Source organism: Strongylocentrotus purpuratus, unplaced genomic scaffold, assembly GCF_000002235.5.
Source record: "Strongylocentrotus purpuratus isolate Spur 01 unplaced genomic scaffold, Spur_5.0 spur5_scaffold_2, whole genome shotgun sequence".
Classification (NCBI taxonomy): Eukaryota; Metazoa; Echinodermata; class Echinoidea; order Camarodonta; family Strongylocentrotidae; genus Strongylocentrotus; species Strongylocentrotus purpuratus.
Window position 1 is genome coordinate 25292058 of NW_022145605.1, and position 144179 is coordinate 25436236.

At 37.4% G+C, this 144179-nt stretch overlaps 6 protein-coding genes across 10 annotated transcripts; 3 read left to right on the forward strand and 3 right to left on the reverse strand.

The window, feature by feature from the left end:
• Positions 1-7393: 7393 nt before the first annotated feature.
• Positions 7394-10301, reverse strand: LOC115926449. The gene is made up of 2 exons (XM_030991166.1): positions 9791-10301; positions 7394-9657 (listed from the first exon to the last, which is right to left on the reverse strand). The coding sequence occupies exons 1-2, from the start codon at positions 10299-10301 to the stop codon at positions 7394-7396; spliced, it is 2775 nt and encodes a 924-aa protein (XP_030847026.1).
• A 20945-nt stretch (positions 10302-31246) lies between these two features.
• LOC100889583 lies at positions 31247-49256 on the forward strand. 4 transcript variants are annotated; one of them, XM_003725181.3, is made up of 8 exons: positions 31247-31342; positions 34835-34929; positions 35595-35792; positions 36769-36966; positions 39216-39323; positions 40189-40299; positions 41197-41385; positions 41787-49256. In XM_003725181.3, the coding sequence occupies exons 2-8, from the start codon at positions 34851-34853 to the stop codon at positions 46856-46858; spliced, it is 5955 nt and encodes a 1984-aa protein (XP_003725229.2). In that variant the 5' UTR covers positions 31247-31342; positions 34835-34850; the 3' UTR covers positions 46859-49256. The 4 variants fall into 4 exon arrangements, with proteins under 4 accessions (XP_003725229.2, XP_011663291.2, XP_011663292.2 ...); XM_011664989.2 differs by having other exon boundaries at positions 36772-36966; XM_011664990.2 differs by having other exon boundaries at positions 35595-35780.
• A 5755-nt stretch (positions 49257-55011) lies between these two features.
• Positions 55012-66142, forward strand: LOC575654 (SWI/SNF-related matrix-associated actin-dependent regulator of chromatin subfamily B member 1-A). Its single transcript, XM_030992068.1, has 8 exons — positions 55012-55136; positions 57830-57941; positions 60148-60412; positions 61261-61388; positions 62252-62421; positions 63024-63214; positions 64565-64696; positions 65552-66142. Exons 1-8 carry the CDS (start codon positions 55050-55052, stop codon positions 65589-65591), a joined length of 1125 nt encoding a protein of 374 aa, XP_030847928.1. The 5' UTR covers positions 55012-55049; the 3' UTR covers positions 65592-66142.
• Positions 66143-70956: 4814 nt separating this feature from the next.
• LOC587360 (P2X purinoceptor 4) lies at positions 70957-91955 on the reverse strand. Of its 2 annotated transcripts, XR_004065261.1 has the most exons (13): positions 91590-91955; positions 90247-90424; positions 88790-88861; positions 86379-86454; positions 85063-85168; positions 83981-84067; positions 82053-82194; positions 76456-76586; positions 75082-75238; positions 74035-74133; positions 72915-72963; positions 71369-71407; positions 70957-71164 (listed from the first exon to the last, which is right to left on the reverse strand). XR_004065261.1 is itself a non-coding variant. In XM_030992069.1 (12 exons), the coding sequence occupies exons 1-11, from the start codon at positions 91775-91777 to the stop codon at positions 72934-72936; spliced, it is 1266 nt and encodes a 421-aa protein (XP_030847929.1). In that variant the 5' UTR covers positions 91778-91954; the 3' UTR covers positions 70957-71407; positions 72915-72933. The 2 variants fall into 2 exon arrangements, 1 of the variants encoding a protein (XP_030847929.1); XM_030992069.1 differs by having other exon boundaries at positions 70957-71407; positions 91590-91954.
• Positions 91956-104511: 12556 nt separating this feature from the next.
• Positions 104512-111258, reverse strand: LOC105437873 (probable uridine nucleosidase 2). Its single transcript, XM_030992070.1, has 5 exons — positions 111043-111258; positions 109607-109907; positions 106999-107135; positions 106353-106445; positions 104512-105417 (listed from the first exon to the last, which is right to left on the reverse strand). The coding sequence occupies exons 1-5, from the start codon at positions 111235-111237 to the stop codon at positions 105148-105150; spliced, it is 996 nt and encodes a 331-aa protein (XP_030847930.1). The 5' UTR covers positions 111238-111258; the 3' UTR covers positions 104512-105147.
• A 25609-nt stretch (positions 111259-136867) lies between these two features.
• LOC100889703 (ras-like protein family member 10A) lies at positions 136868-141649 on the forward strand. The gene has a single exon (XM_030992071.1). The coding sequence runs from the start codon at positions 137251-137253 to the stop codon at positions 138013-138015; it is 765 nt and encodes a 254-aa protein (XP_030847931.1). The 5' UTR covers positions 136868-137250; the 3' UTR covers positions 138016-141649.
• Positions 141650-144179: the final 2530 nt, after the last annotated feature.

Here is a 144179-nt window from a genome sequence, read left to right on the forward strand (position 1 = left end):
TGTAGTAGGTCATTTTGTTCAGCTCAGTGTAGCTCTTATCAATTATATATGGAATAGATTGTATGATTGTGTGAATTTGTATATAAACAAATTATTTATCAGAATGGTTGTAATTGGATAGCATTGTTTGTGATCATACAACTTATCAATATTATTGTTGTTCAAGGTAATACTTCAGAAACCTTATAGACTCCATTGACATTTGTACCTATGTAACGAGGTGTATATAATACATGCAGTCATTCGTCTAGACTGTTGTTTAATAGATTGTGAATATGAACCCTTGTGTGATATGTGCTTTCATGTTTTTTAATGTATGCATTTTTTTAGTCAGTTTTTTTTAATGTCTTTGTATTATGTTTGCAATTTAAATGAAGCTGTGTGATGATACATATTTACTCTACACGTAGGAGAATACCAAACAGTCAGAAACAAGACAGCTCCACACACTGGCTGTCTGAAATATACATTGCACTGATCGCCAAATTGGCATCTTTTTGCAATTGAAAAAAATTGCAGCTAACTTCAAGGTTTTCAAACCACATACCGTAGACATTGAAAGTATCTCATCATGATATGTCATAGAACTAATTTCCTATGATGCATCTTCACGTTTTTTTCAATAAATTAAAACTACTCTAGAAGTTGTTCAATTACTAGAGTACAAAATAACCTTAAGTAGTAGTCTTAAGATCTTATTAATGCATTGTAAAATACAAATGCATGCAAAACTGTGGAGGTGGGGGATTTATAAACTTATCAATCGGGAAGAAAGATCTACAATATACATGTATATTATGATGTCAGTACTTGAGATCTAGCATGCATTGATCGGTGTTGTGTTGTGTAGCTAACATTGTATGGACCCTGTGACTAGATGTCTGATGTTACCTTGATACTACAGCCAAAGTTCATACATGTACATGATAATGATTGGAATTGGACCCCCAAATACCATGGTACTTAAAGTCTATGCTGTGTTCTTTCGGTTTCACTCCAATACAACTTATCTTTGTTTGGATGTTTATACCAATTAAGTGGGGGAAAAGGAATCATGTGGGAATATTTTTATGTTAGAAATTTCACAACTTAGCTTGCTCAAAGAAGAAAGATCTACTTACTTTTTATGCTTAGACTTAGCCCTTCATATTAATCTGGAAAATTCTTAATAAAAACTTGCCAAAAAGTTGGAAACTCAAGGTTGGTCAATGATATTTCTCAGGTTACTTTATGATTATTGTATCTGTTATCATTAAAAACAGATAAAATATGTGTTAAAGCATTTATAATAAAGCCAATTTTCTTTTGCAGTGATATCATTTTTATAGCAAGGATTACAGACATTCAAAAGCTTTATATCTTACACTAATTTCCAATGAGAATTCACTTGATATGAACACTAGCTTAATTCAAGTTCCTCTCTGGTAATCACTTTACATGTATAATGACAACAAATAATTTGATATTTTTTTCCATCATTTATCAATTGTTATGTTGGTAGGCAAAGAAAAAATATAAAATGACCTTTCTTTTTTTTTGTATGCGGGATTTGCCAATGACATAAATAGATTTTTCGGTGCAAAGTCATCAACTTGATATAATTATTCATGATGTAATGATATTCACAAGGATGCAATTCCCATCAATACTTTGTTTTGCCTTTTATGACAAATGGCATATTTGTATGGTAATTTTCGTTTCCTCGCCATGAGAAATTTGTTTCAGCACAATGAAAGTAATACGCTAAGAGGACATGATATTCAGGGTGACCAGATATGCAATATCGTTTTTTATTTTATTGGATCGTTGTGTATTTTACTGGATCGTTTTGTATTTCAAATCAAACATTCTGTTCTGCCAGAAGTCAAAGCCCAGAAATAGTCCCTTTTTTCAAGATTCAAAATCTGGTCACCTTGTTAGTAATATTTGCTGAGTGTTTAGTAGACATTGTTTTTATTTTTACCCGCCGGAGGTGGTGCTAGGGGTATCATGTTTTGGTAGATTTCGTGCAAAGCTTGTCGCATCTTTTTAAAATTTTGTTATTGTGAAATCTTGAGGACTATTTGAAGATGCTTTTCAAACTTGGTTCAAGAATATCGTTTGGGGATAAAGTACAACTCAAAGGTCACACGTGTCAATTCAATTAAGGTATAAAATAATGTGCAATGCAAAATAGTAATTTAGAATTAATTTAAATCTAGGCAACTGTGAAATGTGGTCATTTTCAGTTCATGTTACTATTTGTACCTTGTTTTTATCATTGCTTGTAATTGTTCTCATTCAGTGGCGGATCCAGGGGGCGTAGCCACCCAATAGTGTTAATCAGCCAAGAATGGTTAGTCTCGATCAAACTAAGCACGCGAGCATATTGTGGTATATACCTGTACAAGCATCGAAGCGTGGCACATACACTCGTACATGCCCACATTACCTCATCCTAACAAACGTTTTTACACATTAAGCATCTGACTTTTCTGGTCAAAGACATATTACACAGTCCCTGGGGTTTATGCGGGATCTATTGCAATCGCTCAGCTTCAATAATACCTTTTAAGATTGTGAAATTTTGTGCGAGTCACATCTTTCAAAATTTCACCTATTTCCGGTAAAACCAAGTATGGCCTATACCTTTAATACACATGAAATACAACCCCCCCCCCCCCCCAAAAAAGCAGCAATTTACATCCCAAAGCGGCTAAAGAATCCTGGATCCGTAACTTGACATGGATAATTAATGTTACGTTGATTTGAATGTAGGGTATTCTACTGATACTACTTCAGATGTATCCATGTAGTGTCATCTGCTGCTCGCATTGGCCCAATGTGTCGACGGCCTTGTCCCACAATGCCGCATCAACTGTATGGTGCGCATGTGATGATGCTTGGGGGTACAGGAGCCAGAAATGGCTTTATAATACGCCTTCACCGAAGGATGGCGCAATTGAAAATACATTTACATCAGTGGTAGCAATGTTGGTAAAATACCCTGCTTTTAATAGAGTAAGTTCTTAATGTTGACTGTGTGATAGAAGCTATGATTAAATCCTCAAATCCACCCATCAAAGTTGTTTTCACTGGATATGCATTTTTTGTATTGGTCTTGTCATCGCTATTTGTTTATTCTTTTTGTTGTCGAAAGTTGTTGATAGCCCTGTGTGTCTTCATTGTGTTATTGCCTAATCCGGTCAATAAAACTACCAATCAGAAAGGAAACTGTAATTACTTCCTTTGAATCAAACCATTTTTTCCTGAAAATTTTTCATATAAAATGCAGAGAAATAAATCAAATTATCAGATTTATTTTGCACAAAATGACCTTTATGATTGAGATGCAATTCTTTTAAATCTAAAACTACCACTAGTAGGCAATTCAGAAATTAAAGTGAATGAAAATCTTAAAATGATTCATTTACCATAATGAAAACTTTCAAACAACATGCAGACAAAAAGAGCATTATTTCCGGCGAGTCAGAAAAAAGTACACACGTATTCAAAATGCCTATTGTTATGAGATGGTTCTGTAAAAGTATTTTTGTGTTTACTTGAGTTTACTTATCTAGGGCCCTGGAAACTGTGGGATTTTAGATGCTCTTTGGTGCAATATCGGCCTTATTTTAGTGCATTTTTATGACATTTTTTCAGAGCAATTCGCATGCACTTCATCATGAATAAAACAAAAACTAAATGGAAATCGTGGACATATAAGAGTATAGGCATGAGGGATTATGTTTTGTTCTTCGAGATTTAACAATCACCTCTACCCCTAGACCAGGGGCGGCGGAGCGTCTTTCAAAGTGTGGGGAGTGGGGGGGGGGGTGGGGCACAAAATAAGTACTTTCTGGAAAATAAGGGGCACCTTCAAAGCGAAAATATATCATATTTTGACATTGGTATATGCTCTTATACCCTTGCACTGTGATTAGATTATCAGGGATGATTTCATTGTTTGTTTCTCTCTTTACATGGTCCAAGATACTGCCCAAGCATCATACATTGCAGTTGGGTGTGTTTGTCTGAATTCATTGTTTGTAAGCTAGCGATCAAAGATGTTAAGCTTTGTGAAGTCGCAGTGTGAAAAATTACATCTTATAAAGAGGAAAAAAGAATCCTAATCATTGAAGACAGTAACGATCTTTGATAAGGAACACAATTATATTAAATTAAGATGCGAGCGAGCTTTGGATGAAAGTGAAGAAAAAAAATGCTCTTAGTCGCTTTAAATTAGGAGTAAATGTTATGGCGAAAAGAAAAGGGGGCACACTTCCAAAGGACAAATGACATATATTTTTAAAGTGCACAAAATAAGGAGTTTTCAGCCATTAAAAATGAGGGGGGTGGAAGGATATTCACGCCCCCTCAATTTTTAACCGCCCCTGCCCCTCCCCCGGTTCCTGTACGCCCATGCCTAGATAGATAATAAAACTTATTTATAGACAAAATTACAGCTACCACCACATTAGACTAAACAGAAAATATTTAAACACTCTGCAGAAAGGGAAATCAACGATCTCACTTTCTGAGAATAATGAAAAATATGCACGTACAAACATACAAATCTATACATATCATAATTAAACATATAACTATACTATGGGCAGGGGACGAAGCAAAAGCCGGGTCGCTTAGATGAGACGATCGAGTGACACGGCGAATAATAGAAAAACATCTGTCATGCTTTTTTAAACAAATGCATTGCATATATTAGTCATCCGCTCAATAATCCTAACTCTTTCAGTCGTTATGGTATCAGACTGAAAGTTCCAAGCACCAACCCGCTTCTGCCTGTCATTTGTACTCTCAAAACTGAAATGTTAAATCACTCAGTGGCGTAGATACGGGGGCACAGGGGGCAAGTCCCCCATCAAATAAAGAAAAAGGGAAGGGAAAAGGTGTGTGTGAGAGAGAGAGAGAGAACAGAGATAAGGGGAAGCAAAACGAATTGACTGCTCGAAAACGCTTCTCAAAGATTATGTGAATCAGTATACGTTACCTGATAGACAACTTAAAATAATTCAATATGCAGATGATACTCTTCTAACATTGAACGAGTTAGTAATGGAATTAAGCAGTGCATTAAACATTTAAGATAAATATAATGCAGTGTCTGGTTTAATAATAAATATACAGAAGACACATGCGATATGGATTGGAGGATATAAAGACAAGAAAGATGGTGTTCTTTTGAATAGAAATCTAAATTGGGTGTTTGACGATTATTTCAGATATTTAGGTATAGACTTTTGTACGGATTTGCCCAAATTGGTAATTCACAATTATAATGACAAATTTAAAGAAATCAAAAGTCAATTGACATCGTGGTTAAGGCGATACTTAACTGTTCTTAGAAAAATCACTGTCGTCAAATCATTGTTGGTATCCAAACTAAACTACCTTATTTTGCGCCTCCCTAATCCTGGTAAAAATCTTTTAAAAGATATGAATATTCACTTTTATGGATTTATGTGGGGGAGAAACCTGATGAAATAAGTAGAAATCAAATGTCACAAAGTTATTCAGACGGAGGGGTTAAAACGATAGATAGATACATTAAAAATTTCCAAATATCCAAAAGCAATATCTAAGCGAGTTAAGGTGAGTACATGCATGTAGTAATCTTTATTATTTCAAATCTCTACAATGCCAACACGCCTCACCCCCCCCCCCTTCGGTGATCTGGAAATTCACCCTATTTACTAGCTTTAAAATAGTTTTGTCAGTCAGAAGCATGAACTGTCCAGACCCGCCCCCATTAAAACAAACATCGTTCCCATCCCACCTGCAGCCCCCCCCCCCCCTCGATAAATGAAAACAACACTGTAACCTACAGGACCAAGAGCTTTCTTTACAGGCGTATAAAAGATGTGACATCACAATGCTATCCTGCACCCAAGGGTCGCGCAATCTAAAAAGCGTTAATTAGATGTGACGACATAATGCTTTCCAGCGTCAAACGAAATAACCATCCGCTGATGATGCATGCCGGACGTACAGGCGTATGTAAAATGACGTAATTGTAGCCTATCTAAAAATGACTTAATCAAAAAGAATATTGCCTGCTGTAAATCTGTGAAATAGCAGATACTGTTTGGACGTCGCACTCTTTAAGATTTTTGGCTCTGGTTGTATTTTTTGTGCCTTGATCACGTTTATTATTTCAAAGGGACTACATGATCTGCGGCCCATCTTTGCTACAGTGCACTTTAAAGAAGTGAGAAGGCCAAACTGGGCCTGGCTACCAGATCGAGCCATGATGATCTAATAAGATGGCGCTTTGCTAAAGACCAAATCGGTCACCAAATGAAACTTATTCGGCTCATTCTGCTCTATCCGAATGCAATATCTAAGCGAGTTAAGGAGCGCACATGCATGTTGTAATCCTTATCATTTCAAATCTCCACAATGCCAACACACCTCCCCCCCCCCCCCCCCTACCCCGGTGATCTGGAAATGCAATATCTTTACCAGCATTAAAAACAGTTTTTTCAGTCAGAAGCATGAACTGTCCAAACCCGCCCCCCCCCCCCATTAGTCCCACCTGCAGCCCCCCCCCCCCCCCCTCTAGAAAAAAAAAACGGCGCTATTGCCTACAGAGCGAAGAGCTATCTTTACAGGCGTTTTAAAAGATGTGACATCACAATGATCTCCTGCACCCAAAGGCTGCGCATTCTGACAAGCGTTAATTAGATATGACGACATAATGCTTTCCCTCGTCCAAAGGGCCGCGCCCCCACTAATATGGGTCAACGCGTAAACTGCCCTAGCATTTCGTTCGTTCGTGTCTCCTTAGATCAAGATTACTGTAATCTTGATCTTCAGAGTAGTTGCTACAACCGGCCGTGTCAGACACGTTGCCCCGGGGTGCGAGATAGGACTCTTGTAGCGTGCCCCCATTTAAAACAATTATACAGTTACAGTTAACAATACATTTAATTAATAGTATGAAACTATTAAAATTACTCTCATGTTACGGGAAAAATATTGTGAATCAATTGATTTGGTCGATCCAGTTAGATGGCACAAACACGGCACTACTGGACAGAGATCCTAATAATTACAGAGCTTGGTCTTGTTGCTCTGTTCGCCAGCAGTTTAAGGATATGGAATCCCGCGGCACATTACTCACAAGAGTTCTAACAAGCCAAGCTTATACAGAGCCTATAATAAGTAATGTCGTACATGTACCACCCACCCGATCGATCAAAAACTCATAACTCATAACTGAAAAAAAAGTAAAAAGAAGAAGAAAAAAAAAAAAAAAAAAAAACACGAAATGGTAACCATCTAAAATTTCATAGTTGTGATAAATATCTATAAAGATTTATCAAGCACCAAAAATAAATAATATCATGTTCAAGAAAAGGATATATACACTTTGTATTCTTCTTTCGTGTCCTCAAATGCTCTGCCAGGCCTTGGCACACTGGAGAGCCTTCTCATTTGCTGCCACCAGGTCTTCCAGGCAGCATTGGTCGATTAGGAGTGGACATCTTAATAGGTGTGACATGGATTGCACGGATGTTCCACACTCGCAGTTGGTGTCTGTGTCGTCAGTATATCCCCATTTATTCATGTTGTATTTACATCGCCCCACACCTGTGCGAAGCCTATTGAGGGACTTCCACGTCTTCCAATCACATCTATGGCCAGGGGGCAGCTGTTCCTTGGTCGGGATTGGAAGCTTTTCATGGTGGTGGTTTTCAGAACGTTTCTCTTCCCACAAGATCACTCTGGTTGAATGAGGAGGTTGTGACAGTGGCTGGACTGTATGAAGGAAGCTTTTCCTTGACTTCAGGCGGGTAGGGGCCGGTTGATGCGAGTAAAGGGGATGGCGGGTGTCCTCAACTTGTCTGCTGCGTTCAGTCCTACTTGCAACTGTTCTGCGGACATCGGATGGAGCAATGCCGGCCAGGGAGTGCAAGCTGTCCACATTCGTGGGCTTGAGGCAGCCAGTGATGCATCTGCAGCTGTCGTTGAGTGCTGCATCAACTTTCTTTGTATGGGATGATCTTTCCCATACAGGGCAGGCATATTCTGCTGCAGAGTAACACAACGCAAGAGCAGTTGACCTCAGCGTGGAGGAATTGGCACCCCAAGATGAGTTTGCCAGTTTCCGTAGTAGATTGTTCCTTGTCCCAACTTTACCCTTCACCTTTTGAACATGCTGTTTGTATGAAAGGGTTCGGTCAAGAGTGATTCCAAGGTAGACAGGGTGGTCGCAGTGTTTCAATGAGACATCGTTCCATTTCAGGGACAGCTTCCTCCCAGCATTGTAGTTGCGGAGATGGAACAAGCTAACCTGGGTCTTGGCAGGGTTAGCCTTCAGATGGTTGTTGTTGTAGTAGTCTGTCAGGTTGTCTAGGGCTGATGAAAGAGTGGTTTCTATCTTGTCTATGTGGGAATTCTGGGCTGCTATGCCAAGGTCATCAGCATAGATGAAGCTTCTTGTCCCTGGGTACACTGGCTGGTCGTTGGTGTAAACATTAAATAGGACAGGAGCAAGTACGCTGCCCTGAGGTAGACCATTCTTTTGTTTCCTCCATCTGCTGCGCTTCCCGTTGAGCTCAACATAAAAGCGTCTATTTTCCAGGAGCATTTGGATAAGCTTAGTCAGATGGGAGTCCTTTGTCATGGTATAGAGCTTGTCGAGAAGTATACGGTGGTTAACAGTGTCGTAGGCAGCTGTCAGGTCGACGAACACAACTCCAGTCGGTTCATTCTTCTCGAAACCATCCTCGACGTGCTGGGTTAGATTTAGCACTTGGCCAGTGCACGATCTTCCAGGCCGGAAACCTGCTTGCTCTGGTATCAGGTGTTGTTCTGTGACTGGCCCCAGTCTGTTCAGGATGAGGCGCTCAAAGAGCTTGAAGAGATGGCACAACAGGGAGATTGGTCTGTAGCTCTTTGCTTCGTTAGGGTCTTTCCCTGGCTTGAGGATAGCAATCACACGGGCCTTCCGCCAGATTTTAGGAAGCTGGGAGAGGGTTACGCAGTTGTCGAACAGAGAGAGCAGCCATTCCTGTGTATTGTGCCCAAAATGTTTGATCTGTTCTGTACGTATGTCATCAAGACCAGCTGCCTTGCCATTCTTAAGGGAGTCGATAGCCGTCTGGAGTTCCAAGTTGTTAAAGTACCAGGTATATTCTGTGTCAACCTGTGGCCAAGGATTCCTTTTGTGGCGTTTCTTGTGTGCCGATTTGCCATTCAGGAGAAGTTGGTGGGCAACCTGATCTGCAGTAACATTAGAATGGGGTGTAGACTTCTTGGGATCGTTGCTGATTTTCTTAATGGTAGACCAAGCTCTCTTACTGTTGTGCGTCATATCAACACCCTCAATGAGATCTTGCCAAGACTTCCTCCGTTCTTCTGATATTGCTGCCATGAGGAGCTCACCTGCACTCAAGGTTTCCTCTGAAAAGGGGTCTTCCTCGTAGAGTTTTATGTACTCCTTGTACATCAAGGCACTTTCAGCTGACAATCCAGGTATGTAGTTTTCCCTACATCCACGTGGAATGTGCTTCCTGGATATCTCCTGTACAGTCCGGACGAATTGGTCGTAGTTTGCCGGGACTGGGTCAAGATCAGATAAAGCTTCATCTAGATCGATGGCGAACTTCTCCCAGTCAGCTACGAAAATTGAAACGGCGTCGTAGGGGAACTCTCTGAGGTACCACAGCAGCAGTAATGTCAACGATTATTGGTCTGTGTTGTGAATGTGGTATTGGCTCCAGGACTCTCTTCTTGGTTTGGCATGATATTCGTTCACTTGTAAAGGATAGGTCTGGATTATAACCTTTCTTCCATCGACAGCTATTGAAGGAATGGGGGAGCTTAGCATCATGGATTAGGTCAAGATGATGTGCCTCTGCCCAGGCCTCAGCAAGGTCACCGTCCTCATTTGTTTCTTCGTATCCCCACGAGGTGCTATGGCTGTTAAAATCTCCAATAATAACATTAACAAGGTCATAGTCGAAAGATTGAGGTTCAGTAAAGGCAAATGTAGATCCCGGAGGTTTATAAACAGAAGTGACGGATAGTTTCCCCATGTTGACAGCAAGGACTTCTATGTTATCCTCTTCAGTCAGTGAGGTCTGATCGATGATCACATCTTTCCTAACAAAGATAGCACTTCCATATTCATGTGGCCTCTCTATAGCCAACTTCATTCCAGGAATCCTCGGTCGAATGTGTTGGTGGCCTCTGTGGGTCTCTTGTAGACATAATGCTACACAGTCGTTCTCTTTGCAGAGCTTTCCAATGAGTTGTTGTTTCGCTGTTGAAAACCCCTCAGTGTTGATGGACATCACTGTTACCTTCCGTCCTGAAGAGGATGCATGCTTCCGGCGACAATCAGTGGGAGCCATTATTAGATAATATTTACTTGCTGGTAAGAGTAGATGAGATGGATGGATGATGGTGGTGGTAGAATTAGCTCAGGACGATGTCCAGTTTCCAGCCCCGCGACGTGGACGCTTAGATAAGTAGACACTCAGCAGAGTCTTCTATTGTGACGTCACACTCAGCTCAGCAGTGGTGAAAGATAAGTAGACAGTCCATGCACAGAGTCTCTTATTATGACGTCACACTGATGAAAAGTGCGCGCAATGCGCTATACTGTTGCGATGCGTATGTGTAACAGGTGCTTCTCCGCGTGAATATTCAAAACAAATATCCAAGAATACGCGAAGAAAAACAAATTTGAAAAAAATTAAATCCTATAAAAGTGCAAATTTTACGAATGATTTGCTTTAAAATGAGGTCCATCGATGACGAAAAAATCCAGATTTTCTCCAAAACGCCTTCCAAGTGTTGTTATCCGTAGATCGATGTAAGTTATAATGCTTATCGAGCGCTAAAACCAGAGTTACGTCTGAAAGTTCGGGAGCCCACGAAAAACACGTCCTCCCCACCCCATCCCAGTAGTTCTTGTGAAGTCACATCTTTAATGCCCTAGCATTAAAGATGTGACTTCACAATGATACTGGCGCGCCGCGCAAACTTTGATCCAATCAACACGCAGTAACCAAGCAATCTCTGGACTCGCGTGACATCATAATGCGTTGCGCGCCGGTATGTTTACATTTCAAGAAAATGTGTTGCTAATGCTTCATTCTTTATTGAACTCCCCTCGCATCCAGATGTCTGTACATCTTGCTTGCTTCACAATGCCAAATCAATCTATGAGAAGGCGTCGATTCTTTGGTCGATTCAGAAAGACAGTGACCAAAGGTTTTCGAAAATTATGCTGCTGCGTTCGAGGTAAATAAAAGAATGAGTTAGAGGGGATAGATGGCATTCTAAAATATAAAGATGCATTCTCAATAAATAATGGGGGGGGGGAGGGTGTGGGTGGAATCGGTGTTAAACGAAAGCTTGTAAGTATATACCCACTTATACGAGATGGAGGTCTTGTCACTTTAAAACCAAGAAACGATGATTTTGTACGAAAACAAAAGAATGAGCGAAAAGCGATGTGCGGCTAACAGATTGACATTACTATATTCTCATTATTGTTTACAGCTTCTACTGATGATGAACGTCCAGTCGCAGTGACAGTTGATGATATTGCATTGGTAAGTAAATCGCTTCGAACAATAACAAAAGTCGAATCCCCTTCTAAAATTGTATCAAGAATCAATGCCACGCCTAGAAGTGTATTTAATAGACAGAATATACTGCACATTTTTGGGGTGTTGATTCTAGACTAGAGGTGATTTTTGAGTTCCCTTTGCTATTTTTTACTGGAAATCAAGTGGTTCATTCTCAAGCATAATTCAGCTCTTCACTCTCTTTCCCTTCTTTTATCTTGCAGTTCCACCTTGTTAGTAGAGCCTCCAACTACGAAATTACTAAAGTTGAAGAGAATTGCAACATTGACACCAAACCACAATTGGTCGTTCCTTCAGCCGTGTCTGATGATGACGGTGATGATGACGACAACTTGAGTTCAATCTCTGACTGGTCTTCGGTAATCGATGAGAGCGACGATGATGACGATATGTCGAGTTTTACCACAGTCTCTGAACTATCGAACTTTACGTGGGATCTCTTCGAAGAGACCAACGTTAGCACAATGGACTTGTCGTTCTGCGCAGTGGATGACGACGGTGTTGATAATTATACCATCGCCCAAATGCTCCTCGAGCAGTTGCTTTACGAAATCGTATGATTTCCTGAATAAAGAAATAAAAAGTGACTTGAGAATGACAAAAGGCTCGTGTGTTCGTTCATTTATTCTCTTGAATCATTGTATTGTCAAGTGTAAGAGAAGAAGGTTTTTACTCTCCTCTCCTGATAAGAGAATGAACAAAAAAAACAAAAAAAAGTTCTACACGATGATAATCACGAAACACAATGACAATACGACGGTATTCAAACCAGTTATAGATATTGATGAGAAATAACATCGGCTGATGATGCATGCCGGACAGGCGTATGTAAAATGACGTAATTGTAGCCTATCTAAAAATGACTTAATCAAAAAGAATATTGCCTGCTGTAAATCTATGAAATAGCAGATACTGTTTGGACGTCGCACTCTTTAAGATTTTTGGCTCTGGTTGTATTTTTTGTGCCTTGATCACATTTATTATTTCAAAGGGACTACATGATCTGCGGCCCATCTTTGCTACAGTACACTTTAAAGAAGTGAGAATGCCAAACTGGGCCTGGCTACCAGATCGAGCCATGATGATCTAATAAGATGGCGCTTTGCTAAAGACCAAATCGGTCACCAAATGAAACTTATTCGGCTCATTCTGCTCTATCCGAATGCAATATCTAAGCGAGTTAAGGAGCGCACATGCATGTTGTAATCTTTATCATTTCAAATCTCCACAATGCCAACACACCTCCCCCACCCCCTCCCCCGGTGATCTGGAAATGCAATATCTTTACCAGCATTAAAAACAGTTTTTTTTTTCAGTCAGAAGCATGATCTGTCCAAACCCGCCCCATTAGTCACACCTGCAGCCCCCCCCCCTCTAGAAAAATTAAAAAAACGGCGCTATTGCCTACAGAGCGAAAAGCAATCTTTACAGGCGTTTTAAAAGATGTGACATCACAATGATCTCCTGCACCCAAAGGCTGCGTATTCTGACAAGCGTTAATTAGATATGACGACATAATGCTTTCCCTCGTCCAAAGGGCCGAACCCCCACTAATATGGGTCAATGCGTAAACTGTCCTAGCATTAAAGATGTGACTTCACAATGATACTGGCGCGCCGCGCAAACTTTGATCCAATCAGCACGCAGTAACCAAGCAATCTCTGGACTCGCGTGACATCATAATGCGTTGCGCGCCGGTATGTTTACATTTCAAGAAAATGTGTTGCTAATGCTTCATTCTTTATTGAACTCCCCTCGCATCCAGATGTCTGTACATCTTGCTTGCTTCACAATGCCAAATCAATCTATGAGAAGGCGTCGATTCTTTGGTCGATTCAGAAAGACAGTGACCAAAGGTTTTCGAAAATTATGCTGCTGCGTTCGAGGTAAATAAAAGAATGAGTTAGAGGGGTAGATGGCATTCTAAAATATAAAGATGCATTCTCAACGAATAATGGGAGGGGGGGGGGGTGGAATCGGTGTTTAGCGAAAGCTTGTATGTATATACCCACTTAAACGAGATGGAGGTCTTGTCACTTTAAAACCAAGAAACGATGATTTTGTACGAAAACAAAAGAATGAGCGAAAAGCGATTTGCGGCTAACAGATTGACATTACTATATTCTCATTATTGTTTACAGCATCTACTGATGACGAACGTCCAGTCGCAGTGACAGTTGATGATATTGCATTGGTAAGTAAATCGCTTCGAACAATAACAAAAGTCGAATCCCCTTCTAAAATTGTATCAAGAATCAATGCCACGCCTAGTAGTGTATTTAATAGACAGAATATACTGCACATTTTTGGGGTGTTGATTCTAGACTAGAGGTGATTTTTGAGTTCCCTTTGCTATTTTTTACTGGAAATCAAGTGGTTCATTCTCAAGCATAATTCAGCTCTTCACTCTCTTTCCCTTCTTTTATCTTGCAGTTCCACCTTGTTAGTAGAGCCTCCAACTACGAAATTACTAAAGTTGAAGAGAATTGCAACATTGACACCAAACCACAATTGGTCGTTCCTTCAGCCGTGTCTGATGATGACGGTGATGATGACGACAACTTGAGTTCAATCTCTGACTGGTCTTCGCTAATCGATGAGAGCGACGATGATGACGATATGTCGAGTTTTACCACAGTCTCTGAACTATCGAACTTTACGTGGGATCTCTTCGAAGAGACCAGTTAGCACAATGGACTTGTCGTTCTGCGCAGTGGATGACGACGGTGTTGATAATTATACCATCGCCCAAATGCTCCTCGAGCAGTTGCTTTACGAAATCGTATGATTTCCTGAATAAAGAAATAAAAAGTGACTTGAGAATGACAAAAGGCTCGTGTGTTCGTTCATTTATTCTCTTGAATCATTGTAGTCTCAAGTGTAAGAGAAGAAGGTTTTTACTCTCCTCTCCTGATAAGAGAATGAACAAAAAAAACAAAAAAAAGTTCTACACGATGATAATCACGAAACACAATGACAATACGACGGTATTCAAACCAGTTATAGATATTGATGAGAAATAACATCGGCTGATGATGCATGCCGGACAGGCGTATGTAAAATGACGTAATTGTAGCCTATCTAAAAATGACTTAATCAAAAAGAATATTGCCTGCTGTAAATCTATGAAATAGCAGATACTGTTTGGACGTCGCACTCTTTAAGATTTTTGGCTCTGGTTGTATTTTTTGTGCCTTGATCACATTTATTATTTCAAAGGGACTACATGATCTGCGGCCCATCTTTGCTACAGTACACTTTAAAGAAGTGAGAATGCCAAACTGGGCCTGGCTACCAGATCGAGCCATGATGATCTAATAAGATGGCGCTTTGCTAAAGACCAAATCGGTCACCAAATGAAACTTATTCGGCTCATTCTGCTCTATCCGAATGCAATATCTAAGCGAGTTAAGGAGCGCACATGCATGTTGTAATCTTTATCATTTCAAATCTCCACAATGCCAACACACCTCCCCCACCCCCTCCCCCGGTGATCTGGAAATGCAATATCTTTACCAGCATTAAAAACAGTTTTTTTTTTCAGTCAGAAGCATGATCTGTCCAAACCCGCCCCATTAGTCACACCTGCAGCCCCCCCCCCCCCCCTCTAGAAAAATTAAAAAAACGGCGCTATTGCCTACAGAGCGAAAAGCAATCTTTACAGGCGTTTTAAAAGATGTGACATCACAATGATCTCCTGCACCCAAAGGCTGCGTATTCTGACAAGCGTTAATTAGATATGACGACATAATGCTTTCCCTCGTCCAAAGGGCCGAACCCCCACTAATATGGGTCAATGCGTAAACTGTCCTAGCATTAAAGATGTGACTTCACAATGATACTGGCGCGCCGCGCAAACTTTGATCCAATCAGCACGCAGTAACCAAGCAATCTCTGGACTCGCGTGACATCATAATGCGTTGCGCGCCGGTATGTTTACATTTCAAGAAAATGTGTTGCTAATGCTTCATTCTTTATTGAACTCCCCTCGCATCCAGATGTCTGTACATCTTGCTTGCTTCACAATGCCAAATCAATCTATGAGAAGGCGTCGATTCTTTGGTCGATTCAGAAAGACAGTGACCAAAGGTTTTCGAAAATTATGCTGCTGCGTTCGAGGTAAATAAAAGAATGAGTTAGAGGGGGTAGATGGCATTCTAAAATATAAAGATGCATTCTCAACGAATAATGGGAGGGGGGGGGGTGGAATCGGTGTTTAGCGAAAGCTTGTATGTATATACCCACTTAAACGAGATGGAGGTCTTGTCACTTTAAAACCAAGAAACGATGATTTTGTACGAAAACAAAAGAATGAGCGAAAAGCGATTTGCGGCTAACAGATTGACATTACTATATTCTCATTATTGTTTACAGCATCTACTGATGACGAACGTCCAGTCGCAGTGACAGTTGATGATATTGCATTGGTAAGTAAATCGCTTCGAACAATAACAAAAGTCGAATCCCCTTCTAAACTTGTATCAAGAATCAATGCCACGCCTAGTAGTGTATTTAATAGACAGAATATACTGCACATTTTTGGGGTGTTGATTCTAGACTAGAGTTGATTTTTGAGTTGCCTTTACTATTTTTTACTGGAAATCAAGTGGTTCATTCTCAAGCATAATTCAGCTCTTCACTCTCTTTCCCTTCTTTTATCTTGCAGTTCCACCTTGTTAGTGGAGCCTCCAACTACGAAATACTAAAGTTGAAGAGAATTGCAACATTGACACCAAACCACAATTGTTCGTTCCTTCAGCCGTGTCTGATGATGACGGTGATGATGACGACAACTTGAGTTCAATCTCTGACTGGTCTTCGTTAATCGATGAGAGCGACGATGATGACGATATGTCGAGTTTTACCACAGTCTCTGAACTATCGAACTTTACGTGGGATCTCTTCGAAGAGACCAACGTCAGCACATGGACTTGTCGTTCTGCGCAGTGGATGACGACGGTGTTGATAATTATACCATCGCCCAAATGCTCCTCGAGCAGTTGCTTTACGAAATCGTATGATTTCCTGAATAAAGAAATAAAAAGTGACTTGAGAATGACAAAAGGCTCGTGTGTTCGTTCATTTATTCTCTTGAATCATTGTAGTCTCAAGTGTAAGAGAAGAATGTTTTTACTCTCCTCTCCTGATAAGAGAATGAACAAAAAAAACAAAACAAAAAGTTCTACACGATGATAATCACGAAACACAATGACAATACGACGGTATTCAAACCAGTTATAGATATTGATGAGAAATAACATCCGCTGATGATGCATGCCGGAAAGGCGTATGTAAAATGACGTAATCGTAGCCTATCTAAAAATGACTTAATCAAAAAGAATATTGCCTGCTGTAAATCTATGAAATAGCAGATACTGTTTGGACGTCGCACTCTTTAAATTTTTGGCTCTGCATGGTTGTATTTTTTGTGCCTTGATCATGTTGATTTAATTCAAAGGGACTACATGATCTGCTACAGTGCACTTTAAAGAAGTGAGAAGGCCAAACTGGGCCTGGCTACCAGATCAAGCCATGAATAAGATGGTGCTTTGCTAAAGACCAAATCGGTCACCAAATGAAACTTATTCGGCTCATTCTGCTCTATCCGAATGCAATATCTAAGCGAGTTAAGGAGCGCACATGCATGTTGTAATCTTTATCATTTCAAATCTCCACAATGCCAACACACCTCCCCCACCCCCTCCCCCGGTGATCTGGAAATGCAATATCTTTACCAGCATTAAAAACAGTTTTTTTTTCAGTCAGAAGCATGATCTGTCCAAACCCGCCCCCATTAGTCACACCTGCAGCCCCCCCCCCCCCCTCTAGAAAAATTTAAAAAACGGCGCTATTGCCTACAGAGCGAAAAGCAATCTTTACAGGCGTTTTAAAAGATGTGACATCACAATGATCTCCTGCACCCAAAGGCTGCGCATTCTGACAAGCGTTAATTAGATATGACGACATAATGCTTTCCCTCGTCCAAAGGGCCGCGCCCCCACTAATATGGGTCAATGCGTAAACTGTCCTAGCATTAAAGATGTGACTTCACAATGATACTGGCGCGCCGCGCAAACTTTGATCCAATCAGCACGCAGTAACCAAGCAATCTCTGGACTCGCGTGACATCATAATGCGTTGCGCGCCGGTATGTTTACATTTCAAGAAAATGTGTTGCTAATGCTTCATTCTTTATTGAACTCCCCTCGCATCCAGATGTCTGTACATCTTGCTTGCTTCACAATGCCAAATCAATCTATGAGAAGGCGTCGATTCTTTGGTCGATTCAGAAAGACAGTGACTAAAGGTTTTCGAAAGTTATGCTGCTGCGTTCGAGGTAAATAAAAGAATGAGTTAGAGGGGTTAGATGGCATTCTAAAATATAAAGATGCATTCTCAACGAATAATGGGAGAGGGGGTGGAATCGGTGTTTAGCGAAAGCTTGTATGTATATACCCACTTAAACGAGATGGAGGTCTTGTCACTTTAAAACCAAGAAACGATGATTTTGTACGAAAACAAAAGAATGAGCGAAAAGCGATGTGCGGCTAACAGATTGACATTACTATATTCTCATTATTGTTTACAGCATCTACTGATGACGAACGTCCAGTCGCAGTGACAGTTGATGATATTGCATTGGTAAGTAAATCGCTTCGAACAATAACAAAAGTCGAATCCCCTTCTAAAATTGTATCAAGAATCAATGCCACGCCTAGTAGTGTATTTAATAGACAGAATATACTGCACATTTTTGGGGTGTTGATTCTAGACTAGAGTTGATTTTTGAGTTCCCTTTGCTATTTTTTACTGGAAATCAAGTGGTTCATTCTCAAGCATAATTCAGCTCTTCACTCTTTTCCCTTCTTCTTTTATCTTGCAGTTCCACCTTGTTAGTGGAGCCTCCAACTACGAAATTACTATAGTTGAAGAGAATTGCAACATTGACACCAAACCACAATTGGTCGTTCCTTCAGCCGTGTCTGATGATGACGGTGATGATGACGACAACTTGAGTTCAATCTCTGACTGGTCTTCGCTAATCGATGAGAGCGACGATGATGACGATATGTCGAGTTTTACCACAGTCTCTGAACTATCGAACTTTACGTGGGATCTCTTCGAAGAGACCAACGTCAGCACAATGGACTTGTCGTTCTGCGCAGTGGATGACGACGGTGTTGATAATTATACCATCGCCCAAATGCTCCTCGAGCAGTTGCTTTACGAAATCGTATGATTTCCTGAATAAAGAAATAAAAAGTGACTTGAGAATGACAAAAGGCTCGTGTGTTCGTTCATTTATTCTCTTGAATCATTGTAGTCTCAAGTGTAAGAGAAGAATGTTTTTACTCTCCTCTCCTGATAAGAGAATGAACAAAAAACAAACAAAAAAGTTCTACACGATGATAATCACGAAACACAATGACAATACGACGGTATTCAAACCAGTTATAGATATTGATGAGAAATAACAATCCGCTGATGATGCATGCCGGAAAGGCGTATGTAAAATGACGTAATCGTAGCCTATCTAAAAATGACTTAATCAAAAAGAATATTGCCTGCTGTAAATCTATGAAATAGCAGATACTGTTTGGACGTCGCACTCTTTAAGATTTTTGGCTCTGCATGGTTGTATTTTTTGTGCCTTGATCACGTTGATTTATTTCAAAGGGACTACATGATCTGCTACAGTGCACTTTAAAGAAGTGAGAAGGCCAAACTGGGCCTGGCTACCAGATCAAGCCATGAATAAGATGGTGCTTTGCTAAAGACCAAATCGGTCACCAAATGAAACTTATTCGGCTCATTCTGCTCTATCCGAATGCAATATCTAAGCGAGTTAAGGAGCGCACATGCATGTTGTAATCTTTATCATTTCAAATCTCCACAATGCCAACACACCTCCCCCCCCCCCTCCCCCGGTGATCTGGAAATGCAATATCTTTACCAGCATTAAAAACAGTTTTTTTTTCAGTCAGAAGCATGAACTGTCCAAACCCGCCCCCATTAGTCACACCTGCAGCCCCCCCCCCCCCCCCCTCTAGAAAAATTAAAAAACGGCGCTATTACCTACAGAGCGAAGAGCAATCTTTACAGGCGTTTTAAAAGATGTGACATCACAATGATCTCCTGCACCCAAAGGCTGCGCATTCTGACAAGCGTTAATTAGATATGACGACATAATGCTTTCCCTCGTCCAAAGGGCCGCGCCCCCACTAATATGGGTCAATGCGTAAACTGTCCTAGCATTAAAGATGTGACTTCACAATGATACTGGCGCGCCGCGCAAACTTTGATCCAATCAGCACGCAGTAACCAAGCAATCTCTGGACTTGCGTGACATCATAATGCGTTGCGCGCCGGTATGTTTACATTTCAAGAAAATGTGTTGCTAATGCTTCATTCTTTATTGAACTCCCCTCGCATCCAGATGTCTGTACATCTTGCTTGCTTCACAATGCCAAATCAATCTATGAGAAGGCGTCGATTCTTTGGTCGATTCAGAAAGACAGTGACCAAAGGTTTTCGAAAATTATGCTGCTGCGTTCGAGGTAAATAAAAGAATGAGTTAGAGGGGGTAGATGGCATTCTAAAATATAAAGATGCATTCTCAACGAATAATGGGAGGGGGGGGGTGGAATCGGTGTTTAGCGAAAGCTTGTATGTATATACCCACTTAAACGAGATGGAGGTCTTGTCACTTTAAAACCAAGAAACGATGATTTTGTACGAAAACAAAAGAATGAGCGAAAAGCGATGTGCGGCTAACAGATTGACATTACTATATTCTCATTATTGTTTACAGCATCTACTGATGACGAACGTCCAGTCGCAGTGACAGTTGATGATATTGCATTGGTAAGTAAATCGCTTCGAACAATAACAAAAGTCGAATCCCCTTCTAAAATTGTATCAAGAATCAATGCCACGCCTAGTAGTGTATTTAATAGACAGAATATACTGCACATTTTTGGGGTGTTGATTCTAGATTAGAGTTGATTTTTGAGTTCCCTTTGCTATTTTTTACTGGAAATCAAGTGGTTCATTCTCAAGCATAATTCAGCTCTTCACTCTCTTTCCCTTCTTTTATCTTGCAGTTCCACCTTGTTAGTGGAGCCTCCAACTACGAAATTACTATAGTTGAAGAGAATTGCAACATTGACACCAAACCACAATTGGTCGTTCCTTCAGCCGTGTCTGATGATGACGGTGATGATGACGACAACTTGAGTTCAATCTCTGACTGGTCTTCGCTAATCGATGAGAGGGACGATGATGACGATATGTCGAGTTTTACCACAGTCTCTGAACTATCGAACTTTACGTGGGATCTCTTCGAAGAGACCAACGTCAGCACAATGGACTTGTCGTTCTGCGCAGTGGATGACGACGGTGTTGATAATTATACCATCGCCCAAATGCTCCTCGAGCAGTTGCTTTACGAAATCGTATGATTTCCTGAATAAAGAAATAAAAAGTGACTTGAGAATGACAAAAGGCTCGTGTGTTCGTTCATTTATTCTCTTGAATCATTGTAGTCTCAAGTGTAAGAGAAGAATGTTTTTACTCTCCTCTCCTGATAACAGAATGAACAAAAAAACAAACAACAAAGTTCTACACGATGATAATCACGAAACACAATGACAATACGACGGTATTCAAACCAGTTATAGATATTGATGAGAAATAACAATCCGCTGATGATGCATGCCGGAAGGCGTATGTAAAATGACGTAATCGTAGCCTATCTTAAAATGACTTAATCAAAAAGAATATTGCCTGCTGTAAATCTATGAAATCGCAGATACTGTTTGGACGTCGCACTCTTTAAGATTTTTGGCTCTGGTTGTATTTTTTGTGCCTTGATCACGTTTATTATTTCAAAGGGACTACATGATCTGCGGCCCATCTTTGCTACAGTGCACTTTAAAGAAGTGAGAAGGCCAAAACTTGGCCTGGCTACCAGATCGAGCCATGATGATCTAATAAGATGGCGCTTTGCTAAAGACCAAATCGGTCACCAAATGAAACTTATTCGGCTCATTCTGCTCTATCCGAATGCAATATCTAAGCGAGTTAAGGAGCGCACATGCATGTTGTAATCTTTATCATTTCAAATCTCCACAATGCCAACACATCTCCCCCCCCCCCCCCTCCCCCGGTGATCTAGAAATGCAATATCTTTACCAGCATTAAAAACAGTTTTTTTTTTCAGTCAGAAGCATGAACTGTCCAAACCCGCCCCCATTAGTCACACCTGCAGCCCCTCCCCCCCCCCCCCCCCTCTAGAAAAAAAAAAAAAAACGGCGCTATTACCTACAGAGCGAAGAGCTATCTTTACAGGCGTTTTAAAAGATGTGACATCACAATGATCTCCTGCACCCAAAGGCTGCGCATTCTGCAGGCGTTAATTAGATATGACGACATAATGCTTTCCCTCGTCCAAAGGGCCGCGCCCCCACTAATATGGGTCAATGCGTAAACTGTCCTAGCATTAAAAATGTGACTTCACAATGATACTGGCGCGCCGCGCAAACTTTGATCCAATCAGCACGCAGTAACCAAGCAATCTCTGGACTCGCGTGACATCATAATGCGTTGCGCGCCGGTATGTTTACATTTCAAGAAAATGTGTTGCTAATGCTTCATTCTTTATTGAACTCCCCTCGCATCCAGATGTCTGTACGTCTTGCTTGCTTCACAATGCCAAATCAATCTATGAGAAGGCGTCGATTCTTTGGTCGATTCAGAAAGACAGTGACCAAAGGTTTTCGAAAATTATGCTGCTGCGTTCGAGGTAAATAAAAGAATGAGTTAGAGGGGGTAGATGGCATTCTAAAATATAAAGATGCATTCTCAACGAATAATGGGAGGGGGTGGAATCGGTGTTTAGCGAAAGCTTGTAAGTATATACCCACTTAAACGAGATGGAGGTCTTGTCACTTTAAAACCAAGAAACGATGATTTTGTACGAAAACAAAAGAATGAGCGAAAAGCGATGTGCGGCTAACAGATTGACATTACTATATTCTCATTATTGTTTACAGCATCTACTGATGACGAACGTCCAGTCGCAGTGACAGTTGATGATATTGCATTGGTAAGTAAATCGCTTCGAACAATAACAAAAGTCGAATCCCCTTCTAAACTTGTATCAAGAATCAATGCCACGCCTAGTAGTGTATTTAATAGACAGAATATACTGCACATTTTTGGGGTGTTGATTCTAGACTAGAATTGATTTTTGAGTTCCCTTTGCTATTTTTTACTGGAAATCAAGTGGTTCATTCTCAAGCATAATTCAGCTCTTCACTCTCTTTCCCTTCTTTTATCATGCAGTTCCACCTTGTTAGTGGAGCCTCCAACTACGAAATTACTAAAGTTGAAGAGAATTGCAATATTGACACCAAACCACAATTGGTCGTTCCTTCAGCCGTGTCTGATGATGACGGTGATGATGACGACAACTTGAGTTCAATCTCTGACTGGTCTTCGCTAATCGATGAGAGGGACGATGATGACGATATGTCGAGTTTTACCACAGTCTCTGAACTATCGAACTTTACGTGGGATCTCTTCGAAGAGACCAACGTCAGCACAATGGACTTGTCGTTCTGCGCAGTGGATGACGACGGTGTTGATAATTATACCATTGCCCAAATGCTCCTCGACCAGTTGCTTTACGAAATCGTATGATTTCCTTAATAAAGGAATAAAAAGTGACTTGAGAATGACAAAAGGCTCGTGTGTTCGTTCATTTATTCTCTTGAATCATTGTAGTCTCAAGTGTAAGAGAAGAATGTTTTTACTCTCCTCTCCTGATAAGAGAATGAACAAAAAAACCAAAAAAAAGTTCTACACGATGATAATCACGAAACACAATGACAATACGACGGTATTCAAACCAGTTATAGATATTGATGAGAAATAACCATCCGCTGATGATGCATGCCGGACAGGCGTATGTAAAATGACGTAATCGTAGCCTATCTTAAAATGACTTAATCAAAAAGAATATTGCCTGCTGTAAATCTATGAAATCGCAGATACTGTTTGGACGTCGCACTCTTTAAGATTTTTGGCTCTGGTTGTATTTTTTGTGCCTTGATCACGTTTATTATTTCAAAGGGACTACATGATCTGCGGCCCATCTTTGCTACAGTGCACTTTAAAGAAGTGAGAATGCCAAAACTTGGCCTGGCTACCAGATCGAGCCATGATGATCTAATAAGATGGCGCTTTGCTAAAGACCAAATCGGTCACCAAATGAAACTTATTCGGCTCATTCTGCTCTATCTGAATGCAATATCTAAGCGAGTTAAGGAGCGCACATGCATGTTGTAATCTTTATCATTTCAAATCTCCACAATGCCAACACATCTCCCCCCCCCCCCCCCCCCCTCCCCCGGTGATCTAGAAATGCAATATCTTTACCAGCATTAAAAACAGTTTTTTTTTTCAGTCAGAAGCATGAACTGTCCAAACCCGCCCCCATTAGTCACACCTGCAGCCCCTCCCCCCCCCCCCCCCCCCCTCTAGAAAAAAAAAAAAAAAACGGCGCTATTACCTACAGAGCGAAGAGCTATCTTTACAGGCGTTTTAAAAGATGTGACATCACAATGATCTCCTGCACCCAAAGGCTGCGCATTCTGCAGGCGTTAATTAGATATGACGACATAATGCTTTCCCTCGTCCAAAGGGCCGCGCCCCCACTAATATGGGTCAATGCGTAAACTGTCCTAGCATTAAAAATGTGACTTCACAATGATACTGGCGCGCCGCGCAAACTTTGATCCAATCAGCACGCAGTAACCAAGCAATCTCTGGACTCGCGTGACATCATAATGCGTTGCGCGCCGGTATGTTTACATTTCAAGAAAATGTGTTGCTAATGCTTCATTCTTTATTGAACTCCCCTCGCATCCAGATGTCTGTACGTCTTGCTTGCTTCACAATGCCAAATCAATCTATGAGAAGGCGTCGATTCTTTGGTCGATTCAGAAAGACAGTGACCAAAGGTTTTCGAAAATTATGCTGCTGCGTTCGAGGTAAATAAAAGAATGAGTTAGAGGGGGTAGATGGCATTCTAAAATATAAAGATGCATTCTCAACGAATAATGGGAGGGGGTGGAATCGGTGTTTAGCGAAAGCTTGTATGTATATACCCACTTAAACGAGATGGAGGTCTTGTCACTTTAAAACCAAGAAACGATGATTTTGTACGAAAACAAAAGAATGAGCGAAAAGCGATGTGCGGCTAACAGATTGACATTACTATATTCTCATTATTGTTTACAGCATCTACTGATGACGAACGTCCAGTCGCAGTGACAGTTGATGATATTGCATTGGTAAGTAAATCGCTTCGAACAATAACAAAAGTCGAATCCCCTTCTAAACTTGTATCAAGAATCAATGCCACGCCTAGTAGTGTATTTAATAGACAGAATATACTGCACATTTTTGGGGTGTTGATTCTAGACTAGAATTGATTTTTGAGTTCCCTTTGCTATTTTTTACTGGAAATCAAGTGGTTCATTCTCAAGCATAATTCAGCTCTTCACTCTCTTTCCCTTCTTTTATCATGCAGTTCCACCTTGTTAGTGGAGCCTCCAACTACGAAATTACTAAAGTTGAAGAGAATTGCAATATTGACACCAAACCACAATTGGTCGTTCCTTCAGCCGTGTCTGATGATGACGGTGATGATGACGACAACTTGAGTTCAATCTCTGACTGGTCTTCGCTAATCGATGAGAGGGACGATGATGACGATATGTCGAGTTTTACCACAGTCTCTGAACTATCGAACTTTACGTGGGATCTCTTCGAAGAGACCAACGTCAGCACAATGGACTTGTCGTTCTGCGCAGTGGATGACGACGGTGTTGATAATTATACCATTGCCCAAATGCTCCTCGACCAGTTGCTTTACGAAATCGTATGATTTCCTTAATAAAGGAATAAAAAGTGACTTGAGAATGACAAAAGGCTCGTGTGTTCGTTCATTTATTCTCTTGAATCATTGTAGTCTCAAGTGTAAGAGAAGAATGTTTTTACTCTCCTCTCCTGATAAGAGAATGAACAAAAAAACCAAAAAAAAGTTCTACACGATGATAATCACGAAACACAATGACAATACGACGGTATTCAAACCAGTTATAGATATTGATGAGAAATAACCATCCGCTGATGATGCATGCCGGACAGGCGTATGTAAAATGACGTAATTGTAGCCTATCTAAAATGACTTAATCAAAAAGAATATTGCCTGCCTTAAATCTATGAAATAGCAGATAAAAAAAAAAAAAAATGTCGGCCCACCGACATTATACATCTCACCGACTTCAACCTTCTGCATTGACATAGTACACGAGGATCGAGTGGGATTACCGACACAGCTGACCCGACACAGCAACATATTTATGCTCCCTCGAAGAGACGACTCCACCTAACAACCAGAGGCAGATCCACGTAGCGATTTTTCGGCCTGGGCCCCCCAAGTCCCCCAAAAAGTTTAAAAAATAGGATAATAACATAAAGTTAACCTTTTTTAAAACAAAAAACAAAAGCGCCCCCCTGACCCCCCAAAAGTTATATTTTTGCCCCCCCCCCAAAAAAAAACTCTCTCCATCACCTCTCCCCCCCCCCCCCGCTTATTCACCGATCGGCTTTGTCGGCGCTAAAAAAATTCTTAAGATTTTGGCCCCCCCCCCTCTTGTCGCCGGCTGGATCCTCTGCCGGCGCTAAATTTTTCCTCAAAAACTGGATCAAAAACAAACAAAATTGTGCTCCCCCCCCCGCCCGGCTTAGTCGGCGCTAAATTTGTTCTTAAGATTTTGCCCCCCCCCCCGCCCTTGTCGCCGGCTGGACCCTCCGCATTCGCGGATCCACGTTTGGGGGGGGGGGGCCGAGGCCTGACGGTTCAAAAAAAAATTCTCACGAATTAGGCCAAAAAAAACAAAAAACAGTGCTCTCACCCTACCCCCCCCCCCCCCGCTTATTCACTGGCCGGCTGAGTCCGCGTAAAATATTTCCTGGAAAATTGGACCCCCCAAAAAAGTGCCTCTTCCCCCCCCCCCCCGCCTTTTCACCGGTGGCTAAGTCGCAACTAAATATTTTCTCACGGATCGGCCCCCCCCCCCTCTTCCCGCCGGCTGGATCGGCTGGATCCGCCACTGCCAACAACCCCCTCTCTCTTTTACTCCCACCCCTCCTGTCTCAGGTTCCTACCTCCCCTCTCTTTGCCCTTTCCTTTTCCTCTCTTTTCTTCTCTTTTTCCCTTTCTCCTTTTCTTTCTTTTCCTTTCTTTCCTCTTCTTCCTTTTTAAAATTTTTTTTTTTACCTTTCTTTCTTCTCTCCTCTTTCCTTTTTTCCATTTCTTTTCCTTTCTTTTTTTTCTTTCCTTTTCTTTTCTTTCTGTTTCCCTCTCTTTTTTTCCTCCCCTTTTCTTTTTTTCCCCGACGGCAGCGCAATTTGAACGACAATATCCTGACAGGTGCATGGGGGGGGGGTGTCACACCCCACACCCCCCCTTTAGAGACGCCCCTTGCAAGGGGCCATCACGGCCCTCCCCAAAAACATATGCCCGTATGTTCTATGTATACTAGGAAAATAAAACCTGTATGTTGAATTTTGGATTGGGCTGACGCGAAACTTTTCAAATCCTAAATGGGTGCCGTGACCCGTGACTATATATATTTAAAAAAAAAGGGGGGGGGGGTGTGCAAAACGCTGATCTAGTAGACTAATGGCTGGTGTACCCCCTTCCATGACTGAACCACAGTGTAAATCACCATTTAAAGGGCCGAGGAGTGAACTTCTCTTTTTTTCTCACACTATATTGGTTAAAAGTATGTTAAAAGTATCAATCTGACATTTTGAAAACGGGGTCACTCCTCGCCCCCCTTTTGAAAATATTTTTTATTTGTTATTTAAAAAAAAAAATATTGCTGTTTTTATTGGTAAATCAAAAGAAATAATTTACTTAGGCTAATTAGAAACAAATTCACTAAACAGAATAAAGCAATACAAATAAAATAAAGTATGGTACGAAATCAAATTTAACAGACTGAGGCAGAAAATCGAAACGTTACAAATCCTCGTCCCTCCCTTAACTGGTGATCATTAACATGTTAGCTTTTTGAGTTTCCAACTCAATTCACACGTTCAACAAGTTTGAATAGGGAATATAAACCATATCTATCTACATAAATTAGTCTGCACACCATTGTTTTAATAAAAGAAGTACATTATTTTAATAAATAATAATACATATGATTTATAAGGCGCCAAATCCACTTGACAGTCAAATGCTCAAGGCGCAGCTTGTGCAAAAGATGAAATACATACATGATACATTTATACAAAGTGCGATAGGAAAGGTACAGACATGAAAGGTAATGGTAATCAATTATAAGCTAAATTAAACAGATATTTCTTAAGATTGTTTTTTAACACCTCAGCAGAACTGCTATTCTTAACCCATTGAGGGAGAGTATTCCATAACGAAGGCCCAGCATGAGCGAAGGTTCGTTCCCCCCACTTTGTTTTAACCCTAGGAGTAACAAGTAAGCCAGAGTTTTGAGAACGTAGCTGTCTAGAAGGAAAGTAATGCTTAATCAAGCCGATGTTATACTGCGGAGCAGAGCCATGTATACAGTGAAATAATAGCAAAATAATCTTGAAAACAACACGTTTTTCTACGGGCAACCAATGGAGTGATTTGAGGACTGGTGTGATGTGACTGTACTTGTTGGACAGGGTCACGACACGAGCAGCAGCATTCTGTAATCTTTGTAATTTTGCGAGTAGGTTGTGAGGCGAACTAAACAAAAGGCCATCGATATGAACTATACATTACTAATAATACCACAGATAGATACAAATGTATGACAGAGCAGTAGAAACTAGAGGAGGTAATATATAAATAAATTTCATTTCAATCTCCCAGTTGTTTTTATTTTAACTAGTTTATTGATTAAAACCATGCATTAAAAACAGCAGCCACAAGCTGAAACTAATTGAATTTGCAAAAGGTTAATATATTCCACTAAACTACAATACATTCAAAATAGGTTAGGTGAAATACAGTAATATTTAAAGTAGGATTAATATTGCACACAAAAATCAACAACAAAATACAAAAAGACAGGGGAATGAAAAGTAGAGACGATATAAATCTTGATATAGAAAAAGAGGAAGAAATGTAGGTGACGTAATCGAAATAATTTAACACAGAACGATTCAAATTCAGATTCATTGGCAGTAATTAAAAAGTAAATATTTTTTGGAGATATGTATGGATAATAACATTCAGAATAGCAACATAATTTCAACCAATAATGAGAGTTTTTTTAATCGAAATATAAATAACAGGTTCTAGGACGCCTACCCCCTGGACATTCACCCCCCCGGATAACCACCCCCAGTTAACTACCCCCTAGGGCAACCACCCTCTAGGACGACTACCCCTTGGACAACTACCCCCGGACAACTACCCCAGACAACTACCCTTAGGACAACTACCACCGGACAACTACCCCCTAGGACAACAATCCCCGGACAGATACCCCCAGACAACTACCCCCAAACAACTACCCCTACGACAACCGTCCTCTAGGACACCCACTCCTGGACAACTATCCTAGGGGGTAGTTGTCTGGAGGGGTAGTTGTCCTAGGGAACAGTTAACTGGGGGCGGTTATCTGGGGGTGGATGTCCAGGGGGAAGTAGTCCGGATACACAAATAAAAATAATACAGGATATTAAATACAATTATTAAACCGATAAGTATTGCAATTGATGAGCCACATATTCATCTAGCGTTTGATATACACTGTCGCTCATAAAGGTGGAATATATTTTGTTTATCCCAATTCATGGTATTATATTAAAGGCCCACTACACTACTTGTAGCTACTTGCGCCCTCTATTATAACAAACCATGCCTAATCGGTGACCATTGGTCCCCCATGATCCTCTTTTTCTTATGTTAACTGAGAGCTGAGTTGATGAGATAACCACCTGTCCAGGGACCTTGCAGGGCAGTCCAATCCCTCCTGTAAACTATGGCAGATACGCTTTAAAAAAAATAAAAGTAATAGATCAGATAATAGTATACATTCTCAGATTTTATTGAACAATAATTTGCCAATGTGTGCTTTGCGTGACTGCTAAAGCATGCTACTATGCTTATCAACTAGGGGACCTATGCCCTTAAGTCATAAATGACAGTAATGAGGATTAATGCCCCACAAAAGGGCACTAATAAAGCACATCGACACGGTTTTGATCATGGGGCCTCACAGTTACGAGGCCAATGCTTTGTCACTGAACCATGACTGTACGCAGCGGGTGCTAGGGTAAGGGGCATTTGCCATCAATAAAAAAAAAAACACAGAAAATGCAATAAATTTTCAATAATTTATTGCATTTTACCCCGGTTCCCAACATAAAACATCTTCTGTGTGCCCATGCCTTGAGCCATAATGCATGGCCGTCCAGAGGATTTTTTCTATGTTGGGTACCGGGGTAAAATGCAATAAATTATTGAAAATTTATTGCATTTTCTTTTCTTTTTTTAATTTATGGAAACTGCCCCCTACCCTAGCCCCCGCTGCGTACAGTCATGGTTCAGTGACAAAACAATGGCATCGTAACTGTGAGGTCCCAGGATCAAAACCGTGTGGATGTGCTATATTAGTGCCCTTTTGTGGGGCATTGATCCTCATTACTGTCACTTATGACTTGAGGGCGTAAGTCCCCTAGTTAATAAGCATAGTAGCATACACATGCTTTAGCAGTCCCGCAAAACACACATTAGCAAATTATTATTCAAAATTATTATAAAATCTGAGAGTGTAAACTATTATCTAGATCTATTATTTTTAAATAATTTTTAAAATAATTCCATAAATTGGGGTAAAACTAAAATATTCCACTTTTATGAGCGACAGTGTACATAATATCAAAAACACATCCGATCGCTGCATGGCTGTATTGCATGAATAAAAACACACAACCAGATATTTCAATTGTGTTTTGACAGAATAGCTTCGCAGCATTAGGTATAGCAGAAAGCAGCAGTTAAATAGATATATAAAACTCATGAAATAAATACTAATATACAAATAATTGCTAGTGATCAAATTGAGAATCAAATATAAAATTAGATGTTGATTAGAAATAAACATTGCATTGCTATACAGGACCGCGTGTGGCCCACACTTAATCCATTTCTTACTGGAACCGGGTGGCCCCTGTGTTAAGCCGATGGGAATTAGATAATAAGGTAATACAAGTCCAATGAAGAGAATTGAATGGATAACTTTTCATGAGAGTTTGCTGTGCGGGGAAGACAACAATTATTCGGCCCCTGGGCATCCGGATTTGCCTACCCCACTGGTAGTATGGTTACTGAACAAAATGATACTTGGATATTATGATTATGGGATAGTTAGGTCGAAACGTATTAGTGTATAGGCTATAAGTTCCAGACCAAAATGATCATTCGAAACGCGGGTATTACTTCATTAGACGAAGTGGCATTGGACCAAATGACAATTTTGACCACGCAAAAGCAACGTCACGCCCCTGGAAAAATAAATCCTCGAACAAAAGAGGGCACTCTTTACTCTTTTTTTTCTCCACAGCAGCTTACCCAAGGATCGAGGAAGCGTATCCTTTTCTCCCGTAAACTTGAACCAGAAAATCTGCAAAATTATGAGGTAGGTCCAATATTTTGCTATGAAATGTTTTGGAAAATGTTCTTCTGTATTAATAACATTATGTGAGCATTTTGGCAATCTTTATGGTTACATTGTCTTCGTGCAATTTGAAGATTTGTGTTGGTATTGACTCAAGATTGTTGCGGGAATCCCACACAGAGTTGGATATTCTGGCTGAATCCGCCCTACAATCTACATTGTAATTTGTACATGAACATGATTGGGCTACCATAACATAAGGCACACATTGTATGCAAAGGCTATAACTTGTAAGTTGTCTAACATGTCTATTGGCAATGCATCGTTTTAAGTTCAATTCTTTTCTGCTTCTTGATTCTACATGATACAGTATTCTGAAGTTATCTTTTGGGAGAAAAAAGTATGACTGACAGACAGTTTATACATTGTCAAATAACGCATGATGTTCAACTTTCTTCAAGACTCCTCTGAGACTGAGTCTGACAATGTCTGACTCTGACTTGTTAGTTTTAATGCCAAATTAAGGGTGGGCCTCAGTCTGCACACCTGAAATTTCACCTGATATTGACAAGGATATTCTATTGTATTCTCCTAATGCTTCCTTATTAAATAAGTCAGTGTGCCAAATTTCTGTTGGGAGTCGGCAAGATGTAATGGCAATGTAATTTTCAAAAGAAAAGGCTGCGGTGCAGTGTCATTGCAAAATCAAAGGTGCCCATGTCTGCGCACTCATTATTATACATGCAGTACAAGATTTTTTACGTAAAAGATAGCATTTCAAAGCTTGTGGATAAAATAAACTTTAAAAAGTAAGTTAGAAATTCTTACTACCGGATATTTTTTTTTCTTCACACATTATTTACGGCTGAATGTCTAGGCCTATCGCTAATACTCTGGAGACAGATATTTTGTGTAGGTTGAGTGTTTAAAAAAAAAAAAAAAAAATCAAAATCAAAATCAAAATCAAAGTTACAAGCAGTTACCGTATGTCAGATGTACTAAAGAGGAGGTGAGTTGGCTCTGACGGTAAAACGTCTGCCTTTCAAACCAAAGATCGTGGGTTCAATTCCAATCCAGGCAAATGACTGAAGCCTGTGTTGTGTGTTTACAAGCCCCTCCCCTGTTTCATAGACACAGGCTATGTTTCTATGGAAAATGCTCTGTCCGTCGGATAGGACTTTAAATGGAGACTCTGTGTACAGGAGAGGCACTACCTTTGCATGTTAAGAACCGACTGCACTATTCAGGGCTTAAATTAATCCAAGGCCACCAAGGCGGATCAAGCAGATCAAGCAGGCCACATACCTTACGTACGTCCGACCAGTGATGGAATATGCTGCAACAGCATGGGAACCACACACACAGCGGAATATCAACAAGATTGAAATGGTCCAACGAAGGTGTGCTCGCTACGTCACCGGTAACTTTAATCAAACCTCCAGTGTAACGGCTATGCTTGAAAACCTGAATTGGCCATTGCTACTCACCAGACGGCTTCACAGCCGCCTTGCCATGCTTTATCACATCCGTTTCAACCTTGTCGACGTTACCTAGCAGTCCTTTCTCACTGAACTGACATCAGTGAAAAAAATACACGGGGGCTCGGGGCGAATTAGCCCCCAAAATGCTAAAAAGAGCCCCCGAAAGTCATAAAAGAGCCCCAAAAATTTGCATAGAGTTCAATGCAAAACAAATTAAAGAGTCTTATTTTCATGCAAGCAAGCTTGAAAAGTAGCCCCCGAATTGTTTAAAGTATTTTTTTCCCTGACTGACATCAATAACAAGAGGACTTGGATCTCGTTTTAGGACATTCAACTGCAGTAGTCAGACCTATGCTTCTTCCTTCTTCCCAAGAACCTGCAAGGACTGGAACAACCTCCCACAGGACCCAGCCCAATACTCCTCTCTTGATGCCTTCAAGGTCTTCTTGAGTGGGATGCAGATGTAATGTCTACAAGACTGGGAATGCTTTTACTTACACATGTATGTATGCACCTGCACAACAAGAACAACAAGTTAAAATGTGGAATAACAGGACATGTGAAAGTCTCCACATATACACACACAACCAGTGCGATTATCTTCATCACCTTGAAGCGGCACTTGAATGGAAGAAGAAGAGGAAGAAGGCCATGGCCGTGGATGCCCCTTTGATTGGCCTCAATGCCCCTCTCATTGGCCTTGGAGATTTTTTGTACCCTTTCCAATCCTTTCTATTTGTGCTGTAATATAGGAATGTGCCCTACAGAAAAGTGGACTTGCCCTAAAAATATTGAAATTTAAGGCCTGACTATTCATATTGAGTAGAGGGAAACCCTGATGTAGTGGTGCAGTTGTACAGTTGTACCAGAAGGAGAGACCGTAGGGTAGTGATTCAGCTCGTTTTTCGACTACCATGCATAGATATTGGGCACTCCTAACTAGATATACTGAGGCACCGGCCGGTTTAGGGAACTCTCTCCCATTTGAGAGACTTACCGGTATCTACTTCTTCCAGTATTAGGGACTTTTAGATTTGCACAACGACAACGTGGATTGCTACACTGTATGATCGACGTCCTTTTAATGCACTGCCTTGAATGGACGTCACATGTATCAGTCCACGCAAATCTAAAAGTCCCTATTGTACAAACCACCGTTGTTGTATTATCATACCTTGTGCTTGTCAAGAGCAGAGTGTAACAGTGCAAATAAAATGTCTCTACAAGAAATCTATGTGCGGCTGCAACAGTCTGAAGCTTAATATGTTGCACCTTCTGCTTGAAGAGTTCAAAGGAGGTGCAATTGATGACAGCAGGTGGTAAGGAGTCCCCAGCCACATACATGTAGCATCTGGGTGGAATGTTGGTTTGGAATTGTTGCGTTCCAGCAAAGGGGACCTTGAACTTTTGTTCTGTGTACTGTATTTTTAGTTTTGTTCACCTTTTTCTTAAAATATTAAAAAAATGTATTCTTAGAATCTTTTTTTGCCAGATTTCATCTCATTAAGACATGTCCATTTGTGATACGATAACCAATGAGAAATGTGGTTAGATGTCAGTGTCATCATATTCAGCCAATAGTATCACTCTCAAATTTGAGATAAAAAGTGGTCTCGGAATACTGATTATAATTTAGAGATATAATGATGCTCAAAATATCGCCAATTATTTTCATTTATATGTAATATGTACGAAACAGGCTGTTTGTGGCCACGTATTTGATGGATGGTTATTGTTTACCTGACTGCTAAGAAAGCAAGTATTTGTTTGTAGGTAAACAACCAGGAGACCGACGGCTTTTAGTCCTCTCCAAGGGATTTGGTAATGAGGATTAATGCCTTAGAGAAGGGCACAAGCGCATTGACTTGGTTTCGAACCTGGGACATCTTGGTTACGAGACCACTGAGCGATCAGGCCTCCTCATTTTATAAAGTCAAGTTAAACAGAAACAGTGACATCAGTAAATTGTGTTTTATTCTACCATGTGGAGGTCAAAGTTCAAACTATGTACCCTATACTTGATTCATTTCAGAGTATGATGAAACAGAATGGAACAGCCTGGTCCTACTAACTCTTCCTATAAGGATCCCGATGAGACTATACGTGACCTTATTGGCCTGATCGGGGGTATGTATCAACTATCAATGAGTCGTAGTGCAATACTTCTGCTTACTCATAGCCATTATTTAGTGTGTTATAATGTGTGTGTCTACCATGCCTTGCAATGTCCTTTTAAGATATAACAGAAATTCATTTAATATGACTTCAAACAATTTATGTTGTTTGAACTTTGAAGTCATGATATAACAACAGTAGCTATCATATCAAGATTCAAGATTTATTTATTTCTTTCCACTGACATGAAAATAATACATTCATGAACAGTAACAACAAGTTCATCGTCAACAAGAAAGATATAAAGACATTGAAAATGTGGAAATGAGGCGGTCTGTAAAAAAACACAACTTCTTAAACACATAAATATTAGCTCCAATTTTCACCTCAATTGTTTTCCCAGTTGATCAGCAAAGCTTTGGACAATGAGAAAAAGCTATTTTGGGAACTTTAAACTTTATCAGGATATAATCAGGAAAGTACTATTTACACCTGTATGTATACGTTTAAACGGTGAATTTTGAGTGATTAAAAAAAATATTCCAAACATGAGTACATATTAAAGTCCTGAAATTTTTGTCAAAATGTGATTTTTTTTTTCCCCACCTCTCTTCTCATGTGTTACAAAAATTAAGTAAGAAAGTAACAAAATCACACCTTTGTGTTTTGATTGGTAGCATACTCAGGAGAGCAGGGAGCACAGCGAGGCTTCCTTGCTGCCCATGCCAACCATCTGAGTCATCAGGAGCTGGTAGAGAGAGCCAGAAGAGTACCGGTACCTGACCAAGGTGATGGCCATCGGCACCAAGCATTCAACTACCTGGTGGCCGCTGCTCAAAGATATGGCCTCCCTCTGCAGGAAGGTGGGCTTACTGGTATGCTTATTTTTGTAGTGATAATAACAATAATATTAATAAGCATTTCTATAGCGCTGTCTATCTAGAAATTCTATTCCAAGGCACATTTATTATATTCCTGGCTTTAGCCTAGCTGCCATTACAGCGCTCCAGCATTTCAAGGAATTAATTCCGGCCAGGTACCCACTTACCTCACCTGGGTGGAGTGTGGCAAATGAAGATTAATGCATGCCAAAGGACATAAGTGCCGTGTCAGGGATAGAACCACAACCTTTGAATTTCAAGTCAAGTGCTTAAACCACTCTACTACCACACTTCTAGTATTCCAAATTTAGAATCAATTTCCTTTGGGAGGTTGTCGTCAACCATTAAAGATCAAAGTTGAGGAATTATTTTTCAGGGATGTAAAGTTTTTCAGATTTTTATGGAACATTGGATTTTTGTAATAAAAATGCAAAGATGCCTGGGTCTACTATTATTATTAATGTGGCATCCAGAAATCATTTGAAAATACCTGTTTGCATGATTATGTTGGGATTCCCCTATCCCGTCGACATCAGACCTAAGAAAGCAACTGTAAAGTTGTGAAGTTTAGTTCCTGAGAAGGATGTTAAGAATTTCATGGACAGAAAGAGTTTCTAATAATGAGGTATTTGCCATGGCAGGAACAAGACGAAAGCTTGTGAATAATATAAGAGGTCGACAGATGAGCTTCTTGGGTCGTTATACGAGAGAATGGTTTGGAAAATCTTGCACTGACTGGAAGAATCGAGGGGAGGAAGAGTAGGGGTAGAGGGAGGATTCTGTAGATGAGTAGCTTAAGGAATGGGATTTCTGAAAGTGGAATATCATGATCTCAGGGAGAATGAATTACTTCATAGAATATGGGACAGAGAGTTGTGGCATTCCGTCGGTCGCCAACGTCTCAGGACATGGCACGTAGAGAGAGATTTATCAATGGCAAAAGGATAATCATATTTTCTGTGCACTACAGCAGCATACTCCAGAGGAGAGGTCCCTAGCCAGCCTGAAGAAAGATCCTTGCCTGTTGCACCCCATCACATCCATCTACCCAATCAAGAGATGATGGAGAGGGCACATTCTGTAGGGGTTGAGAGACGGCTGTCTGCTGGTAGCCATCAACCAGAACCCTTGCATTACCATTCTAATGCACCCAGTCATGCCCAGCATGGTGAGTCAGTAGCCTTGATCTGTAATGTATTATTGTACTTGTATTGTAATTTTGTTTTAAAATATACCCTGATTGTATGTAATTTTGTTAAATATCATGTTGTTAAACTGGGACCCTCCACTATTTAAGCCTGTCTGTACTATTTTGGCCAGGAGGGATTAGACCTCCCTGCAAGGTAACCGTCAGGTGGTTATTTCGTCAGATCAGCTCTCAATTAACATGAGAAAAAGGGGCTCATGGGGGACCAATGGTCACCGATTAGGCATTGTTTGCTACATAGAAGGCGCAAGTAGCTATAAGTAGTGCAGCGGGGCTTTAAAACATACTCTGATCATACATAATTTTGTTGACTATCATTTTGTAAAAATAGGACCCTCCACAATTTTATATTGTAGTTTTATTGCTGTATTTGCCCTTGTGTTCACATTGTTTTAAAATGGAAATATATGAATTTACTGTGTTTACGCAGTGACTGAGCTCATAGGAACTTATACATTTTCATGCTTTCAAATATTTGAAATAAGCTCATACTTACCCATCCAGTGTACATGTATGAGGTTATAATATAACCTTCTACCCCTTCAGGAAATAATATGGTCATGGTGAAAAAAACATTTGCCGCCATTTTCTGCTCAAGTACTACCAGCAAGAATAAACAAATGTAGTTTTCCTCTCCCAGCAATGAGAGGGCAGCACATAGAGCTGTTAGATAGAGCCATTTATATACAGAGTTTGGCCAACTTGGTTTCACTGGGTCACAACATGGCGTATATTCTTTTGTTTTGTGCTTGCCAACAAAGCAGCAGTAGCCATATTGTGTCCAACTCGAACCTGGTTGGCCCAACTCTGTGTATAGAGTGCGTCCCAGTAAAAACGAAACCAAGATTTATTGATGTTTTATCATAACTTAATCACATTTATAATTAATAAATGACACATATTTGGAAAGCTTAGATCCTCCTCTTTCATTTGATGCAACTCATTATGATGCATATTTCACGCATGAGTGATTAAAATGAATTTGAAGAGAGGAAACCGAAAAGTCGTTTGGCTGGCGGTATCTGAATATCAAAGAGAAAATCACATTTCTAGAAAGTTGGGTTTCTGCCCTTTCATATGACACCTCAATCAGGAAAAATGGGCAAGGAATGACAAAGTTCTGTTTGTTTAAAGTAGTACTTGCATTTCAATAATTTTAGCAAACAAATTCGTTTTCACTGGCTGCCTGCAGTGGCAAAAAGCAGAATAGACAAAAGACGTAACTCCGTTTCGTTGACAATCAGCCATGCATGAAGTCTTTCGTCTACGGCTGATTGTCAACGAAACGGAGTTAAGTCTTTTGTTAATTTCGTTTGTTGATACGGCAGGCAGCCAGTGAAAACGAATTTGTTTAATCAAATTATTGAAATGCAAGCACTACTTTAAACAAACAGAACTTTGTTATTCCTAGCTCATTTTTCCTGATTGAGGTGTCATATGAAAGGGCAGATACTCAACTTTCTAGAAATATGATTTTCTCTTAGAAATTCAGATATCGTCCGCCAAATGACTTTTTGTTTTCCTCTCTTCAAATTGATTTTAATCACTCATGCGTGAAATATGCATTATTATGAGTTGCATCAAATGAAAGAGGAGGATCTAACCTTTCCAAATATGTGTCATTTATCAATTATAATTGTGATTAAGTTATGATAAAACATCGATAATTCTCGGTTTCGTTTTTATCTGGGACGCACTGTAGATGGCTCTGCTGTTAGATATTCCACACCTAACATTTCTATCCAAATTATTATAGCATTTATTGAGTGGCCACATTAATATTAAATTGAGCACTTGGGTCACCTCTTTTCAGCATTTAATTTAGTTTTACTTCCGACAATTTTCTTCGAAAAATGCTATCACTGTTTTCACAAGTAAGAGTGAATGTTTGCAATACTAACCATGGTAGAATAAAGTACAATTTACTGATGTCATTGTTTCTGTTTAACTTGACCTGAAAACTTAAGAGGCCTGATTGCTGAGTGGTAGAAGAGCAGTGGTCTTTTAACCAAGAGGTCCCAGCTTAGAAACCAAGTCAATGCGCTTGTGCCGGAACAAGCTTCTGTAAGGCATTAATCCTCATTACCAAGTCTCCTAGTTGTTTACTTACAAGCAAATACATGCTTGCTTTCTTAGCAGTCAGGTAGACAAATAATGTAACATTTTTCCTCATGTGACTGAGTACCTTTTGTATTTGATTTGTTCTGCAGCATACCAAAGACCTGCTTCAGCAGGACCGTTGGTCCATCGTCCACCCATGCACCAGGAGATAATGACTAACAATGCCCCTCATTCAGCAGATTCAATCGTCAGAGAAGGTACATTCTTCACTTATTAATTCCTGTATTTATCACTTGACTTGAAATTCAAAGGTCATGGTTCGATCCCCGATTCGGCACTAATGTCCTTTGGCAAGGCACTAATCTTCATTGCCACACTCAACCCAGGTGAGGTGAATGGTTACCTGGCAGTAATATTAATTCCTTGAAATGCTAGAGCGCTGTAATGGCAGCTACATGTAGGCTAAAGCCGGGGTAAAAATAAATGCGCCTCGGAATAGAATTTCTTGATAGAACGCGCTATAGGATTGCCTATTATTATTATTAAGTTTGTTGTGACCTGGGGACAGGTTGTATAAAACATTATTGTGAAAATACCAGTTTCAGAAAGTATATGGTATGCAGGCGAGGGCATTTAGAGACAAAATGTGCATTCATCCTGTTTGTGTTTTGTAATGTCCATACATACTACTTCCTACTGACAAAGTTTGGTGCTTTGGCTAGATGGGGTGAAATCAACCAAACTTTAGGGTCTGTAGACAATCGCACTACCAGTATGAGGTCACTACGCTTCTGAGCCGATTTAGAATTTCCTCTCTGAAGGAGGCATTAAAACCCAATAAATTTTAAATTTAATCTACCATAATACTATTCAGATCCTCAGTCATTAGGAATTTACATGCTTGAATGTTCAATTTAAATACTTTTTCCCAAAATCTGATCGTAGTCAAATCGTACAGTGTGTAGTTGGCCTAAGACAATTAGTAGTTGATTAGAAGACACCAAGAATTAGATGGCAACATATTTTGTCGTAATGGAAGGCATTGTTATAATGAATTAATTTCAATGTCATGAAAGCAACTTAGAAACTTAGCAAATCTGCAATCTTCCATCAATTTCTCAGCATATGTAAGATCAATGGCTGGAGAAGAAGGAGATCAACCAGATTACTTACATCACTCTGGAGGACAGTCTACCACTCGCCAAACTGATAGCACATCTGTCATTCAAAAAGGTGAATTACAGTAATCTTATCAATCATTCAGGATGGTAATGTAATTTCATATATCATTCGAGGGGGGTGTTTCACAAAGATCGTAGGTAAAACTTAACTCTAAGTTAGACTTAACAATTATGGAAAGCCGTTAGCATCTATTTTAAAAGGCATCAAATATTGATTCATATCATTCATATTCTCTATTATCAAGGAGATTTCATGTTCTTGATATGGAATTTATAAAAGTCTAAAATACTTGAATTTTCACTATATTTTGTTTTAAGGCTACAAAAGGCTCTCCATAATGTGCAAGTCCAACTTAGAGTTAAGTTTGACTTAGGATCATTGTGAAAAATCCCGAGGTGAACTAATAAACAAGTAATTAACAACTACTCTGGTGGTGGGACAATTATCATCACAGAGGTGATTTCAGGGCTACTGTGTTCCCCAGCTGAAGGTGAGGGAAGATGGTGTAGCCCCTGAGATCACGGAGGTGATGATGGTTTGTCCACCCACTGGAGTGAAGGATGTGATTCTTTGCATTATATCCCATGTCAACAATACTTTTCTAATGAGAAGAGGAATGATGAACACAAAAGTCAACACTGAACTCTTTACAAACATACTATTACCCGGTCATTGGATTCAGTGCTTGCCCGCACACACTGTGTGAACAATCTCCACTCCCTGGGTAGCATTCCAGCCAGGCGTTAAATGGGTATTGGTAGGAAGGGATTCCTTGAAAGCTGTGAGCACCGAAATCTGCTGCCTAGCAGAGCCGGGTAATAGTTGGAGCACCTTGAGAACCATGCATGGTGGATATGTGTGCTATACAAAAATCCAATATTTTTATAATATGATGTTTTGAATAATTAAATAATTAATTAAATAATATTATGTTTGTTTGAATTTCAGCGTATGAGCAGGTGATGGGAACCCAAGAATCTCCTGCTTCTCCGTCTCCTCCTGCACCTTCACTTCAGGCTCAACCTAATACAGCTACCATCACTGTGTCTCAGCTAGAGATCCTCAGTCGCCAACAACAGCTACAACAACAACATCATCCGCCTCCTCTGCCTCCTCAGTCTGCTCGTCATGGCAACGGTAAGGTCACGCCTTCTTTTATTATTTCATCCCATCAACTTTATGGCCCGAATTCACAAAGGAGGTTTAAATTTAAGCCATGGTTTAAACCCTACTTTACCTCTACCCATGGTGTAAAATTAGCGCAAATTAGAACAGGAAGATTGGGAGATTCTTCTGCAATATTATCTATGAATTTCCTTGGAGAATGGCTGGACATTTTTTAAGATGGTGCCAAACCGAATCTCACTGCATTTTTGACACCCTGTATAGTTATTGGCTTCATGCTCCCCGTTGTAACCCTGATTATCATTAGAGTGTGTTGTCCAGAGTGCAGACCATTCTCATATTTACCCATACATTTTGTTTAAAGTACACAATGTGGTAATACCTATCTTTTGTTTCTTCTTCTTCTTTTACAGACCACATAAAAATACCCACCAGCTCTGAGAATATTGAACCTCAACAACCAGACGTCAAGTCCCAGCAGGATAAACAGGAGATTGAATTGCGTCCTACAACTGAAAGCACCGGTAGCCTGGAGCAGAGAGCACCAGAACCCGTGGCAGAACAACAAGTACAGCAGTTTCCTCGAAGGGAAGGTGATGAGAAGGGTGAAGGCCACCAAAATGGTGATTCCATTGAAAGCACAGGTAAGACTGTCGAGTCTGGGTTAGTCAATTTTGGAGTGAAGCAGAGTACCAAGTGTGCCAGCTGTCTGGCCGCATTCACACCAGCAGACGGTGAGGTTCAACCAGGGGTTCTCCCTCTGTGCCACACGTGTCTGGAGCGGTTTACCAGTACCCTACCGAGATGTAAAGAATGTGGTAAGAAGCTCACAACAGATGAAAGTCTTATTACTCACCAGTGTGATGGGCAGGGGGAAAGTTTTATGTGTGAGGTATGTGGGAAGGTATTCAGCTTGGCTAAACACCTTTCTCGTCATAAGGTTGTCCATAACCCCTTCAAGGCTCACGAGTGTGCCCATTGTGGAAAGCGATTCGGACGGATGGAACATCTGAAACGTCATCGGCTCACCCACGCAGCCAACAAGCCTTATATGTGCGACAAGTGCGGGAAGACGTTCAGTCGCAGTGACAATCTCAACACTCACAAGTGCAATCTAGGCGAACCTCGTCCCAGACAGAAGAGGAAGCCTCTCACTTTTGAAGACACTGGAGAAGTTCATCCCTGCGACATGTGTGACAAAAAGTTCCCCACCCATCAGAAGTTGAAGCGCCACAAGCGACAGCACAGTCAGTCTAAACCCCACCAGTGCAACCAGTGTGAAAAGTCCTTTTCATGCATAAGTCATTTAAAGCGCCATAAGATGGGTCATCTTGGAGTGAAGCCGTTCTCGTGTACTCTCTGTGGAAAGTCCTTTGGCACAACCAGTCATCTCAACAGACATATGATGACGCATACTGGCAGCAGCACTCTGTTCAAGTGCAAGAAGTGCACTGCATTTTTTAGCACGTCGGAACAACTCAAGGAGCACTACCAAATACACATGCAACAACCACATCCTCCCATCAGCACCAACAGCCACTTTCCTCTCTTACTCAACAAGGATCCTTCGAATGAAGATACCAGGCAGAGTCATTTTCCTGTACACTATGAAGAGGCTGATGATAGGGAGCACAACACAGATATGTACTGCTGCCACATCTGTAAGCGATACTTCAATAACCCTATCAGTCTGAATCAACATAATTGCTTTCCTGCAGATGAGAGCCATAATCATGGCTCTTCCATGCAAGAATCTTTTACATCTCCTCCTGCTTCAGGCAGTAGTAACCAGTACAACTCAGAAATGACATCCCCACCCTTATCTGCACCCATATCTGCACCCATATCTGCACCCCTATCTGCACCCCTGCCAACTCAGCCCGAGGTAACAGCTCCGGTATCTACTCTACCCCAGCCCCTTGAAGCTCTTGGATTATCAGCCAAGGTTGTACAGCCTTTGCCATCTCAAAGTTATAAAGATTTGGAGCAGACTACACATCACCTGCTAGCAGTAGCAGAGAAGGCAAGTCACCCAGAGGCGTATACAACTAAAGAGAAAGGCAACGAATCAGAACAAGACTTACCCAGAAGTTTAAACGAGATAGATCCTAGTAAAGAAATTGCAAACGAGAAGATCCAGTTGATACATACTGTGATCAAGGACCAAACCTTCACTGATGAAGAAATTCAGAAAAGACTCTTTACATGTAAAGTGTGTGGTATTTTCTGTGGTTCCCTAACTGGTCTCCAGCTGCATGTACAAGTCCATACACTTGAACGCCCGTTTAAGTGCGAAACTTGTGGCAAACGATTTAGAAGACAAAGTCATATGGAACGTCATCGCCTCATCCATTCTGGTGTCAAACCATATTCATGTGATATTTGTGAGAAGACGTTTACCCGTCCTGATAACCTGAATTTCCATCGAAGTACTCATTTCAAGAATGAGGAATGTGAACCGATTCCCTGTGGAACCTGCGGAAGAAAGTACCCAAATGTTGAAATGTTTGGAAAGCACAAGTGCATGGATCCAGCAACAGCTGCCAAATTGCCTGTTCATCTTCGCCCCAAAGTGAAAAGGTACTACATTGGTGAGAATGAAGAAAAACCATGTGACGTGTGTGGCAAGGTGTTTAGGTCGGGAAGCAGATTGACGAGACACATGTTGATTCATTCTAGGCCGAACAGCTTCAAATGTGATGTCTGCTCTAAGGTCTTTAATAGGCGTGATCACTTAAAGAGGCACCAGCTTACTCATTCAGGCATCAGGCCATACGGCTGTACTCAGTGTGGCAAGCGGTTTGTACGCAATGATCATTTGCAGCATCACATGCGTTGTCACCTCATTAGTGAGGCAGGGAACAAGGGCAGAGGAGGAGGAGGAGGAAGGGGCAGAGGAAAAGGCAGAGGGAGACCAAGAGGTGTCGGGAAAGGGAGAGGAAAACTGGCCCCTGTTAAACCAGATAATGCTTTCTTCTGTCACGTATGTGGGATGAGATTCAGCAACATGCCAGAGCTGGAGCAACATGAATGTACCAACAATTCCCCAAGTCAAGCTGTTATGACGGTCCCAAAGCCTCTGCAAAGGATCAACCGTAGGAAGCGCAAAACAAAGTTGCACGTGACAAAGAGAAAGATAAACGAAGGACCCACAGTCAAAGAAGAAGATGAGCAAGATATTGGGATTAACGATGAAGCAGGACCATCTCGCAGAAAGAGTGCCAGGCCAAGGAAAAGTACAGCTAGAAGGTTCAGTGCAGTCTTAACGAGTGATGTCAGCGACGATGAAGGCGCCAAAGGGACGGTTGCTTGGGATCACGATAGTCCATACCCTAGTAGAAAGATAGGCAACCTAGAACCAAGAGAGAAACAACTGCGGTCCTGTAGAGAAAACAAGTTGCACACTTGTGACATATGTGGGAATGTATTTCATCACTTCCAAATTTTTCAACAGCATCAGATGATCTGCGCGTACAAGACTTCGTCAATGTATTATGATGAACCAGAGCCCGAGCCAGACCAAGGCCTAGACCAAGGCCCAGAACCAGAGGATCTAGATAGTGAAGTAGAGGAAGGGGAAATAATAGGTCCACAACCGGCTCCACCTGTTGGCAATGCAGTCGTCCTTGCAGGCCAGGTATCAAATAGCACCGAAGAGGAAGTCACATGTGGTGTTTGTGGGAAGTCTTTCAACAAGATGGAAAAGCTTATGAGGCACGTCAAGATTCACACAACAGACAAAAAGTATGAATGTGAATTTTGCAAGAAGTCGTTTGGTCGTTCAGATCATCTTGCCAGGCACAGGCGTACTCACACGGAGAAAAAATTCCACTGCAAGAGATGTGATGACAGGTTTAAAGATGTCAAAGAATATCGTCTACACATGGAAACCCACAAAGAGATTCCTGTTGAGAAGGCATATTCTTGTACACTGTGTGATATGTCATTTCCAAAGCACACTACTCTGATCAAGCACAAACTGAGCCACAATGTTGAGGGTCAGCATCAGTGCAAGAAATGTGGAGATGTACATCCAGACGAGACCTCTTTAGAATCTCACGAATGTCAGCAAGACGAAGATAAGGTTCACTCGTGCTTAGATTGTGGAAAAGGCTTCAAGACAGTGTATGCTCTCACTCGTCATCTCTTTTGCCACACTGGTTTGCGCCCCTACGAGTGCGAGAAGTGCGGGAAAAAGTTCACACGCAGCGGACACCTGCGACGCCACCAAATTTCACACTCTGATGAAAAACCTTACGACTGTGACCTCTGTGATAAGAAGTTCAGAAGAATTGACCATATGCGAATCCATAAGAAGACACATGAAAAGAAAGCAAGAGAGAAGAGGGAACCATCTGAAAGGCCATATGGATGCGACATCTGCAACAAGAAATTCCGGACAGAGCCTGCCCTGGAGAGGCACAAGACTCGCCACACGGTGGAACGCCGCTACATGTGTGATATCTGCGGTAAAACCTTCAAGCGAATGGACAACTTGAGGATGCATAATCGGGTACACACGGGAGAAAAACCACATACCTGTCAGGAATGCGGCAAGCAGTTCTCACATCACACGGCATTGAGAGGCCACATGCGCACTCACTCTGATGAACAACCATACGTGTGTGAGATCTGTGGACGTGCCTTCAAGCATCCACACAATATGCGGTCTCACCAATATGTGCATGGACTCCAGAAACCTTTTAACTGTGAACACTGTCAAAAGCCATTCAGAGACACTTACCATTTAAGGTTGCACATTTCTAGATGCCATGATCCAGATAGAGTTAGAAAGCCCCGTGGTGGAGGAAGGAAATCAAGTTCTGCTACAGGGGGTGCTACTGCTGCTGCTGCGAGTGCTGCTGCTGCTGCGGCTGCAGCTGCAGCCAACGCCAACAATCTGATTATCAATCCCAACCAGCAAGCAGAACAAAAGCCTGTCATAAATTCCCCAGTTTCAGAAGCAGAACCTTCTGCTACCCCTCACCAGTCTACCGAGAGCCCATCCCCCGTCCCTTCATCACACCTGAAGAAGAATCCTTTGGCGTGTGAGAGATGCCACCTAGCTTTTCCAAACCTTGAACATCTTCACACTCACCAATGCCCAGCACTATATCATATGTCTGCTCACGTGTCTCATACATCTCATAGCTCCCATAGTTCCTTTAACTGCAATCGCTGCAACCGAACATTCCAAGACTCTCATCAGCTGAGGATGCATCTGCTCACGCACAAGGAAGATCCCTCTGTCATCTGTGCCATTAGTGCCATCCAGGAGAACTTTGAGGAACCTCAGGCTATTCAGCAAAGGTACCAGATGGCTGTACACCCAGATCACCCGGGTCCACTGGCGTACACCGTGCCCCATCAAACACCCTACATGATATCCCAGTCTAATCAGCTTGCTTACTCAGTTGCCCACTCTCTGCCCAACCCTAGGGTCCATGGCGCTCATGGAGAAGTGCCATCTTACCAGATGCTCTAGATGGAAGAGCTAGGACGCCCTCTGTATATACATCCACTGAAATGGGAAATGACATGATGAATATACTCCACATACGTCAGTATTCTTGTACAATGATAGCTGTACAATCTTTATTTCAGTAATTCAGATTTTCAAATTTATGGCTTTATGCCATGTGGTGCTCAGATCTCCCTTTACTTCTAGTCAACTATATGTTCAGGGATGTCGTTATGAATTTGTATGTCAAACAGATCTTCAGAAATGAAATTACAGAGAAAGTCTGTTTTCATGAAGATGTTGGTATCTTATATTTCATATATAAATGAATATGAAAAAAGTATTGTGATGATGATACTACATCATTGATTGTGGAGCTAGTTTGGGAATGATTTTTATTTTGGCATTTTCTCTTTTCTAAAAGGCATTTATCCTAACTTGTATTACAGTAACCAGTATGAAGGGCTCAGTCAAAGATCCATTTGTATGAACAAGTCATTCAGGGAATGTCAGTTCACTGATTGTTAAGCTTGCAATTATGGTGAACACCATATGAATTTTGGAGAGGTTCAGAGTTTGTTTGTGTTATCTGGGGAGACCTTTCTAGAGATGATCTTGCCATATATGAAGTCTCTCCTCAAAGATAAGATCATTTTAATTGTAACATGACCCAAGCAATTAACTTGTATAAATGTGATGTGATATGTGTTTGTAAGATGACTATATGTCTTTATATTGCATGCCCTTATTAAACAGGAGTGTACATAGATTGTCTTGAATCATGTAAAATATGAATGTTCCTATATTTAGATTGTAATAGCCTACAGGAAGTCCATGGTTTATGTACTGATGGAAGTGTGTTTTTGAATGTAGTATTACATTATAACAATGTGTGGACACACATTATAGTTAGAAAATATTATACTCTATGTAAATACGCTGTTTGTGCATTGGAGATAATGCACATCCATGATGTTTCTCAAGACTAGAGAGGTGTCTTTGATTAGTATATGAAATAGAAAAGAGTTTTACTTTATCATATAAACCTTTTGACCTTTATATCATTGAACATATATTGTAATGTATGGATGACTTTATTATATATTTACAGGTGAAGTATGCTATAGAGTACAATTTATGTCGTGTTTACAAATGACAACAAAGATTTTGCGCCAATGTATGTTAAGATGTACTTTTGTGATACAATAGTCGAGGAGCCTGTCCCAAAGTGTAACCTCATCAAGTCCATACAATGTGGAAGTTAATGAGTCATTCTAAGTCATTAGACAAAAGTCAGTCACAAAAGTTGTTTGCCTAACTGTAGCTGTCAGATTTGACATACTACCACCCCTGAATAAAGGTCAGGTAAATATCACCCAATTTAGTCCTGGGACCAATTTTTGTCACACAGAAGTTTTTAAAGCTGTGTATCACAAGAAATTGAAAACTGGATCCATGTAATGGTACGGTGGTGAAAAAGTAATTTCAATTTTAGAGGGGTGATGTGAGATGAAAAATTAAATTTGAAGTCCAATTTTCAAAATGGCTACTAATTTGTTCATGGCATACATGCAGATCGTGGTCTAAGTAGTTCTAAAGTGGTAATATTTAATGGGCTAAATGTTCCAACTACTTTGAGACAGGCTCTTAACCTACAATCAATGATATGACATTATTATGTAAATGCATGAATTATGTGCATGTAACTAACTAATTATTCTAAATTTTATTTGAATCATCTGTTTTTATATGTATTTATTATGGCAGAATCCAATGTGTGGAATGAGTGGAATGAAATAGGGGGTACTAATTTTTCATGTTTTATTTTAACAATTAGTAAGTTAATCATGTGTGGTATTTGTATGTGACAATTTGCCTTGTTGTTCAAAGGTACTATTTATCTTTTATAAATTCATTTTAAACAAATCAAGCTAAAATAGATTAGTAGTGATAATATAAGATTAAACTTTATTGAAGTATCTCCTCGAGTCTTGGTGATATTGATGTCAATAAGTTTAGGCTTATTTGTACTACTGTATGAATAGATTTCTTATCTTATCATTCTTATTGAAAATGGACATTTTAGATTTTTTTTTTAATTCAAGGATTTTGCCCCTCTCTGGTATAAGTTTTCTGATAGAAATTCAACACAATTCATTTCCCTTGTGGAGGTGTTGTGGTATAGTGGTTCATTCACTTGTATCTCAGTCCAAGGGTTGAGGGTTCAAATGCTCCAAGTGTTCGATTCGATTCATTGCAATGTGCTTTGATCATGGTCCAGGACTGACAGCTTGTGTCGTAGTCCTTGGATTTTGTTAAAAGCCTTTTTGTATCTGCACAATCATGTAGTATTTGTGGTCTTTTTTTTTTTTACCTGTACGAGTTAATGAAAATCATGTGAATGACTGTATCCTTATATACACATAGTATCCTGTTTATTTGTATAACTGTGTATCACAGTATAATGTCCTCCATTCTATTTTGAAAAGAGAGTGTTCGTGTATTTACTATTGGTATATGTGAGTGTTTGATATGTTGCTAGCAAAACTCAATACATGTATCTGCCAGGTTGAAATCCCTGTTATTGTTCATGTTATTCGCAGGTGGTTAAAAGGTAGTTATGTTATCATTGGCAAGTTTATGCTTGTGTGTTTTAGAATCCTATTTTCCTTTGAATAGTATAAGTACAACAGAGGAATGTTATTTTTAATAACAAATTTCCTTCCAAATTTCCTTTGCACCTAGGTTTTCATTATGCTTGATCCAATAAGCAGTACCTGAAATTATTTTTCATCAAATTGAAAAGGCATGTGAATGATAGTTTTTTATGGTCAGTTTGATGCAAACAATATGAAAAGGTGGTTTGAATGACGATTTGGTGATGGTCAACCCGAGAAGTTTGAGAAGAACTTGCCAACTTCCCAGCTTTTAAAACCTTTGAGTTATTGATGTGCCAGAAAATAAAAAATGTCTGGTTGTGATATCTCTGACCATTAATGCATCAATTTATGTTAAGCAGCAAGTACACATCGGTTATAAGTTAACATAGTCAAACGGCAAGAACTTGCTTTTTAAACTGCCAGGTTTGTCGGTTTTACTGCTAAAATGCATTTTGTTGTTGTCTGTCTTTTGCCAGACTCAAATGTATCAGGACTATGATTAAGGACAATACCGAAGGACTTGTACTAACAAATATATTAGAACAATATTACAATACCCTAAATTAGAATTCATATTTGAACTTGGTGCATGTATTGCTAAAAAGAATTCTGAGCCTGTGTATATTTTAAGTCAGCCATTCTAGAATCTAGTGTGTTGAATTTCTGCAGATGGTTATTTTTTAATTTTTTAAAACAAAAAATGAGGAAACACTTAAAGTGAAATCTCTTATTATTATTACACAAACTGATGCTACATTTTGTACTTGTATGTTTTTTTAAATTGGAATGTTGCCTGTTTCTGTTCACTGTTTCTCATTTTATTTCACTTTTATAACTTCTCAAGCTATCCATTTACTATGGCTTAAATATTTGGTGTTTTACTCTATATTATTATTATTGGTAAGATGGATTTACATTATGTATAAAAAATAGTATGTACTTTGTATTGTGTGATAATGTGAAGACCAACCATAGTTGAGTCCCTCCCCCCACCTTTAAAAAAAGATAATTGATTTTATATATCTTGTAATTAGTGCTGTAGTCAAACGTTTAACCGTCCGGTATCCGACCGCCCATGGCGGATTCCGTTATCAATTGGACGGTTTCGTTTTCCCGATTTTTTTTTTTTTTTTTTTTTTTTTTTTTAATAATTTTTTTTTTTTTAATTTTTTTTTTTTTTTTTTTTTTTTAAAGTTTCGATTTATGCCCCTCCACCTGGCACTATGCCTGGCAATGTCTCCCAGCTCAGTAATCGGTGTGATGACTTACCACTTGGAAACTAGAACAACACTCCAATTTGTCTGTCATCTTGGTTTGAAAGTAGTCTTTGTAATAGATCTCAATGTATATTCATCCAAGTTTAACACATGGTGTACCACAAGGTTCTATCCTAGGTCCTCTACTGTTTTTAATTTACTTTAATGATCTTACACATTATTCTAAAACGACATTGTTACTATTATTTGTGACTAGTTCACAAGCACAAATCGGCGCCTTCAGTTAAATCACCTTCCTGCTTTTTCACACGGCCAAAAAAAAAAAAAAAAAAAAAAAAAAAACGATTTTTTTTTTTTTTTTTTTTTTTTTTTTTTTTTTTTTTTTTTTTTTTTTATTTATTTATTTTTTTTTTTTATTTTTTTTTTTATTTTTATTTTATTTTTAAATAAATCGTTTAACCGAAAACCGTCCGGTTTTGACAGGCGGTTAAACGGAATTGGAGATATCCGTGATGTTACAGCACTACTTGTAATAATCAATTACTACATGTAGCTACTTCTAGAACAGAAGTACTAGCATTTGAAAATGATGTTTCAATCTATTTTGTTAATGGTTTCTAGTGATTACTCTTTATCACTTGAATGTTTAAAATTGTATGCATCTATTAAATATATGTTACTTTTTTGTAGGAACAGAGACTATGATACCTTTATTGTATGTCGAAGGTGTTCTGGAATTTAAAAGTTGACTTGTAGGCATGGTTTGTATTTTGTATTTTTGAAATGTTAAAATTGTTGATGTGATCATGTACTGGAATTTTTGTAACATTTGCAAACAGTTAGTCAACATATGAATCTTAATCTTGCATTTTTTCATGAAATTTGTAATTTTATTTCAAATATGCAAAGTGCTTTTTATTATTAGATTCTTAATGTAACACATTTGAATGTTTATTTGATTTAGTGTGCTGGTAATTTCATTGTTAGTTTAGCATAAAACAATCATTTTGATAGAAATATATATATAGATATATATTAACACATATATTATGTAGGTAGGTCTCTCTCTCTCTCTCTCTTTCTATATATATATATATATATACATATATTATATATTCACGCACTCACACACACGTGCAAATAATGTGCGGCTGGATATGTTGAAAAAACACAGTATAATATTCTGTGCTTAGGAGTACGATAATAGCGTGTTTTCAAACTTTGAGCTATTTGTTCTGATTGAAAATTCTTCTTTTTTTCAATTAGAGAATTAAAAGATAAATATTAAGGCACAAATTAGGGAATGCCTGAGTTTATGATACCTGAAATTCATCATATTCAAATCATGCTTACTATCTTTGCTATTTTGTTAGGTTTTTCCTTTTTTTCTGATACCATTAGATGTATATATTAAGTAACACTATAGATATGTATACATACACACACATATCATGTGTGGGTGGGTGTGTGTGAGTGTAAAGTGTTATGAATGCCAAAGCTGTTTCAGGAAAGATATGTAGTGTAACCTTGGTAGATGGTTTTTGTATGGTGACAGCCTTATAGGCAGTTGATTGAGGATTTTTAGAATATGCTTCAAGATTTTTCAACTTTTACTTTTTTTTTTCTTTCGTTTCTTTTTTTAATATGAAGATGTGTTAATGTGTCTACTTGTATTAATAGGGGTAAATAGCCCCTTTTTTTCATTTTGTTCATGGAATTTGAAATTAATTTGAACTACTGGTATAAATTATGTTATAATTTAATTGAAAATAAAATTTATGGCTTTTCAGTTAACTCTATATTCAGTTAACTCTATATACTTCAGCTCATTTTATATTTCAATCAGTAACATGCCAAATTTGTAAGTCATACTGCTGTTCGATTTATTTTAAATAAATCCTTTGGTCGTATTTTAACCCTGGTTGTGTGGTCAAAAACGATATATAATATATATACAAATAATAATTGGAACAATTGAAAAAAAAACCCTGGAGATTGTCTCTCTCTCTCTCTCTCTCTCTATATATATATATAGTCCATTTTAGTCTAACAAGTGAAAGCAGGCACACACAAAGAGAACATTTTGAGGAATAATGTGTTCAAAAGATATGCAGTATTTAATGCATCATATTTAGCCAGGCCAGCCCTTAGCCCCTGAGACAAAACTCTCCACACATTCTGCGGCTTTTTTTCTTCTTTTTCTTGTTTTGTTTTAGTTTTTTTTACGACACAATCATAGGTAGGATGGAATGGGTAATCCTCCCTTTCCCCCTATGTATATATAAATCTGAATTAATGTTAGCATTGCTTATGCTTTGTTTGATTCATGCCATGTAAAGAATCAAGATTAACATGCCTATTATTGTATCAGCTTCTTGAATTGATCGCCTCTATCGTTATTTTTTAAATTTCATTCAAACATATATGTTCGTTTGATTAAAACCAAGATATTAAAGTTTACAGAAAAGTAAATAAAAGAGAAAAACACTGGCCAATGTAATTTCTCCATACTGCACAGGATTATTAAGTGTGTACTTTTATATGTGTACTACATGTGATATCTATCATGGTGTTAGGTACTGCACCCACAACAACATTTTATAATGAATTTAGCCATTGTTTGTTCATTTTATTTAAAAGCTTTTAATGAACAGTTAATTAGATAGTATTACAAAAAAAAAAGATAAGGAGAGAGAATCAAAGATTTTGTATGTGTAATTATTTTTCAGCTTCACTTTGTATACATTTATTGGACTCTAATAAATTCCTTGCCATGCTAAAATATGCCAGCTGAGATGTTCTCTTTTGTTTGTTTTGTTCCTTTTTTGTGTTTTTATCAGAGCGTCTTTTTAGGAGAGAGCAGAGCCACTGAGGGATGGGAGGGTGTGTAAGTAGGTGGTTGCAACATGAACTATTTTAACTGCCATAAAAAGTTATATGAAATCAAAATGTTGGAAAGTGTTGAAAAATAAATACTAAGTCGGTGATAATAAATGATTCCATTTTCTCTAAGCGCCAACAATGCCATCTTTGATTAGCAAACCACTTTCGGTGATACACAGTCTGTGGAACAGGATTTGTGTGCTTGCCCAGCACAGCAACTTTCACCTTGTATTCTGTCCAACTTCATTTTTGCATCAAATTATAGTAATTAATGACTCTGCAATTTACAAAGACCCCCTCTGATTACTACCTCTGATGAAAGTAGATGACTGCAATTTAGTGGTTAAAAAAAAGGAGGAATAAGAGCACAGAAGTGGGAGACGGAGATGGACAAGGGAGAGACAATCGAGAGAGATGGAGGGGTATGAGAGAGAGAGAGAGAGAGAGAGAGAGAGAGAGAGAGAGAGATGGAGGGGTATGAGAGAGAGAGAGAGAGAGAGAGAGAGAGAGAGAGAGATCTAGAGATGGAGGGGTATGAGAGAGAGAGAGAGAGAGAGAGAGAGAGAGGGGTATGAGAGAGAGAGAGAGAGAGATGGAGGGGTATGGGAGAGAGAGGGAGAGAGAGTAAGAGAAAATAAAAGGAAGAGAAGAGATGGCGATCTCAGCTGAGCAAGGTATGGCACATTGCGCCCCCCCCCCCTCCCAAACACACCTTTTTTCAAGTACCTCAAAAGTGCCACTTTTTCAAGATAAGTGCACTTTTCTTGATTCTCAAAATTGCCCCTTTTCAGGTGCGAGAAGTGCCTCTCTTCCCTGTGAATTTAAGAGAGCCTCTTTTAATTAATCGACACATGCCTCTTTTCCCTTCTAATACAAGTCCATTTTCACTAATAAGTGTCCCTATTAAAATCCTATAGGTGCCCCTTTTACTGTGACGAGTAATAATTGCCCGTCCCTTTTTTTTTTAATGAGTGCTCCTTTTCACCTCCGATAAGCCCCCCCGGCCCCTTTCAAATATGATAAGTTCCTCTTTTTACTTTGAAAAGTGTCCCTTTTCCTTTGTAATTAATGCCCTTTTATAAGGGCCCCTTTTTGGCCTTTATACTAACGTGTATTTCTCATTTTCAAAACTGTCGCTTACGAAGTGTGCCCTTTTGCCGTCGTCTAAAGAGCCCAATCTCGTTATAAAGAATCAGAGCTCAATAACAAGCAGTGGAGCTGGGAATGGGAAAGGGGGGGGGGCAGATAAGCGGTACAATTACACACATTTCATAGAAACTAATTGTGCCCCTTTTTAGAAATATAATCTTGCTCATTTTCAGCGCTGTGCCTTCTCTAGACTGAGAATACCTTTTTCCTTTTTTGATTTAGATGTTTCGACGACACCCTACTATACTTTGTACGTTTTTGAAAAAAACACGAACACGAAATATTTGTTCAAGAAGCTCGGACAAAATGGGGACACCTCTCAAAACGTACGGCAAGAAGCCCGATGTTTTCCACTTTGAAGAAGGAGGAGAGCGTTATATGATAGGTTCTGAAGTGAGTATATGCTAAAGTCTACAGTGAAGTTATTTTCATTGTAATGCAGATGCAGACGAGTGACAGAGGCCCAGATTTGCTCGGCCCTTTCCTGACCCTTTGTTCATGTTCGTTGGCGCTGTCGAGATCTATACCGGTACACATGTAGACTCTAGTACTAGGGAGCTAGCCGCGACGCCGACGCTTTCGGCATCGGGCTCCGTGGAGTTAGTACACAGTATGCCCGGACCACAGCTGTGTGCCGCGTCGGACAGATTGTTTATCCGGACACTTGATTCGAAACAGCATAATCCTGATTATGAAGAAGTTTACCATGTTTAAATACAATATTTCATAAATCTTTGAAGACTTGTGAGTTGTGTTGAAAAATATTGAAAAGGGCCGTTATTTATGATGGTTCGGGTTGGCATCGGTGCTGTTCGATGCAAATTTGTTTGGTTAATTAACTGGTTAGGCCTAGACTGCTAGAGTAGAGTCTCCGGTGTGCGGCATAGCCCGGTGGGCAGCCAGGGGTATAGATCTACAAAATAAAATATATGCAACTCGATAATATGCTCTTGAAACCTACCATGGATTCTCCGGTAAGTTCTGCTTTGCCAAAAACGTCCGTAGCAGATGTTCCTATCGGTAAGGATTATCCATCAACAATGTCCGAAATGTATGGCACCAGTTGCCGATGAAAATTCCAGCAGGTGCTAACTTTTAAGTTAAGAGATCGAGGCATGACTAGATCAATAGCTCTTTATTTATCCAATTGGAGGTGAAATTTGATGTTGTGGGAGTATGATGGCTGTGGTCTGTCTCCTATCGCAGACATTTTGATTGTGCCACCGCAGATATACGATTCGTAGATCTATACCATATAGATTACCGAGCAACAGATAAACATGAGAATTTGGGTTACCCGTAGTAATTTGGTACATGCTTTGATTGTGATGTTGCGCATAAAGCTTTATGAAGTAATGCGTGCATGGCCGCACACCGGGGAACTCAAAGCATTACGAAACGTGGTCAATGCTGATCACGCTGTGGGTCAGTTACGTTATTTGTGACTTCTATTTAATAAGTAAGTATATGGACTCTATATTGAGGGACCGGCCGCACACCGAAGCCACTACGCTAGGCCTATCATAACTTTTAAAGGGCAAGTCCACTCCAAAAATAACTTACTTTTAATAGGAGTAGAAAAATTGGCGCTAGTTCAGAAGTGTATCTAGACTTTGATTGTAACTCCGGCGTGGAGATACCCTACTAAAACATACCGAAAAATTGACTAAATCTTCATCAATTGTTCAAATAATGGTCATGATTTAAAAGTTGTTATGTTTCTTACCTGTTTCATGTCAATTTTCTTATCTTTGTTGGACTGGAGTATTCTTCCTAAAAAAAGATTTATAATATACATTTTCTCACGGGATTCACGGCAAACTACGGCGCAATACAATTGCATACCGTACCGCGGGCGCGCATGTGTGTTAGCAATTCATCATGACGGTCGCTAACTTAACACACACGCGCGCCTGCACCCCACCATCGTTATGTTATGCAGTTGTATATTGTGCAGCAGTTTGATGTGAATCCCGTGAGAAAGTGTATATTATAAGTCTTTGTTTTTAGGAAAAAGAGACAACAAAAACAATAACACAAATATTTTGATGAATTAACCACTACTGGTAAAAATATACTATAGAAAGGTATAGAGTTGACTCTTGATGAAAAATAAAATTAGCATAATAACTTACATGTAGTTGTAGAAGCATCTAGCATTATTATCAGTAAGTATTATTATCATCATAATCTGCATCCCCTTCCCCCCCCCCCCTCCCGTCAATTCAGATAATGTCTGAAAGATAGAATGAGAATTCACATTATTGCAGTTCCAATCTCATGAATCTGCTTGCCTTAAGTTGAACACTTCAGAACCTAAGAAAGCATATTGGCCAAGTTACATGTAGATCCCAAGCATATGTGTGGGCTAGGTCTTGATTCATCATGGCTACATTTAACTTAGATAACCGATTGAAAGTAGGTATAACCTCTTAGTGCTCTTACAGTATCAATATAATTTTAATAGGCCCTAACAAAACTTTGTTATGGTCCAACATTTCATCTATTGTTAATTCCAGCATGTATGTAATATGGTGTCTATTTTCTGTTATCTGTTAAAAGTAAAAGAGCTTGAAAAGGGGAAAAGTGAAATTGCCATTTCCTGCACAGTAGTACAGTGTAGGTGCTTTAGTTTTAACAAGCCTAGATCTAATCTGGTCCTAAATTGTTAGTGTTAGCTTGCAACTTCTTCCGATCCAAATTTGAAAGTAATGAACAGTTTGACCTCTACTTCACCTGTAGGGCTTTAGCTTTTCAGATCTAGTCCTGCCCAAAAATCTGGGCCAATGTCTTAACCATGAGCCTTCCATGGTGCCATCTTCCGAATGACCTTGATTAAATAAAAATGTCTGATTCTTGTTTATTATTATGCATATTATCACTTTATTGTTGTTATTATTAATATCATTATTAGTATTATTATTATTATCATTATTAATGATAAGATATAATTATTTTATAAAGCTATGAATTCATCTTGTGACTAAAGGTTTGTTTTCTCTCTCTCTCCCCCCATCTCTCTCTCTCTCTCTCTCTCTCTCTCCCTCTGTCCATTCTCTCTCTTGTTCTGTCTTTCTCTCTTTCAGGTGGGTAATTACTTGAGACTTTTCAGAGGATCATTGTACAAGAAATACCCGTCACTATGGAGGAAAATGGCAAGCATGGAGGAGAGAAAAATGATCGTCGAACAGGGCGAACGTGAGTAAAACATTACATAAACGTCTTTTGTGTGCAGTAGTAATAGTCCTGTAAAACAGTTTTCGTTTATCCGGAAATCAATGTGAATCCAGTACCAAGTAGATACATGTAGTTCACGGTCGGACTTATGGAAAGAAATATTACAACTTTTCTGGTCTGGTTAGGGTCCAGGCTATTCTCTCTAATTCCCAGCTCTACTATTGAGTTATGATGATCATGGAAAATGTATTTAACAACATACATGTGGAGGCCATCTGAAGTCAATTAATGATTGTCGTATAAAGAGGCTGTGTATTTTTTTTCTCCGAAAAGGCAATGATCTTCAAGTTCAAGTTCAAGTTTATTCAAACCAATCAAACACAACATTTTACAATCAATTGACACAAAAGAAATAAAAAACATGATAGGTTTGGGACCCCGGAGAAGCAGAGCTTGTGATAAGGGGCCCCTTAAAAGGTACATAAACAAAAACAAAATAACAGTATTTAGAATAACCGATGACAAAAACATATTTACAATGATAACTAATGAGTAAATATGGGAACAGAAAAAAAGATAACACACATACACATACACACCCACGCACACACACACAGACACACCCACATACACACATACACACATGGCTTTCCAGGATTTACTTTAACATATTTTGTAATCTCTCAAAAAGATATTCTCGACATGTATGTTTAAACATAGGTAGTGTTGGACTGGATCTGGTGTTTTGTGGCAACTTATTCCATTCTTTGATACAATTAATTACAAAAGAGTTCGAAGCAGTTTGTGTTCTCGCAAACGGCTGATGGATAAGATTTCTCTGACGTGTGTTGTACGAATGGACAGTCGAATTAACAATAAACGCATCTTTTAAAAATGAATTATTTTGAGCAGATTGAGATTTGTACATGAATATCAAACAATTCATGGAGACTAATTCATCAAGAGGCAACATCTGAAGTTGCACAAATAAAGGATTACTTGGACTTCTGTAATTTGAATTTGTAATGAGCCTGATAGCTTTCTTCTGGACTATTAACTTGTTTATATGGCTCCTATACGTATTTCCCCATGCAACATTACAATAAGTTAAGTGAGGCATAATGATAGCATTATAAAGAGTTACTAAAGTTTGCTCTGGTAAAAAAAAGCGTAACTTAAAATTCACACCAACACTCCTCGAGACCTTGGTACAAACATTGCTGAGGTGATCTTTCCAAGTTAAATGATCATCAACTGTAACTCCAAGAAACCTTACATTTTGACTCCGGTTGATCAGATGACCACCTATTGTCAGGGGGTCAATATTATCTGGGATTCTTTTGCCCCTTGATCTAAAAACAACATATTGAGTCTTACTAGCATTTAACAAAAGTTTGTTGCAACAAAACCACTTAAATATATTGTGAACTTCATTATTTGCAGACAAAATCAGATTATGCATGTCTTTGTGGTGAGAGAGCAAGCAAGTATCATCAGCAAAAAGTGAATAAGTAAACAACTGAGATGAGTTTATAATATCATTAATATAAATCAAGAACAATAAGGGGCCCAGGACTGAGCCTTGGGGTATGCCATATTTTACCTTCCTAGATTGTGATTTAACTCCATTAACCACTACATACTGTAATCGATTACGTAAGTAATTTTTAAACCATTTCAAAGCTATCCCACGAATGCCATAATGCTCAAGCTTGCTTTTGTCTCCAAATCTAAACAAACCTTTCAACTTCTCATCTGACCTACATGTACCTCTGACAATACTGTGGCAATTTATGATTTTAACCAATATCGTATTAAACCAATATTTCATCTTGAAACACGTAAGAACAAATAATGTTTTTGTGTGTGAAATTTATGTATTTAGTGCTTAATTGCATAACTTTGTGTATCAATCGACAATAGTAGTACATGAAATTCAACATCAATCAGATTTTAAATCCTTGAATATTTAATTTAAAGCCCCACTGCACTATACTTGTAGCTACTTGCGCCCTCTATATAGCAAAAAATGCCTAATCGGTGACCGCTAGTCCCCCATGATCCCCATTTTCTTATGTTAATCGAGAGCTGATTTGATTAAATAACCACCTGTCAGTGTCCACGCTGGGTGGTTTAATCCCTCCTGGCCAAACTAGTGCAGACGGGCTTTAAAAGAGATTTAAGTTATTTTGCTATGGTACACTGAACAAATATTGTCTTCATGTAGGATTTGGCCAACACGGGCTGGCTACAAACGTGACTCTGCTGCGAGCGAGAGAAGTGGAAGAGATCCTAGAGGGCAACGAGGAGAAGTACAGGTCTGTGTCCATCACTACAGACAGTGCAGTGGCAAGGGACCCTAAACCAAAGCGCAGTCGTGACTGGGTACCTGCCATCCCTAATAGCTCTCACCATCTAGATGCAGTACCATGCTCTACAGCCATATCAAGGACCAAGATAGGACCAAAGAAGCAGAGGACATTCCCTATGTGGTAAGATCTCTTCTTACAGATGGATATCCAGATATATTCAGATATATATGCAGCCTGGTTTTATTCATTCCTGAAAATGAAGGATATTTGGTTTAATTTGCTGGACATGCACATAAGGAGATTTTGTGTGGTTGACTTTATGGAACCATAATCTCACTTTGACATTAAATATGGTCTTCAAATCTGAAAGTGGAAAGAAAAAGTATTTGTATATATTTTTATTATTTTATTTAGAATGAATCTTGTTGAAACTTGTCCCTCATAATGTTTCACGTTGTGTCACAAATAGATTTATTTGCAGGATATTTTGTGTTTTCAAATTTCAATAGATTTTGGTGTAAAGATGTCAAAGGAATGCCATACAAAGGCTACTGGTCATGTCTGTCTGCCTTGGCGTGTATTAATGTATTGTAATCTGAGTTATCTGACAATGTTGCATTATGCAACAGGTTATTGTGAGTGGCATCATTGAGGGTGTCCTGCACTTGGCAAATCAAATTGCCACATCAAGTTGTTCAAAGAGACTATAACTATAAGGCCAAGTAAAATTGATTTCTAGTTTCTTGGCCAGATTTTACAAAACTTGAGGATGATGGCGTTCAATGTTATTTGATATTAGATATTTTTCCAAGATGGTCGCCGCTCATACACATGCTATAACATGTATTCCTCCCCTCCCCCCCCTCCCCCCCCCCCCCCAACAAAAAAAAAGGAGGCAGACACAAAAAGGAATCAGGTGGGAACAAGAAACTAGGAATGATTTTTTACTTGGCCTTAATGAATCTGATGTATTTCATTTCCTTTTGTTGTTTTGTTTTGTTAACCATGTCATTTTTTTTCTTTCTTAGTTACGATGATCACGACCCTGCTATCATCCATGACAACGCAACCCAACCTGATGTCCTGGTTCCTATAAGGCTAGACATGGAGATAGATGGACAGAAGCTGAGAGACACATTCACATGGAATAAAAATGGTCAGTATCAAAGAAACTTGCAATACACATATTCTACAAAGCAATCACCACTGATTTACTGTCATAGACTGAGTGAATTGACTTGTGAAAGTGGGTGTAGCATGACCAGACTGTGTCTTTCCCGTGGCCTGACTCGGGGGCCAATCGGGTATAATACGACTATGGACGACGCGACCGCAGTATTCACAAGCGCGCAACATACGTCAAACCAAAGCGTGAGGAGAACTTTGATCTGTTTCGCAAATGCTAGCGCGCTGGTGGTTAATCAAGTCCATTAGTTTACGTGCAGTTGTCGAAAATAAGTTGTAGATGGCGTTATCCAGTATTTGCCATGCTACACCCCTTTTAAGAAAACAATCAGAATCCAGACACTATTAACAGTCTTGCAGCCTGACCTGAAAATGTAGCCCCATCCAGCCCAAAAGGTCTGACCCCCTGAAGTACGTTAAATCATTCAGATTTTTTTGTGTGTGGACAGTTTAACAGTAGCCCCTAGTCAGAAGGAAGACTTTTGGCTGTACCCTGCAAAGTCTGAGAAAGAAAGAAAGAAACAGGAAAAAAGTAAAAAGGACAGAAATTTCCATCTTGAAATGGATGTCAGAAGAAACAACGTCCTAAAGTGCAGTTTCACTAAACTTAGTCCAACAAAAACAAAACAACAATGACAACAACAAAACACAAAGTAAGCAATACAAAACAGAAAACAAAAGCAAAAATAAAAAGAATCTTTGAGGATATATATATTTGAGGCGTTCATTACGTTCAACTTATGACTAAAAGCTGAATTCAATTCACTAAAGATTTACACAGATTACTTCACTGAAGATTCAGCTTAATCTTTAGTTTTGTAATTTTTCTTGTAGAACAACTCATCACTCCAGAGATGTTTGCAGAAATCCTATGTGATGACCTTGACCTGCCGGCTACGACCTTCATACAACCCATCTCCCAGGCAATCAAAACTCAGATAGAAGCTTATCCCACGGATACAAGTATACTGGATGCACATAGTGATCAGCGAGTTATCCTCAAGGTAGGGTCATCTATCATGAAACTCTCTCACACCATTGCTGATGATTGGATGTTGCTGTAATATCGAAGGCTCATTCAGATTTGAAGCAGCCAACTGAAGCAGCATTTGTTTACAATGACTTGGGTGTAATAAGCTTCACATTCCTGCATGTGAAGAATTTTGAGTATGGAAAGAAAATTTATGCTCTTACTTTTGAAACCATTGATATATTTATATATGATAATAATGCAAAAAATGTGACATAAAATTTTCAAAGCGCTGTACACAAATCAAGATTAGTTCAAGAAAAATCAATAAATGAAATTAATATTCATTTTATTTTATTTCATTCTCCATAAAAAACATTAAACATACAAACATGATATACAGATGAAAGGTCGATTACCTACAAGAAAAATACAAAGGGAAGAAGCAAACAAAATTTTATGGGAATGTGGGGTTAATAAAAAAGGGCAATTAGCCTTAGCCTTACTTAAATTACCAAGAAAATGAGATACCACTAACATTACTAAAGCAATTAACATAACATGTAGATTCCTTGGAAAGTCAACATATTAATAATAGCAACAATTTAACAAAATATATATTTTTATTTTATTTAGCTGAATATTCATGTTGGCAATATCTCGTTGGTGGACCAGTTTGAATGGGACATGGCTGAGAAAGACAACAATCCGGAGGAGTTTGCCCTCAACCTGTGTGCTGATCTAGGTCTAGGTGGGGAGTTTGTCACTTCCATTGCATACAGCATCAGAGGACAGCTTAGCTGGCATCAACGGACTTACGCTTTTAGGTAAATAACAATTGTATGAAATCAGACTTTCAGGTAACTCCTGAAAAAAGGCTTTCAGATATGCCTATGCTTTCATGTAACCCTAAACTGTCCATTCAAATAGGCCTACTCATAGAGGTGTTGTGGTCTAGTGGATAAATCACCCGACTGCAGATCACAAGGTACGGGGTTCGAGTCCTGCCGCGGCACTAATGTCCTTTGGCAAGACGTTAATCTACATTTGCCACTCTCCACCCAGGTGTTAAATGGGTACCTGTTAGGATGCGAAAGTTAATGTGTTTAGATGAGCAAGTGTGTGCTTGTAAAATGGCGACTGGCTGGAATGCTCCCCATGGAGTGGAAAATGAGCATACATTGTGTGCGGGTAAACCTGAATCCGATGATAGGGGTATCTGTAAAGCGCTTAGACACATCGTTGATGTATAAAGCGCAATATAAATGCGGAATATTATTATTATTATTATTATTTATAATATGTTACAATTATTTCTTTATTGCAACCAAAATACAAGGTTGGATTTTGAATAACATAAAAATACAAGCAGAAACGGATAAAAATAGTAGAAATAAAGTGAGAGAAACAGTTGTTTCTGGTACATAAATGTATAAATAACAATGTGCTACAATCAATATTATAAAATAGATCAAAGTAAGCTCTTTAGTACAATATTTTCTGGTAACTACCAAAAGGTTCTGGCATGCATGCTTTTAGGCAGCCTTAAAGGGATCGTTTAACAATGTAAAATTTGAGATGCACGGTCCTACATGTTACCAGTGTCTGTGATATGGTGTAATATTGAAGCCCTAAAAAAAATTGCGCTTCAAAATGATCAAGAAGTGCCTCAAAAAAGTAAAAATCCTTGAGTTACCGGTTTTACCGTATTCGTTTTCCCCAATAGACTGTAGTGTTTTGAAAACCGTTCGCTGAAATTTGTAATTCCAATCATTAATATCTTGATAATCAGACAGGCAATCGGCTTGTAAAAGTCATGGAGTTCCTGACTGACCTAAAGGTTTATAATTATCATTGCAGCATGAGCTAAATCAAGGATTATTTCTAAAAGATCAAAGACAAAGTTACTTTGCTTTCAAGTTAAATTGTATTGTAAGTTAATCACAAAAGTGAAAGTGTTGATATAAGTATTTCTCTTTTTGAAAATTAGATATATTATTGATCGCTGACTACTGATTTACCTAATTCCCATAGGCTTAATGCAGGGACCACCCGGTTTCAGTAAGCAATCAAAGTTGAAGATAATTCTTGATACTTTGAGATATTGATATTGATAAATGACTCTAATTTCTTAAACTGAACGTAGCATATGCATGTTTTTTGTTTGTTTATGTCAGTGAATCACCGTTGCCAACCGTAGAGATATCTGTACGCAATCAAGGCGAGGCTGACAGCTGGTGTCCGTTCTTAGAGACTCTGACTGATGCAGAGATGGAGAAGAAGATAAGAGATCAAGATAGAAACACAAGGTCAGTACATACATTCAATTCAATTTTTAATGCCACTTTGGAAATTTATTTGTCAGCTTTGTTATTGCTATTATTGTTGTATTTTCTTTGTATCCTGGAACGTATATATTGTTTATGTTGCTTGTATATGTATGTCACTCGCCAGTAGAGGACAAATTTCTGCATTTTTTAAAATCAGACAATAAATTATCTTGAATTGAATCTTGAATTGAATTTATGAAATTGTCTATTATAGAAATTGGAATTTCATGTCTTTCTTGAGGGATTCACCTCAACTTGCCTCAAAATTTGGTTCTGACTTCAAGATGTGGAGAACAAGAAAATATTATTGAATTTCTTTTGAATCTATATTTTTCATTCAATATTACGATTGATGCAAATACATACATGAAATATCTATTGATAGTAAATCAAAGTACTTTGTGATCTTATTTATTGCAAGAAGTTCCGTATAAACCCTTAAAACATTGATACAAAAGGAAATCATTGAAAATGATAGAAAGAAAATTGTAATTAAAAAAAAAAAAAAAAACTGTTTTATGAGCGGGATCTGATTTAAATTGGAGGATACAGTGCACATGAAATCCATAATATATATAAGTGCGAGAATTCTCAACTCTGACATGACAACGGGTGTTCCAGAATATGTAGGCGTGAAGAAAATGGTCTAGGAACGTGAACCTGAAGAAGGCCTCACACGCCGAAAGCTGGTATTAAACTTGTAAAGTACAGCTACGTCTCATGTTCCTAGACCATTTTCTTTACGCCTATATATATATATGTTTAATAATAGTTTATAATTTTATATTTGTCCAGCTCTTATTTCTCTTTCCTCTCTGTAATTTGTTATTTCAGGAGAATTCGTCGTCTTGCAAACACTGCTCCAGCTTGGTAGGAAAGACTGACGGCAGCACAATACAATCCAGATCCAACATTTGTTTTTAAAGACATTCAACATACCACGAAGATTAATATAACATGGTAGATCAACAAACTAGTTTGGCTTTTATTTCCTGCAAATTATTGTTCAACTCTCCTCAATTTGTGCCATGTAATCTTTATTTATTGCCTTCAGGGTACTTATCAAGTTTGCTTGTGTTTTAAAATGTCTATAATACTAGGGCTTGATAAAAACCAGCGTTATGATCGCGCAGACCGAAGTAATCGCCCAGCCTATGTGGATGAATCTTGTGGTCCACCAATGTTCAAAGGCAGTTGAAAGGTCTCAAGCATTAATAAGAAAAAAGCTTGTCTGTTATCAATGGCACAATGTTTATTGTTCAGAAGTCCAATGAGTGCATTCTCGGTAGGAATGGGGTCTAAAGAGCAAGATTTGACATTTCAAAATCCTAGCTTTGAGACATTTTCACTCACAGGATCAACGTGAGTGTGGGTAGAGTCGGGTTTATATGTGCATGGGGATACACTGGATATTAAGCCACTTTCTTAACCAAGGGGGGGGGGGGGGGGGTGGCGGGCCAAAACCATTTCACTGAAATAAACAACATTACTTTATCTTAGCAGTCTACCCTTTACAATACATCCTCATGGAAGGATGTTGAACAAGGAAAAGGCAAATTTGAAGAGATATATCCCTGTACATCAATGAATGAATAAAACCTTTTTTTTTGGGGGGGGGGGCATTTTCCTTTAAGCATAATCTCTATCAGCAATATGGTATGAAGCACAGTACAAGCTATTTTGTTAATACAAATTTGCAGAAAATCACCCGTTTAAACTGGAGCTTCCTATATTTCCAGGTTTACCTTGATTTCATAGAGTTGTATGTTCCACTTCTTTGGAATCTTATATACAAAACCAAAAGCTTGCACAAGACTTTGCACAGACTCAAGATGGATATTTCAGATGATGATTGAACTCATTTGGAGATCTTTACTGAATAAAATGCTAGGTGTAGTTAGAAACTTGTATTTGTTGTAGTAATGTTCTGTCTTGAACCCATTATGTAAATATATACCTTTTTGTATTAAAAAGAAATCTAAACTGATGACCAGTTTCTTTGTGTTTTTGTGTAGAATTGCCTTGTACTTTTATATCTTGCACTGTGGAATCGGAAGGTCCTTTTTAAAGCCTTAGAATACCTTTTGATCAGCCAAAATAACTTTGCATTATTGATTTCATACCTCCAACGTTCTAGTTCATAGTCAGTGTCCAAAGAAGGTCACTGGAGGTACCGGTATATGTAATTCTGATATCTATTCCTCTGTTACGAAGTAGCAGGAGGCATTATGTTTTCGGGTTGTCCGTCTTTATGTCCCTTTCTCACACTACATGATAACACATGATGTATGCGACTTTTGTTCCGACTATTGAAATACAATTATTTGTAACCGGTGAAGAAAATAATTTATAACAATGCATTTTACAATGATATATGCTTAAAATCTCATTACGTTATGAAATTGGCCTATCCAATCTTTCACCACAGTCAAATCACAAAGCCTTCCGACAGAAAGAACACAAAGTGAGCTCATGGGAAGGTTGGGTCTGGAAGAAACTATGGTGGAAGTGGAAAAGAGAAGTGATTGAGATAGATGGGTCATGTGTTGAGAAGGGAAGATGATGGAAGAGCATGGGATCTGGAAGTGGCTGGCATAAGAGGGAAAGGAAGACCAAAGATTTCAAGGTGAATGAAGGAAGCTGTAAGTTTGGTCTGAATGAGGGAGAGGCTCAAGACAAGATGAAGTGGAGGGAAGGAATGTCATGGACTGAAAGTCTGTAACCCCTTGTACAGGAAAATGCTGACTTTAATAAATGATGATGATGATGATATAGACTGATTTGGTTGATATGGTCTCCGAGACCCCTGTAGCACTGCGTAAACCATAACTAGTAGCCACCCAAGAGCATAACGACAGGATTCAATGTCTATATATAATAATCAAAAAGGTTGCATGGCCATCCCTGAACTAAAGCGGGAATACAGTTAACTCTGCACAAGTTGAACAGAGTGTTGGAACCACCTAAAGTAGTTTGACTTGTGCAGAATTTGACTTGGGAAGTGTAGATAACTCATGTTTTGCATAGTTTGATCAAAATATTAATTTGATGTGACTTGTGTGACTTATGCAGAGTTCTATTTTAATCATTATTTAGCATACTTGATGGCCCCCAGTTATGGCATTTGACACTACATGTTCAGCTCTCCGAATCGGTGTCCACAGTGACCCTTAAAAAGGAAAGCAAATTTTGTTGGTAAATTACTCAAGATTTCCAATATTTTTTTCGATAATTTGTGCATCACACAGGAAAGCTCATTTTCTCTTCTTTCATATGAAGCCAAAACCATGATCAGAAGTCATGCATGACAGTCTGACTCTCTGAAATTAGATTTCCAATCATACAGTAGTTACATTTACTATGAAATAATTTGAAATTATTGAGTAATTTACCCATAAACTTGGGTTTCCTTTTTTACAGGGACATCCTGTATAGGGACATGCTTTTAGAATACAAACGGATGAAATAGTATGCTTTCATTCCTTCACACATATAAATGTGGAACTCGTGAGAAAAAGTACAAAAGAGATATCATGATAAAGGATGATAAAAACTTTATTACATCAAATAATCATGACTTTTATCAAGGTATTTTTTATCTTGTTGCAATATAAAAAAAATTACAATACACAATATAAAACTGAATTATTCCAGTAATAATACTATTGCCAAGTCATCAAAGATAAAAAAGTCACATTTAATGTAATCATAATGATCAGGCACAAATACTTTAAAAAGAAGCGAAAAAATAAGAAAAGCAGGCTGGTGAAATTTTGAACGAAATAAAATATAAAAGTACATGAACATAGCTAGGACAGGGGAGGTAGAACATTTTTCAAAGTTGGGAAGAGGGCGCTACCATACAGGTGCACAGGAAGGACACAAATTAGGTCAAAATCAGTATCATGGCGGTTAGTCTTGTCAACCGTCTGAAAAATGACATGATGGTACCATGAGATTGAAATTGTCTGCCTCGCGGGCTGTCATTTTTGTGAAAAGTCAACTTAAGGCCCATGAAACTAATATTGCTTGTCTTTTTAACCCAAAGAAAATTAGTTAGAGGGCTTTGAATGCATATATATTGCTTTTCATTGACATAAACATGAATACAAGAAATACTAATACAATTATCAGTCGGTAGCAATACAAGGCATTACATACATGTAGAGGTATAAGGCAATTTTGATCTAGTCGTAGATGTATACACAATAGTCCAACTTCTTATGTTGTTATGATATGACTGATTAAGTTGGACTACACATTTAAGAAAATCATGCACTTTTAATTGCAGCATGTAATCAATATTTATTTCTATATTCACAATTGGTTAAGGCACATCAAAGGATAAATTATTTAAAGCGGATGTCCACCCTGATATTAAAGGTAAAGACCAGTTTTGGTAACGCCCCCCTCTCAAAAAATGAAATGGAAGCTCTTATTATCAATCATGTGATTTTTTACTAATACGTGATCATACAAATTTTGCAGAAAAAACCGCCTACTAATCGATATATTTGGTAAATTATTATATATTTGGACCTGATAGATAAAGCGCATGTGTCATGTAGTCCCATATACATCTTTCTGTGTACAGTGCTTGTAACTTGGGCCAAATTTCTTATCATTTTGATGATTCCAGAACCTTGCAGTACACACCAATACTTATATGCTAGATGATCAAACTTTTCTGATCGATTCCACAACGTTTCTTTATCAATGCAATCGCATGACCAGAACTGGTCTTTACCTTTAAGCTGGTTAACATAAAAGCAGATAAATGAGAGAAACAGGTCAATATAAAAGTTTGAGAAAAAAACGTTTGAAATAAGAAAGTTTTCAACCATACGATCATACATTCACCCTTAATGTAATAATTGCAAATATGTTTTTATATAACCCTTGTAAGAAACGAATCTATTCCATCATAAGGAAAACGAAAGTTTATGAAATGTCCTTTACAGAGCACTTGAATCGGAGAGGAGCTCGAAGATAAGTCACTGACAACTTCAAAAATTCATAACTAATTTTTTTCATCTGATGTTGCTTGAACTTTCATATATTTGTTTCTCTCATTTTTCTGCTTTCATTAAAAAGAAGATAATATCAGGGTGGGCTTCACCTATAAATATACAACATGTATTTCACAGTGCTCACATTATTATACACACATCGTACAGGTACATGTATATTGAAAGGGTGTAGGAAATATATTACATGTACCCGTGCATCATTGGTCTCACTGCCATAATGCTAAGTGAATGCGTGGAAGTCCTTTGATGCGTTCAGTTGCCATTTTATTTACATTTGAAAAAAACGCAGCAGCTTTTTTTGGTGCCATATCTTGTATTTTGTTATTGCTATTGTTTATACCATGTATATTTTCCCTTTACTGGGAACTGCTTCATACAAGTTTTTATAAACTTTTTTGTAGTTTCTGTTTTTTCTCTTACTATGTATATTTGCCATTTTTGTATATATTATATTGTTTTTATGCTTGAGAAGAATCAATAAACTGAACTGAACTGAACTCTGAACAAACCTTTAGACAGAATTATTGTAATTCATCTAATTTCTATCATGAATTAATACACATATAAAAGTATAAACCATAGGTGTGTTAGAAACCTTCAACTGAATACCTGTTGTGGACAAAGATGTGTTCAATGAGCAGGGTAACAAATTCGCGGCCCCTCCACTCCGTGATTGAAGGGATACCATGCGTGTTACCAAAATGTCCGGTAAAGGGGTACTTTTCACGAACCAAAGTCTGGCTCGTACATACACAAAAAAGACTTTACACACCGGACATAAGGGGTGTTTTCAAAAGGAGGGAACACGCATATGCGTACCCTAAATAACACTGAGTGAGGGGGGGGGGGGCCGGAAACAATTTATGATCTTCAAAACAGAATGCCTCTAGCACCACCATCAGTGGTCCATGGCTTAAAAACAATTATCAGAAAAAATCTTTGCATACCCGGTAATAATTCATTTCAAAACAAACTTTGAACAAAGATACATCTGTATATAAAAAGGAAATATATATTCAATCTGACCATTATTAGTACTGACATCACTACAAATGTACAAGGACTCCCATGATTTATATCTCTGTATTAAAAAATAAGACATGATCATGTATTGTAAAAATACCTCTCGGGCTTATCTCATAATTCACCTAATTTTAGTGAGTGTTTTCACAACTTTTTACAACCTCTGGTATTTCCCTTTTTTCCTATAAAAAAAAAATCATAAATTATTTTATAATCTCCATTGTTTCATTTACTGATTCACCACAAACAAATGTGATGAATATTGCTGGGAGAAAGGAATTAAAGAAGGCCTCATGCAAGCACTGATAAGGCTTAAAGGGCTATTCCATACCTTCCTCTTCTCACGTGTCTGCATAGTGAGAGAAGAAAGACAGGGTGAGATGAGACGATCAGCAGCAAATTATCACAAATTATTTTATAATCTCCATTATTTCGTTTAACCAATTCACCACAAATGAATGTGATGAATGTAGCTAGGCCGGAGAAAGGAATCAAAGAAGGCCCAAGGCACTGACAAGGCCGGGCTATTCCATACCTTTCTCTTTTCACTTGTCTGCATGGTGAGAAGAGAAAGGCAGGGTGGGATGAGGTGATCAGCTGCTATCTTTTGAACCATATCTGCTGCTCATCACAAGATCTGAAAAGGAAAATAAAAGCAAGTATTAATGAATGACATAGCATACCAGTAGCAACAAGAATACACCATTTTTGTAATGTAATCAAATCCAATTAAAGCACAAATATTTGTTACCGGTAAGTGCCTCATTATAGGTTATTTTATTCACCTATTACTAATATTTGTATTTCAATAGTCAGAATGTGAAATGCGTGTTGTTAGGTAGGGCATGCCATAATGTTTGTCCTACCTATGAACTATTGTAAGCAATTTGCATTCTGACTATCATTATTATTTTCTATTATGCATAACAAGTGAATGAAATAAATTGTAATTACGAGGCACTTAACAAAGATTTGTCATGCATGAAGTTTGATTACATTCCAAAATGGTCTATTGCCAATGGATGAAACTGATATGCTACTGTTTAATACAGCATCTTCATTATGCCTCCATCAAATTATAAATCGTCTTCAGTGGCTTCTCTTGAGATGGAACCTTTAAAGGGATCCTTTAACAATGTTAAAACCTGAGATACACGGACCTACGTGTTATCAGTTTCTGTGATATGGTGTGATATTGACGCCCTAAAAAAAAAAGGCGCTTTAAAATGATCAAGAAGTGCCTCAAAAAAGTAACGTTTTCCCCAATAGACTGTAGTGTTATGAAAACCGATTGGCAAACGGTTTTCAAAATTTGTAATTCCAATCATAAATATCTTGATAATCAGACAGGTGATCGGCTTGGAAAAGTCATGGGGTTCCTGACTGACCTTAAGGTTTATAATTATCATTGCAGCATGAGCTAAATCCAAAATTTTGTTTCAGAATCTGAGACAAAGTTACCGGATCCCTTTAAGTTTACTGAGTCATAATCCACTGTGTGCCTTGGATGTGTCTGTTGGTGACTTATAAGATCTCCTCTGCTATTACTCTCAGGATAGGCTCACAATGAACAATGATCAGGTTTTGCAAAGAAAATATGTTCGTAAAGTGTTCATCTTTAAAGCTTATCTGTACTAGTTTATAGGAGGGATTAGACCACCCTGCAAGGTCACTGGACAGGTGGTTATCTCATCAACTCAGCTCTCAATTAACATACCGGTAAGAAAAAGAGGATCATGGGGGACTAATGGTCACCGATTAGGCATAGTTTCTATATAGAGGGAGCAAGTAGCTACAAGTAGGACAGTGTTGATCTTTAAAGCAAAAGTTAACAAGTAGCAACATGAGATATAGATGAAATAAGAATAAATCCAACTGGTAGGATTTATAGACTGCCGTTTGGGGCGCTGGTATATATCAAATTTTTGCTTCAGTAGCTTCAGTGTATGCCAAAATATTTTAAAGACTCCTGTTTAAAAAAAATGTACGTCACTTTCTATAAAATTGCTGACGGACTGTGAAGTTGCTGGGTAGGGAAGAGAGTTTAATAGAAACAACATCATCTAGATCTAACCCCGGCACAGAGCAAATACCGTTCAGGTACTCATACAAGACGTGATCTAAAATGTATAATCATTGTTTACCTATTAAACATCCACAGTTTCATTCGCTCCTGTCCCCATCATCTGCATCCTAAAATATCATTGAAAGAGAAGAAAATGTCAACATAGAAAAGGTCAATGTTGTAATAATTTACAAATAATGCCTTTGAAGATAATTTTTGCCATATGTAATATTACATTACAAAATTAGAGCAATCCACTGCATTTTAGTGTTTAAAAAATATTAAAAAAGTGGGGAAATTGTCTAATTGCATAGCAATTTATAAAGTGACCCACATGCCAATTTAACAGGCACAAAGATGAATAGATATGGTGATCTTGGATTAGAAACATGAACTTATTACAGGTCTTTTTTTCTTCAACCTTTATCAAACCATTTTTCTAATTTTGCTGATTTAATCCAGCCCCCCCCCAAGAAAACACTCACACACATATTAACACAATCTGGAGTGACCTACAAGGCTATGGGGTGCACATACATTACATTGCTTCATTGATCTGCTTCATGCAGTGAATTACAAACAAAAGGCAAATTGATTGCAATACATGCCATGTGATGATGAGTTTAGGCATTGTGCTAATTTCAAAACACTTGAGAAAAATTGTTTTGAAATGGTACAAGCCACTGATTCTCTCTTTATGGATTAACAGAAAACTTTCCTTCTATTGCTTTCTATCTCAGTCTGGCTAACACACTTTTAAAAAAATTGGTTGTAATTACACAACATTTTTCTAAATTAATATATTCACATCACTTTTTCTTCATGAGCAGTCCATAATCCTTAGCACTTTGCAAAAAAATTTTTAAAAAAATTGGTTGTAATTACACAACATTTTTCTAAATTAATATATTCACATCACTTTTTCTTCATGAGCAGTCCATAATCCTTAGCACTTTGCATTGCTTTGTTTCGTAGTTTCCAAATGTTCATTACTAGCACACAGGAAGTGAAAGTAATGCTTTCTATTTGTATCTGGCAAACACACTTAAAAATATGGCTGTACCGGTAATTACACAACATTTTTCTAGATTAATTATTTCACATCATGTTTGTGAAGAGCAGTCCATACTCCTTCACAATTACTTTCCAAACATTTCCATACAGGCACACAGAAAGTGAAAGTGACTATATATAATTACCTCATATGGAATGTCATCAACTAGCTGGAATTTCTTTTGTCTATAAAGGAAACGCTTCTTGAGTAGATATAACACACAGATATCTGCCATTATACTAGCCTGCGTATAGAAAGGAGAGATCGTGACAGAAAAATTAACAATAATATGTCAGTATGTTGTATAATGTTGATATTGGATATTTACATGTATATAGCGCACATATCCACCATGCATGGTGCTCAAGGCGCTCTAGCTATTATCCCGGCTCTGCTAGGCAACTGATTTCGGCGCTCACAGCTTTCAAGGAATTCCTTCCTACCTGTACCCATTTAACACCTGGGTGGAGAGTGGCAAATGTAGATTAATATCTTGCCAAAGGACATTAGTGCCGTGGCTGGACTTGAACCGCGGACCTTGTGATCCACAGTCCAACGACTTATCCACTAGACCACAACACCTCTACACATATCATATAACACGTATATAATCTGACATTGTACAATTTTGAAAGTGTTATTCTGATTATAACTGTGTTTCTGAATAATGCTTTCCAATTACAAAGGCACTAAAAAGTGCATTATTACCTATTCTCACCTTGAAGTATACTTGCAATTAAGTTCAATAAAACAATACTTCTTTGATAACTCACTGTCGAGTGCAATACCAATGGTGATGGCAGGTCTTATTTTAGGGTTTCATTTTAAAATCTGGACTTATATAGCGCTTAATATAAAATACCGTCTCTAAGCGTTTTACAGATATTATTACCCTGGTCATAGGATTCATTCACGCACTATGTGCACCACCTGAATTTACATGAGCATGCCTTATGTCACTACTCAACTTAATCCATTTGATGAAAAATTAGATGCACAATAAAATAGCCCAAATTAGTTGAGATTCTTGCCATCGCATGAGTGGCAAATAAACCAACATATCCTCCCCCTACATAAACCTCAAATATGTTTATCAAAAAGAGGTATCAATCTAGATGTCTCCTGGGAGCTAACCAGCACCTCATTTAAAAAAATAAAATCTCACTTTTGATTTGAAAATCTTTTAACTCACCAATGAGAGCAGTGCCAACCCCGATGCAATATTGAGAATGAGAGGAACCACGTCAAATTTTCCTGCTTCCCCCGAGACTATTACTTGGAAGAGTATTCCATATGCCTTTGTCTGGGTCCTGTAATCTGTGTCGTTCTCTTTATAGTTTATAGAGTACCTGAAATAAAATACACATGTAGTATAGGTTGAAGTTGACATTAAAGGCCCACTGCACTACTTGCGCCCTCTATATAACAAACAATGCCTAATTGGTGACCATTGGTCCCCCATGATCCTCTTTTTCTTATGTTAACTGAGAGCCGAGTTGATGAGATAACCATTCTGTCCAGTGACCTTACAGGGCAGTCTAATCCCTCCTGTAAACTACGGCAGATAAGCTTTAAAGATGTACATGCGTGGGAGTATAATCGTTTGTGAAGTAGGCAACTTGGCGAACACTGAGCCAACGGTATTACGCTCCCGTATGGTCGTACGCATAAAGGGACACTAGAACGCAACGGGAGTGTAATACCCATTGGCTCAGTGTGCTGCCCTCTATATACCCACGCATGAGCAACTTTAAGGGGAATCAACCCTTCAGTAGAGATTCAGTAGAGTTTCAGTGGAAGGAGAAATTATCAGGCAAGCATATCAGTAAAAGTTTCAGAAAAATTAGAACAAATCACTAACAAACAAACAAACAAAACATAGGGTTTATTTGTTGGGGTCTAAAATAGAACATATTTTCCTTCCATGGAACATTACCCAACATATCTAAAAATTCCCTCCCAAAATTGTTTTCTTTGAAAATCGATAATTTGGGGATACAATTATGCTATAGACCGTCATCACCTGTGATTCCCTAGATCAATAGTGACCCCCTCAAAATTTATAAATCTATGACTCTTTGTCAAATTTGAATTGATGTTTGGAAACCCCTAGAAGCAAAGTTTATCAGCAGCCCCCAATATTTTTTTCAGAAGGAAACCCATTATTTCATTAAAAAATTCTTCTCTCGAATGATACCATATGTAGCAAGCAGAAGCAGAAGACTGCTCCTTTCTCAAGAAAAGTCATATCTACTGTAATTCACAGCTTGTTCTTGAGTTCTACCTCAGTGATTTCTGTCTAATAATAATAATAATAATAATGGTGGCTTCTTATATATCGCACATGTCCGTCACACCGTGACGCTCCTGGCGCTGCCCCGATTATTACCCTGGCTTTAGCAAAGCGGCCATTACAGCGCTCTAGCATTTCAAGGAATTAATTCCTGCCAGGTACCCATTTACATCACCTGGGTTAAGTGTGGCAAATGTAGATCAATGTCTTGCCAAAGGACATTAGTGCGAAAAAGAAAGATTTCATTGCTCGATCGTGTGTAAAGCTTCTTACCTGAAGTTATATCCTGGTGCAATAAGGGCATTCCTGTTATCCAGTCTCCTGAATGTGTACGAAGGTCGACAGTTATCCAAGCTCTTGTCTAGGTTACAATCCCAGTGGATTACTATACCAACCACTGCTCCCTGTTAAATATGAAGTCAAACAAAATGAAACATCAGATATTTATACAGGATAGCACTTTTTTCCCAACAATATTAGTGGTTTTACATAAGGTAAAGGTATGTTTTTATAACTGGTATCATTTCCAGGGAAAAAAATTAATATTTATTTTTCGGGGGCTACTTTTCAAGCTTGCCTGCATAAAAATAACACTCTAAAATTTGTTTTGCATTGAACTCTATGCAAATTTTCGGGGGCTCTTTTGGGGCAAATTCGCCCTGAGCCCTATGTATTTTTTCACTGATCATTTCATAAAAGCAATTAATCAATGTTAAAGATACTATGTCCCTTTTGCAGCCAATATCAAATTCTGTAGAACTTTGCAGGAATTATGAATATGTTATGTATGTCCGATCTGTGAAATTTAAACTTGAGCAGCATCCTAATATTTAAATTATGCAAGGAAACCTGTTTACTTGCTAGAATTCACTGTCAGACACTATTGAGTGACTGACTGGCTTTTTTTTATCTTGGGTAATAACATACATAAAATGAGCTGTAAAGGGCACATGAGCATTTGTCTACATCAATAACCCACTTCTTGTAATGGCCAAAATTAAACTGATTGAATCTTTGCGCAGCATAAAACGTACGACCATTCGGAACAATGGTCTGAAAAATCAGACTATTACTTACTGGCTCTTTAGCTCCTAAGTCGATTTGACAACTAATAGTCGTTATTTTCCCACTTAAAGACATTTTGAAGCCCCCTTTTTTGGAGGGAAATTCTAAATTAGTATGGTCTTTCAAATGCCGTTGGAATTTAACCTTTTCATTTTTTTGGCCTGCAAATGGGACATACATGTAGTACCTTTAAGAAAGAAAATACTTTAAAAAGTTCTATCATGGCATCCTTGTAATTTTTTTAAAGAAAATATAATAATTTTTGAACAGAGTGTAAATTGCACTAACAGCATTGAAAAGATATCATGAATATTCCACAAATTCTTTAAAAAGTAGGCTCACATTGTTTTTGAAAATACTGAAACAAAGTAGAGAAACATATTAAGGCTTGTATTGATAGGACGTGGCAAACACCACATTTTCTTTGATAGAAAGTGTAATGCGTTTCAAATTTCTGAATGTTATAACACAGAACACAGTGAAATGAGCAAGTCCTTTGCTGTATGCAGTTGACATTCATTTTCCATGATTAAAAACAAAATGGGGGTTTAGCACGCCATATCTGAACAAACCTCTAAAGGAAAATAATTGTATTTAATTTAAAACCACAATTTGACTGATTATAATACATCATTGCCATATGAGTTTTAATATGATGTAAATAGGTACCTGGCAGGAATTAATTCTTCAAAATGCAAGAGCACCGTAATGGCAGCACAACTTAAGCTGGGGGTTATAATCTCCAAGTTTGGAAGCGCTTAGTGATTGTAATAAGCGCTATATAAAAACTGAGTATTATTATTATTGTAATATGAATGACATTCAATCATTCAATTTAAATAGCTTAAAATCATCTCATATTTTGTTTCATATCTCTGTTTAGCTACAGCAAGGCACCTTTAGAGGGCTGATTTGGGCAGTACCAAAAGTAACAGTAGGCCTTTCTTCATCAGCTCGAGATTTCCAAATAACCCGCTATTTTAACTACCGGTATACCAATCTCACATTATCCAGCTAATTTGTGTTTTCATCATCCTGCAGTAGCAATTAGCGGGATATCTTGTCGAGATAATCATCCCAAGATATCTTGGGCTAGTTTGCAAAATATCCTGCTATTTGTCTGGCGCTTCCTCACCGGCCAGCAGACTCACACTATGCGCAAACACTGAGCAAAAACTCTCAAGCTCGAGTCTCGAGCTGATGAAGACGCGATTTGTAACTCTGGGCTTATTTCCCAATCAGAAATAGCGGGCTATTTGGCAATCACGAGCTGATGAAGACATATCTAGTTTGGGGCCGTTTAGTGGAGAATAATCCCATGCACTCTCAACAAAATACTGCATTTAAAAATGACAGCTGCAATACAGGAGGTGCACAGATGTTCTTAGAAAAGATGTCATAATGGATGGTCACACCATACTTTTTTACACTTATCAAGGTCATAAAGAGGTACGTGTAGTAGAGAGATATTAATGATATTGATTTGTACAAGCCCAAACAATCCTAGTTCTGTGTCATTAGTTTTCTTATTGAGGTTCTATAACATTTCTCTGTATTATTGATAAATGCATGCATATCTTTCACCGATCTATCATAGAGGATATTTATTATACCAGAGTGCTATTGATGATGTTAAACAGACTGAGCTAAAGATTAATTGGATATGATCATGTTTATTCTTCTTACTTTTCTGATCAGTACAGCGGGTAAGTCTACCTACTTTATACCTTGCAGCAGGGCTGAATGCTTTTACTAGAATTCATTGGATTATACAAGCTATGCTTTTTATTTAGGCTCGATCCCCACACTTTACGTTGTTTTACCTTGCCTGTCATATCTGTATATTTTCGGAACTTCGTACCTATTTTCTGTACATTATACTTGATTTGAAAATTTTTTTTTGGTGTGTGTGTGTGTGTATCTACGCTTTAATTTATACACTTGTATGACAAAAATTGTTTTTTTTTAATGTAAATGTGGAACAAATAAACTTCCAACTTCAAACTATAGCAAAATGTGGTGTAAACATAGTAAATTACTGTATGCATTATCTTGATGTATTAAACATAGTAAATTACTGTATGCATTGTCTTGATGTTGAAAACATAGTAAATTACTGTATGCATTATCTTGAAGTGGAAAACATAGTAAATTACTGTATGCATTGTCTTGATGTGGAAAACATAGTAAATTACTGTATGCATTATCTTGAAGTGGAAAACATAGTAAATTACTGTATGCATTATCTTGAAGTGGAAAACATAGTAAATTACTGTATGCATTATCTTGATGTGGTAAACATAGTAAATTACTGTATGCATTATCTTGAAGTGGAAAACATAGTAAATTACTGTATGCATTGTCTTGATATGATGTACATTGTCTGATGTCTGCATGGACAGTAATCTTGACTGTCCTAAAAACCATAAGTTCCTAAAATCATAAGGAAAGGAACGATAATAGCAACAGACTAGTTAATGAGAGTTTTGTAGAACAAACTTTCAGAACAGGGGCCAAGGGACGATTTTCATAGTGGAGGGGGGGGGGGGCACAAAAAAGGGCATCAACAAAATGGTAAAAACCAAAAACCAAAAAATATACAATTATACGTTCATATACCTACTTCCTTCTAGGTACTGCATTATAAATTACTGATTGTCTTTCAACAGTTTACAGTGAAACCTGCTATATAGCAACAACCTGTAAACAAAGACCATCTGTCTATCAAGAGCATATTTTGTTGTTTCCCTTGACAATCATTTCTGATAGAAACCTGTACTAAAGGAATCTGTACATAAACACCCCCGGCCTATCAAGGCCGCTTTTCTTGTCATCCTTGAGTGGTCTTCATATAGAGGTTTCACTGTAATATAAATATCTCTGTATGTGATGCCTCATGCTTCCACTTCAGCTGAGACCGACCAGATCTTATTTAAGGAGAGTTGCCAAACTTGATGGGATTTTATAAGCAAAATCTCACACAAAAGCATGAATAAGACCTCTTCAGGATAAAATATCCATGTCAACATACCATTACTTGATGCTAGCTGCTTGATTTCATAATTTGGCAAATTGTAAGTAAAAGTGAGAATAGCTAAAGAGCTAATTTAGTAAAAGACAAGATCAATGCGACTACATCTCTGACAAGCCTCCACCGGCCTTCTGTATGTCCATTGATCAATGATCCTGTGACCTTTAACATCTGACCTCACAAACCCAAACTCTTTTTATTTCATAAAATGCTAATATACACTTGAGCCCAGTTTGGTTGACATTATACAAATAATGCACTGTTGCGAGTGTGTTAGCGCAAGGCCAGTGCACAAAGTTTAGTCAGTGCAAATAGGTGATAACGCATGCGCCCGCAGGGCAAGTGCCTTATTGATATAGCACTGACTAAACACGAGCAAAACAGTGCATTATTTGTTTTATAAGACGGGTCGACTTTCTTTCTTACAATAATAATAATAATAATAATAATAATAATAATATTTAATTTTTATATAGCGCTTAATAATACAAAGCGCTTTACAAATATACTAATATAGTCTAGATCTAGAGTAAAGATAGATATTAGATCTAGATTTAAGTTAGATCTAACTAGATCTAGGTCTAGATCTAGATATTGAAAATTATGCACAAATTAAATTTCGCTGAATTAGGCGAAAGCGATATCGGCAGGTATCGAGCGTGTCTTATCAATTTTTGACGGGAGCTTTTTTGCACGATGGGAAGAACTAATATATGCCCATGTGATGTCAATTGACCAATCGGATTGCTTACCCTCTAAAACCCGTCTTATAATGTTCAATATTAGTTAAATTATCACAGTAATAAGATATTTTGTGGTAGTTTTAAACATATGATGACCCTGTGACCTTTGACCTCTTACACCCAGTTCATCCTTGCACACTGATATATACCTCATCTAACTTTGGTTTGAATCGATTCAATGCTGTTTTGAATCACGAGATGGCCAGTAACAAGATATTCTGGTATTTTTGAACACTTTTATGACTCTGTGACCTTCAGCCTTTGACCTCTTACACCTTAAATTAAATCAGCCATCCTTGGCATGCTCATTCATCCCTCACCCAAGATTGGACTAAATTGCTTTGTTGCATTTCAAGTTATTATGGTAATGAGCTAAATGTGTATTATGGTATTTCTTAACAGTTTAAGAACCTGTAATATTTTACTTTTGACATCTTAGACTCTAAATCTAATATTAGTTTACCTTTGCATGATCATACATACATGTACTTCATCCAAGTTTGGTTTAAATTACTTCAGTTATTGCGATAACAAGATATATTTTGGTAGTTTTCAATACTTTTATGACCTTGTGACCTTTTGACCTTTTAACATCTTACACCCAATATCTAATCAGTTCGTCTTTGCATGCTAATAACTTGATCAAAATTTTATTAGAATTTGTTCAATGGTACTCAAGTTATCATGGTAACGAAAAGCAGGATTGACAGACAACAAGAATTTTTTAAAGAAAAAGGGCAATTAATCAGAGATGAGAAGGAACGTGGGCGAAAGTGCATTTATTAGTAAGAAGAAGGGGCACCTATCGGATTCGAATGGGGGTATTTATTAGATAGGGAAATGGATACTTGTCAGAAAGGAGAAAAGGCATATATCAGAAGAAAAAAATCAGCAATATTCCAAATAAAAATGAGCACTTATCAGAAGGGGACAAAGGGGGACACAAGCAGTTCCATCAAAATCACAACATACAGTTACATTGGTTTGTTTTCTGAATGCGATTATAGAATATATAGCAAGGAAATAGTTACCAGATAAGCAAGGCTATTGAAGTCTTCTCCAATCTCTTTGGCTATGGTGTCTAGTGGAAATACAGGGCAAAACTGGTCTGTGCGACTGCTGTAATGACATTGCTTCAAGTACGTGCTATTACTGTCTTCCAAAATATTACGTCTGTTCCAAAGGAGAATGGGAAAGGGGGGAAAATACAGGAAAATAAATTAGAGGCAGTAAAGCTACATTAACATTCTTTTGAGAGTAATTTACAGGTCATTTTTTTGGAAACAATACGCTATGCTACATGTATATCTCTTCATGGAATGATTGTGAAAAATTCGTACCCTGAGAGTAAGCAAGGTGATGTTTATCTATAAATTGATTAATCACAATTTTAGTCAAAGTGATTCATCATTAATTACAAGTTTTTGTTTTAAAGGGACTTGGTAACATTGTTTAGATGAGAGAATGGTGCTAAGGTAGTGAATTCAATGCTAGATGTACAATTAAAGTTAATCTGAAAGTTTGAGTGAAAACAGACCATTATCAATGATAAAAATTGGGAAAAATTGATCTGATCGATTCCATAGTTCTCCCAACTTTATTATTATTGCCTTGTGACAATTTACAAATGTAATTAAATTGTAAATTGTCACAAGGCAATAATAATAATAATAATAATAATAGTGGCTACTTGTATAGCGCACAGGTCCACCTTTCGGTGCTCATGGCGCTTAGAAAAGAGTACATGTAACAGGCATAAGAAAGAAAAAACAATAAACCGAAAAACAATTCGGAATTCTCCTAGACATAGTAAATTAAAATATTGCAATAATTACAACGAAAGAAACAAATAGGTTTTTAGTTGTAATTTGAATGTTTCTGTCGATGACAGTTGACGTAATTTTAGGTCAATGAATTAACTCTTTAGAATTGACAGTTGACGTAATTTTAGGGCAATGAATCGACTCTTTATACCATTCCTAGACGTTTAAGAGTTGTGGTTTTAGATTTGTTCAGGATTTTTTGCATGTCAGAGGGTTAGTACGGTAGAAGGAATATATTTCATAACATTTCGTAACATTTCATACAAAAACTACAGTTTTTTCATCAACCTTCAACAATGTTACCGAGTCACTTTAAGAGAATCACTGAAATAGCACTAACATATCTTAAATATATAAGATCATGAGTAACAAGTATTTTTATTGTAGGTTGTTTCATTTAGGAGGGGGTGTTCTTTAATCTATATGTCCACATAGAGCATGCCCACATAATATTGCACTTCATTAACCATACAAAACATAATCATTATTTTCTACATCAGGCCTTCTCAACTGGTGGCGCTTGCGGTCAGTCGGAGTGGCGCACGGCTGTTCCAAAAAATTAATTAAAAAAAAAAAAAAAAAAAAAATTAATGAAAGAAAAAAAAAAAAATCATAATTTAAAATTAAACAATTCAGCAAAATCAAAAAGTCGCCGTCTAAGTTAAGCCCAAAATGTAAGCAAACCATTTTGTTTGTTAGATTTTCACTTGATTTTGACATTTCCATGTCTATTGCACCAAAATAACTACATATAAATTAACTTCCAGTGTAGATTTTAGCCAGGAATTGTACTAATTATTTCACATCAATATGAAATTATGATTGATGTTTTATGGAACAAAAAGGTGTTAAAAATGCCACATCTGGGACTTAAAAAACCCTAAAATCCACTAGCTTCCGGGGTCTTCGCCCCCTGGACCCCACCCGATATCAGCTCAGTCGTTACGCTCCCTCGCAACACAGTCACCAAACATACAGGTTGGCACTTCAACCTCAATCAATTTTGGTTTTGGCACTATTAATAAACTAGTTGAGAAGGCCTGTTCTACATGTACATCATATAAAGAAGATGAGTTGTACAATTATTATGCTACAATTAAGTTACAGCAGAGATAAATAAACCTGATAGCACTTACTTTGAGACATTGAACTTAGGAAACTGGATACTATTCTTGATTAAAACAGTGAATCTTGCAGCATCACTCAAAATGGATTTGTTGGTTCTAAGAAAAGAATGATGAATGGAAAAAATAGATAAATTAATAAATAATCAATTATTTGTTTTTATAATAAGCTACATGTACATCATATACTAAAATATATGAGGAGCTTTGATGATCTTCATGCTTTGCTTAAGTCATTACTGATACCTCAGTCACAATGCCAAACCGACTCTACTCCAACTCCAAACTGCTCTATTTTAGGACATCGCAGGTATTTTTAATTTTTGTTTGGTAACTGCCAGGTACCAATTTACCTCACCTGGGTGGAGTCTGGCAAATTTAGATTAATGTCTTGCTAAGGACATCGCAACAGGGATTCGAGACTTGTACCAAGTGGTTCACAGTCTTGAGACTTATCCACTGGACCACAGCACCTGTTATTATGTTATTTGGTGTATACAGTATATGTAATAATAATAATAATAGGTATTTCTATAGTGCCGTCTATCTGGAAATTCTATTCCGAGGCGCATTTATTATTACCCCGGCTTTAGCCTAGCTACCATTACAGCGCTCCAGCATCTAAAGGAATTAATTCCTACAAGGTACCCGTTTACATCAACTGGGTTGAGTGTGGCAAATGTATAGATCAATGTCTTGCCAAAGGACATTAGTGCCGCGGCGGGAATCGAACCGCTGACCTTGTGATCGACAGTCCGGCGACATGTATACAGTAATATTTATGTAACCTATCATATGTATTTATGAACAGAATATTAATTGTATACATCAATTTAATGCAATACAATTCATCATAGCAAGAAAAAACAACATTTGACCTTGACCTTGACCTTCCACACCATCTGGGAGGGAGATGTGTGATGGCTTCTGCTTCATGATCTCAAGCCAGATCTTCATATTTTGTGATGTTCTGGTCGCTTCTGTGAGGGATCCTAGACCCTAGCGGGATCCCTAACAATATTTAATCGCAAGTATAATATTGTTACGTGAAAATGCAGCATTAAAAGGCAGAGAAATAGCCAAGATAAACTTACACAGGTATTTCATCAAACTCAACTGGGCACCAAGCCCTGATCTCACATGTCAGCGTTACATTTCCATCTGGATAGGTATAGTTCACACATCTACCAGTCATTATACCTGTAAGATATGAACAGATATCAATCATTTATACCTGTAAGATAGAAATAGATACAAAACCTGTATGATAAAACCAATTTGCCACTGTTTCAAAGAAATTTGGGAAAATCTGTTTTGCAACACTGGTATATACATGTTCACAAACATAATTATGCAAAATTTTGTGTATTTTTAATGTTAAAATATTTTTAAATGTTTTATTGTTCTTGTATAAATTGTAGCATACATATATATATATATCAAAACTAATTTACTATACTATATTATGCCAATCTTGAAAAATCTTATCAGATCACCTTTCTATGGTGATACACACTGTCACCAAGTTTGAAGTTCATACCTCAGCTAAAATACATAATTGATTTGGTCATAACAAGGGCAAAACAACTTAAATTCCATGTACATTAAAATGTACATTGCTTGCTGACCTTTGACATTAGACCTTTTTTAAACCCGAAATCAAATCAGTTTGTCTCACGATGGTGGTACACACTGTCACCAAGTTTGAAGTTCATACCTCACATAGTTCTTGAGATATCACGCTATAAACACGCAAGCAAGACGGTCGGACGTACAGACAACCCAATCTACATGTTATGATGCCTCCCTCTGGCACAACCTTTGTTGGCCAGAGGCATAAAACTTAAAGGGATAGTTGAGTTCTGTTGCAGAGGGCGCTACACAAAATAATTTGTTTGTGAGATAATGAAAAACTGAGTGTCAAATTTGAAAGAACATAATATTTAAATGACAAATTCATCTTTGTTTGATCAAAATCGGTTCAGAGACAGCTGAAATATAATGATTTCTAATATTGAGTACCACCACAAATATTAGATATTTTGACAAATTTGAAAAAAACATTAAAAAAAACAAAATAACGCATTTTACGTCGAATTTCAGCCAATGCTGATGTTGGTTTTTTGTTGGCATTTTTGTGTTGCTTATATTATGCACAACCAGCCTGCCCATGTATTGTTATTTTTAATTAAATACTTAATTATCAGTCACCATGTTTTTTTAAAAGTGGAGCTGAATTGGTATGCATGTATTGGCTAAACTTCACACAATTTGGGGTCTAGACTTACCTTCATAGCAATTTTAGGTTCTAAAAGGGCACTAAAAATGTCATAGAGCAATAACCATATGCACTTTGAAGGCATTTGCGGTCTGAAAACAGAACTCAACTATCCCTTTAATTATACTTTACCATTTCCATTGATGATTGGCATGTCTGCCTGACAATCCTCAGGCCCTGAACACTCTGCATTGGGAATCTTAGGATCCTATAACAGCAAGGAGTAAAGCAAAAGCTTGTGTTATATAACGCCTGGCTGGAATGCTCCCCAGGGAGTGGAGATTGTGCACGCATTGTGTGCGGGCAAGCACTGAATCCAATGACCGGGGTAATAGTATATTTGTAAAGCGCTTAGAGACATTTGTATTAAGCGTTATATAAAATTAAATATTATTATTATTATTATTATAAACAGGCAAACTACAAGGTCACATAATTCCAAATACCTGCATGATTGGTTTGTTTGTTTGTTTTATCTGACTGCTATTAGAAAGCATTTGTATGCTTGTAAGTAAGCAATCAGAGGACTGACCACTGTACGTCCCATCCGAGGGACTTGGTAATGAGGATTGATGCCTTACCAAAGGGCACTAGCACATCAAATTGGTTTTGAACATGGAACATTCAGCTTACGAGACCACTGCTCTAGCTTCCACTGAACCAACGCGCCTAACATAATCATGCCTACATCTGTTTCGGCATTTTGTAATGAGATAGATCTTTAACTATCTGAATGAATAATAACCCCAAATGTGAAACATGGATTTGTACACTTTGACGAAGTTGTAGGGAGGTAAAGGAGGTTACAGGATCTATGCTTCTTTTATCTCCCGAAGGGATCACTCACATCAAAACATGCTCTTAAAATATCTCAATAAAGATTTTTGTTTTCACTATCGTGACCCTATTTGACCTTTTACATCCCAAACCCATTGTATCCTCAGTTTGTGTAAATACATACTTGATCAAAGTTTGGTTAAAATCTGTGCAACAATCATTGACAAGTTAATCAAGATACAATCTACTTTCCAAAACATTTCTCACCCTAAAACCTTTGACTCCTTCATCTTGAATCTAAATAATCAAACTTCTTAACAACAAACTATTCAAACTTCAACTTTCTTTCAAACTTGCCTTTAGGACATGTATACTAAAGGTAAGTTTGAAAGAAAATAGTTTGTTGTTCTTATGTTTAATTACATTAACAAACTAGATGGAATTTTGACTGCGCGCAGTCGAAAATGATGCCTCCGCCATAGAGCAATTTAAACAAGTTTGGAGTTTAAATCTCCAGTGGTTCTTGAGATATCATGATAACAATCTCAATGTATGGAATTTCATAAGTTGACCTCTGTGACCCTTGACCTTTGACCTACGTGCTCCAAAATCTAATCAGATTGTCTTCCTATGGTGATACACACTATCATTAAGTTTGAAGTTTAAATCTCCAGTGGTTCTTGAGATATTATGATATGGTGATACATACTATCATGAAGTTTGAAGTGAAAATTCTCCAGTGGTTCTTGAGATATCATGATAACAATCTCAATGTATGGAATTTCATAAGTTGACCTCTGTGACCCTTGACCTTTGACCTACGTGCTCCAAAATCTAATCAGATTGTTTTCCTATGGTGATACACACTTTCATTAAGTTTGAAGTTTAAATCTCCAGTGGTTCTTGAGATATTATGATAACAATCTCAATGTATGGAATTTCATAAGTTGACCTCTGTGACCCTTGACCTTTGACCTACGTGCTCCAAAATCTAATCAGATCGTCTTCCTATGGTGATACATACTATCCTTAAGTTTGAAGTTTTTACATCTCCAGTGGTTCTTGAGATATCATGATAACAATCTCAATGTATGGAATTTCATAAGTTGACCTCTATGACCCTTGACCTTTGACCTACGTGCTCCAAAATGTAATCAGATTGTTTTCCTATAGTGATACACACTATCACTAAGTTTGAAGTTTAAATCTCCAGTGGTTCTTGAGATATCATGATAACAATCTCAATGTATGGAATTTCATAAGTTGACCTCTGTGACCCTTGACCTTTGACATACGTGCTCCAAAATCTAATCAGATCGTCTTCCTATGGTGATACATACTATCCTTAAGTTTGAAGTTTAAATCTCAAATGGTTCTTGAGATATCGCGCTAACAAACTCAATACAAGGAATTTCATAAGTTGACCTCTGTGACCTGTGACCTTTGACCTACGTACTCCAAAATCTAATCAGATCGTCTTCCTATGGTGATAAATACTATTCCCGAGTCTTAAGTTTAAATCTTAAATGGTTCTTGAGATATTGTGATAACGGTCAAACGGGACGGACGTACAGACGTACGGACGGACGTACGGACGTACGGACGTACGGACGTACGGACGGACAACCCGAAAACATGATGCCTCCGGCACCACCTTCGGTGGCGGAGGCATAAAAAGTGAAATTGACCGACAGACATCCTGAAAACAATCATGCATCTGGCACCAAAGTGGCTAAGGCATAAAGATCAATATAAGAAATAAATACCTCTGGACATTCTGATTTACTCTGGCCTGGTGTGATTATCATATTGGTCATCACAAAGAAGGCATTGGTTTGCTGCACACACAGAAAGAAAAGGACAAAAACAAATCATTTGTAAGGATCTAGGCATGTAGAACAAATAATTAGATTTGGATAATTTTCCATCACGTAAAAAATACAGATAATGATTAAAAAAATTGAAATAAAACCCCTCAGAGAGTTCACTTTTTAACTATGAAATAAAATAGAAGTAAAATTGAACAGAAATTCTTCAGACGAAATAAATTTGAAACCGGTCATAGTGAAAAAGTAATTCTGAAGGATTATATATGAAATGAGAATTATATAAATTCAGAATTTGCCAAATTGAATCATCAAGTAATATTTTGTTTTCTTGGTAATTTGAGTAATGTTAATTCCATTAGTAATATTGATTTTTGTTTTAAGTAATTTTGATTTGTGTACATGTACAGCGCTTTGAAACTTTTGTCACAAGCGCTATATAAATTTGTCATATTATTATTATTATTATCAATTTATATATACATACTGGTATGTATATAAATAAATACATATAGAGAGAGAGATAGAGAGACAGAGACAGAGAGAGAGAGAGAGAAGAGAAAAAGAGAAGGGGAGAGAAAGTACGGCCTTGTGAAAAAAGGCCCCTATTGGGTAGTATTACATCAGTCACATGACTGTGATTCACCAAATTGAGATTAATTCCTACTGTGTGATTACTTACTTTCAATACTGTATAGGACTTCCTTGAATGATTTTGTTCAAACGTCACCATTTCCTCCTACGTATTTCCTTTATATAAATAGGGTAAGATTGACCTACAAATGGAATTTTTCTGAATGATGGCTAGTGCTAATTAATGATCTCTTCCTATCACCTGCTATCTTACATTCTCAATGTACACCATTACATCATTAGTTTGTCTATGTAAATATCACAAATTAATCTTTTCAATGTTATTTTTGCTGTTATGTACTACATAATTACACATTCTCCTGTACATTAATAAGGCTGGCCTAAATTATAACAAACGCCCACATTTTATAATGTGGGCGTTTTTCCTAAATGTAGTTTTTACTGTATTTGCTTTCTGTGCACTACTCTGTTGAATTACTTTAAAAAATGCTTCCTTTACAGTAGACATAGACCCTTATCACACTCCAAAAATAATAGCACTCTCAAGACCATTTCATAATACCACTCCCATAATTTTTTAAAACTCAATTATCATATTTATTTGCCCAACAATACCTCTTAATAGGATTTTCTGAAGATCTAAAAAAACTTTCCTAATGAAATTCTCCTCTCTAAAGATCACACCTATATTTAAAAAATGTTTGTGGATACTTGCTGGCATTATGGCACAATGTCGCCTTTGCTTGATCAGCAGTGCTGGGTTTTAACTCATAACAAAATTAATGCCATGAAAGTTAACCTACCTGTGGTGGAATGACGTAGTCCGATACATCCCAAATCCTGTTGTACGGCGTTGTATCCTTCACATTGAGGTTTGGTTCACCAGTGATATTTGTATAAGCCACACCTTTCATCTTGGTTGTTACAGCACTCATGACTTCATCTGTAGACTGGTAACCCTTCTTGTACACAAGCACCCATCTGTTACAACAAAATTAAGCTAAATAAATAGGTTCATGCTGCATTTTACTTGTAGCATGTAGTCATTTAGTGTTTGAGTTTATCTTTTAGATCGATAATGAAATTCTGATATTTGTAAGCATTATACAGCAACAGAATACAAATCAGATTCAAGCGCCGCAGCCAGCCATGCGTCAGTGGCGGGCTATGGGTCGTTTATTAAATTTCTATTTTGTTCTCCCAGTGATAACATAATGATGAGGGGTTTTCATGGACCAGTAGATCTGAGATTATATTATCAAAAAAAAAGAGAAGAGTATGAATTTACAAATAGTACCAACAAAAAAAAAAAGAAAAAAAAAAGTGAAAGGCGTAAATATTCTAAAAAAGAATGAAACGCCGATAATACCAAACAACAACAACAACATAGTTCCACAACTACCTTCACTTCCACCGGCTAATTGCTGGAACTGTAATTTTTAGTCATTCATAAACTTTGCACTATTTTGAAGATTTGAGATTTCTTCCTTATTATTCAGGATTTCAGTTCAGAAAGTAATATTTTTGTACAATAATTAAAACTATGTATCATTTGTTTTAAAATGCAAAATTTGTTTGGTTTATATTTTACAAACTCCAAGCATACAGCAAAGGTGTAGGCCTACATCCATAATAATCTAACCGCCTGCTACACAAGTGTCATGCGGATGCGGTTAGATCTATTGAACCAAGACATTATAAACATCTATACTACTAGTACTAGCAAGACTAGATCTACACCAGCAACAGTTAAAGGGGGTGCACCATGATAAGACTAGGCCTAGTAGTACGTGTCTTTCCCGTGGCCTGACTCGGGGCCAATCGACGACTACGGACGACGCGACCGCAGTATTCACTTCCGTGCAACATGTACGCGAAACATAGCGTGCGCTGACTATCATAGATGTTGTAGATGGCGTTAACAGTATTTGCCATGCTCGCCCCCTTTAACAGAGCAATTCCACAAATTATGAGACAAACAAATACTTTATAAAATGGTCTAATCTAAAGAAATGGTCCAGAACAAACAAAATTAAAAAATGGAAAGGTTTTCTTCTCCTTTTTTCCTTTCATTTCTTCTTTGTTTGTCTGGGTGTGATTTTTTTTGAGGGGGGGGGGGGGGGGCCTCGCACTTGTGTACACCTACCCTATTATGTAGCCAATGATGACAAGTTGAAGTAGACGGTTGATGAGTCCCACTTTCTTGCTCTTGATGTGGACAATCTTCGGCGTGTCATACTCGAAAAAACTGGCTACAGCAGACGAAATAATGGTGCCAACGCCGGACATGGTCCCCGAACTTGATTCGTGTTGGATGTCAATCACCTCTGTCATGGCAAAACTGCACGATAAGAATGAGATAATGCTATGGTTAAGACTTCATGCATTGCAGGAGTAAACTGGTAAAAGGTAGACGAAATTCGCACACACAGTTCGGACGTGTACGTACGGTACACGCCTGCTATCGTCAACTTATAAGCACGTGACTTTCCATAAATAATGTCAGGTGATCAGGATGATGAATGCATGGCTAGGTTTTCGTAAATGGGTAGGCCTAACAAAAGTCTATATCCAGGAAAGAGACTAATTTGCTCGAAACTTCATTTCAAGACATAGGTCGATCTCCACTTTTCTGAGATTTTAAAATTAACGTTTTTGTGCATAATCGTTATATAGGTTACTATTTTCGAAAGATGGTAGGGCTAATATCATATGAATTAGAGATCTATATAATATATCAATTGATAAACTCCCGGATAAACTTATTTGAAATTAAGGAAAAGAAATACAAATACAAAGAAGAAGAAGAAGAAGACAAAGAATTAAGAAGAAGATGGCGAGAAAAAAAAAGAAGAAGAAGAATGAAGAAAAAATCGTGACCTGGCTTATTTTCATCCGGATTTTGCTCAAACTTTCACTAATCTGTAGTCAGACATTTTTCTACTTCTAATGGGGTGACTGAACATTATATGAGATGATGAAGAAGTTAGGCACTTTTATGAATTTGTGTAAATCCTGCAAAGGTCAATGTTCACAAATTACAGCTGTGCCATGATATTTTGCATGGGTGTTTTATTACAAGTTCTCTATTTTCTAATGAAATCCCTAAAATGTAATGAAGTAAAGTTGCGCTCTGAAGATAAAGGAAGTAAAATCATGTTTGATAACAAATATGACGATCAGTCGCTGAGCTAATTTGAAAACCTTTCAAACTCACCCCAATATTGGGGCAAGTTGTTGATAGTAGTTTTTTTTAAGTAAATAGAAAATCCCCCTATTTTCTTTTTCAATATAACGTGACTTTGAAACTCTAGAAGAAACTTCATGGATTTTATCATTGTGTTTGAACGATACTGTTATGCGTCATAATCATATAGTGTAATTTTTTTAAACAAATAAACCCGGAAAATAGTGAGAGGTCGAAAATGACTGAACTAACATATGAATATTTAGTTGGAACTTCATAGTGCATCTACAATGACTTTAAATGGGACGCTCTGTATATTTCATGGACTTCTTAAATTAAAAATGATTATAATGATCAAAACGTCAAGGGGAGTATGTAATAGCTGAATCCGCTAACCGCCATCCCCTCCTTCCGCACTTCATCATCGATCATGCAAAATAAGATGGCTTTGTACTTTGTAGGGTACACACACACCTCCTCCTAAACACACAGAGTAGCTAGTTGAGGGTGCCTCAGGCTACAGCAAACATTTCAACATTTTCTGAAGAAGCACAGCCCCACTATGTCAATGAGGCCCTTACTCCTGACGCTGCATGGCAACTTTGCCTGAGCCCTTGATTATTTCCCGCCGGGATACGCCAGTAATTATTATACGAGGGGCCTTTTTAGAATAATCATCGTGACAGCCATAATATTGCCTACATGTTGTGGTTCTACTCTTCGACGATTGTTCGGGATATTTAATGAGGACTACACGGTTAAGTCAAAATGGCATGACCTGCGAACAAAAAGAAAAACTTTTTTTTTTTTGGGGGGGGGGGGGGGGGATCATTCCCACTACTTGTTTGTTTGTTCATGTTTTATTCTTCGATCAGGTATCTACGATCAGGTATCTTTCATGTTAGAATTAAAACAAATTACGAACTTTCACAACATTATTTTGGGGCAAATATGAAATAGCCTACGGTATGCCTACATTACAGGTAGATGAAAAGGCAAATACTTGTATATACCTACATTCAAAGTTCCTATAACGAAAAAGTGTAATTTTGAAATAAACCACAAGTAATTGATATTAATAACATTTTTTTCGGCATAAAATGAAAGGAAACATGAAACAATTTTGCAGGATCATACGTCACAGATAAATATTATATGCTTACCTTTTATTTTCCATTGACTTATAAAAACTTGCCACTGAAGGGAATCAAATGCATGTGAACCACATTATCATGCAGTACGTACGGTAAATAGTAAGCAAACCGTTTATATAATCTAATTGATAATCTATTAAGACCTATAATTACAAATTCAAAATTGCACTTCAGACTGTCGATATATAAAGCATTGTGTACTCAAATCAATCTGATTAGTGAAGCGTGCAAACACAACGTCACTATCTCGTAATTACACTTACAGATTGGGTAAATTCAGAGGGCGCTCAGGGGGCGAGGTAACGGGGCACAGTGCCCCTTTATTTTTCAAGTGCCCATATTACAAGTTCCTTTTTAATTCGGAAACCGAGTGCCCCATATTACTCCAGAGAGGAAGTGAACACATCCATTCTAATAAGTGACCGTTTACTTTCTACATGATAGTGTCCCTATTAATAATTCTCCTCTGAGAAGTTCCCTTATAGTTATACAAATCTAACACGTGCCCCCTTTTACTCCTGATATAAAACACCATTCTCTTCTTCTGATATGTGCCCCTTTTTATGTATACTTCTTTAGATTCAAAGAATCGGAGCAGCTTTACATGCGACAGTTGCGTTACCACCACAATAAAAGACAGTGAAGCCGGGGGCACAATGCCCCTTATAATCATACTCAAAACTATCAAATATCCCTTCTTTACATAAGTCATTTTGATATTCAGACGTGTACCCCCTTTTACACTTAAATGTACAGTGCCGCTTTTAACTACCATGACATGTTCTACTCAACTGCTGAGAGGCATCTTCCAACCTATACCCCATGCCCTTTTTGAAACTTCACAGAATGTCAATGTTGTACTGCATAACAATGAGGACATCAAGGACAAAGTGAGGAAAAGGTGCCTCTTTTACCACTTTGCAATGCTCCCTAATTTCCACTGATGGAAAGTGTCCCTTCAAGTAATAAAGGTAGCTGCAGTTATTACGTGATGTTTTCAAGGTGACCCTTGAATCTTAGAAAGGTTGCGCTACTAAACAGCTGAATGATGCGTCTTTAAGCATCCATGAATTGACACCACCCAACCCCCCCCCCCCAATAAAAAACTTTCACAAAGTGCTCTTTCTAGCTGTACCTTTAGAACGTAAAGGAATTGACCGTTTGCATATTATGGCAGTGGACTTCTTAAATCTTGACTAGTTGCCCTTTCGTTCGAGCATATGAAATAATGTTTAGACAATGAAGAAGTTTTAAAATTCGAGGCAAATAAAATACACATAACTAAATGGTAGTCATGTTGAAAAAAGGGCATGGTTATAATTATATTTTGCCACCTTCCTCTCCAAAACATAAGAGATTTTTCAATCCACTCCGTAGTAGTAGTAGTAGTAGTCAGGCGCGTACACAGGGGGGGGGGGGGGGGTTAACCCCCCTTGGGTATTTTTTTTGTGTGTAAACCCCCCCCCCCATAACCCCTCTAAAACCCCTCCCCCTTTGGATATTTTTTTTAATTAAAAATATTTAAAAAAAAAAAAAAAAAAAAATCCCATGGCTGACCTAAAAAAGCTGACAAATTTTCAAATTTCGAGACCAAAAAAAAAGAAAAAAAAAGTGTCCTCTTACCTCCCCCCCCCCCCCCTCCGCTTATTCAGCGGTCGGCTGAGTCGTTGCGATTTTTTTTGGACCAAAAAAAAAAAAAAAGTGACCTCTTAACCCCCCCCCCCCCCCGCTTATTCAGCGGCTGGCTGAGTCGTTGCGAATTTTTCGGCCCGATTTATAAATGTTAACCCCCCCCCCCCTTGAAAAAATCCTGCGTACGCGCCTGGTAGTAGTAGTAGTAGCAGTAGTAGTAATGGTTATTTTACCTGACTGCTAAGAAAGCATAAATGTTTGTTAGTATTAGCAACCTGAGGACCGACGGCTTCAGGTCCTTTCCGAGGGAACATGTGCCCCCTAATTAAATTAAAGCAATTAAGGATATTTTATTCTGAATTTTTCCCAAAGCTCGCACGCTATGCGATAAGACTGTGCTTAATTAAACCCTAATAATTAAGTTTGCTAAATTTCTAGAATGAGATGTGATCGGTCACGAAGCGACTTACAAAATTATCATTTTTTTGACTCGCTCTTTTCATTCGCTTGCAATAATGAATCTTTGAAAATAAGAACATATAAACAACAAACAAATGTTAAACAATGCCGGAAATATTAGAATAAAGACTTGATTAGCCAGCCAAAAACAACTGAAAGGTCGCTATATCATGGTAAATCACTCGCTGCACAATATGACTATGTAAAAGCGAATTAAGTAGAAGATTAATCATTAAAATACAAAGACCACTTCCTCAGATGACTCCTAATCCCCCTTTTATTTTTAGCTACGACATATTCAATTCTCTGTTTACTTTATTTTACTGAAGCTAAAAACAATTCAAAGTCCAAAGTTGACCCCTGAAATCTGCATCCGGAGATAAAGAGCTTTAAATAGAGGAATACAAATGTATACATGAATCTAGGACATGAGTTTACCCCAAACTTGAAAATGATCCTTGATCAGTCTTTAGTTAGAATATAAGGTCTCAGAATACATGTTTACGTTTCCGCTTTAAGCTTACCATTCGTAGGTGCCCCACCCACTTTGAAAGACACTCCACAGCACCTGAAAATATCTACAGCTTAAGATAATGATTTCTCATCATTATTTTCACAAACAATAACGTAGCTAAGGGGGGGGGGGTAAAGGAGGGTCAAACTGTCCCCATCTCCCTATCATATTAAGTCATTTTGTCGGCACACTACCAAATTCTATGCATTTCGAAGCGCAATTCAACCATTTCAGTTGCTTTGAATTTCGTGCTTGTTACGCTGCCGAGCAGAAAATTTAAAAACTGAAGAGCTGATGTTTGCCGATCATTTTTAATTATCTTTTGTGTGTTACTTTGATACAAATTTAAAATACATATACATGTCAGTGGCGGATCCAGCCGGCGGGAAGAGGGGGGGGGGGGGCCAATCCGTGAGAAAATATTAGTTGCGACTCAGCTGTCGGTGAATAAGCGGGGGGGGGGGGGGGATAGGAGGCACTTTTTTTTGGTCCAATTTTTCAGGAAATATTTTGCGCCTACTCAGTCAGCCGGTGAATAAGTGGGGGGGGGGGGGGGGGGGGGGTGAGACCACTATTTTTTTTTTGGACCTAATTAGTGAGATTTTTTTTTTTTAATTCTTTTTTTGTTATTGACCCGTCAGCCCCCCCCCCCCCGTGGATCCACGCCTGCAGAGGATCCAGCCGGCGTCAAGGGGGGGGGGGATAGCCAAATCTTAATACAAAATTTAGTGCCGTCTCAGCCGGCCGGCGAATTAGCGGGGGGGGGGGTACTTTTGTTTTTTGTTTTATAAAGGTGAACTTTACGTTATTATCCTATTTTTTTTTATCGTTTTGGGGGGCTGGGGGGGGGGGGGGGGAGGCCGGGCCGGAAAAATCGCTACGTGGATCCGCCCCTGGTACATGTAGACCTTGTTAAGGAGGTTTGAAACAGTTTTTCATGGCCTCCCCGACTTCGGTTTGATCTATTTCTGATAAGCTATGTCTAGGGTGCCGTTCAGTAACTTGTAAGTGCAGCTTCTGTTTCTTTGACGTAGTTCTTGCATGGAGAGGTACTATCCATGCATTCAAGTATCGCTGGTATCTTTGCCGTAGGTTCGGGCGGCTATATATATATACCTTGCTGCAGACAATGGTCTTGCCGGGGTCTTGTAGAGTTTCTCCTCTGAAGATAAAGATGCGTGATGGAATTTTTTAAAGAGGTATTTTAAGCACTGAAGAAGCCTTACTTCTTGCATATATTCTAGCTTACTTGTGCATTCCTCCCCTGTCGGTCATAATTTTTTTTTAAAATGTATATGATTTTATACCGATGTATTTTACTGCTGTTTCTTTTCGTTCCACTCCTAATTTTTGTATGGGGTGGGTACTGGGTTCTTATTTTTGGTTACGTGCGCACGGTGGTGCATTAGGATGGATTATACTGCATTCCCCATATCTTTCCAGATGACCATTTGCTTCTTATGAAAAATTATGACAAATTCCAATACAGTCAAACATTAATCATTGAAGATGTGTAAGAAGTTGAATTAAATTGAATGAAGAACAAACAAAAAACTCATGTAACACTTTCATTGATTTTTGTGTTTAAAATGTAATTTTGTACAATAATCTAAACATCCCAAGGTCATCTAGTGTTTAAAACTTAGTTTTTTCAAGCATTTCCCGGCATTTCTTGTTTTTGTAAAACGGTAATTATCAGTCAACCCTGAAATACATTAATAGCAAATTTTGTACAACAATCATTATCAATTCATTGAAATTATTAGATTAATGGGGAAATAATTATGAGATCGAAAAACCAAAGTATGGCAGAAGGGTATAGATGAATGGAAGACAGATAGCAGGTATATACGACAGGTGGACAAAATATGAGGTATAATGGTAGAACCAGTGAAGCGTGAACAATGGCAGTAATAAGGGTCATCGTTCTTTGTATGCATTTATATGGGGTAACAAACCTGATAAAATCAATAGAGAACAAATGTGTCAACTTTATAATAAAGGTGGGGTTAAGATGATTGATATTTACATTCATGCTAAATCCCTGAAAATATCATGGATTAGAAGATTTGTAACTAATTTTCAGATAGAAAGTTTCACTTTTCACATGTTCAATTAATTCTTGCCCCAAACCTATTTTTTTCACCTGTATATGGGCTCACATTATTTTAGAAAATTAGCAGACTTGACTCCAAATCCATTTTGGAAAGAGGTCCTTTTCGCTTGGTCAGACTTGGTCGAACTTCTTATTGACGACATTGCAAGTCAACCTCTCTGGAATAACCCCCACATTAAAATAAATGACAAAGTGGTATTTTGGGGGGCTTGGAATATACTACGAGGAAAACGTTTTGTGAATGACATCCTAAAAATAGATGGTTCTTTTTGTTCATATTTTGAGTTTCAACGGAGATTTGACATACAAACAAATTTCCTCCAGTACTATGGTCTTTGTAATGCAATTCGGTCAGGTTTTAAAATGACTACACATGTAGCTCCTAGTAAGGCCTTAGCACCTATCATTCCCGAAGCCGTGCACCTTGGGGTGAAAACAAATGTTGGTTGTTCACATATTTATCAGTCTTTGCTAAAAAACAAAGTAAAAGAATGTAAAGCCCTTACAAAGTGGAAAAGTTTTTTAGATTTTCAAGATGTACTTTGGGGTTCGTACTGTCAAATTTCATTTCAGTCAACAATAGATATCAACATGAGGTGGTTTCAAATCAAGATTTTAAATAGAATATTATATATGAAGGACAGTTTGTTAAGATTTGGTGTAGTGGCTGACAAGAAGTGTACTTTTTGTAGTAACAATAATGAAACTATCATACATGTTTTTTGTTTTTGTAACTATTCTAATGAAGTATGGTCGAAGTTAGAGTTCTGGATATTTCGTTATACGGGGGAAAGGATTATATTTACAAATCAAAATAAATTGTTTGGATTTTGCGGTAGCAATAATAATGCACTCAACTGTGTTCTGATGGTTGTAAGACAAGAAATATTTTCAGCTAAATTACGAAATCAACTACCATCATTTGATATAATTTTATCAACTGTAAAACGTTATTATGAAATGGAAAAATATATATACCAAACAAGTCTCAGAGAGAATAAACTAAAAAAGAAATGGTTTCACTTTAGAAAATATTTTGAGAGTGTTGGAAATGTGCTAACATAAACATGATCATGTATTTTATGTTTGGTATTTTTTTTAAATTATATATTTAAAGTACTAATTTTGTCATAAATGTTTGTTTTTATCTGCCACAAAAGTTTTTGGCCGTGATGATTATTATCTGTGTCAAGCCATTATGTATGGAATTTTTTTTTTAATTATATGCCCCAATAAACAGAACACCAAAAAGTAACCTCTTTTGGGAGTGTATTTTAAGTGATTTTAAAGTATAGTGCCTTTTGAACTAGATTTAAACGTTATCGACACGTGCCTTCATTTAAACAAAAAGGGTACTCCTGTTCACGTTTTCATCTAACCTAAAAACCACCAGTTTATCACGCGACTGGAGTAACGTGATTCCAATTACCTCTGTAAATCAAGTGTTTATGACCAAAAAACCACTTGACCAAGCAACGAGTTTTTTGTCAGTTAACCGATGGTGGCGATAAATACGTAATTATTTGGTCTTGTAAGCACTTTTTTTGATTGGTTTCACAGGTTATCCAAGGTTGATGGTAATAATCACGTTACTTACACCGGCTAATCGTCTTATTGTTCTGTCCGTGAATCTCTGGTTATATTCAACTAGTAATTCTGAGGTGTCTTACACACCTTTTTAAAAGGTTTCAAAGTTACCATAAATTTCTTGGTTATGATCACGTGGCTCAAGCTGATTACTAATCTAAGCTGTGAAAACGTGATATGTAGGTGTGAAAATTAGTAATTATTAAGTGTTTTAAAACACCTTTTTAAATGGTAGTCAAAGTTGCCATAAGTTCCGCGGTGATGATCTCGTGACTCAAACGGATTATTGATCTAAGCTTGTCATACGTGACTTTTAGGTGTGAAAAATTAGTCATTATTAGGTGTCTTAAAACACCTATTTAAATGGTTTCAAAGTTACCATAACTTTCTTGGTGATGATCACGTAGTTAAAACTGATTACTAATCTAAGCTGTGAATCCGTGATATTTAGGTGTGAAAAATTAGTCATTATTAGGTGTATTAAAACACCTATTAAATGGAAGTCAAAGTTGCCATAAGTTCCGCGGTGATGATCTCGTGACTCAAACGGATTATTAATCTAAGCTGGGCATACGTGACTTTTAGGTGTGAACAATTAGTCATGATTAGGTGTCTTAAAACACCTATTTAAATCGTAGTCAAAGTTGCCAGCAGTTCCGCGGTGATGATCGCGTGACTCAAACGGATTATTAATATAAGCTGGGTATTCCGTGTTTTCCATGTGTGAAAATTAATTATTCTTGGGTGTCTTGATGGTTTCACAGTTACCATTTAAGTTCCGTGGTGATAATCCCGTGACCGTTGGCATATTTCTATGTTCACCAGTTGATAACTGACTGTTGGCATATTTTCATTGCACCAGTTGATAACTGGAGTGTGCATATTTCCAGTTGCACCAGTTGATGACTGAGCGTTGGCATATTTCGAGTTGACCCAGCTGACACCAAATCATTTGCATATTGAATATGGGGTGCGTGCAGATCTATGTTTTTAAAACAATTTATCTGAATTTACAGCATATTTCTTAATTACTGGTGATTTAGTTATATGCAATTCATTTCGAAAATACTACAAATATAAATTACCAGTTATTAGGACATTTCGCTACTTCGTATAAATAGTTAAACATGAATAAGGGAAACATTAACTGTGAACTAAAATAATTTCAATAAAGTACAAGTATACGAATTTTTTTCTCGATTAATTCAATTATGTAAGTCTACTTAATACCAATGCCCTTACATTGGAAATACAGACGTACCAGTATTGAAGTATTGTTGCTGTTCAACTGGTTGGAAGTTTTACCAAATGGTTCTAATGGCTCAGCTAGACCAGTTGAATTATAACTGGCCTGGATCAACTGGATCATTTAGCCCATTTCAATTTCCAGGGTTACCAGTTGGCATTAAATGGTTCATCAACTGGACTAGTTTGCAACTAGCTTTCTCTTCTGGGATGTTTGCACCCCCCCCCCCACCCAACCCCCTCTAATCCCAAACTGCTTCCGGCGCGCCTGGACGTAATTATGGAAGATCCAAGACACGATGTTCAGAAACGGGATGAGAACGTCATTATTTTGGTTCATTTATTGTGTAACATTTGCGTAATTATTGGGTTGAACGCGGGTTACAGTAACATACTTCCTCTTCGACGTAAATTTCACGTGAATGAAGAACATGATTCATCTCAAGTTAGCCTCGTAATATTCACGTGAATTTCACGCAGATATTTTGACTAAAACTATCACTAACGCTTCACGTGTTTCTGGGACGCGATAATTTCGTGTATGAAGATGTAATTTCATAACCAAACAAACACGGGAGTATTAGGTTTACAAACCATGGTCTCCAAGGTAGGGATAATCACGTTATTATAATGGTGATATTGCAGTGACAATTGCGTGATTTAGTGTACGTGTGTTTTAAGTTACCTAATGCAAAAAAACGTAGTAACACATTTACGTAAATGTCCGGTGTTTGAAGAACGTAACTCTCCTCAAGTCGATACCTTGATATTGACGTGATTTTCACGTGATTTTGTTTATTGGGTGTATATGATATATGGATGTTCTGTATATGATGAAATTTGTTTTGAAAATAAAGAACCCTGTGGAAGGGGAAAAAAAAAAAAAAAAAAAAAAATAAGGGTCATCATAGTGATGACGATAGACAGAGTAGTCCAAACAAAGAAGACGAAAGACTTCATGCCAATATGGCTGATCGTCAACGAAACGGAGTTTGTTGTTTTTTGCTACGGCAGGCAGCCAGTGAAAACGAATTCGTTTAATAACATTATGGAAATGCAAGCATTACTTTAAACAAACAGAATTTTGTTATTCTTGGCTCATTTTTCCTGATTGAGGTGTCATATGAAAGGGCAGAAAATGAACTTTCTGAAAGTGTGATATTCTTTTTGAAATTCAGATACCGTTCGCCATATGACTTTTTGATACCCTTTCTTCAATTTTTGTTTTAATTACTCATGCGTGAAATATGTTTCATATCAGTTGCATCAAATGAAAAAATAGGATCTAAGCTTTACAAATATGTGTCATTTATTAATTATAATTGTGATTAAGTTAAGATAAAACATCGATAATTGTTGGTTTTCTTTTTTCTGGTACACACTGTACAACTGGAAAAGTATTGAAAGAGTCCTTTCTATCATTGCTTATTTGTTTATTTTAGATCGAAAGAAATATAATTACGGTGAGTACATAAAACATATACACACTGTGTGGGATGAGAAAATCAGACAATATGAAATTCAATTCAAGCATAAGTTTGCAGTAGATGTCATTATCAATATCATCATCTTTATAAATGCCACATTCCTCTGTCAGAGATGTACCAACATTTTTAGTACCATGACATTTTAATTATTATTAAGGTTTTGTGGTGGTTCAAACCTTAATGAATAGTAGTTTCCACATGAAAGCGTCACATGTATAATGGTATATAAATATAATGCAAATGTACAAAATCTAAAAAATGACATTGAATGTATACTGAACACAAGGCACATATAGGAAGGAAACAGCATAAGCAGATGCTTGACATGCTTGCAGCATTCAGATGTAGTTTACAATCATTTCAAATTTAAGAATAAGCAAGACAAAAGCGACTGCATTTCCAATATGCCTCGGCCTAAACTCAGGTAAGATCATGGCTTAAATTATTATTGAAATATTATGAGAACCAAAAGCTTATAATTACATCTTAATTTACCTTAACGACCTTTGACCTCACATTCCCACAATCTGATCCTTAATTGCCTCCCTATGATGATGCATGGGCTCTGCTAGTTAGACCTTTTAAGTTCACAGCTAAAATAGTTTTTACATATAAATTAATAATTGACACGGTGGAAACATGTTGAAAAAACACACTTAATGTCATGTATATTGACTTGCTGACCTTTGACTTTCTTACACTGATTCTAATTAGATTGTCTCACAATGGTAATGCATACTAATATCAAGTTTGAGGTCATTGGCTCAAATTGTTCTTGAGACACTGCGATAATTGGGCCAAAAAACTTAGATTCAATATAATTTGACCTCTATGACCCTTGGCCTTTGACCTTCTTATCTCAAATAATGTGATGCATGGAAACACCAAAATTAATGGTTTAATTAGTTCTTCAGATAGAGCAAGATTTCCTTCCTTTGGTCATACATACTTGCACCAAGTTTGAACCTAAGTGATTCTTGACATATCTCAATCATGCATGATGCTATAAAACCTGTAATATCAGATATTAACCTTTATGACCTTTGGGAAGAGAAATATGGTTTTAAAACAATAATAATAGCAACAACAACAAAGACACAAACAATATTACTACTACCACTACTACTACTACTACTACTACTACTACTACTACTACCACTACGACTACTACCACTACTACTACTACTACTACTGCTACTACTACTACTACTACTACTTCTATTACTACGACTACTAAGTAAACACTGGCTGGTGGGTCAATGTAAAGTCACTTGGAATGTTTGTGCAAATTAAATGTATGAAATTTGAAAACTATAGTTACACTGATATATTAAAATTAGTGCAGCACTGAATGTATATTGTAGCCCTACATAGCTGGGACCATATGTGAGTCACCTTAAAATAGATCATACTGTTGGTACATTCCTTCATTTTCCTGGATACTGAACATTGTAGAATCGTAACCCTGCTACTACCTCTTTAGGGATGCCTCTCTTATCCAGAATTTATATGTTTTATTGTCTAGTGTGGTTCATTTTAGTTCAAGATTGGACCTTCCAAATAGCTTATCCATGCTGCATCATTTTGAGAGCAAAATAAGAAGCTGGAAAACAAGTGAAAAATGTTATATTTCCAAATACTTTGCATGGGGTTGAAAATAGATTGAGGTATATATTCACCAAATTTTAAAGGTTAAGAGGTCATTGAATTGAGTTTGGATATAGAAATTAATGGCAGATTTAGATTTCTGGTGTAATTTTCATTATAAGTATGTTGAAACCTACAAATCTGACAAAGTTCATTCTTACACAGATGTATTTGTTCAAATAAATTTGTTTACTGGCATGTTTGGCTGGAATTTCAAAATTCCAATCAATTCCACTAAAAACCTCAATTAATCCCACACACCAGATTTGTGAAAGTAGGAAGAGGTAGGGCTCACATAGTAACAAAAATTTGCAGTGATTTGACATTGACTGATCTAATAAAGAACACAAAAAATAAATGGGTGTAAATTCGGCCCTTAAAGTTGCAGTCTGTATTGCTCCTCCTGCTTTTATTGTAGGATAAGTCTACACATCTCAAACTGTTTTTATTGTAGGATAAGTCTACACATCTCAAACTGCTTTTATTGTAGGATAAGTCTACACATCTCAATCTGCTTTTATTGTAGGATAAGTCTACACATATCAAACTGTTTTTATTGTAGGATAAGTCTCCCCCACTTTTTAAACTAATGTGTGCATGAGAAAACGTTGATAGTTGATGAATGATGCTGAACATGGATAAATCAGTTGCAACTTTGCAATGTGCACAAGAAACCTCATACTGAGACCGAACTGAGACCGATCTGTTTGAATTTCTCAAAGTCTACTGCAGTTACAATCTTTGTAGGTGTAACTCCGTTTAGTGACTGGTCAAAAGAGGCCCGGTCAATGACTAAGTGACCTCTGCTGGACACACCTCCTGTCTCGACGGAGCAACGGAAGTGGTTGAAATGAGTCATCAAGTCTGGGTTGATGGTCACTGCTACAGCCAACTGATCGCAGGCAGGGAACATATCCACTAAACCTCCGGTAGACATGGCGGGATCCTACATGTTAAACAATATACATGGAACAAAGCTTTAGTTGATGCAGTCATTAATAATCATGCAATTAGTGCTAGTACCTTGATGTGCAGAATACCCTACAGTATAGGCCTATTGTATTCATATTTATTAAAACATTATTTTAACCATACATGGAACAAAGCTTCAGTTCAGTTCATTATTTATATTGGCAATTAGAGGTAGAACCATGCTGTGCAGAATACACTACAGTATGCCTAGCTATTGTATTCATATTTATTCAAACAACATTGTTTGAAGTGTGATCAGAATGGCAAACATTTCAAATAGACTTTGCCCCCCTCCAATCTTTTAGATTTTTCTGATCTCTCCAACTTTTCACTGTTTCTTTAGATATGTATAATGATCATTTAGACTAAATGACTACCACCAGGTATGCCATTCAATTCTGTTTGTTCTTACATATCTTAACATATTTTTATCCAGCATTTCGCTATTTGCAGCTTCATGTGAATTGACAGTCAGATAAAACACTTACCCAGTGATTTACCAAGAAAACACAATTTTCCATTGGGGTCAACTATTTGCCTCAACTATTCGCCTCAAAGAGTATGAAAACCTGGAATATATCACTTACTGTGTACTAATGCCAACATTTCATATGCTTCATATGGAGACTGTATGAAATAATCAAACCTTGCATGAATTCCTACATTTTCCAAAGTATTATTTAATGTAGTCATTATCAAAGTGCTTGAGGAGGCACTATTTCAACAGACTTATTTGGTTGAGCTTGTAGTGGAGCCGTCGCACATTATCGGATAGTGTTAACGGAAGTTCAACAGACAGAATCTTTGCAAAACAAACAATGTATTACATAATTTGTGACAGCTGCTTAATCAAAGTTGCTGTGTGTCCAAATGAAAATGGAAAACATTATTGAGGCTTCAAGAACTCACCTTTTTGCAGACTTCTAAAATATGCTCATGAGTATCTCGAAGAAAACGACCGACTAGCCTGTCCTCTAAAAATAACTTGGTACGCATCCAATCCTAATAAACACATTAAAGAAAAATCTTTTGTGAAATAAATTGCAAAATAATATAAATAAATAATAATTACTTCGTCTTGCAGACTGACAGGGACTATATTGTTAGTGGAATCAACCAGTAAATTCTAAACAGAGATTCAAGTGATTTATTATCCTTGGTTTTGAAAAAGCGTTAAAGAAGAGATGATCAGTTCTTGCATAATTATGAGACAGCACCCCCTGACCCATACAATAAGTAATCTGAAGATAAAAGAAAGTCCTAAACTTACAACAAATTGCAGATTTACTCTAAAACACATTATTTAACCAATGAACTAATCACTATTCTAAACATGATTTTAGTAACTTCTCATCTTAGCTAGATAACAACAAAATGAGATTTAGACCCCGATTAACACTTTCTATAAAAATGTGGTAAATGAAGATTACTTTAAAAAAAGTTTCTGAGAGATATGAGCAACAATATCAAACGAACAATTCATATTAATTTTATTAATTATTTCATTATTTGTCTTTCTTACATAATTGATAAAACCTAAAGTTAAATGTCTTACAATATTCCATGCATACTTGATGGTGAGCTCCCATGAAATCAGTATCTTAGAGCAAGTGAATTCACGAAGGACCACTCGGGCTGCCTCTGGGTCAGCGTGGAAGTTGAACTCAGCACATGCAGTTATGTTCCCTCTGCCTGGGACATCAAAAGAGGTCATGACATGTATGCAGGGGCTTCCCTGATGTATGGGAGCTGATGAGCAACTTAGATTTATTTAGTTCAATTACCAATTCAATTTAATTCTTCACAAATGCCAAAACACAAGAAAATACAAACAATAACATAATAGAACATGTACATATTCTATTAAGCGACTATATATATGGAACAATGACTGTTTTAAAAGAAATATCAGCAAATGTAGAAGGGGTAGCCAAAAATCAAAAATGATCTGTAGAGGACTGTCCCCACTACTAAGAATAAATTAATATAATGTCAAATGATGAGGTGGTACCAATAACAAGAAAGAAAAGGGAGAACATATCAGAAAGAGGGAGAAAAGATCTGAAAAGTTCTGAAAGAGCTATGATCGTAAAAGTATTTAATATCTGCATCTCACCTAGGACACAAAATAAATCAGAAGGGATGGAATAACACAATTATGCAAATCCTAATTGCAAAGTTGAGAAGAGATGCCCGCATTGATATAGTTTCCTCGACTACACGACTACTTATTGGTTGCGCCAGCATGGTGCATTACTTGCCCCATTAATGCTGTAACCTGAAATTCGGGCTGGTTGTTTTTTTTGTCCTTCTTATCTTGACTCACATAATCCATCGATTGCTGTGTGATGTTAACCTACTCCCTCCACTAAGATATGATACTATGCTAAACTTAGACACAACTCGTATGCTGATTTACAATCGATGCTATGTTCCGCAGATCTATGGTCCACAAGATTATGGAGCACAATGTTGCAAGATATAGAGAATAACCATAAATACTGATCCTGAATCTGTAAAAAAGTGGGGGTAAAAAATTACTTTGACATTAATAGGCAAGCTTTAGAATCCTTAAACCTCACAAGAAGTGAGTAAAGTGTGATTTGTAGTTTGAATAAAGTGTGTTATGTTGGAGTCTCACTCCTTTTTAAATGTCCCTTGCATACTTCTACAGTAACAAGATTAACAAAACAAAAAACAATTTCCACAGGGCCGTTATTCTTTTTTTAATAGCTTTTTGCATAGCTAGTTTTTCATATTTAAGAGAAATTCTCACAAGATACAATTTAGGCCAGTTGTACAGCTAGAGGCATATATTTATCATCTTCAAAATTATTTGCTCAATGCAATACACAGCAAACAATACAGAGGACAGAGCTCTGCACAAGAGGAACATAAAGTCCAATAATGTACTCCGTGCTTGGTGTGTAGTAAAGTTATTTGTTTTGCCAGCGTATAGATTTTAAAGTGCAACTGAAACCTGCACTTGAACATTTGACCTTTCGATTTAGGCCTATGGTTAGTCACTGCATCCGTGCTTGTCCTGTGCATTTCTAGGCCAGATAAAATGATCTTCAAATTGTACAACTGAGATGACACCTCATGTGCGTCTGGCATATCCCTATCATATGGTGCAATTGAAGCATGCCAAAGAAATGGAAGGAAACGGAAGGAAACGCAAGGTGGAGAGTTGCGTGATATCCACATGCCTAAAATCTAGCCAACACCGACAATATTCTTCAAAGAAATGTAGGCAAGCAAACCTGTTATACGACAGTGCAACTGAAGTCATTTGTGTGAGGCAGCCTGAAAAGTGGCAGAAATTCCAACCGTGAATGTGACAAAATATGAAACAACGACCCCAAATAATTATCAAGTAGTGTTTATTCAAAATACACATTTTGTTTTCAAGAATATTGTTGGTGTTTGAGTCACTCTTTGTCTATGTTAGTGGCCTCAATTGCTCTGCAGTATAAAGAAAAAAACCTTTATTTTAAGGGGCATCTCACCATTATGAACACAGATACATATTTAATACTTATTTCATATGAATAAACTATAGTGTACACGATAGCTAGTAAATTAGATCACACCTGCCAACCTTTGACAGCAAACATTAGGAATCTCTTAAGGCAAAATCAGGAATACAGTCTACTTCAATACACTTTTCACACAGAATATTTCAGGAATCTAGGGTTCAAAACAATAGCTTGAAGCCCAAAAAAGGGAATCATTCCACCAACATAGGAATGGTTGGCAGCTATGTTAGAGCGATAGAATATTATAACTATTATATACCTCATTTTAGAAATCTAGCCATCTGATTGGTTGAAATTGGAGTCGTGATGTTAGCCATTACCGTAAAGAAACGAACGATGCCAGTAGCGGTCAATAGTTCCTGAGTGAGATTCTCGAAAGATTCTGGGTAAACAGACAATATCTCAGACTTTCTGTGATGTTTTAACCATAATAGAATAGGATAACTTAAAAATTTTCGGTAGATTTATGTGTCGATTCGGTATATAAAAGATATATCGACTGCTTTAATATTCGAGGCCTATCTGTACTGGCTCTCGGGGACGTTGCATCCCCTTGAGCCTATAAAAAAAAAAAACAGCCAGGCCTCTCATAGCAGTCGATATATCTATACTATTTAGTCATACCTTCTGAATCTCCTCCCATGATGACAAGGTCTTTGATTTTGGATGAGAATGTTGGGTCTATTCTCATTGCCAAAGCAAGGTTGGTTAGTGGTCCAATGGCAGCTATACTGATCTGACCAGGATATTGGTTGACTAGCCTTACAAGAGCTACACATGCAGGTTCAGCTTGGATGCAGTCTTGCTGAAGGTCTGTTGACCTTTTGGTGTTACCCAATCCATCCTCCCCATGGACATCAAATCGATGGATCGGAAAACCAGCTAGTGGTCGAGCAGCGCCCACGTAAATGGGACACTTTGCTTTCTGAATGCATCATCGTCATCGTGAAGAAAGAAATAAGGAAAAGGAAAAAGTGCGTTGTATAGGAGTTACGGAAAGGCACATACATGTAGGGGATGGGTTATCTGAAAGCAAGACATTGACAATTGACTGGATAACGTCGCAAACGCTTTTATTGGGTAAATGGAATGTACTTTGTTTAATTACCTGTATAGGATCAGAATCTAATCGTGCAAGAGATGGTTGAGAACAATCATTGAAAAAAGAAAACCTCTCTGTTTTTTTTCTTTAAAAAAAAAATCCTTTTCTTCCAATTGATAATACATGTGGGCCTAGCTTACAGAATCTCTGATATGGGTGTTTGAACACTTCGTTTAAAAACGATGGCATGTCATGGGTTCACTCACATCACTGTTGAATCAATTGAGAACACACCCCCCCCCCAAAAAAAAACAAAAAAACAACAACTCAAAAACAACAACAACAAACAAACAAAAAACAAAAAACAAAAAACAAACAAACAAACACAAAAACAAAAACAAAAAAAACAACAACAACAACAACAACATCAACCAACACAAGAATATCAATAAGAGCAATCAAATAGGCCAACTTCTACCAGACTGAGAATGTTAATCATGAAAGCTTATTATGGAGTAGGAGGGTAAATAGAAGTAGTAATAGTAGTAGAAGAAGTAAAGTAGCAGTAGTAGTAGTAATAGTAATAGTAGTAATAGTAGTAGTAGTAATAGTAGTAGTAATAGTAGTAGTACTAGTAGTAGCAGTAGTACAAGTAGTAGCAGTATTAGAGTATTAGTAGTGGTAGTAGTAATAGTAGTAGTAGTAGTAGTAGTAGTAGTAGTAATAGTAGTAGTAGTAGTAATAGTAGAAGTAGTAGTAGAAGTAGTAGTAGTATAAGTAGTTGCAGTACTATAGTATTATTAGTGGTGGTAGTAATAGTAGTTGTAGTAGTAGTACTAAAGTACCAGAAGTAGTAGAAGTAGTAATAGTAGTAGTAATAGTAGTAGTACTAGTAGTAGCAGTAGTACAAGTAGTAGCAGTATTATAGTATTAGTAGTGGTAGTAGTAATAGTAGTAGTAGTAGTAGTAGTAATGAAAATGTATAATTGGTAAAAGTAAACATGAATGAATAAAATACCCTCAATTTGTCTGATATGTGTACTGTCATGAGGACATTCTGAGAGACTTGATCGATTTCCACGTTACCCACTACACACGTAATGGCTAAAACTTTGACATGAGAAGCAGCAGCTGCAATCAGGATACCATGGCAATCATCTGTACCACCATCGGTATCAATGATGACCAGCCTCTCCGAATCTTTATCCATCATTCACTGAAAAATAAAAAGATTGATTTAGATTGGTTCCTATATATGGCTACAGAATTTCTCTGTCAGCAAACTAAGCCACACATTAAAATTTGCCCCCCCCCCATTCACTTTGATAACATTTTCTTCCCCCCCCCATACAATTTCATAAATGATGAAATTAAAGTCATCTTGAAACTTGATGACAATGCATATCGGATGGTCAATTGCATGTCTCATCAGTTCTTGATTGCGAACAGTTTTGGTCAAATAAAAATTCAAATTCGGTCAATCTTAGTTTCCATTCTAGCTTAGTCATTTTTTTTAACCTTTACTCAGAAAAAGAAAAAAAGAAATAAACATATATATATATATATATATATATATCACAGTCCATATCAATTTGCAATTTAAGTACGCAATCCTGAAAGCATCATTATTGTTTTATGGTATTCTCTTTCATTATAAAGTGTATTGTATGATTAGATTTAGAATCCTTTTACACATATATTATATCTTTAACACAACTGTTAGCACACACAGATGAGCCTTTAATTGAAAAATATGCTAGACCTTATTTACATAATTTTGAGGCCTTGCCCTCGTAAATAAAAAATAGATCTTTGATTTTAGCCAATTTGATTATAGTTATATTTTTTTAAATATATCAATTTAGGTCAAAGTATTCAAGAAAAAAAGTATACCTTGAATAGATATGTGGAGTGTCTGGACAGGTTGTGTGTCCGGACAGTTGATTTAAAGCAGCAATTTGAATGTTGAACTTAACAATAACATTAAGTTTACAAGTAATATTTATTCCTGGACAAGACTTTTATGTAAGAAAATACAATAAAACATAAATATTTATGATGGCTAGTGTTTATTTGGAAATTCAATTCAAAGGCAAAAGAGAAGACCTTATTATATGTTCACCATCCCCCATCATATAATTGGAGGGCCGGGCCATTGAGAAAAAAAAGGGCACAAAGACAAAGTCAGTGTTATATAGTGCATAACATAGGCCTCAGCCGAATTTGAGGTGGCTCGACATCCAGTTTTCCCAGAACATGTTAAAGCTTCGTGACAAATTTGATATTTTTATCGCAAAAACACGCTTGAATGGTTATGGCATAATGCCCCCCCCCCCACTATTATGTGTAAGAGGTGGGTTAGAAACTCGTCATATCGTACGCTACCGGCGGCGGTAGTGCATCTTCTCTTCCAGTTTACCGGGCCTGCCCGGTATATATCGGGGTCTATCTTTGTGAGATGTTAAACTAATTAGATCTAATGGAGAAAAAAAACAAGATAAACTTTTCACACATTTAGAAATGTAAATATTGATATAAGGCTGTTGGCATGATACGTACCGGGAATAGTATGCACGTGTAATCGCAACGTTAACGTTTGTGCCAACTGTAAGGTTGTGTCGAGAGCAATCTAAAGCGTCGATCAGCGGCCTTCGAGTAGCATACTGTAGTATGGAGATGGAATCAACTGATTGAATATTCTCCTATTGAGCCCGCTTACGCCTAGCATTATGTGGGCGACATACGTGTACCGAACGCGTACGTTGGGCACAGCTAGCTTTGACTCAGTATGAGGCATGCATAGACCATAGGCGCTGCAGGGCACTGGCGTACCTATGGGGGGCAGGGGGGCAGAGTGCCCCCCCCTGACGGGCTCCAGGGGAAAAAAAGAAAAAGGGGAAAGAAAAGAAAAGAAAGGAAAGGAAAGAAAAAAAAAAGGAAAAGGGAAGAAAAAAGGAAAGAAAGAGAAAAAAGGAAAAAAAGGAAAGAAAAAAGGAAGAAGAAGAGAAAAGGAAGAAAAAGGGAAAAGAAAAGGAAAGGAATAAAAATGGGGAAATTTATTTTTAAAAAAAAAGACCATGGCCGTACGCACCAAGGGGGGGGGGGGGCAGTTGACCCCAGATATTTTGAAAACGTACAGTTTTTTTTCCTGAAAATGTAGTGTACGCCTTTAATTACCAATTCCTTCAATTCTACTTTTGAAAATGCAAAAGTACCCTCATGACCAGTTCGGTCGCTCGAACTCCCTTCACTCCTTTTGCTTTTGAGATTCTTCGAAAACTTTTAACGCATCTTTCCCCCTCCCCCACCAGAAAAATATTCCGCATACGGCCCTGAAAAATTAAAACAAATGAAAATAGGAAAATATAAGTGATATAACAAATTCGAAACTCTTCGCTGGCGCGAACTGCTTGCTAGCCTATTTTGTATTAAATGTTTTCACTTGCTCGTCCCCCTGAAAAAAGAAAAGGATTAGTATTGCCTAGAATAAAATTGTGCCTGCCCCGACGGGCCCCAACCTGCAACCATGGCAACAATAACACACAATATATGTACCAAATGTTACTAAAAGAGACTAATTCATTTTTCTCGCTCGCTACACTCGCTCGCGAATAAAATGAATAGACATTGCTTTGGAAACAATTGTGCCCACCCTTGACCTGCAACAATATCATTAAAAGTGGGAGAGTTTTTTCCCCTCTCGCCAAAAAGGAATTGAATCGCGTTAAACGCGATTGCGTCCATCCTGACCTGCACCAATAAAAACAAGTTTATTTATTAATTTTTATTAAAAGAGAATTTATTTTTTTTGCTTGCTCGCTATGCTCGCTCGCCAAAATGGAATTGACACCGCTAACGTTCCCGCCCCAACCTGCAACAACCAGTTAATAATTATGTACCAAACGTTATTCAAAGAAGTTTTGGTGTGCTCGTGCTCGCCATAACGGAATTAACATCACCTTAGACATGATTGTGTAAGCCCTGCCCTGCAACAAAAAAATCTGAAATTTATGAACCAATTATCATTACAAAAATTTTGCTCGCTCGCTACGCTCGCTCGCCAAAATAGAAATAACACCGCTTTTAATAATCACGTCCCTGACATGGAACAATGAACCCATATTTTCCCTATAAAAGAGAAGTGATTTTTTTTTGCTCGCTCGCTACGCTCGCTCGCCAAAATAGAAATAACACCACTTTTAATAATCACGTCCCTGACATGGAACAATGAACCCAAGTGTATATATACCATATTTTCCCTATAAAAGAGAAGTGATTTTTTTTGCTCGCTCGCTACGCTCGCTCGCCAAAATATAAATAACACCGCTTTTAATAATCACGTCCCTGACATGGAACAATGAACCCAAGTTTTATGTACCATATTTTCCCTATAAAAGAGAAGTGATTTTTTTTTTTCGCTCGCTACGCTCGCTAGCTCGTGGAATTATGTGCCCACCACTATCTGCTACAATATCATTTAAAAGAGAAATGTAGGGGGTTGCCTGCCCGCCAAAATGGGATTGACATTGCCTTAAACACGATTGTGCCCGCCCCCTACCTGCAACAATGAAACAAATTTTATATAGCAATTCATTGAGAGAAAGATGCATTTTCGCTCGCTAGCTAAAATGGGTATAAAATCACCCTAAACACAATATTGTTCCCGCGCCCTGCATGGGACAATTGAACCAAGTTTAAGTGGCAATTCTTAAAAAAGAAGTGATTTTTTTCTTGCTCGCTACACTCGTTTGCAAAAAAATTAAATTAACGTCGCTAACAAGTGAATGTTCCCACCCCAACTTGCAACAATACCAGTTTATATACCAAACGTTACTTAAAGATTTTGTTTTGCTCGCTCGCTCGCCAGAAGTGAAAATTAGCATCGCCTTTTTTGTTTGTTTCGGTCGCTTGCCCCCCCTGACGGAGTATCCCAGGTACGCCACTGCTGCAGGGGGAGGGGGGGGGGTTGAAGTCTCCTCACCCCCCCCCCCCCCATTTAAACAAAAAAGGGGGAGGGGTTTGGAAGAATAAAAAGCAAAATAAAGTGCGCCTTGTGACGGAATTGAACCCTGCAAATTTATAATTCAATGATTCGATTGATCCTGCCACGGATAAGGCCCATATAGGCCTATTGAAATCACAACTTTTATGGGCATTATGTACAATAGTAAGCCATGCATATATCCGATAGTCGATAATATACCATGTTTTGCGTTTTGTCTTTATGGTCCGCTGAGATCAAATTCGGAGAATGTATATTAATTCACGGTCCAGCTACGGTATAGGGCTAGACATATATCCCCTAACTTACGCGCATATAGTATTGTATAGTATAGTATATAGCGAGCTCTCATGGGGAATTCGACACCATTCGGGTTTATCCAATAGCAGGTGTTGTCAATAACCAGGATAAGCCTTCAGTTTTATGACCAATGCCTTATGTAATGCACTACAGAAAAGGAGGAAAGAGAATTAAATAAAGGAAAGGGAAACGGATCGGATAGTGCTGGAGAGAGGAAAAGGAAAAGGACAAGGGGCCATAGAAAGCAGGGGCGGATCCAGTTAAGTGAACTAGTTACATACCTCCCTTAAGTTTGACGATATTCCTGACTTTGGGACCTATGACGTATTCAATTATCTAGTAGAGAATATGGCGGACCATGCATTTACGATCGTCGAAAACTGAAGGCTTTTAAGAGTTTTGAAGACTTTCGATTGATATTTTCCGATGGCCATAGATTATGTGGCCTGGAGAAGCTCGAGTACAATTAGCTCTCGGCAGCTCATGATAGCGACTTGTGACTAGATTCTACAGGTCAAATCGACGCCAAAAGACAGAACATACCAACTTGAACAAAAAGAAAAAATATATAAATAATAAACAAATAAAAAGTAGAAGTCTATATCTAATAGAAAATGTAGTCTAATAACAAATTTATTTTTAAATGTTTTTTTTTAAATAATAATAATTGCTTCTTGAAGTTGAATAACGAAGTTCCTGCATAATTGTAGTCTAAATAGACTGTCTAATACTATTAATTTTTATTTTATGAAAATCAAACTTAATTCCTAGTCTTATTCTAAACAATAAAATTATTCGTCATCTTGATTCTTCTTCCTTGCCATCATAAGGTTTTTTATTATTACTTTTATTATTCCCTTTTTCCATTGCTCTATCATTCTTTTGCCTTGTTCATTGTTTTTCTTCATTTTTTCCGTTCAAAATTATTTGTTTATCATTATTCATCATTCTTATTCTAGCTCTCTGTCATCGGACGATATTATTTTATAAATATTATTTTATTAACAAAGACCTTATAGTGAAATCATTATTACCTTTATTGTCATTATTTCTCGTTGCTTTTGTTAATAATATTGATTCTGCGGTCAGTGCTTACTTCTCGTTAGCCGTTTCTCGTCCGCCTTGAAATATTCCGTATCGAGGCGTTGCACAAACATTTTTTAATCCGTAAAATTGTTCATTATGAAAATGTGAATCGCGCCTACACGAGCGAGAACACGTGGTACGCGCGCACGCTTCTGCAAGCAATGGTGACTGTGTGTGCGAACGAGTGGAAAATAGTTCATCACTTCTTTCATTTCTACGTCCAAATTTGTTACTCAGTTTCAAGCTAATAAGGTAAATGCAAAATTGAATGGAAATTACCGATATCGGCTAGCTAACTTATATTTTGGTGCTTCGCTTTCTGTTTCATCAGTGGCTTTCAAGCCAATTTCGCTTGTATCATCGACCTCTTTTTTCTTCTTTTTGAGGGGGTATCGTGCGCTGCCTGTACCGGGGACTTGACCGAACAGGTTTGGCTGCAAGATGTGAATCGCTAGTTCTGTAACAGCAATTGCATTTCTATTATTCTTGCCTATAAGCCTCAGCGATTTTAAAGATCAAATGTATGAAGAACAAAATCACATCTCAAAGATATTTATTATTCAAGTTTGAAACAGCCTCCTTTTTCTTCTCTCTCTCTATCTTAAAATAGCGAAAACAAACGATACAATCACACCTAGCGAACACAGTCATGTATGGTATGCACGCAAAGTGTAGGCTGCTACGCACCGCGAGTTCTTTGCTTGTCCGACCCTCCGATTACGGAATGCGATTTAAAGGTCTCTGAATACATTACGAAACTGGCCTATTCTTAACAACATATTTAGCGGCGAAACAGCCGGCCGATAATTCGCTCAGTGGGGGGGGGGGGGGGGGGGGGGGGGGGGGGGGGGGGGGGGGGGGGGGGGGGGGGGGGGGGGGGGGGGGGTAGTGAGCACAATTCTTTTCCTTTTGGCTCCCCTTGTTCGCCAGGGGGGGCATCAAAAAAAAAAGGTAACATTTACGTGTTTTTCACGTTTTTTTCACAGCATGCGCCAATGATAGAAAGAAAGGAAAGGAAAGAAATAAAGAAGCCAAGAAAGCAATGTAATAATGACATTATTTATATATAGCCTTACCTTTGATAAGTTACTCAATTAAATAAACTATGAATGAGAGCGAACATATAAAGCGAGCGAGGTTCGGAGGAAATCCGAAAAAGCTGCTTTCAGTCTATTACATTTTTTGGGCACATGTTAGAAGGGCTATGAGAAATCTATTTCGGGGGGATATGAGATGTGATAAAAACATTATGTTAAAGCACTTATGGTTATTGTGTCTCTTTTTAACATCAATTTTATTATGTAATGTAAATGTAGTTGCCATTAGTTTGAAATGTCTTAGTTATCGGAACCTTGACATATTTATATAGATGGCAACTGAATACATTGGAATATAGTGAAGTTAAAAAATGGCATGGGGTTTACAAAATGACAGGTTGAAAGCGTCTTTAAGCAGTCGAGTACAATATGTCATGGTATTTTAAAGGGAGCAGACATTTTAAGGGCAAGTCTAAGCTATTGTCCCGTACATCACATCTAAGAGCTTAGTATAACTGTAGAATAAATGCTCATCTTGTTTCCCCTTCCGTCCCGAATCTACTGCCTTTCATTGTGGAACGTATCTGTTACTAAAAAATCCCGCCTCAGATTCTTTTAAACTAGACATGGCTCTTTAAATGACCGCCAGAGGGCACACACTTTTTAAGCGACAATGGGACATCTAGGTTAAAAAAGTTATTATCTAAAGCATATTCTTAGAAAGGAAAATTAAGACTTATCATATTTAGAAAAAGGGAACATATTACATTTGAAAGGGCCACTTATCAGAGTTGGAAAAGAAAGGGAAAGGGTCGCTTATTAGAAACAAATTGAGGCACGTGTTAAAGTAAAAAGGGCGCTTATCAAAGATAAAAAGGGGCAGTTCTCTTCCCTAAAAATTGAAAATTGTTAGTGATGAAAAATGGCATTTATATAAAGAAAAAAGAAAAACTTCTTACAAAGGAAAAGAGACATGTGTCAAAGTATGAATAGGAGCACTCTTTAGATGTGAAAAGGGGTACTTATTATAAATAAAAAGGGGCACTTTGGGGTACTTTAAATAGTTTTTTGTAGGTTTTTTTGTTTTTTGTTGGGGGGGGGGGGGGGGTGACTTTAAAAGTATGTGAGGATACTGTGCCCACTCCCCCTGCGGGAGCGCCACTTCTTGATATAGGAATCCGGGATCCAATTTCATGACAGATGAGTTTGCGTGGGTTCTATTGAACTTAACTATTTGATGTTGTGGATAAGACCTGCATGTGAGGCGGTCCATTTTCCTGCGATAAGCATCTATTGTTTGTTTCGAATGGGACAATTAACTCAATTATCATAACTCTTTTCTTTTTGTACTTCCAAAAGCCGATGTTGGGTTTTTGTTGTACTGGTATAACGTCTGAACGAACTGTTCCTCCGTTTATGTTAACGCCCTCTAAGTCAACAAAGACTCTTACAACATTAAATTTAGTTTGGCGTCATTATATAGTGTTTTCATAAGTGAGAACAAATGTGGTGAATCCCATTATTGCAGCGTTGGCGTATCTATCAAGCAATTTAATTTTAAAGTGGTTGAGAACCTGATCGACGGAATCTTAAAGGTAATGCAAAGTTTTGGGAAATTTTTGAAAATTAGATGGATAGTAATTCTTTAAAATTTTGATATATTTGGATGCCTGGATTTGTTATAAGCACTAGAAAAGTTAGCCCCTATACGCTTCTGCTTTCGAAGTTCTGACACATAATTTTCTAACGGGAATAGCAAATTGTCGATTGTAGTCAAGAAACATTGTTTTGAAGCTAAAGTAACATCAGTCTTGAGAGGGAGATATACAAGATAAAGAGTTTATTATTTACAATTTCATCACTTTAGACTCGATTTTAACCGCGATAACGATCATTGAATATTGTCAAATCGCATGTGCCTATGCTTCGAATATGTACATTTGATCCAAACTCATATCCCTATACCCCATACCAAAACTTTGTATAACCTTTAAGCTTGGCATATATAGCACTTATCGTTAAGGCGTTTGCCCGAGTGATTTGGTTTTGATAACTACGTAGATTATTAATACAAGCATTCAAGGACAACTTTAGGACCCTTAAGGGTAGACCAAAGATGATCAATTTCCATGTTAAATCTGCATTCTCTATTGACTTTCAAGAAATCGCCTTGGACGAGGAGAGGTTTTATTACGCTTCTTTCTTTTTCACTGGTTTGTTCCTTTAAGGTTGTTTCACCATTCGTGTCGTTTTCTGCCAGTTACCCTTTACACCCGTAGGCCTATACTGTAAATTTCATGGGCATCCGGTCACCGGTTGTCGAGGACTTCCGAGACCAACGTCCCTTCCCTCGATAGTCGTTTGTGAAGGGCATCGTTGACCTTTTGGTCACCAAATGATCTTGATCTAATTATGAAAGGCAGTGCAAATAGAAGCGGAATTTAAACCAAACTTAAAAAGAGTATTTTCGTTTGACAAATTTAACGAGACATGTTATACAAGATAAGACACAATTCAGAATCTGTGTCGTGAACTTGAATCAAAATGCAACGTTTCACCATTAACACAGTCATGGTAATTCTTCTGGTTTGGTCACTACGCTTCCTTGCATACACTTTAACCTTTAAATTTAGAGTACAAAGAGAAAGAGAGGAGAGAGAGAGAGAGAGAGAGAGAGAGCTCTAGTCTAAACTTTTGGTATAACATAATCAGAAAAGAGTCATTCCCATCGATGTGGCCAAGTCGCCAAAAAATATCTAGAAGGATACTAAGCATATATAAATTACAATTTTCTGTATGATCAAATTGCTATTAAATGCAAAATGCAAGTTTTTCTAGTTTAAATGATACACGATATTTCGCAGAATAACACATATACAAATGGCCTTTAATATTATAATGATATTTTGTAAAACGATAAACCACAGCGTCTTCTTAGTTCAGAGAATGGCGGGGGTGTAGATCTTTTGATTTGATGAATCCATAAACGTTATGTATTGTGCAGTTGTAGTATATTTAAATCACGATAACATTTTAAAATTCCCAAACCTTAAGATTGAGAACTTCTCTAGATATCCCTGAGAGTGTCACACACAAAATGTTTAGGTGCAGTTTAAGTCCTTTTCAATTCAGCCCGGTAATTATATTTCATATATTATTTTGTCTCATGAAAGATATATTATTAATGCTCACACATGCCTGCACTCGACATTTTTTTCGTCCATTTCAAATCTTGTATTAATTGCGCTAAATATGTTCGCTTGTACCAGGTTATACCAATGATGCGGGTACTTGAAAACCAATCTCCATTTAAACTGAATATTTATCATAGTTAATTGCAAGGGAAGCACATTATTTGTCATGCTTGTGGCAGCGGCTTTGAATATACTACAAAGAAAAGCACTAAAATGTTCTCCACCTGTTTTGACTTCTTTGGTAGAAAACAATGGAAAATTCTACCACTATTTTAAATTCGGAAAATGAAGTAGATTCCAGTGGAATACACTAAATCCTACTGCATGGCTTCTATTGATTAGTTTACTAATAAATTAAAAATCAATCAATTATTTATTTTGTTATTTACTTGATTTGCATTTATATATTAACCTATCTATTCATTCATTAATTGTTTTATTCATTCAATCAACCAGTTTATTTATTCATTACACTTTTTTCAATACAGTAGTCTCATTTGAAACATTTCCGAACCCCCTCTTCCAGAGAGCCTAATTTGAAAACATATTGACACAAATATTAAAACAGGAATATACCCAGTTATAAATAGAAACGACAAAGATTCACTTTTAGAAATGAATAGCAATTATCATAATACACATACGATATAATATGCGTTATTGAATATTGTATAGATGAAAATAATGATACAATTGATTATATATACTGTACGTATACAAACAAGTAGCGACTCAATAAATTTTCTCCGAAATTATAATTTCGCTATGTCTACCTGATTTTGTCATTTTGAAATCATAGACGAGGGTTTATTTAATCGAATGAGTGGCACTGAAACTATATATTGACGATATTTTACGCTTGAGGGAGGAATGGCTACTTTTGAAAAACCCTCGAAAATTGTTTTGCGCAAAAATATTTCATTCTAAGATAGGATCTAAATCAGGCAATTATTTGATCTTTAACCATTTACCTAGCTGTGCATCCAAAATTGATGAGGGAGATGGGCGGGATTCTCCCAAAACAGGGGTCTAGTAAATGTATCTGGGAAGCTCCTTTCTTGTATCCCCATAGCTTCAAGGATAAGTTCTAATAGCTTCACCGACAGGGGAGACACTATTATCTATACCACCACCCCCACCTTTAAAGGTTACTCTTTTCCAGCGTCAATACCAACTTTGTTTGGATAGTGTTGGAATGATTGAATGCAGGGACTGGAAGAAACCCTAACATTTACATGCTTTCTTCTTTAAAATTCTGATTCATCTTCGAAGTCACAAGACCCAAGAAACGAGGTGTTGCATAATGAATTAGAAATGGAGGAAAGGACTCAAATGTCATGCTATGTTTTCTTCAAGATATAGGATATCGACATGCGCTGTTACACTATATGTGTATATTGACATAAATTGTTCGATCTGCATAAATTGGACGAAAATCCTAAAATACATGTACATTCAAAGGCATTTTCATGTCTTCTGTAAAATTGAGTCTTGTCAAGGGGCAAAAACGATTAAGCCAGGAATACATATGCCTCTCGCTATTGGCGCCTCTGGAAGACATGGTTTCTACATTATTAAGCAGCATGGTATGCATAATTTATGCGAGGATGCGATCGAGGGAAAAACAAAGTACTTCTGAATGTCATAACTATGTATCTTAGAGCATTAGATATCTTACCTATTATGGTTATACTGCAAACTTAGTCATGTCGTAATGCCACTTATTTTGTGAGTGATAGATAATTGTCTGGCGGGGGATGGGGAGAAAAGATTCCCCCTTTTCTTGACAGAGGGTTATTTTCCCCCTTTGCTTTTAATGCGTCTAGGAGCCCGGGTTTTTATAGTTTTAACAACACCTGATGTTATGTACATGTACAGTGTAAGAAAATATGGGACTGGTTCGAAAGGTGAACTTACATTTAGAGCATTTACAACCTGATCACTTTGCTGCGAAACCTTATATTGCCTTTATGGGATTGACAAGTAATATTTTACCCCCTTGATAGACGTAAACATCTGCCCCTTGTTTTGTGGTGCCTTTTGTAGACTTATATTTATGTTAGATGGAGCGTAGCAACCGAGCAAGAAAATTTGGGCTTTGAAATACTGGCAGTGGAAATTTTGGGTATACAAAACACTTGTGTGCGGGTAAGCCTGAATCCGATGACCGGAGTAATAATATGTTCCGCGCCTAGAAACAAAGTATTAGGCGCATTATAAATGTGAGCTATTATTATTATTATTATTAACTATCGTTGTCATGCTAACTGCTGCTGCAGTCCCCCCCCCCTCCCCCCCCCCCACTACACACAGAAAAACCACGCAAAAACAGTTTTAATACAAAATCAAATGAAAAGGAAGAGAAATAAAGAAGAAAGCAAAAGAAAGGAAGAAAAATGAAAAATGATTGGTCCCATCAAGCTCTTAAAGGGCCACTCTAACCCAACTAAAATACTTTAGCCTTTTAAAACATGAATACACCTCTACTTATTAATATTCCAGCCTCTGAATTTTCAGAAAATCTCTAAATTGACCAAAAAATGATAATAACTATCCATTTTTCACAGATCTCACGCTTGCTGAATGATGAAATTGCCAGAAACGTACTGGGATTATCAAGTGCATATTATTTTTCGGATAAATGTCTTTTTCCCCTTCACATCATAGTTTGCCTTTTTAAAGACATTTTAATACCTAAATCACCCTCCTTTTCACCTTAGACGCTCCTGCAGTGACGTCATATGCTATTGCGCAATACAGCTCCAAAACTGGGCTTTTTTAAAGCTAGATTCCAGAATTATTGATGATTTCTAAGAGAAATCATTGTCTTGTTCGGAATCTCCGTCAAAAATGATTCTTCATGTCTCTTTTTCCCCATTTTTTAAAAGCCCGTTTTGGTTAGATTGGCCCTTTAATTAAGTACATTCTGTAGGGTCAGTTAATTGTTTGTCTTTGGGAATGTCTATTTATCTAAAGTTTAAAGAATATTGAAGTCCATGTCCATGCCCTCTATTTAGGCAGCATAGAAATAAAAAAAGCATTACATAATGAATACGTCTTATAAAACATCTTAAGGGATGTATGTATTTTACTTTTTAATGCAAACAAATAGTTGTTTTATCATATGATAATTCACGAACAGTAGGAGAGAAGCTCCTTTTATACTACAACCATCACTAATAGGATTATAGACGATCGTAACAATTTCTTTCAATACTGAAGGAGTTATGTGAAATATATCACCGTAAGCTGCACAGGGCGTCAATTTTCTGAGAAAATGGGGGACATATTCCTGAAGGATTTTCAGACAAAGTCGCCCAAAATTTGTTAGAAAAAACATCTATGATACGATGAGTTAAGGCTAGCGGTGTACTAGTGAGGTAGGGGGCAGCGGGGCTGCTGCCACACCGAAAGTTCCATGACCACAACAAAAACAAACAAAAAGAAAAGAGAAGGAAGAAAACGAAATGAAGACGGCGCATCATTTTTGTTTACCACTGCTATCTTCTTTTGTAATAATTCCATAGGTTTCAAGTATATTTAGCGTCAAGCCGTTGAGGTACGTTTTGTAGAACCTATAATGTTTTACTTCTCAGGGTCTGTCTTCTTACCAAATTCAAAGAATGTAATAGAAGTTCATGTCCTCTAGAAAGAAACCCTCGAACGAAATTCATTTCCATAATACAGGAGGCCGGCTGATTTCTTTATGTAACTCAATCTAATATGTTAGGGATATTTTTCGAATTCTAGAATTATTTGTTTAATCACGAATTTCAACAAGGTAATGGGACCTCTTCTCATACCCGAATATCTACTAGCCACCCTTATCATACATGTAAACAATGAAAAGTATTTCAAAGCTGTAGGGAAGGCATGTGAAATACTGTGGATTTTCCTCCATTCTCCCATCTACATATTTGCAGCAAAAAATGAGTTAAGGATACAGCACACTGTTTGGGTTTTGATGTGCTCAATAATGCAAAATTTCACTATGAAAAGGTTTACAATCTCATTTGTTGGTAGCCAAGTCCCTCGCACAATATATCTTTAATTAAAAAAAAATAAAGAAGATCTATACAACTTCAACTTCAAACAAATTATATTATCGGGGGGAGGGGGGCTGACCCCCGAAATTCGAAAAAGTACGAAGTGATGATTTAATGCTACCTATCCCTATATTAAGTAAGATTCAGATTCAGATTCAGATTCAGATTTTATTGTCCACGTTAAAAACACAGAAATTTGGCCTCCACTGGCAGGAGATAACAATGAATAACAATAGAATGCATGAATGCGCACAAAACAAATACATCAACTAGATTAAAAAACAGTTGAATACATTCTGACAAGAGTAAGAGGAGATAGCAGAGCAAGATGAGAAAAGGAAGGAAGCTGAGCAAGAAAAGACAGGAATGTAGGAAAGAGAGAATAAAAACCGCTTACATAACACGTTATTATAACTCCAAACATCTGCTTTACTGAAGGTAAAAGGTAAAAAGAAAGACAGAAAGAAGAGGTGAATAATAAGCGCTTATTTGATTTGCTTGTGTGATCAAAAGCATCCCTTAATGCAAAGTTCCAAACTATCAAACGTAACATTTACTCGCTCATGAGACCTAGCAGAATATGCTAAAAAGATCTTCAAATGGCCTAGGTATAAATGCAAATTTGTTGTACAGCAACATTTAAAGTCCCACCCCCCCCCCCCCCCCCATTAAATGGATTATTAGTACCCGCGAATCTGATGTATTGCGTTTCTGGCGCTTAAGAAATACTACGATTCCTCCTGGCCCAGCCCCCTTACAACATTTTTGGATCATTACGCCACTGGCTACAGCACACTATCATGGCAACTTGGACTCTGAAGTGCTCTTAAGTGCAAATTTTAATACTTAAATGGAAAATCCTGTTTGGTTTATACGCTCGTTTGCATAACACGATTTGTAATCCATAAAGGTAAAAGAATGTCAGAGAGGAGTCGTTCCCCGCCAAAAATTGACTAAACTATACTGCCTATCCAAGACCAGATTTTGATTTGCTCGTGTGATCACACTACCAAGTACCATACTATACAAAATAGGTTCATAGGATTTCTGGCTCGGACGCTTTGTGATCCGCAATATATAATGTATAAATAACAAAAAGCATAGCTATTAGAATATAATGCGAAATGGTTACATGGTAATATAACACAATATCTTTTCATTGTATGGGGGGGGGGGGAACGGGGTATAGCCCCTTCTCCTGATTCAACGCATGATACCGAAAGTATTTCAATGCTTACTCCCTTAAAACTTGGTCCTCAATACCCAACTGCTAAGTTGTAAAAACGAACTATTAAATAATACTTTTAAGATTTAAGGGCTTATATATCATGAGAGTTTTGTTTGACAAATTTACAATCATTTATGGTTAAAAAGTTATTCCCACTTTTGAACGGTAAGGTTAGTATGTAAAACCAACACTACAGATAAGCGCATGCCATGATAGTAATCTGAATCTCATGAAGATAAATTACGGCTTAACACTCTTAGGGTAAAACTAGTCAGACTTGAGTGTGCCCATGAAAATAAAGACAAATACCTTTTTTGCTATTTCTTAAAATATCTTTAAATAATTCACGAATGAAACACCACATTATTCATGGTACATAGATATTTACACGAATAGGCCAATGTGCTTACTTGACAACAAGCTTTATAGTTCTTTTTATGGATTATTGTTTCCTTAGATTAGTGAACTATGTTAACATTTTGTATCCATATAAATGTCTTTTGGGAAAATAATGATTATTTTTAAAACTTTAGAAAGATATATTACCGATGAAATGCTATACACTCTAAAAAATATTGGGCAAAACAAATGCCCAATTTTTACCCAACATGAGGGCGATTATGTGTCCAGTCAACTGTTGGGTAAATGGAAGATCTGTCATGATTTACCCAGTTTTGGATAAAAAGAAAATACCCAACTTTTAACCAATTAAAATTTACTCAATCAGAAATTCACCCAATTCTCACCACAATGTTTAGCATATACACTGTTGCTCATAACGGTGGAATATTTTTTTTTATCCCAATTTATGGAATTATTTTAAAAATAATTTAAAAATACTAGATCTAGATAATAGTATACAGTCTCAGATTTTATTGAATAATAATTTGCCAATATGTGTTTTGCGTGACTGCTAAAGCATGTATATTATGCTACTATGTTTATTAACTAGGGGACCTATGCCCTTAAGTCATAAATGACAGTAATGAGGATTAATGCCTCACAAAAGGGCACTAATATAGCACATCGACACGGTGTTGATCCTGGGGCCTCACAGTTACGAGGCCATTGCTTTGTCACTGAACCATGACTGTACGCAGCGGGGGCTATGGTAGGGGCAGTTTCCATAAATTTAAAAAAAAACAGAAAATGCAATAAATTTTCAATAATTTATTGCATTCTACCCCGGTCCCCAACATTAAAAAATCTTCTGTGTGCCCATGCCTTGAGCCATAATGCATGGCCGTCCAGAGGATTTTTTTATGTTGGGGACCGGGGTAGAATGCAATAAATTATTGAAAATTTATTGCATTTTCTGTTTTTTTTTAAAATTTATGGCAACTGCCCCCTACCATAGCCCCCGCTGCGTACAGTCATGGTTCAGTGACAAAGCAATGGCCTCGTAACTGTGAGGCCCCAGGATCAACACCGTGTCGATGTGCTATATCAGAGCCCTTTTGTGAGGCATTAATCCTCATTACTGTCCTTTATGACTTAAGGGCATAGGTCCCCTAGCTGATAAACATAGTAGCATAATATACATGCTTTAGCAGTCACGCAAAACACATATTGGCAAATTATTATTCAATAAAATCTGAGACTGTATACTATTATCTAGATCTAGTATTTTTAAATTATTTTTAAAATAATTCCATAAATTGGGATAAAAAAAAATATTCCACCGTTATGAGCAACAGTGTATATTCGGGAAATAACCCAATTGTTGGACGACATTTGTCCAACATCGATTTACCCAGTAACATCTGCCCAACCTTTTTTACCTTTCATGAGGTAACTTCATATAGTAAATGGTTCGGAGAAAATAGTCGGACAAAATTTGCCCAACTTCGATTTACCCAGTGTACTCGGTATTGTGTCAGCACACGCTTTGACTTGAAGTACAGTTTACAGGGCCAGCGGAATTAACAGTTTAAATATTATGTTCTTAATAGATTCACAATCTTTCTCAAGTTCTTACTATTTTTTCAAAAGTGCAGAACATACATAGGTGGATTTCACGCTTGTACGAATAAATTTCACGATAGAGCAGCGACTTTCCATCTGAAATCTTCAAACGGCATTGATGTCATGATGAATTATCCGCTGCTATAACAGCTAAATAATAGACCATGACAGTAATGTTTACATACACATGATTGTAGGCCTATGAGCGCCTTGCACATGTAACACTGTAAATGCAGTTCATCTGACAGCTTTTCGAAGCTGATGCTATCGGCAAAGGAAGGAAAGACGAAAAGGTCAGAGTGGGTTAATGGTCGGTACTCGTGCCTTTTGACAAAGGACCCCTAGCACTGCTATTCATCGATATTTTCGTCTCACCGTATATCCATTCTATATTACAACGAACATGTAGGTTGACAACTGGCAGACAAGCTGCGACGAGAGAGAATTTCTCGAGAAAGGCGTTTAAATAATGGCGAGGACTATTTCAAAGAAGACAGACGAAGCAATAATGGAGTAGAAACCCCCGAAGAGATGGAGGGAGGGAGAGAGAGAGGGAGAGAGAGAGAGAGAGAGAGAGAGAGTGTGTGTATGATTGTGTCTGTATGTGGGGTAGGGATTTGTTGGTGCGTGAATATGTGTGTTTGTGAGTGAACTGGAACACGTTCAGATTTAATTGAGATAAAACTTTTAAACATATAAATTCAACATTTCAAGTGGAGAAAGTTGTTTCAAAATAATTGATGACTGTTCAATGATGTTGAAGGAGTCTAGAACTCTAAAAGTTCTCACCCCAGCAAAGTTAAAATCGTCACATTACCACACGATCAAACCTTACTTTCAACCTATTGTAGCAAGTTGTGAATTTTCTCCTTTTCACACACAAGTTTTTCTGAAGTAGTTGCGTGGCCTGTTAACAAGAATCGACTGAATATATGAGTTTTAATATGTAATGAAATTATTTTCATGTACATGTACATTGTACTATACCTACACATTATGATAAGCTAACCTTTCTTACAAACATAAGTGTAACGAGGACAAATTGTCCCATTTCGCCCAAAAGTAAAAAAAAAAAGTAAAAATAATTATATATAGTAATCGTGATGAGTATTGATATCAGCCATGCTGATACAAATGATTTTGATACTTTCTATATCTGAATCTAACTCATGGTTTAACAAAAATATGCATCTACAATGCATCTCCAGTTTCACCAAAGTTTGGTTTTCATCAAGGGATGCGAGACGTGTGAATAGTAATAACGGTATAACCCTATGCATATCTGCCACCTGTTCGTAAATCAGCCGCAAATGCACTATTTAACGGATATATACACGCTCATCTAAAAGTTGTACATCAATCGTATATTAAATTGTATTTAATGAGAAACCAATTTGTCTGGCTAGACTGATAATCCCAAACAAAATGTGTTTATAAACATAGTTTTCAAGAGTAATTCAAATTCAAATTCCAACTTTGTGTTTGGTCTGAGACCAAACAGATCTACTAAGCATATACCCAATCCATCATCTGCAACATCATACTTATATAGTGCCTCATGTGGAAAGCGTAATTTAGTACAACTACAACCCTTTCCATGATAATTGTGTAGTGAAGTAGAACGTATAATTTAGTGCTGGAAGCGCACAATCGATTGATATTTCATAATCCCATCACTTCAACTGCATTAATCTAATTTTGACAGTGAGTGTTAGAAGATGGTCTGCTTTATTTGATGAGGTTTTGCTCGCTGAGTTCATAATGGATGTGGTATCTTCTTATTGCATCATATAGAGTAATACCCACCACCAGCATCCGCAATTATAACATGCAGGAATTCAGCTGATAAAAGCCTAAGAGATGAAGGACGATGTTGGCATTTCAGAATGGATTTATATTTGTATTTATTAGAAAACTTGTTCTATTCAATGCGATTCGATCAAATATTTGTTATTTCCCAAACTCAATCAAAACATGAAAATATGTTTACATAAAATTATTATTAAATGAAATTTGCAATATAACATAGAAAATGAAACTTATTTGTATAAAATAGAATATTAAAGTCGATAAGTAATAAACGCATTTTAAGATGCAAGATATGTAAGCATAATTATTGTTGGTGAAAAAATACATCACATCTCTTTTTGGGGGGATAATAGTCATTTTATATATATATGGAAACAAATCATTTAAAAGATAAATGGAAACAATTTAAATACTTGTACAAGTATGTATTAATTCATTCCTTCAAATTTTTAGAAAAAGACAAACAGAAATGTAAATGAAATCTTTTGTAGTTTATCTGCATGTGTATTGCATTTACTATGGCAAATAATATATGGGTATATCTAATAGCATTCATTATAACTCAAATGAATTTTAACTTATTTTGGGGTACAGCTTAAATGTTCAGAAACTCATTCTCCGATTGTTACTACAATTCTTTGTATGTCCCTGTTAATACCACAAATTCAATTCATTTTATTTGCACATTTGATAACAATCACAATAACGAACATACACGATTACTCAAAATATATTGCAGGTGTAACATTTGACAATTAATATATACAGATGGAAAAAAGCAAATAAAATATTCTAGAACACGAATATCCTAGAAAGCCTCAAACTCCATGAGGCTATCAAAATTCGCCTCGGATGTCAATGATTGATTTGAAATACTTAAAAAACTGATCGATTATATTTTCAACGTTTCATTTTTACAATCTTAACAAATTTCTCTTGCTCAGTTATTTTGATCTTTGTATTCCCCAGATTGTTCAATCATTTTATTAACAAATATATTGCTTTCAGCGTTGTATCGTGTACAGTCCATTGAATTTCATCTCCATCTTTTCCCGTATTACAATTATTAGAAATTTGTAAATGTGAGGGAATTTTTTTCTGGACTTCTTTGCCCTCAGGTTTCTATTGGAAGGTTGTGAGAGCTAATTCAAATCGGCATATATTTGTTGTAAGTTTACGCTTTTTTAACATGAAATAAATACTTCGTTGTATGCTCTCCTCAAACAATTTTGTTCTTAATTCATTTTGCTCACTACCTTAACCATTTACGTAGTCACTCTTTCAGTCCAGCAAGTATACATTTCTTATTTTGATTTATATTTCTTCTCCATCGATTGTATTACTATCAATAATATCTTCTATTTCTAAACATTCATCATTGTCATATTTTCCTTAAATTTTACATTCCCTGAAGAGGGGTACTTGTTCCCTACACAACATGCAGATTTGTTGTTAAACATTCTTTTGTTTTCTTGAAAAGAGTGGTTTAATGATGAATCTTTATTTACATTTCTCATGCGTGCATAAAACTTCCCTAAGTCTCGACAGGTTTGTATTGTCAAAGGGTATGCTGTTTTTCTTATTGACACCTATTATATTTCTTAAAGGTAAAGACCAGTATTGGAAACGCCCCAATTTCAAAAAATGAAATGGAAGCTCTTATTACCAATCATGTGAAAGAATATGTTTTGAATAATACATGATGATACAAATGTTGACGCAAACCGCCTACTAATTGATATATTTGGTAAATTAGTGTATCTCTTGCCTGTTGAGAGATACAAATGCACGTGTCGCGCACATGTGTGTAGTCCCATATATATCTTTCTGTGTACAGTGATTCTAACTTTATGAAGACTTGGCCAAATTTCTTATCATTTTGATGATTCCAGAACCTTGCAGTACATCTATGCTAGATGATCAACCTTTTCTGATCGATTTCACAATGTTTCTTTCACAATGCAATCGCATGACCATAACTGGTCTTTAGCTTTAACCATTGGAAGTGAATACTCCATTTTTCATTTCTAAATTATATTTTAGAGTTACCCTTTACAAGTTTCGTTAACTTTCCAAAATAAACATTAAAAGATCACCCACACCTCTGACCCATATAAAAGTATTGGTTTTATTGGTTTTTACCAAAAAGTCAAATAATCGTGTCGCTATTCTAATATTGGTGAGGACAGGTTATATCGAAATGATTGAATAATCTAAATACAAAACTTTTATATTAATCTGCTCAATTCACCGATGTCATCCGCATAGCTTAAGCAGTTGACTAACTTTCAATTTAATTCCACATAATCTGTATCAATAGTTCCTAGTTCATGTGGAAAGTCATTAAGATAAAGGTCAAATAAGGTAGGACCTATGGTACAACCTTGTCTGACACCACAATTGGTTTCAAAACATGGGGTAATCCCTTCATTCAGCTTCACACTTAGTTTCAGTTTTATACATAATAATCAGGCTCCATACGCCAACATTTTATAAAAAAAAGCCTTTCCGCCATACACTATCTAAAGCCTTTCGCAGATCGACTAAGCACATAATAGATACGACTCTTTTCGTTAGCGTTGTCTGTTCTCACGTTCTTTTCAATTGTGGTTTTCAGATTAAACATATGATCTGATGTTCTCTGACGTTTCTTGAAACGAACTTGAGAGACATATTCCCCGATGGTTCGCTGGGTCGGATTTAACAGCCTCCTTTAAACAACGGATTTCTATAGCTTTCTGACCAATTTCTCGGAAACTTTCCTCTAATAAAGTATGGATGTAAAGCCTCTTTCACATAGTAGCGAATATAAATCTAACTTATTTTCTCTCGAAATTTGGTAGAGTTCAGATAACGCCAAAAAAAGTTCACATTCTCGGCCAAAATCTGTGTTATATGAACTCCCTGGCGTTTAAGACGCATGCCCAACGAATGAGGAACGAATGCTGATCGTATTACCAACGTCGATAGTAGAGTCCTTCCAAAGAATGCTTAGCGTCCACAACGAATGACCAGCGAATACCCGATAAATGCCTAGCGTGACATGTCTGGGCTACCCACACTTCACCAAGATTCGTCAGACAGTAAACATCTACAGACTAGTTCCGCTAGCTCTGTGTTCCAGTCTGGTTCCAGTTTCAGGGCCACTGCCAGCACACCTCCCAAGAATTCTGATGGATCCCGAGAAGAAACCATACAACAAAAATGGTGGCTAATTTCGGCCAGCGCACCGAGCTGCGGCGACGCGACTGTAGTAAAAGTCCTGGTGTTCTTGTATTATCCTTCGCTTATTTCATATTTTTTCCCTATCCCCACAGAAATTCTAGATTCTATGATGATTACAGAAATTCAGTGAGAAGCCGTATACAAAAATTAAAAAAATCAAGCAACGGCTATAGACTATTTCATAAAGTTGGAATTTCTTTAGGCTTCTCTGTGTTGTTTTTGTTGTTAATGTTATTTCTTTTGTTATTTTTGTTGTTGTTGTTGTTTATTGTTGTTTGATGTTTTTGTTGTTATTTTTACCCAATCTTATCCCCAAATTTGCGGTTTTGTTCTCCTCCTTAACATGCCCAATTCGGGTCCAAAGGCTAAAAATGATAAAACTTTACGACCAGATCAACATGTATTCATCTCATCATTTAGTGGAAGAATTAAAAAAAAAAAAAAATGAATTTGAGATGGGGTCATACTATAAGCCTATTAACAAGTCATGGTTTACCTAACCTAATTATATAATATTGCACAATCATGGCTTATGCATTCAAGATAGCCAATATGTTCTAGTAAGAAATATGACAGAGAGAGAGAGAGAGGGGGGGGGGGAGGAATAAAAAAAGAGGAGGAATTCAAAATTTTAAAAAAGAGTGAATTTTCACTCTATTTTTTCACTTTCTTGGGAGTGACGTCCGTGATCACTTGTTTAGGAGTGAAAATCAATTGATTTTAGAGTGCTCTCTATGAAGAAAAGAGTGAATGTTCACTATATTTTCACTACATTTTCACTCTCCAGAGGAGTGACGTCCGTGATCACTCGATTTTTTGTAGAGAGTAAAATCTATATCAGACTCAAGTCATAGATGACGGATATAAAACAAAATACCTTACCTAAAATTAAGTTTCTCGTTAAACTATGGCGGCTTCGTAAACACGAAAATACCATTTCGCTTCGGAGCTGCGCCTCAAAGGAAACTAGTTATATTCGTGTCATATAGCTTCAGCCTTTAGAGCCTTTTATATCTGTGTATATATGTTTAATTAATACGACTGGCCATAAAAAGATTGCAGATTGCTAACAACTTATTTTCTACATTAATCAAGGAAGACAAATAGCACGTTTTTAAAGGTATGTAGTAGTATTGTCAGTGTTTTCAAATTATTTTTCGTGTATGAAATTAAATTAGCAAAGATATAGAAGCGGCAAATTTTTATGGGATATTTTCCTGGTAAAAATGTTAGACGACCGTCCCGCGTAGAAGCCGTATATCAAAGAGTAGGAGAAGTAATGTGGATCTATGTTAATGAGGATGAGCTGATGATGTGGGATAAGCAAGCCACATCAACGAAGATAAGAGAAACTCAGCTCAGAGGCGATGACATATACTAGCAAGAGCTCGGCTGAAAATGCAAGCGAATTTGATTTGTGCGACCCGGCGAAGCTTCTATCCCGCGGCCGTACTTGTAACCCAAGCTACACGGCTTCACACTAGAAACGAGCACACATGATGCGGACACGGCCCGTTGGACCACTATACAACTTAATAATGCATCTATGTTGCAGGTAGGTAGCCAGAGCTGAGTTGCTATCTACTACTGATCGTGTCCTCCTATGCGACGCCAAACCTCTACATAAATCGAGGTTAATAGAAGTGAGTTCGTGGCATCTTTCTCTTTCTTCGCGCATGTCTCCTTTTGTTTTGAATGGGGTTAAAGTCTACAGAGCAAAAGGTCATCCTGGCATTGGGGAGCGCTTGTCTTCTAATTTGCCTGTTTTCATGAATTTCACTAAGGACACTTAACTCAGGAAAGCAGACGGTACGGTCGCGGGATAGCAAGCGATAGCGGCCAACTGGGAAGGTACTACACTTCAAGTCTCTTGTTGTTCTTCTATAATTTGTTCTCCTGAATATACGCGGCATATATTGTTCCTGTTCTTATATTCCAAGGAAATTTACCCCGGGTTGCTGAATGAATTAGACGTAAAACAATATTACCGCATCTGTGTAACTGTCGACGTCTTGTGTGAATTTGTTGTCTCTAAGACAAAGACCTAAAGTGTATACAAACTTTAATTCACTAATCATTAACACTGTTTTAGTGGCACAGCAAGTATCTGACTTCCATTCAATATTGAAGCAGTTACTGCTTATAATTAGCCTACACGTTGACGTATTTGAAAGAAAGAAGAGTGCATTATTACTGCATAACATTAATGACTCCTATGGGATAAATGTATCGACCACATTGCATACCCTTCGTTGATTCGTCGTGTTTATATTGTGTATCATGGAAGATTCGAAACGGAGAGCACGGTGGTATTTTGTAAAGCTGTGTAATTGCTGACAGCCATGATGAACGCTGTCAGAATCTAGAAACTGAAGAAATAAGCAAAAGACTTACTTCCTACTTTTTCAAAATATAGATGAGAAGGCGTGGACCGTCGGCATACCTCTATATGCACCTATATTCTCCCTGGACATTTTCATTTAACTTCGCTTTTAAACTGTATTCTATATAGACTCGTAGGATCTAAGTGTATTCAATGATTTCACTCTTATTATCAATGAATATCAGATTATGTTTCTTCATGTAACAAGGAAGGAAAGCCACATAGCTGATCAAGGTCATGATCATCGAAACAGGTGATAAAGTACAAATTCTACGTTCAAAATGACATACTAGAAAGAAGATAAAATCTTCTGCCTCCCTTGGAATTACTCCAATTCGCAAAATTGGTTCTCGTATTTTTGGAGGATATCGTAATGAGATTTGACTTACTTGACCTTCCTATACGCTGCGACTGAGTTTGTTAGCTTTGATCTTCAACGAGCTCCCCCAGTCTGTCACGTGTCTACTTTACCCCGAGCCCGAGAGTATTTTCTCCCTGTCAATGCTGAAGCCTTGACATACCTAGCTATCGATCTATCATGGTCCGCATCCTCAGATGTATCGATTCTCCGAGGATTGCTTACATCTGCATCATATAAGCGTTCTGTTGTTTATTCCGCAAAGCGAAATAAAGCGAAATTAATAATGACACATTATCCTCGCTGTTCTCTCACAACGCAGCCGTTGAATAATTATACTCTTGAGCTGGATGAATGTTGGTTCACATCAGGCGTCGAACTATTAAGCGTTGATATTCAATGCGGTTAGATGATGTCATTGTCATAGTTATACGAACATAAGGTTTATGAGGGCCAGCTTTCGCTGTTTTCAGTGTATTATAAAGCGGTGAAAAGAAACATATTAAAATGCATGGCCAGCCTTCGAGTCTTATTTGCATTATTCCTCTTTACAGTCGAAACACCTGCGACGTTCGTATGAAGGAAGTTGCCCAATACATATACATATTTGGCTGATTCATTTATCGTCTGCGGAAGAAATAACTCCCAGACACCTGCCAGCTAGAGGAGCCGTATCGAGTAACAGCATTCGACATAGCTTATCGACTGAGAGCAATCGCTGCACTCTATTCTTCTATACAACCTTCACAATATACTTCATCTAATCAGATCCTCAGACAAATTGAACATGATAATATATTCAGTCGGCGTCACCATCCTTCAGTGTCCTTGATGAATTTCAACTTATTTCTCTCTATAAATTGTTAATACACACGATATTCGCTCAAACGGACTTCCACATTTTTATCCGTACACACTGATTAAAACAGACACCATGGGATTGAAAGAGAGTCTGTCGCGATAGCTACCAGCTTCTATTAGGAGATATTGTGTGTCTGCATTTGGAAATGAACTTGCTTGATTTATACTGATATGATGGGAAATGTTACATTAATGTCTTGAGCTTACGTGGACATGCAACTATAAGGCCGTTCTTTATTGAAGTGAAATTGAGCATTAGTTGAACGGCATTAGCTTGCAATAACCGTTTTGAATATAATGTGCTTCACTTTCGCTTAACATGAAAAGTGTTGGAGCTACCACTTTTTAAAAAGAAAGTGGCATGTATAATTCGGCAAATTAAACAACAGAAGCAATCTGTTCTTCATAATGAGATGGTCTTCCTCGTTATGTTCCTCGCACGAAAAAAGTGCTTTTGTCTGAGTTACTAGTACTCCAAAGATTCGCATATACAATTTTAATCAAATAAACACATCATGGAAATTCCATTCCACCTGATGTTCTCTAATGATTTATCTTGCTCCAGAACCACGGAAGTGTTCCCGTGCTTTCTTGTCAACAATTTGTTCGGGTTTGTCTCAGTCATGTGACATTGAATTAGAATTAAAAGACGTGAACCTCGATTACTTTCACAAACGCGGATTGTGATCTTGATGCGTTTCTCTTCGTACTTTCTCTTGTAAGTAGACACCGATGAGAGACGATCTGGGTTCGGAGGGTTCCAAATCAGACACGGAGGAACGCGGGGGCCGCGTGCCTGGGGGCGGCAGTGGCCCGGGGTCAACTCCTCCCCCTACGGATCAGAGCCAAATTGATGTTGTTCTTATAGGTGGTCCCGGTGTAGGAAAGACATCGATAGTGGAGCAGTTCGCACGATGCCAACTACCATCTCGGTACCGCTCCACCTCCAAACCATGCGTGTACACATCAGCAGTTGTAGCTAACGAACAGATCTATGAGATGAGTATAGTTGATATGCCAGTCATACCGTATTCCCCGTTAGATGGGCGAGCCTGCAGGCGGGCTGCCGCATCTTGTACCTGGGAAGAACTTCAATCCTATGCTAACGCCATCGGGACTGCATCAGTGCTCATCTTTGTATACGATATCACTGCTCCAGAGAGCTTCCAGTATATCAAGGATCTAAGAGAACACATCCTGGACTGCTTTGAGTCGGATGCCATAGGCTATGAGATACCAATGATCGTTGTAGGCAATAAACAAGATTTACAGAGAATGTCACGGGTACCGAGACGGCATATCTCCCAGATGGTGAAGAAGACCTGGAAATGTTCGTATGTAGAATGTTCGGCCAAGTTCAACTGGCATGTAGCTTCTGTGTTTAATGAAGTAGTTCGGGTAGTAACAGCAGGAGGAAATAATAAAGAAGGACAATCGTCTTCATATCGGATACCTCTACGTGCGTGGAGACAATGTGGGGTGTGTAACATAATGTGAGATTTAGAACTGGTCCGTTCTGGTAAGGGACTAGAATTTGTATGATTAATAACGAGGTTATTCATTCCATGTCTCTCTACACACATCGTCTTTTCTTGATATGATTTGAACATTTGTCATATTTTATTTCTTTAGTTTTGTCTTTCCCAAGAAAAAACCTCATTAGTGAATTCATTATAAATGCGGTCTGGTACTGTAGTCATTTATGGTTTGCATCTATATATATATAAACTCTGTTACTTTTACTTCCAGGTTTGTAAAGATATCACTGAAAAAGTGAACGATTTTCATTTACCAAATTTATTAGGCTGGTGCATTTCAGGGGTTGATACTATTAACGCATATTTAGAGGACTTTGAATAAAAAATAATTTTGGTAAACAGCAACAAAATTTTCTATAAAACTAACGTAATAAATTTGATTAAACATGTGTCAATTTTCCTTTTTTCCAAAACAAATGAAATAATGATATAGAAAATTCATAGAAAAGGAAAAACCCTAGTAATGTAAATGTTTGTGTAAAGTACGCCAAAAAGATCTACGTATTACAATCGAGAGAGGGAAAATCATTCACAGTATCATACTGATATTTATTCACTTTTACTACAATGAAACATATATTATTTTCAAAACGACTTTTTGATTGTCTTTGATCGCGAAATTGTTTGTTGGAACACTTTTTTTTCAAAATATGTATGGACGAAGATACAACGCCACGATAAACAGGAAAGATAACACAAAATTCCATGCAAAATACACTGATCCATATTGTAGATATTTTTCTAGGCTAGTGAATATTAGTTCAAATGTGCTTCATACATTTTCAACCAAAGAGTTCAATAATTAAAGCGTAACTATTTATATCGTGTATGTTTGAAAATGGACCAAGCAATTAAGATTTAAGATATATTTGTTAGGTAAAGAGAAGAATCAAATATACAATGTACAAGTGCAATTGTCTTTGTTACGTAATATGTTAATTGTTCGTTATGCATTCAGAAAGTAGGTTATGCTATTGTGAAATCAGTAATTTGCGTAGTGAAACAGATGCACCCAAATCAAGAGCAATAGTATCATAATTAAAAAAGCATAAGGCGTACGTAGACACGATGAGGCCTTTAATTTAGAGAAACTTTCAAACTCTATCACATACCATGCGTATGGGTAGATTTTGGATACAACGGACACCGGGTGATCCAAGACAAAGTGATTACAGGTAACGGAAAGCATCAATACCTACTTCTGATTGTCCCATAAGCATATTATTGTGGGGGCTTATGGTCCTGTCTTACGATATGAAACTCATTACAAAATCAAAGTGACCTTCTCGACCCCTTGTCGTCAATGCATCTGTCAGTGGTAGGATTGGTGGCAACAATTATGATCAGAGCTAAGCTATACCCCTTCGAAAGATCCGTGACACTCCGTCATGAACGCATTTGAGTAAATTGAAATTGGTTAGCGCGATCAGGAAAAAACATGTGTGGGTGTGGGTGAGTGTGTTTGTGGGCGAAATCCCAGACAATCTGTGAGGTAAATTTAATTTGTAAGATATATTGACGTTGAAGAATCTTGAATACAGGCTAACCTTTCACATATTTAAACCACTTCTAGTGCTCCTATTCTGAATTTGTTGGCATTGTCTGACATTTCTACGTATTGTTCCAGAGTTATCTTGCCACATTACGCTTTTGTACAGGAGAAAGGCTGCTGCTGCTGTGAATCTAATTAATGGGAAAGATATCATTACTTTGCCCTTTAGATTTTGCAATAAAAGCACTCGATCACCCATGTTAATCTCTTCGTACAGCTTTAATTCAATTACTTTATTTTACAGCTTATTCTGAGAACATAAACGGATGTGGATATTTGGAAAATGTCAATTTAAAAGTCATGTGATCGGTAAACTATAATTACTTCTTCTTACACCTTTTTACATTACCTGTGTTTTGTCTTGATAATTTGTATTTGTGAAGGTTTTGAAAAATCGCAATGATTTATTTCGAATATTTTATGCGTCAAATTACAAAGGATTAGGCCAATTATATATATCTTAAGGGTCATTTTTAAAGTTTGTCACTTGATGTAATAGAAGTGTGTGGTTGTCAATTAATTACAGTGACGGTGGTGGTGGGTGTGTGAATGGGTTGGGGGTCGTGGACTTCATTCTTGCTATTTATTTTTATTCCATTGCTCTCGCTATCTTTTTTCTCTATCGCCATCTCTCAGTACCCTTGTTTGTCATATTCCTCTATATTTCCACACAAGCACACTCCTACAAAATAAGAAAAGGGGTTTATATGCACACAATTTAAGAGATGTGTTTAAGTGAAGATTAAAGCTTGTTATTGATAAGGAATAGTTGAGATATAAATTTATTTTAAAAAGGAAAGAGGTTGGTGAAGTTTAAACCTGATTAAGCGCAGGGAATATTCGAGAGTAAACTCGATTATTCTGAAATCCATTTGTCTAGTACAGTAGCAATACGTAATGTCAGCGTATCGTTGTCATCCTCTTATTCAAGGGTTCAGTAAGTCTAATATATTATGTACTTGAATTTCTCCAATGACACATTTATAATTCATAAACCAAATGACTACAATATCAAGTTCGCACCTAGCAGTGTAGACGACACCCTTTATAACACTAGTAGTCTTAGGTATAAAGTATACCCACTATATTCCACTTTTATTGGACAAACGTTGTTAACCGCGGTAGGAAAGAAAAAGAACAATTCTGCTATTAAATTGACTGCGCCTATTCCTATCCTTTAGGCCATATATATTTTACCTGACCCAATTCTGGCCATTCTTCCCCGGCATTATGTATAAAAAAACAATATAATGATATGCATAATACATGTCCGCTCGGTGCTGCATCCTTTACGTACAATGCATTTTCCCTTTTCCCCTTTAGCATCCCAACTATCTATCCCCTGGTGTTCGTTACACTCACTCTAAAGGTCTTCGAATCGTGAATTAGTGAGAGCTTTTTCTATTTCAACATTATCTAGTTTACCTTGTTTTACTTTGTTGCTTAGAAATGAGATTATTTATCTTTCCAGGATTAATGATAAAAATTATTGATGGCTCAAGGGTTGTGTCTTAGTAAATAGTAGAGGAATTTATTTGTTTTAGTGAATATGCTGCCTACTCATAGGACCGAATACGCTTGTAAAAACTGTTAATGGATAAATTGCTACTTTAGCTAGAAAAGTTCATCTTGTCTCGTAAAGCCTGGATGAGTCTTACCTTGTAGTCATGAACGGATGTCGTTATGTAAGTTCTTTAAAAAAAGGTGTAGATTATGATCAGATGATGAAAGAGAAGAACACATCGTTTTCATAAATCAAGTAGGTAACAAGAATTATTTCCACCAAATAGAAAGAGACAAAGAGAGAAAATGTGAATTAAGAGGAAAGCTCATTCTGAAGAGAGGGATAAAGAGGAAACATTTACAATGTTTAAAAGGAATTATAATTTAGGTAACATGCATTGATCCATAAATATGGCGGTTTTTATTCCATCGACTATTTTCAATGGGTTCCCCTTTAAATGCACTATTCTCCCTCATATAAATTATGTGGAAGCTATACATACTTCTCTCTCTCTTTCTCTCTCTTTCACTTTTGCTCTCTTTTGCGCTCCCTTGCTTTCCCTTTCTCTTCTTTTTCTGGCTCGCTACAGATGAAATTCAATAAATCAAATCTTGGAGATACACGCTATAATGGATTTGTTTTTTACGAAATGAGAAGATTGCTTTTTTCGGCATCATGTTACCAGTTCGCGATAAAGGGACGCTTGAGTAGTGTATGTGTATTGTGCATATATTTGAGCAGAGCTTTCTAAAGTGGCGGAGATTATGGCAGGTATTATTTAATTCCAGTGTGTAGTTCGATGATAAACGAATTTAAGGTCAATTTATAAACAATCTGAAATCGTATAGAGAAAACGGTTAGAAATTTCGAAATAATTATACCAGCCTTCTTCAACGTATGACATTACGACTTTTAATATCCTCTTGTGAATACGATACCAGTATAGTTCAATTAGCTGTAAAAGGAGTATCTTGCTTCTATGTAACCCAAACAAGGTTTTTATATCGAATCATGTGCATTTTTTTTTACTGACAACCGATCTTTCTTGGTTAAGTCTCCATATGTTGTATGTTTTATGGCATTTCAAATTCATGACAATATTTGATAAATTTTCTTCATTTGCTCTACATCATCATGCCCTGAAGGTCGTAACATTAGATTACAGCTGTTTACTCCTACGAAGCAATATTGTAAGGCCTTGCTCTACCAAACCAAAAGCGATGACTATATTGATTTTTCAAGAGAGTATAACAAATGAAAGTGGTTGGATTATTTTCATAATAGAACAAAGAAATACCAACTTTGTAGCTTACTAGCTTTACAACTCTATTTAAAAGGGAAATGTTGCCTCTTTTGTCAATGTACTTTTGGTTTTGTTAAATGTCCATATGATCATGTTGATGGACATTGATCGAAGTTGTCCACGAATTATTTGTGAGGAAAAAAAAAGGCAAGAATTCTTTCTTTGTGTGGTTTTCTTGGTATATCTTAATATCTCTGTCAACGTTTCGTCTGAGCAAAACGACCGTAGGTAATTTAATACATATACCTATATTCAATAAAACAGTTTCGGTTATCAGTTAAGTTGAAGGTGGACAAAACAACAGTTTGTTTGGCAGAAATATATAATCTAATGCATGGTTTCATAATATTTTTGTCTTTGTATGTTTCAATGAAAAAGCACGACTTATCATTGCAAATGTAAAGTGGGATATAAAATTATTTCTATCAAAACAACACCATATAATTTTATTGACGGGTTAATAGTCGCATTTGATGTTGTTCCAATGGTCATCAGCAATATTTTGTTTCCGTTGTGAATATTGATATTATGATAACAGTATAAATTATCTGTTAGCATCGCGTTGTATTCTTTAAAACAACTTTTGTCATATTTTCACGCACCAATATATATGTATATATATATTTAGAGAGAGAGAGAGGAAGTGAAGTAAAGAATGTTGAATAGGATTCAAAGAACTTTTGTGGGCTAATTTTTATCTCGTTTCCAATTTTGATAAACACCTTGTATGTGACATATGGTATTTTAAGAGTTCTAATAAGCGCTATATAAAAACTGAGTATTATTAGTATTATTATTATTATAACGATTGTCCTATGGTGGATCATCTCCTATGCAGTAAAAAAAAAAAAAAAAGCTGAGTAACTGCGTAACCCCCCAAGGTTGTACTGCCACTCTAATTAACTAAGTGGCTTGCTTGAATTATATGGTTTCTTTAGTTTTTATGTTTAAAGTGAAAACTTTTCTTTTGTGACAAATTTTAATAGTATCAATATAAGTAATATTTGCATTCTTTCTACACTAGAAGATGCGTATGAATAAATAGCTGAAACAGTGAATATGTCTTTTGGGGTTTTCATTACAGCTTATACCAGATTTTATATCAGAGTGTCTTAATGAATGTTGCAAAAGGTAGATAAAGAGAAGATTTTGTCACGTCTAAACACATATAAGTTTTTCTCTAAAAAAATCAGACTTTATTTAATTCCTCTTCATATCGCACCATCGGTCAATAATGTCATGAACATGTGAAAAGAATCATTCAAATACTTCAATTGCGAAATTTAAGATGAAAGCCCTACTATGCGGATAATCAATGATGCTTTGAAAGAATGAAAGGGCCCCATGGACGGAACAGCTGTTCTCTGACATTGCACCTGAAATGGGCTATCCATCGTTTTTGATATTTTTTCTATATTGTATGTTACTCATGCTTTTTTATTACGAAAAAATAACATTAAACAAAATTAAACATCCAGTCATTTAAGTTTGATACTTTACACATAGTTTAAGATAGATTCATGCACCGTGACAATTTAACCACGAGAGAAGGCTATACAATTGCAAAATAGCAACTCAAAAAGGATTGCCACACTGAAAAAATGTGCTTGAATATAATTATCAAACCTTAATGTAAAAAAAATCAGACCAGTTGAATTTTGAATACTTCTTATGATGCCAAGATAATTGAACATTTTCGGATTTTTATCGATTTAGGAATACGTTGGTTTCATGAGGAAAAGCATACAATTTTTCATATTACCA

Excerpts from the sequence above, each read along its gene's own strand:
- LOC100889583 (XM_003725181.3), top strand. The coding sequence starts at position 34,851 with ATGGAACAGCCTGGTCCTACTAACTCTTCCTATAAGGATCCCGATGAG. Across the intron at positions 36,967-39,215 it reads ACCCAGTCATGCCCAGCATG|CATACCAAAGACCTGCTTCA; the intron begins GTGAGTCAGTAG and ends TTTGTTCTGCAG. Across the intron at positions 39,324-40,188 it reads AGATTCAATCGTCAGAGAAG|CATATGTAAGATCAATGGCT; the intron begins GTACATTCTTCA and ends TCAATTTCTCAG.
- LOC100889703 (XM_030992071.1), top strand. The coding sequence starts at position 137,251 with ATGAGAGACGATCTGGGTTCGGAGGGTTCCAAATCAGACACGGAGGAA.
- LOC115926449 (XM_030991166.1), bottom strand. The coding sequence starts at position 10,301 with ATGTCCATCAACACTGAGGGGTTTTCAACAGCGAAACAACAACTCATT. Across the intron at positions 9,658-9,790 it reads TAGCTGTCGATGGAAGAAAG|AGTTCCCCTACGACGCCGTT; the intron begins GTTATAATCCAG and ends GGTACCTCAGAG.
- LOC587360 (XM_030992069.1), bottom strand. The coding sequence starts at position 91,777 with ATGACAGAGGTGATTGACATCCAACACGAATCAAGTTCGGGGACCATG. Across the intron at positions 86,455-88,789 it reads GTAAATCAGAATGTCCAGAG|GATCCTAAGATTCCCAATGC; the intron begins GTATTTATTTCT and ends TTGCTGTTATAG. Across the intron at positions 85,169-86,378 it reads GCCAATCATCAATGGAAATG|GTATAATGACTGGTAGATGT; the intron begins GTAAAGTATAAT and ends CATATCTTACAG.
- LOC105437873 (XM_030992070.1), bottom strand. The coding sequence starts at position 111,237 with ATGATGGATAAAGATTCGGAGAGGCTGGTCATCATTGATACCGATGGT. Across the intron at positions 109,908-111,042 it reads ACATATCAGACAAATTGAGG|AAAGCAAAGTGTCCCATTTA; the intron begins GTATTTTATTCA and ends TGATGCATTCAG. Across the intron at positions 105,418-106,352 it reads TTTTAGAAGTCTGCAAAAAG|GATCCCGCCATGTCTACCGG; the intron begins GTGAGTTCTTGA and ends TTTAACATGTAG.
- LOC575654 (XM_030992068.1), top strand. The coding sequence starts at position 55,050 with ATGGGGACACCTCTCAAAACGTACGGCAAGAAGCCCGATGTTTTCCAC. Across the intron at positions 55,137-57,829 it reads GTTATATGATAGGTTCTGAA|GTGGGTAATTACTTGAGACT; the intron begins GTGAGTATATGC and ends TCTCTCTTTCAG. Across the intron at positions 64,697-65,551 it reads GATCAAGATAGAAACACAAG|GAGAATTCGTCGTCTTGCAA; the intron begins GTCAGTACATAC and ends TTGTTATTTCAG.